This window comes from Canis lupus, chromosome 2 (assembly GCF_003254725.2).
Source record: "Canis lupus dingo isolate Sandy chromosome 2, ASM325472v2, whole genome shotgun sequence".
NCBI lineage: Eukaryota > Metazoa > Chordata > Mammalia > Carnivora > Canidae > Canis > Canis lupus.
The window spans coordinates 58,755,734-58,897,968 of record NC_064244.1 but is presented as its reverse complement, the minus strand read 5'-3'; the positions used below and the strand labels follow the sequence as shown (position 1 = coordinate 58,897,968).

Genomic DNA, 142,235 nt, shown 5'->3' with positions numbered 1-142,235 from the left:
ATACATTTGGTGTAATCACAGTTGAAATTCCAATGGGATTTTTCAAGGAACCCAGTAAGCTGATTCTGAAATTTGTAAGGAAGAGCAACGCCAAGATGCTCCTTTTTTTTTTTTTTAAAGATTTTATTTATTTCTTTATTTGAGAGAGAGAGAGAGAGAGAGCACAGGTAGGGGAGAAGGAGAAGCAGACTCTCTCACTGAGCAGGGAGCCTGATGCAGGGCTCAATCCCAGGACCCTGGCACCATGACCTGAGCCGAAGGCAGGCACTTCACCCACTAAGCCACCCAAGCATCCCGTCAAGACATTCCTGAAGAAAAAGAGCTGGAGAAACTTGCCCTATCAGATAGAAAAACACATTATAAAGGAACGCTGTTTGTTTTCCCAGCTTTATTGAGGTATAATAGACAAATAAAATTGTATACATTTAAAGTATACAATGTGTTTATTTGATATACATATACATCATGATGTGGTTACCATAATTAGATTAATTAACATTTCCATCACCTCACATAGTCACCTTTTTGTGTATGTATAGGGAGAGCAAGTTAGATCTACTCTCTTAGCAAATTTCAAATACATAATATGCTGTTGCTACTATAGTCAACATGCTGCACTTGAGATCCCCAGAACTTATTCATCCTATAACTGAAAGTCAGTACCTAGAAAGTAATGTTAGTTAAGCCATTGAAAGGCAGTATGAAGGGAAAAATTGTCAAATTTTAAATTGTAATTAAGGAAAATATCAGGTAGGGAAGGATTTCTTCAACGAAACACAAATACATAAACCAAAAGAAAAGTTAAAGTAAGGGGATATTAAATCACATTAAAATTAATAACCTTTATTCATCAACATCACCATATAGAGAAAAAAGACATAATACAACCAAGAAAAGATGTTTGCAATGTACCTAACAAATATTCATGCTCAGAATATTAAGAACTTCTGTGCATCAAGAAGAAAAGACAGACAAATCAATAGAAAATTATACAAACAAAAAATTGCACAAGCGACGTGCTACCATTTTAATAGGAGAAAAAGAAACACAACTGGCCAATACGCATGTAAAAAGATGTTCCACATCATTAGACATGCACGTTAAAGTCACATTTAAAAGAGTAGTAAAAATTTAAATAACACCAAGGGTTGGGGAAGATGTGAAGAAAATGGAAGTGAAGAAATAACTCTGCTAGGGAGTTTTCATTGGTACAACCATCTTAGAAAGTAGTTTGACATTCCTTGAAAAAGCTGAACAAACTAGCAATTTGCAAAGGATAGAAACTCTAGAAACTCTTCTATACGTGCATAGGAGTTGTCTGTACAAAAGTTTATAGGCAGAGTTGTTCAAATGTAAAATAACTGGAAATAATCCAAATGTCATTACACATACATTATTACACATACAATAGAAGGAACATAGGCAGCCATGAAAATGAGCAAACTCAGAGCGCCTGGGTGGTTTGAGCATCTGCCTTTGGCTCAGGTCATGATTCCCGGGGCCCCGGGACGGAGTCCTGCATCTGCCTATGTCTCTGCTTCTTTCTGTGTCTCTCATGAATAAATAAATTAATTAAATCTTAAAAAAAAAAGAAAGAAAATGAGTGAACTCCACCATCATGGGTGTGTCTCAAAAATATTACAGTCAAAGAAGTTATAAAAATATCTGTAGTGTGATTCCTTTTATATAAAGTTCAAAGAAGGACAAAATTTAATCATGTATTGTTAGGGAAATATTTGCAGGTGGTAAAGGAAGACAAAGAAATGACTAGCTGCTGAACACAGTGCGGTGGTGAGCAGTGGTGGGGAGCAGTGAAGGGGTACGCTGGGGGAGGGGTACACAGGGCTGGGAGGGTCCTGGGACTGGAAATGCTCGGTTTCTTTTTTTTAAGTATGTATGTATGTATGTATTTATGGAGAGGCAGAGACATAGGCAGAGAGAGAAGCAGGCTCCCTGCAGAGAGCCTGATGCGGGACTGGATCCTGGGATCCTGGGATCACACCTTGAGCCAAAGGCTGACCCTGAACCACTGAGCCACCCAGGCGTCCCGAAATGCTCTATTTCTTATCTCATGGATAGGGGTTCTTATATGTTCATGTCATTAATATTATTTACACTGTAAAACTGTTCATACTTGCTTTATATACTTCTCCTGAAGTGTGATACAGTTCAACTAAATTAGAAGTGCTGTCGTGTATGTGCATATTTCTGGGAGATTCCACGTTTCATCAGATTATCTAAGGAGAGACTAGTCTTCTAACAGAGGGCAGCTGGGCATGAAGGTTTCTGGGGCTCCCTCCTGCTCTGATATTCCCCGGAAGGGCAGAGTGCATGTGCCAACCTGACAATGGCTCATCCTGGTCAGCCAATCGCAAGTCCCCTCTGGCCTGGAGATAAACGCAGACTAAGTGTGACCATAACTCACCTGTCACCGTAACTCATGTGACCACTGTAAGGCCAAAGGATGTGTTAGGGGGCTCCTGCAGAGGAGAAAGGGCCATTCTTTCCTCCCCAGAGGCTGAATCCCTTTGCCTTGGACCTCTCCTTCCCTGTCTCCCTCCCCAGCTCCTCTCCTGACCTGCCCTCTGTCTTCTCCCTGCAGTCCCCATGTTGTCATTGGACTTGCCCATGATCCCAACACCTGAAACCAGCAGAGCAAGAGTCAGGACCTGGGTGCTGCCAGTCCAGCCCAGTGAGCAGTCTTTCTGCTACACCACCTGATGATCCTGTTCTCTTTTGGCCCAGCCCCTCTGTCCTTGTCTGATTCCCATGCGTCCCCACCCCCGGGGGCCATGGGGTTTGGCTTGGGTTTGCACTGGCAAGTCCACAAAAGGATGCGTTTACTCATTTGTCCATATCACCCATGGAAGTACTTTGGTTTTATTCTGAATGAGACAGGAACATGAGAGAGATAGAGAGGGACAGGATCTGAAGTGGTTTCCAGAAGGTCTGGCAGCTGCGTAGAGCTTAACCTTCAGAGGCAACGGGAGTATAGGGGAGGCCACTCAGAGGCTGTGGAGTAATCCGGGCTCCGATGGGGGCAGACCATTCCCCGTGGAGGCTGAGCAGAGGTAAGGCAGCTTGGACCCACAGAGCTTGTAGTCTCATTGGATGTGGAAGTATGAAAAAGAGGAGTCAAGGCCAACTCCAAGGTTTTTTGGGTTGAGAAGCTAGAAGAAAGAAGATGCCATCACCTGGAATGAGGGAGAAGCTTGTTTGTGGGGATCAGGAAGGGGAGCATAAGAATTCTCTCATGGACACAGTAGTTCCAGATGCCTTTTATCACCCGTGTAGAGACATGCAACCTGTAGTTAGAACCAGGCAGAGGATGTAAACACATACGTCAATGACAGATGGATGTGCTTTAATGTCAGTGCCTGGATGTGGCCCATTGGTGTAGGAGCTCAGCAGAGAAGAATCTAAGGCCTGAGCCCCTCTGGGTAATTTGGAAGCTCAAGGACCAAGGTGGCTCCTGTGGGACAGGTTCTGGAGGAGACAGATTTCAGCCTATGGGAGTCTTTTATTGATATTATTTGTAAATGCAGTCAGTATAAGTTGTATCAGGGACCGAAGGCCCGAAGGCAGTTCAGCTGCAAGGATGTAGGTCTAACGCTGTGGTTCAAAAAAGAAGAAAAAAAAAAGAGAGAGAGAGAGAGGAAAGAAGGAAGGAAGGGAAGGAGGGAGGGAGGGAAGAAGGGAGAAAAGGAAGGAGGGAAGGAAGGCAATCTATAGGCAAACCTCTCCTCTTCTCTGGCCTTAGTCCCTCCATCACTGCAGTGAAGGTACGTATCCTCAAGACACCTCCAGGACCCAGCCCCTTGGATTCCAAATGTCCTCCAGCCTATCCTTTGTGTGTCAGGGTCTTGGCGTCTGCCGGGAGATGTCCCCAGAGCTGGACTGACAGCACTAGCCATCACCTTGTGCCCATGGCCTGTGTCACCAAGTGCCATGGTAAGTGGAAGTGACGCCTCCCCAGAGATCAGGTTAGCTTTGATAATGCTCCAGCCGTCTGCCCACCCGCTTGCCCTCAGGCCACCTGGAAGGGCAGTATGCAGGGTACAGAGAGAAGCCACATGGCCCCATGGCTCTTGGAGTGATGGGCAGGGAGTCTGGGCCAGAAATGGAGAGAAATGCCTTCCCCTTCAGCCCAGCCTCAGCCTGGCGTTCCCACTGCTGTTCCCCAGAAGTCTCAGAAACACCAGGCGAACTCTCAGGGCCTGCTGATTGGCCCTCTGAGGGCATGCATGAATGGGGGGATGCCTCCCTCTGTCCCTGTAGCAGACACTCCTGTGCCCCTCCCACCCTGTTCCTGCCAATGCACCCCACCACCAGCTCCCTACTGCCAGTACCTAGGACTCTGCTAGAAGAAGCCTTTTCCTGGCGACTAGAGCATGCTCAGCCCACACACCAGGCAGGCTGGAAATGCTGGCAAGTTAACACCCTGGGCACAGACTAAATGGATAAATATTCCAACTTCCTTGCCCAGGAGTGGGACAACAGAGGCATGCTCTGCGCGGTCTCCCAGAGGTCCCCGGCAGGACTGAACACCAGCTGCCCACAGCTGCAACTGCTCCTTCATGTCGGCTCTGTGGGTTCCCTTTCTTGTCTGCCCTCCCGGCTCTCTACAAGCGCTTCCAGGAACTGTCTCCTAAATAAAGTGCTCAAATTCAAATCTTTGTTTCAGATTCTGCTTCTGGAGGAATCCAACGTAAACAACCGGAACCAAAGATACCAAGCCCAACCAGTGGTGGAGATCTCTTCTAGTTCTGTTTTGTACACACTTCTACAGCATGAGCTATGTGGCAGGATATATTGGGCACCGTCCTTGTCCCTAGTAGGGAAATCACACAGATAACTGTACTAGACAAATATATAAAGCAGGATAAAGAAAGTGGTGGGGAGGTGGTTATCAGGGAGGGCCTTACAGTGGAGATGACATCTGAGGTTTTGAAGGATGAATAGGAGTTCTCCAGGTAGACAAGAGGAAGATGGGAATAGCATAGTTTACAATCCAGAGGTGTAAAAAGGCACAAGGTATAAGAGATTTGATCAAACAGAGAATCTTGTCTGTACTGCTAAAGGTATTTAGATATTATCTTGAAAAGATAGGAGGATTTTAAGAAATTGTGGGTTATCTTTTTCTGATTGCATAAGCATCAAATGCTCATTGTAGACAAGTTGGAAGATAAATAGAAGTATAAAGAAGAAAATAAAATTACCTTAAATCCAGGGTTAATTAAATCACACTGGTGTGTTGTCTCTCGGGGGAGGAGAGGAGGAGGCAGAAGAGTGAGGTGATCAGACTCAAGTTTTAGAAAGAGCTCTGGTGGCTGGTGAACATCATGCGGCTGGAAAGATACTGGACGTGAGGTGGCCGGCTGGGAGGATCCTCCACGGGGATGCTGGGTGGGGGGAGGGGGGAGGCTGGGCTTCCCAGGGTGCTCAGAGGTGGGAGTCTCTGGACCAGCTGGGTGGGGCATGGGGTAAAACAGAGGAGGGAAACATGATCACTAGAGAGACTCCGAGGGTCTCTACCCGTCAATGGGTGGGGGTGACAGGGGCTGGGAGCCAGGAGACCTGGGTTCTCATTGCAACTTTGTCATTTCCACTCTGTGGGACTTCAGGCAGGTCCCTTGAATCCTCAGAGCCACACTTCCCTGACCTGAAAATGGAAAGACTATTTCATTCCTACTTTCCTCACGGGCTTGTCAAGATAGTCCATGGGTCAAAGGGGACTGCCAACCTTGATGGATGAGAACCTGTGGCTCCAGGCTCTCCTGAAACTTTGGCTCAATCCTTTCCCTGACCTTCTCTGCCTCTACTCACCAGCCCCTAGGAGGCCAGGGCAGACTCACCATCCACTAATTTTCCCTCCCTCTCTACATCCTTCACAGAGGATATGTCTACTCTTCCCTCTGGCAAAAAGGCTCTTGACACCCCCATGCACCACCATGAATGCATTCAGTTTCCATACTAATTGGTGCCCTAGTATGTTCCAGGTGTTAGGAATACAGTGGTGTACAGGACAGTCAAGATCCCTGCCCTCCTGGCGCTCATATGCTACCCAAGGGGAAACATATCATAAACAGATAAATTTGTATACTGATGTAGTGAAGGGGGTAAAATAGGATGGTGTGATACAGAGAGTGGGGTGTATTTTAGACTTGAGTGGTCCAGAAGGGACCACTGAACTAAGATCTAAACAATTCAGGCAGAGGAAGTGCAAGTGTAAAGGTCCTGGGGTGGATTTGGGCTTGGACTGTTTAAAGAACAGGAAGGTCAGCACTCCTGGGTTTGTCAAAACTCCTGCCCACCTCCCTTAAGTGTTGTCACCTCCGTGATGCCTTCTTGGATTATCCCCTCACCCCCAGTCTCACACACACACACACACACACACACACACACACATCCTTTACTTGCTGATTCAGCTCCAGCCAGTGTCCATACCCCTGCAGTTACAACCAATCCTCACCACACTGGGTTGTGAAGGACTCTCTGCACACTAGACTGGCAGCTCTTTGAGGCAGGCACTATCTCCAGGGCTCCGCTAGCCAGCACTGTTCGGGCACGTAGCGGGTGATCATTTGACAAATGAAGAAACTGGCCAGTAGAGAAGTGAATACCAGGTAAAAGAGCTCACTCCTTTACTTGTTTAAATGCTGCCTTCTCCAGCTCCCTGAAGAGCTGCCTCGTCCCTCCCGCTACCCCACTCCTCATGCCCTTACCATGCTCCACTTTCCCCTTTGCACACATCACCGTCCCACATACCACAGGCCGTGTTTATTTATCATGCTACCTGTCCCACCCACCTCCTCACACGCACAGAATGTAAACCCCACCCATCAGAGTTTGGGGTTAAGTTGTGCAGGAATGTACCCCAAGAGTCTAGACCAGTGCCTGGCACATAGCAGGCATATGTAGGCACAGATGCGCACGAGGTAAGCGAAGGCGTGGATCACGGATGGGTTTCTCGGCCTCGGCCTCGCGGAACAGGAGGCACCCCTGCAGATGCGCGCTAGCCTGCCTCTAACAGAGGAGGTCAGGGCTGGGGGGCGACCCCTCCGCCCCGCGCCCGCCGCCCGCCCGCGCGCGGTCTGCGCACCCGTAGGCTCTGGACAGAACATTCCCACTTTGTGGCTGGAGAAACTCCAGCGGGGCAGTCTAAGTGGCCCGAGGCGGATGGCAGAGCGGGTGCTGGCTCGGGTCATCTGCTCTCCCTGCTCTCTCCCGGGTCCCTCGCCGACGCCGCTCTGACCCCGGTTCCGCGGTGGGAAGTCGGAGCCGGGTGCCCTCCGGGAGCTGCGCCTGGCGCGCCGCTGCGGGCTGGAAAGGGAGCGGGCGCCGGGTCCCCGCGTCGCCCCGAGCCCGCGCGCGCCCCCGCCCCTGCCCAGCCGCGGCCGCGCTGTCAGTCCCCATTAGCGCTAACAGGCTCCAGACGGAGCGGGCCCGGCGCGGGCTTAATGCAATCGGCGCGTTACCTGGGGCGCAGGCTACATTACCAGCCCGGCCCCCGCCCGGCGCGGCCAGAAGCAGCCAGCCCGCGCCCCGCCGGCCGCCCCGCGCCTCCCGCGTCCTCGGGCCGCGCCCGAGCCCCACGCGGCGGAGCCCAGCCCCGGCCCGCGCCCCGCGCCCCGCGCCCCGCCGCCCGCCGCCCGCCGCGGCCAGGCGGGCACCGGGATCGCGGCGAGGCCCGACACGTGAGTGCGCCCTGCGCGCCGCGGCCCAGGTGCGCCGGGGAGGCCCCGGCCGAGGGCGCCGAGCCAGAGCCGCCGCGAGTTTGAAGTGCAGAGGGGTGAGTGTCCGGGAGGCTCCCGGGGCCGCTGCACGCGGCGCAGATCGGAGCTGGGGGCGGGGGACAGGGAGCGGCGACCGGCACCGTCTTGGTCACCGCCCTGGGCAGCGTCTCAGCCTCCGCGCGTCCCGGCCCCGCCATCTGGGGGCGAGAGGGAGCGGGCGCAGGAGCGACGCGCGGCGGGTCCCGGGCCAGACCCACGGGGCGCGGCGCGGCCGTCTCCGCCTCTCGGTTCAGTCTCCGCTCCGCGCGCCGCTACGACTGTTCCCAAATTCTTCCGACAGACGCGCTCGGGTTTGGCGATCCCCGCGCCCGCCCGTGCGCCCGGCCGCTGTGTCTCCGCGCTCCGGGGGTGTCGGGAGGCGCAGGCAGGGCGGGATGGCCCAGTGACCGCGGCTCTTCCCTCCACCCGAGCAGGACCTCGGCGTGCTCCCAGGACCGCATGCCTTCCCCTCGCCGACCGCACCCATGCTTCTGGCGCGGATGAAGCCGCAGGTGCAGCCCGAGAACAGCGGGGCGGCCCCGGGGCCGGAGCCGCCCGGGCAAGGGCGCAAAGCCGTGGAGCTGTTGGTGGTGAAAGAGCGCAACGGCGTCCAGTGTCTCCTGGCGTCCGGAGCCGGCGACGAGCAGCCCCGGGAGACCTGGGGCAAGAAGATCGACTTCCTGCTGTCGGTGATCGGCTTCGCGGTGGACCTGGCCAACGTGTGGCGCTTCCCCTACCTCTGCTACAAGAACGGCGGCGGTGAGCCCCCCCCCCCCCCCCCCCCCCCGATGCGCCGGGGTTGGACTGGGGAGGCCACCTGCCCGCAGCGGCGGCCCGGCCGGCCGGGGACAGGGGCTGGGATGGAGGAGCCGGGACGCGCCGCGGGAGAAGGGAAGCACGTGAGCGAGTCTGGAGCGCAGCAAGGGTCTGGACAGGGCTCAGGGCAGAAAGGGATTGGAGTTCCCGATGGAAAGGGGGAAATGGAGGCTGGTCCCCGGGCAGTGATAGGCGCACGGGTAGAAGGACAGAATCTGAGACCCTGAAATGGGCGAGAAACCCTCATCTTTTGATGGTTTGCAGGAAGAGGTGGAGATCTGGAGAGCTCTGGAAGGGGCGCCAGAAGTGCTCAGGATGTGACAGCCAGACACAAAAGTGACCCTAACTCCAGCACCCTGAGCCTTGGGGCAGGGACCTCTGGGCCAAAAGGGGAGAGAGGATGTGGGTTCCCTGACGGACTTGGGAGGCCCTGCACTCTTGGGGACAAAGACTCTGGAACAGACACACACCAAGAGTGGCTAGTGCCAGAGGGAACTCCACTCTCGGCTTGGTGGAGGCACCAGAGTGCCCAGCCTAGGTAGGATGTTGTCATTAGGTACCAGAAGCTGGCCCGATCCTTGAAGCAGGAGGCCTGGGGGTTTGGGATGAAGGCTTTGCCTCCTGGGGTCGTGGCCACGTGGGAGAGGGGCCTGGAGGAAACTCCAGGGGAAGTAGCCAGGCTCTCTCCCCTTTCCTGAGCAGGGTGACAGATGACCTACCTGCCTGGGGTGTGAGTCTAGAGACCAACCACAGCACAGTGAAAGGGTCAGAGCCCTGGAAAAAGTGGCTTGAGGGCGGAATACAAGGTGCTAAGCCCCTAGCTCCTTCTTGAGGTCCCATAGGCTCTGGGACCCAGCTGTTTGCTTCAGAATTTTCCCTGGACACTTGCTTTGGTTGAGAAATGGGAAGCATGATCCCAAGGTGACACTCTTCCGTGTGTGGTTGGCCCCGGGAGGGAGGAAAGGTAGATTCCATGTATTTTTAGCAGATGGGGAAATGATGAATGAAAGACACACTGAGGCCCTAAGTTGCGCCACCCAGCATGTCCCCAGTTACTATCCGAGACAGTGTGTCCCTAGATAGCAGGAGGCCGTATCATTAATCAGCAGTAGTTATCAGGTTCCTCCCAGGGTGAGGCACAGTGCTAGGCTCTGCAGAGGCCACCTAGATATATTCATCACCAGGTCTGCCTGCAAGGAGCTTTAGTCACCCAAAGTGTCCCACCACCACACGCCATTTTCACGGTTTTAAGTATTCGTTGAAACTAAAAGCATCCCAGGTAGCCAATTGGACACATCGGCTAGCTGGATGTTTTGCAGCTAACCCTGGGTGCTCCCTCGGCCATTGCCACCAACTGTGAGCGCCTGCTGCATGCGTGCAAGGTGATACTCCAGGTGCTGGGGACACAGACACAGCCGATTTGTCACAGGCTCCAGTTTGTAGGCAGACTTGGCGGGAAGCTTCTCTCCTCGGAACCTGGCACATCACCCCACCCAAGTTGTTCGGTCACTTATCTCTTTGTGTATTGGTCACCCAAATAGACCGGGGCACATAGATGTGGCTTGCTCCTCCCTCTATTTCGAACACCCCAAATAAGGTCTAGGTCCTAGGAATGTGGTAGCAGGTACCCAACAGACTTCCACTGAATGAGTAAATGAATGAAATGATCCAAGCCCTCAAAGCCTTATGCCCACCCAGAGACATCGGGCACCCCAGCAGTAACTGACCAAGAGAGGGTGCTGCTGCTGGGCGGGGGGTAGTCTAGGGGTTCGAGGCCTTGGCTGTGCAGTCCCTGGTTCCAGCTCCTGCCAGTGGGACTTGGGGCGGCCTCATATGCCCCAGTGTCCTCATCCATCAAGTGGAAAGAATGGTTTTCATCTCTGAGGGTGAGGATGGGATGTCACACGAGGCTCGTGGAGAGCTGGGCATGGAGCAGGGCTCCTAGTAAAGGTAGCGGCTACTCTTTCTGAGCAACATTTTGATGATGTGGGAAATAGATGTGAGAGGTGACCGGTGCTCTAAAGGCCTGAGGAGGGGCTGTGTGAGCAAGATGGGGAGGGGGACTGTGCTTGGAGCTCAGCCCCTTGGGGTGGGAGGGGCATGGACAAGCCTCGAGAAGGTGGGAGGCATTCTTGTCGTTGGAGAATGCACACGGGATCATCTCAGAGACGAGGGGTGTGGGCTGGCCGGAGGGCAAGCCAAGTGGAGATAAGGGTGGAGAGGCAAGTCGGGGCCCAGCCCAGGAGACCTTGAATGCCAGGCTAAGGGGTGGGGAAGTTGTACCAGTGAATTTCCATTTCTGGCTCCGCTGTCCATGGTTGACACAACCTCCCCCTCCATCTCCTACTCGAAGAAGGTGGCTCCTTCTGTAAACTACTCCTCGGCCCCCTGGGGGAGCTCAGCTGGCCGCTTCAGAGCTTTATCTCTGCTAAGCCCTCTGGGCTGCTCCTTCGGAGATCAATTCTTAACCTTGATTCTAAAGTCAGTCCCTGACATGGGCCAGCAGGTTGCACAGGTGGGTATCCTATAATCGTGGAAGCAGCCAGAAGACCCCAGTTTGAATCCCAGCTCCATTTCTCTGGGCATGGCCCAGCCTCTCTGTAAGCCCAAGCTTCCCGCTACAGCTAAAGATGAGCTTAGACGACCCCCAAGAGCTGTCCTTCTCTGATGGCCTAGCTCGGCACCGCACCCAGGCCGGGCCTCACCCGCCCTGTTACTTACTAGCCTGTGTACTCCTCTGGTTCCAGTTTGAACATAGTAACCTCCCAGCCTGGCTGTGCACACTGGCTCAGACTGGAGGATGTTTGGAGATGTTAGAGGTGCCAATAGTCTAGGCCCCCGGCTAATACTTTCTGAATAAATTCCTGGGAACCATCAGCCTGTCTGAACATCTTCCCATAGGCCAGCTGCTGGGACGACGCACAAGTGCAGGAGGCTGCCGACAGGGAAGGCCAGTCTTGGAAATTCCAGGGCTTTGTTCAGAACCTTCTCCAACAGAGAGACACTGCCAGGCCGTGGGGCTATTTTCAGAGTGCTAGAATCTCCCTTGCACCTGTGATCTTGGGCCTGGCCTGTGCTGGTCCCCAGGGAGGCGTGGGCAGCTCTGCTGGGTCCCCATGTCTGCCTCCCTGACAGGGAAGGGGTCTTGGCAACGGCTACTTCTGAGATGAGTCCTGTGCTGTCAGGCACGTGGTCCCTGGGTTCAGACAGACCCAGGTTGAATCTAAACCTGACACTTCCTGGAAATGTAGCCTTGGACTCATCCTCTCTGGGCCTCAGTTTTCTTGTGCAGAGAAGGAGAAAGAGTATACCTTCTGGCAGGGTGATGACATAGATGACATAAACGAAGGCCTCAAAATAGTGTCTGGTGTGTAGAAAGGGCTCAGTAAACGGACATGTTCCTATTGTTGTTATCGTTTGATGATTTTTAACTACAGGCTAGAACCAGGAGGTCCTGAGTCTGGAGGGAACAGAACTGATTCTAGGAGGAAATTGAGGAAGGAGGGTAAGACTGGACAGCAGGCACACCGGGGAGGCCCAGAGAATCAAGAATCAAGAGCTGAGCTTTGCTCCGTGTTCTGACGGTCTAAGCTCGTCCCACTGTGCTTTGCTCACCTGGAAAATGGGAACTAACATTCCCTGCACAGGGTCCTATGAGATGGGGCTCTGGTCCCGAATAGGGCTCTTCTCCTTTCCCTAGTAAGCTGAGGGGTTTGGTACCCACAGCCCACGGGGGTGGGAGCCCTCTTGGCCAAAATATCTGGGCCTCTGGAGGCTGGATGTGAAATGGTGGCTGGTACAGAGGTCAGAGGCTTGTGAACTCAGTGCCCTCACACCCAGCTGGGCCATGGGAGGCCGTCTACAACCCTGAGTGTGCCAAGCCTGGCTCCTATTGTTCAGCTCAGTTGCAGGGGAGCCAGCCAGCTGGCGTGGCCCTCCACTGATGAGTTTGCAGGAATGAGGTGCTCGTCAGGGGCTAGAGCTGAGACTTTAATCTGGGGTCATCAGCGTGATGTGGCTCATTGCTCTAAGCTGGCCAGGAAGATCTAAAGAAGCTGGTTTCCAGCAAGATGGGTTGCCATGGGGATAAATGTTCCACCCTTTCCTGTGGTCCCAGACCCAACTGCCTAAGTCAGGATTAGGTCACAGTGCAAGTGAAGGAAGGCCCTGGGGCTTTCCTTAGCTGCATCCTCCATGTGAGTCACTGCTGGGAGCCACTGATTTCATGAGAAAGCATTTGCAACATGCCCACCATATGCCAGGAACACAGAGATGAGCAAAAGGCAATCCCCCTCCCTCAGGGAGCTCATGGTCCATGGTAGATATCCTAAAAATCAATGTCATCTTCAATTCTGTTATTGGAAGTGTTGTATCCCGAATGAGGGAGACAAGGTTCTTTTGGTTTTTGGTGGGTAGTACTTCCCTCCACAGTGTAGTTCTGAGCATCCGGAACACCCTCTTAGTTCATTTTAATGAGGCCGGGACCGAGATGGGAAACCAGAACCTTCGAGGAGCTATAGGGAGAGCCCCAGCTTCATTCATAAAAATCAGGTCAGATGCTATGAGGTTGACAGCAGAGGGAGAGTGGTTAGATGAGGAGGAGTAGCCTCAACGCTAGTTTCCCTGAATTTCACCCCCATTGCCCTCCTTAAAGGAGCCAGGGGGGTTGATCAGGAAGGGGGCATGTTTCCTCACTGGGCATGTTCTCCGGTCTCAGAGACAAAGTCAGCTCCCAGGTCAGCTGGAAGTTCCTAACCTGAATGTGTAGATCACTTGGTGTGAAACTTCCTCCTGGAGCAGCAGGAGCTTCTGCAAAGGCGTGTGTCCATGCTCCTGGCTAATCTCAGGGAGAGGCAGGAGTCAAGGGCTGCAAGACTCCACCTGGGCTGAGGTTAGGGGGATCCTGAGGCCAGGGAACAGGAGCCCATGGGGGTCCTTGAGGCCCCCAAGGAGAAGACAAGTCTTGGGGAGGGGAAAACACAAGTTGTCACTACATGGTTCCAATACCCTACCCTAGAGAGAGTCTGGGTTGACAAACTTGAATGATCTGGGCTTGGTTTATTACAAGAACTGGAGTGTTTGCCTGAAGAAATGGCCGCGTGAAGCCAGCTGTTTAGCTGGCAAAGGCTCAGAAGGGGATGCTATGCCTGACCCCCGGGGTGCAAAGCATTGCTTTGGACAAGACTGATCAGTTTTGTTCTACAGGGCTCTAAGGCCAGAAGGAAGGCAGAAAGTGGAGGCTGCGGGCAAGGGATTGAGGGAAGGGGAGAAGGGGGAAAAGCAGTGTTGGCTAGATGGAGAGGTTGGCTGCCAAGTTCAGCAGGGCCTCAGCTGACCATGGGGACCTCTGAAACTGGGATGGCCCCACACACTTGTCCCAGGTTGAGGTGAGGAGGCTGAGACTATGTCCCGTAGTCAACAGATCAGTGGATACCAGCTGCCTGGGGAAGGGGCTGTGGCCTTGGGTGAGGTGGCTCTCTTCACCTGAGGCACTTGCCAAGGGCCTGTGACAGCTGAGGACAGAGCAGTGCCAGCTGCGGGGAAGCAGGTCCATCATTCCTGAGGGGCTCTGGACAGCACTGTGGGACCCCTTTCTAGTCATGGGCTGCCCAGAAGCCCCTCAGTTATCACAGCACACCAGGATGCAGAGGCTGTCACCCGTACTTCCCCACACTGACCAACTCTCCAGGCCCCAGCCAGGTGTCCTACAATTCAGTCCTGACACCTGTGACCTGGATTTGGCAGGCCCCACAGGTTAAGGGCTCAGTTTCCGAAGATTGCCCCCCACCTCAGATGCTCGTCACAGGTCTCCAGCTGTCACCTGTGTTTCTGACCAACTGGCTATAAACCAGGGGTTTCCATGATCCCCTCGTCAGGTTCAGAAATTGGCTATAGCAGCTCCAAGAACTCAGGGAAGCGCTTACTTACATTTTCCAGTCTGTCATGAAGGGTACGATGAAGGATACTGATGGGCAGCCAGATGAGGAGGTCATGGGGCGAGGTCTGGAGGAGTCCCATGTGGGGGGTCTCTGCCCTTGTGGGCTCTGCCATCCTCCTGGAACATGGGTGTGTTCACCAACCTAGAAGTGTTCCAAATTCTGTAGTTCAGAGATCTTTCTGGAAGCTTCGTCACGTGGGTGTACTCGATATTAGCTTCATCTCTAGCCCCTCTTTCTTTCCCAGAGGTGGGAGGCTGGGCCTGAAACTTCCAAGCTTCTAATCAAGGCCTGACCTTTCTGGTGACCAGCCCCCACCCAGGAGCTCGCTAAGAATTGCCTCATTAGAACAAAAGACACTCCTAGCACCTAGAAAATCCCAGGAGCTCTGTGTAGGACACTCCTATCACTCTCACTTGGAAAATTATAAGGATTTTTAAGGGCTCTGGGGCAGGAACCCAGAGCAGAGACCAGATATCTATATATCATATTAATGTCACTGGGTGGGTCTGCTCTGGGTCGTGCTTTATTTTTATTTTTTTTTATTTTTTAGTTCTTTTTTTTTTTAAGATTGATTTGATTGATTGATTGATTGATTGATTGATTCAGAGAGAGTGAAAGAGAGGCAGAGACACAGGCAGAGAGAGAAGCAGGCTCCATGCAGGGAGCCTGACATGGGACTCGATCCCGGGTCTCCAGGATCACACCCTGGGCTGCAGGTGGCGCTAAACCGCTGTGCCACCGGGTCTGCCCTGGGTTGTGCTTTAGGGGGCCCGTTTCTGCCCTCCTGCCCTTCTCACCAAGGCCAGGGCCAAGAGGGCCTGGCCACCCAGAACACTGCCTCCCCACACCACCCCAGGCACCGGGGCCCTGGAATTCCCTGTGCGAACACCACAGCCCCCTTCTGGGTCTTCGGGCCGCTCACCTAATTTCTTCTGCCATATGGATTGTGCTGCAGGTATGCAGGCCCTGGATCCAGGGGAGGCCAGGGGCCCGTTGTCTGCAGGGGTGTGGAGACATGCGGGTGCGAGACTCCACACGTGTGTGCAAAAGGCCTTGCATGCCGCTGGACAGCCCTGTGGTGGGGAGGAAGTACACAGGGCAAGTGGGGCTCCCCCTATGCTACCACATTGTGGTGCAAAGCTATAGGAGAGGAGGGTTCCAGAATTGAAGCTTGTAACAGAACCGTCATGAAGGTTTAGTTGTGGAGGTAAGAAGATAAGGCACATGTGATTTAAAAGGTATGGCTGATTTATTGAAAAAGGTGGCCACATACGGCGTACTCTTGCCCCGTACTCTTGTCCCGGCCCCAGCCTTGCACCTGCTGGGAGCAGCGCTGTCTCCAAAGGAAGCTCACCCTCTCTGGCACCCTTACATCTGCTCTGCCTTTGGAGTGTTCGGAGAAGGGGCACAAATCTGGCTACCCTTGGCACTGGCCAAGATTTTCATGGAAATCTGGTGCAAGCTGTAGGCAGTGACCATCCATAGCTGAGCTACAGGCACCAAGGAAATAGCTCTGTGGGTTTTCCCTTGTTGGTATATCAGGGTGTGGCCACAAGGCACAGTTTGAGGAATCTGAGCATTAGCAGACTGGGAAGTGGGTTCCACTAAGCCTCAGGGGACTCTCTTTGCCTTCTTGCAGCCTGTTCCTGATCATACTCTCTCCACCTCACCCCAAATCCCCAGCAGGCCCAGGGCCCCACCGCCACTAGCCAAGTCCCCTCTAGGCATTCACTCCCCTTTCCTGAGCTCCACATCTGCCCTGGTGCATCCCACTCAGAACTTAGTGAGCACTGGGCTTCCTTTCCTGAGGACTTGGCTTTTGCACAGAAGACTCCAGAACCCCTCGGTGACCAGTAGGGTCACTCCGTATAGTAACGGGATTGTCAGAGTGCACCAGGCTAGAGGAGATGGGACAGATGCTTTCCTTACAAAATTCATCCAAAGGCCATTTATCAGAGCCCCTTTCACAGCTGGTAGTTCTTTTCCTCGTGTGTTTGTGTGTGTCAGGGTGCAGAAGGACCATGAGTGTGCACAAGTGTGCATCTGTGTACATGCATATGTGCTGAAGGCTCAGCAGGTATGCCCTGGAGGCATTTCTCCAGGTCTGCACACCAGCACCTGCACAACCAGAGCATTCTAGAATCAAGACGGGATCCCAGGCTGTGGCCTCTGAGGTTCTCAGCTCTCAGACCCGTGCAAGGCTGTCATGCATGAAGATACAGCTGGGCCATGGGAATGTGGTGGCTATAGGCCTTGCAGGGCATTAGCTTCCAGAAAGTTTGCAATCAGGCCTCAGTTTCTAGGACCCGCTGCCGGCCTGTTTCTAAGAGAGGCCTCCTCAGCTGACCTCAGTTGGCTGCCCCCGACATCCCTTACCGGCCCTTCAGCTCTACCCCAGCTTCCTCCAGATCATTCTGCAAGGGCACTTGGGCCAACTGTCTGCCTCAATCCCTCTTTGGCTCCATCTCCTGGGGGCCATAGCAAGTGCCACAGAGAGGGACTCAAAGAGATCCAGGTGTGACCCCCAGCTGCATACTTCCCAGTCTGGACAAGCTACTTGACCAAATCGGTGGTAATCATCTCTCAGGGACGGTTTTAGATGCATAGTTAGCATGTGGCTTGGCACATAACAGGTGCTTACTGATATTACCATCACCGGTGACCTCCATCATCATCACCAGCCTCAGCGCCGTCCCCCCCGGGATGCTGTCCTACCGTGGACAGACGTGGGTTCAGGTGCCAGATCAGCCCTCTCTGTGTGTGAGAGGGACAGGGCTGGAGTTTGAAAGCAGATGAGGAGGGAAAGAGCGAGGTGGGTGCGTGGGCATTGCCAAGTAGTCCAGTGTGGAGCAGCGGATGGAGTATCGGACCACTGTAGGACCAACAGACTAGATGGCTAAGCTGGCTCCAGATCCCCAGTTTCCGAATATCCTCCCCTCTAAGACCCCGTTCAACTCATGTCCTTCATTTAGCCAGAATGTTCTGGAATCTGCAAAATATGTTGGGAATGGCTCTGGAGCTCTGGAGGCAGGCAGACCTAGGCCCGAACCCCAGTCCATTACTGGCTAGCAAGTGCTACCTCAGATGTTTCTGGATAAGGTAGCTGAGATCATAGATGTCCAGTGCCCAGTGCCTACTTGATACATAGTAGGGACTCACTTTCTGGGACTTTCCTGTGCCCACCATCTGTTGCTACAGAAGGGGAAGGGTTTCTGAGCACTGGGGCCAACCCTTCATGCTTTGTCCTTAAGAGCCCTCGGCTTCCTGAGGAGAAGCCCTGGGAGGGAAGACTGGAACTGACAGTCTGAGTAGCCGGGTGCCATGTGACTCTGCCGTAATTCTCTATAAAATCGAGATGGTCATCATCTCTGCATCTTAGAGCTGGTGTGAAGATGGAATGCGACCTTGCCTGGAAAGTGCCTGGAACAAAGCACAGGATGCTGCACTCCTCATGCTACCATTATGAAATATTTCCCAGTTTTCTGCACTTTGCTGGTGTGGGCGGGCCAGAGAGTGTTTGGTTTCCAAGGTTACGGCATCTCAGCCAAAGGCCAGAGGCGGGACGAGTGTGGATCTGGCCTGGCCACCTCCAGCTGCGTCAGGAAAAGGAGCTGGCATTTTGCTTGGGTCACGCTTGTAGCCGGGGCTGACATGGCACGTATCCCGGTGAGTCACCTTGCGGCTTCAGAGCCCGGTAAGCTCACCCGGGCTGCCGGGCAGAAGGAGACTCATCTCTGAGACTCACCCATGTCTCATCCCACCAGGAACTCTCTCGGGGATGAGTCGCTGCCCGTTGCCAGGGGCCTCCTCTAGGGCCCCCTGACTTCCCTGGTCAGAGACTTGTTCCCGGGTTTACCTACCTTCGGCTGCCTGTAGCAGGGCAGGGAGCCTGACATGTTGGAAGACCTGAATGCGAATCTTGCTTCTGTCACTTAACAGCAGCACAAGAGTTCAACTCTATTCTCTGCCCTCATTTTCCTCCAGGTGGCGTGGGGCGGGGGGGGGGGGGGGGCACATAGTGACCCAGTCTGGTTATGTCTCTTAGTGAAACTAAGAATCCAGTGAGATCGTGTTTAGGAAAGCCCCGCGTGACATTAAAATGAGACAAATACAAGCAAAGTTAGAAATTCAATCATACATAACTTTGGGCTCTGTCTCTCCTGCTCTCATCTCAATTTTCTGACCTATACTTGGGGTGACTGGCATTCCCCAGAGTGACAGTTCATGAAAGAAAAGGTTCTGCAGTTACATGAATTTGGTGACGACTGTACCTGTAAGCGTCCTCGTGGTGCTTCACAGTGTGTGCTCAGGTATCGAAGGCCAGAAGAATCCTGCAAGGAATAAGCCCATTCAGCTTTGATGAGCCAGATTTTACTGAACCTCATTTTATAGAACCTCATTAGCATGGGTGGTGGTTATTCTTGGTGCCACAGCAAAGATTACTACTGTGACAATTATTTGTAATCATTGTGCTGCATAATTCTATTTATTTACCACAGAGCACCCCATGGGAAGTGGCTGGGGAACAGGTGAAGAGAACCCAGAGACACTCTACGGGGGGTGTGGGGCTGGGCACAAGGCTGGGCAGGGCCCCAGGGAGTCACACTCTACCTCTGTGCCTTCCAGGTGCCTTTCTGATTCCATACACCCTGTTCCTTATCATTGCTGGGATGCCCCTGTTCTACATGGAGCTGGCTCTGGGCCAATACAACCGAGAAGGGGCAGCCACGGTGTGGAAGATCTGTCCATTCTTCAAAGGTAAAGAATGGGTCCTGGGCTGGGGGTGGGGTGGGAGGGTTGGGTGTCAAAGGTTGTCCAAAAGATTTCCTTGGAGAAACTGTTCCAAAGGTGGGATCTCAGGTAGACCAGCTCTCTTGTGGGATTCACAGCTATTGGCACAGTGAAGAGCATCCACCGTTCAGAGTGACATGGAGAGCATTTGGTGTGTCAGGAGCGGCTTAGCCTAGAAAGTCTAGAAATCTGGGTACCAGTCCAGCCTCTACCACTGAATGACTGGAGGGTGTCTGTTTTCCGTATAGGAAATACTTACAGAAATGTCAGAAGTACCCAGCACACATACAACTACTCTCCCCTCACACTCCCATGGCAGACGTGGTAAACTGATCATGGGCCTTTCTGGGCTCAGCTAGAAACCTGTCCCACAATCCTTAATATAACAGCCATGACTGATTGACCACATCTGGGATAGGTGATGAGGCCTGCTTGCATTTGACTAGGAGCACAACTGTAGAAACTAGCCATAGCAGCTGCCATTTCTTGGCCCCTGTACATCTGTAAGGGCATGGAGGCTGATTTAGTGCCCCCCAAGCATTGGTTAGCAAACCGGGCCCAGATGGTACAGAGGGCCGTGATTCCTCTGCACCTCTTCTCAGCTGGCACATGTCTCCCGACTCTACCTTCTATGTACTCAGTCCCGTAGTAGACATGGGCTGGCACAAGAGGCTTATTAGAAGTGCATTGGTTAGGAGTTTTTAGTTTAATTTCCAGAAAGCCCACTCAAAGTGGCTTCAATGTAAAAGAGAATCGATTGGCTTATGATACAGTAAAGTCCAAGAGTTTCTGGTCAGCTTCTGGTGCAGCTTGATCCAGGTCCTTGAATAGTATCTGGACTCTCCACCTCTCTCCATCTGAAGTCAGCGTTAGCATCATCTCCAGCATATTCTACTCAGGCGCTAGCAGAACTGGCCATTAGCAAAGACAAGATGAACTCCTACCAACTTTAACAGTGACAAAATAAATCAATGATACCTTCTGTCCTCATTAAAGTTTCCAGAGAAGAGTCATTGGTTTTTACTTGAGTCATATGCCCATCTATCAACTGATCCTTGTGGCTGTGGGGAAGCAGAACTCTGACTGGCCAGGCCTGAGGCATGTGCTTACAGCTAAATCAAGGAGATAAGGGATTAACCTCACAAGCTAAGAATGCTTAAGGCTACTCCCTTAAAGCAATGCTACACAGGGGAAAAAAAAAAAAAAAGTCTACTACGGGTAAAAGCCTAGAACGAGCTAGCCCAAGAGGAGCTTCCAGTATATTTAGGAAGATGAGATTGGCACATGCACGAAACAGATGGTTGAAAGTAGGGCCCAGAGAGCACACAGGGCTGAAGTACTAATCAGGGAGTTTGTTTGGGGTTCCCTGGAGGCAGGTTCTGAGACAAGGGTTTGTGTAGGGAATTATTTTGGGAGGTGATTCTAGGAAGCACTGTTAGAGGACAGAGAAGGGGAGTCAGCCAGTAAAAGGTATGTCACCGAGCCAGTTCCACCAGGGCCCAGGGGCTCATCCCACTGGGAGAGAGTATTAATGTGCCTCACTGTTATTCTGCCCAAGGGGTCAGGGACCTGGGATACTTACACCCTAGTGTCTCCATATACTCTAGTGCTTACACTCTGGTTGCTCCCTGGGAGCATTAAGGTCCTGGCACTTCTGGCCTGCCTGATAGGTGGGCCAAGGGGCTCCAGTGGCAAGAGAGAGCACTCAGGCAAAGGGATGGTGGGTTCTCAGGACACAGAGGTGGGCTCTGACAATCTGACACAGGGTGCCTAGGGGTCTGGTCGTGCAGTGCCAGTTGGAACTGGCTCCCCGGGAGACATGGCTCTGGGACTAGGCCTGGGGAAGCCCCTGCCTGACCCCTCTCTGCCCCCACACAGGAGTTGGCTATGCTGTGATACTCATTGCCATCTATGTTGGCTTCTACTACAACGTCATCATCGCCTGGTCGCTCTACTACCTCTTCTCCTCCTTCACCCTCAAACTGCCCTGGACTGACTGTGGCCATTCCTGGAACAGCCCCAACTGCACGGATCCCAAACTCCTCAATAGCTCCGTGCTGGGCAACCACACCAAGTACTCCAAGTACAAGTTCACGCCAGCAGCAGAGTTCTATGAGTAAGTCATCAGCTCCTCGTCCTATTCACACGGGCACACCAAAACCTGTCCTGGGTAGGACGTGGGCCAAAGACTAATGAAAACCACAAGAGAGGAGGGGACACCCCAGCCAGCATTTGTAGGGTGCACTGAGCAGCCACTGCAGGCCTGACCCTGGGCTAGGAGCTGAAGATACGGCCATGGACAGGGCAGTGGAGGACCTCGTGTCTGGCACAGAAGTACCACGGTGGAGAGAAATATAGGTAGGGGAGGTAAGCAGGTAGGGGAGGAAGATCACTTTAGAGAGCCAGTGGACCCTTCAGGAAATGAAACACATTTTAGGAAGCGCAAGTGCTCCTAAGGAACTGAGACCAGATAGGTATGTGGTAGAAAGGGATGATGGGGGAGAAAGGAACATTGGCTTGGGTGGTCAGGGAGGGCTTCTCTGAGGAGGTGCATGAGAACTGATGAAGCCAGCCAGGGGAGCATGTAGGGAGCTATAGCTTGAACCCAAGTGGGAACTGATCCTGATGCTGTCGCCTGACCCACCCCATGCTGCCTTCTTTCTCTGGGGCTTCCGACGGGGCAAGCAGCTGGAGCTTGTGAATGAAATTCAGGAAGCGGGAGGCAGGCCAGCTCTGTGCAGCTCGGGGGAAGTATTTGGACCACGTGTGCATGAGAGTCACTGACTGGTGGTAGAAGACAGGACATCTTTTTTGAAAAGACACTTTTTCATGATTTCAATATTGAAATCATTTCAGACACAGAAAATTCATAAAAATAACACCTAGAGCTCTTCTTGTATACCCTCCATCCACCTGGCACCTTATGTAACCATAGCACAATGATTGAAATCAGAGAATTGATGTTCATATACCGTTAAAGACCTTTTGTTGAATTCATCAATTTCCCACTCATGTTCTTTTCTGGCCCAGGATCCAGTCCAGAGTGTCGCTTGCCCTTCATCTCCAACCTGTGAGAATCCTTTGCGCTTTCCTTGGGTTTCATGACCTTGACACTTCTGAAGAGCACTGGTCAATTATTCTGTAGAATAGCCCTCAGTGTGGATGGGTTGGCTGTTTTCACCTAGATAAAATGAAGTTAGGCATTTTTGACAAGAATACTGTCCTCGGGCACCAGATCGGGGGTATGTGACGTCAGTCTCTTATTACCAAGGGTGTGAACTGTGATCACTTGGCAAAGACGGTAGCTGCCAGCTTCCTTCCGTGTGGAGAGAGCATTATTCCTTTTGTCCAAGTGTCTTCCAGGGAACCACCTGATGTTATGTAAATATCTTGTTTCTCATCATACTTTTACCCACAATTCCTGAGCATCCATCAATGACACATGCGAGGAAAGATTATTGTTATAGCATATATCTAATTGTGATTTCCTATTTCCATCATTCCTTCCAGATTAATTGATTGGAATTCTCCTGTAAGGAAGAGTTGTCCCTTTCTCCCAATTTATTTATTCATCTGATCACTCATTAACTTATTTTTTTGAGATATAATTGGCATATAACATTGTTAGTTTCAGGTGTACAGAGACTTGATACAATGATATATTGCAAAATGGTGACTACAAGAAGTTTAGTTAACATCCATCACCACACATAATGACACATTTTTTCCCCTTGTGATAACTTTTAAGATCTAGTCTCTTGGCAACCTTCAAATCTACGGTATAGTATTGGTAACTGGAGTCACTGTGCTGTACCTGGCATCCCCGGGACTTATTTATTTTATAGTTGGATCTATAGTTTGTATCTTTTGACCCCTTTACCCTGTTTGCCAACCCCCAACCCCTGACTCTGGCAACCAGCAATTTATTTTCTGTCTATGAATTTGGTTTTTTTTTTTTAAATTAACATTCCCATTAAATGGGATTATATAGTATTTATCTTTCTCTGTCTGACTTATTTCACTTAGCATAATACCCTCAGGATCTGTGCATGTTGTCACACATGGCAGGATTTTCTTCTTTTTTTTTTTTTTAATTTTTATTTATTTATGATAGTCACACAGAGAGAGAGAGGGAGGCAGAGACACAGGCAGAGGGAGAAGCAGGCTCCATGCACCGGGAGCCTGATGTGGGATTCGATCCCGGGTCTCCAGGATCGCGCCCTGGGCCAAAGGCAGGCGCCAAACCGCTGCGCCACCCAGGGATCCCGATTTTCTTCTTTTTTATGGCTGAATAGTGTGTGTATTTATGCCATGGTACGTGTGTGTGTATGTGTGTGCATGTCACACTTTCTCCCCCCAGAAACACACACACACCATCATTTTTTATACATTCATGCATCCACAGATGTCTTGTTTCCGTGTCTTGGCTCTTATAAATAAGGCTGCAGTGAACATAGGGGTGCAGATATCTTTTCAAGTTAATGTTTTCACTTCCTTCAGATAAACACCCAGCAGTGGAATTGCTGGATCATAGGGTAGTTCTATTTTTAACTTTTTAAAAAAGATTTTATTTATTTATTTGACAGAGAGAGAGCGCGTGAGCGAGCATGAGTGGGGGGAGAGAGAGGGAGAAGCAGACCCATCACTGAGCAGGGAGCCCGACATGAGCTCTATCCTAGGACCCCAGGATCATGACTTGAGCATCCCCACCCACAGTGCAGGAGGGGTCCCTTTTTCCATCCTCACCAGCTCTTGTCTTATTTTTTGATGGTGGTCATCCTAACAGGTATGAGGTTATGATACCTCATACTGGTTGCGATCTACATTTCCTCATTCATTCATTTATGGCTGAACAGTCTTGTGCATGGTTATTTAATTCTGTGGTTTTAATCCAGAACCATCTACATTGATCTTGTGGTTCCCCTGGATCCTGTCATCCTCTAGTCCATCCTTTTATGTCTTCAGGTGGGTGATGGTCAGCTTGTCTTCAGCCACCTAACGAAGAATGTTTGCTCGTTGGGCTCTTGAGAATGTAGCACATACTGTCTCTATACCTCGGGTGGGAGGTGAGCCCCCCCCACCTTTAGCAATCTCGGCACAAGTGTTAGCAGATAGGCAGGAAGTCCTGTTACAAGCTGTGGGATGGGACAGGGAAATCCCATGGGGACCTCACTTTCACAGTGTCCATGGTCTGCAGGAGGGTCTGGCAAAACTGTTCTTTGAAAGACCAGATGACAAATATTTTAGGGCTTTGAGGGCCTTATGTCTCTTTCATATTCTGCTTTATTTCATTTTATCCTTTCAAAAGATAGAAGCCATTCTTAGCTCACAGGCCACAGCCTGGACTTGGCATGAGGGCCATAGTTTGCTGCCTCCTGTTCTAGAGCAAGGCTGCGCTGCAGTGATAGAAAACTTCTCCATCTGTGCGGTTTAGTGAAGGAGCCACATGTGGCCAGTGGAGCTGTTGAAACATGGCCAGTGTGAGTGAAGAGTTAAATTTTTAAATTTTATTTCTTTTTAATCAGTTTACCTTTAAAGAGCTGCATGTGGCCTGTGGTTACCACATTGGACAGTTGAGGTCCAGAGGATGAGAAAAGACAGATTCATAAAAGACGAAATGCTAGGACCATCAATCCTATGGATTCTCTGCTCCAAGGACCTGGAGTGAGTCCTGATTATCTGGAGATTGGGGTCACTTAAGGACAGTTTCCACCCTTGCCATCTCAGGGCAGTGGGGTCAAGGAGATATGGTTTGGCTAAAAGTGGCCTCTGGAAAATTTGCTGCTTCCTGAGGCTTGGGGGACTAAGGGGCTTAGGGCCCAGGATCACCCTCAATGAGCCCTCGCAGCAAATTTGCTAAGGGTCCCGGCCGTTCCTGTCTACCTCCCTCTATATGTGCTCCTTGAGACCTCCAGCAGCCATGTGCAAAACCATATAGGTTTCAGGATTTGAGGGGAGAGGGGCCATAGTTGTCATAAAATTCGAAGCACATCTGCAGCCCCCTGAGGGTGATGCACTGCTGTTCCTTGCAGTGGACATCTCTTTGCCCAGCAGCGTCATTCCTGTCCCCCTCACTATCCCATGAACAGCTTATCACTTAACCATGCGTGTCCAGCTTTCTGCTGACTTCCTGGTATGTATTACTTCAATTGAAGTCTCACCACCAGCCCCACAAGGGTTCCGTCACTCTTCGCCCAGTACCCACACAAAGGGGCTGTGAATTTTAGCTTCATTTGCAGATGAGACCATGGATTTCTGGCCCACGGCACCATGGCCAGTGCTGTGCAGAGCCCAGATTCGGGCCCAGGCAGCCCAAGGTTGCAGGACTCTCTTGCACCTGCTTCCTCTTTGCCCCTCTAAGCACCCTCTCTCCCCACCCCAGCCCCTGCCTCACCAGGCAGTGAAATCCAGAGCCTGCCGTCCTGACCTCTGGCTTGTATTGCCTTTCCGCCTTTCTAAATGGCTATTATTTACAAACATTGTCATCATCACAATTCACATTTGTCCAGCTTTGATTATATCCCAGGCATTGTGCACAGTGCCTTTGCATTCTGACCACTGTGGTCTAGAATTATTCTTATTCTATGAATGAGGAAACAGGCACAAGCAGGAAATGACTTGTCCAGGGTCACACAGTTTAGAAGTGGCATCTGAAGTGGGTTTGAACCCAGGTGGTCTGGGTGGAAGGGCCAAGCTCCCAGCTCAGTGGAGCGATTCAGAACCACCCAGAGAGCTTTAAAACACACGGATGCCTGGACCCTACCATCCAGAGGCCCTGATTACACAGGTCTGTGTGCAGCCAGGGCACGGGGACTCCACAGCTCCCGTGGAGACCCTGGTCTCTTAGCCACTGTGCTTTCCTGTCTCGGAGCAAGATTCTCCCTGGTTCAGGCTGACATCCCAACGGTGTCCTGTAGTGGGAAATCCAGGCCCTCCTTCCCCCTTCTGACGAGCGCGGCCTCAGAAAATCCCCATGCCTTGGGAAGCTCGCAGGGCAGGAGTGAGCTTTTAGGCCTCCCTGGTTTATGAGTGTGGTTGGGACCAGGAGACAGCAAAGGAGCAAGGGCAGAGGCTGCTTCTGATACATGTTGTAGGCTCCACACTCGCCCCTTCACCATCTCGTGCTAAAGGAGAAGACATGACTCTTCTTTTTGCTCTTGGCAACCCTTGTCCTTGTAAATTAAAATGGAAAATGATAGTGCCTGTTGTCTCTGGTCTAGTCATTATTTGGTTCCTCCGCTGGCGCCTAACTGGCCAGCAGGTCTGCCCCAGCGGGGACGCCCAGCAGGAGAGAGTGGCCAGTTGGGTGTGGAGACCCAGCCCCACAGTCCCCCAGGCCCAGCCGTGAGCAGAATGTGGTGGAGGAAGATGACTTTCTCCTTGCGGGCCAGGGCTTGGGGCATGCGGTGGGGAGCAGCCCCCCTCCCCCGGGGGGGGGGATTACTCCTATCTCACAGATAAGAAGGTGGCAGGTCAGGTTTTAGGGAAGTGGCGGAGCAGGGATCCCAGCCCCGGTGGTCTGGGCCAAGGCTCCCACCTCCACACCCCAGGCTTTCCTGTCTTCCTCCCCCACCCACTCGGGATGGGACGAGTGTGCGGGAGTCTCTGCAGGTGGATAGAAGCCCTTCTTATGCCCCTCTTTCTCACCTTAAGCTGGCTTTTGTGTGCTTCTGTGTCACTAAGTCAGGAGCTGCCACTGGATTTTTTTTTAATGGCACTTTTTTTTTTAATGGCACCCTTTTATCTAAACGTTTCTGCTTTAAAAGAGTCACCCCAGCTCAGTCTGGGGAGCCAGCAAGTAGGACTCTCAGTGCCAACCCGGAGGAGTCTAGGTCCTTTTTTCTCCTTCCCCAGAGCCTGCTGGCCAATTTTGTTGCCATCTTGTACTCATTTAGGCTGATAGATTGGAAACCTCATCCAAGGGAACAAAACCAGTCTCCCCAGGCCCCAGGCCTGAAGCCAAGGAGCCGGCAGCTGAAAAGAAAGCATGATGCTCTGTAACTTTATCTGTAAAAGGGCCCCATTGGTGAACATGTTCGGGAGACGGAAAACCTCTCCCCCCTGCCTGTCCCTGATGGGGCAGAGAGGTCCCCCTCCAGCCCAGCACTAACCCTCTGGGTTCAAATGTGAAGCAACAAATAGCCCGCTTGGCCCACAGACTTCAGAAAGCCTGGACCGTATACTTACAATGATTCATTTTCGCTAAACGGCTGGAAAAGTATAACAAATCCAAGTTACTGGTACTAGCCCTGAAGCTTGGCCTGCTGGGGAGAGGCTGGGTTCACATTTCTTTTCCCAGGAATCAGCTCAGGAGTCTGACCTTTTCACTGGCAAGAAGTATCTAGACCAGCCCTGAAAGCCTGAATGTGGACATCACATGAACCGTGGGGGCCTTTCAACTGTCCGGCTGGACACTGGTGTCATTTTAGCATGTTTCAGGCCAAGTACAGTTGGTCCAGTGCCTTTCTTCATCATTTTAATAGTCAAGTTGGCCAAATGGTTAGCAACACCACTCAACACTCAGCCCATGATACAATGAAGAAGCCAGAATTAAGAGGCAGATGGGTTCAGCACCTGATTCTGGTTCTCTATCTTTTTGAATTTGCCTACCCTCTCTTCTTCTTTGTTTTCTCTTCCCTTCAGCTGTTTCTCCCCTTCCCCCTCCATCTCCCCCACTTCCCCCAACCATCTTCCGGCCTCCCTCCATCTCTTTGTCTCTCTCAAGGCATAAGAGAGGAGCCTAAGTGAGGGCATCATTTTGAGTTGAGACTAAACCAGGCAGACAAATTGGGCCAGGAAGTGCATTCTAGATGGAAAGGAACAGAAAGTTCCAAGGCCTAGCGCAATAGGTGCTTCATATGACGGAGAAACGACAGTGGTTGGCCATGGCCAGGAGCCCAAGGCAGGATGTGGTGAGACGGGGGATGCCTCGGGCAGGGGACAGCTAGGAAGGGCCTCAGGTTCTGGAAGGCTTATGTTTTTGTCCTTTAGATTGGGATTTCGTAACCTCCACCCCTTTAGTGCCGCAGGTTGGGAAATTCTCTGCTGGGGGCAGGGCAGTCCTGTGCACTGGGGATGTTTAGTAACATCTCTGGCCTCTGCCCACGAGATACAAGCAGTATCTCCCTCACTCCAGATGTCACAGCCCAGACATTGCCAAACATCCCTGGGGAGGCAGGGGGCAAAACTTCCCCCATCAAGAAACACTGAGGTGATGAGGAGCCTTTGAGGACCCAGGGGTGGGAGAGCGACATATTAGAAGGGCACGACAGACAGATGGATGGCTCTACAGCAGCGCAGCCTGGAGTGCAGCGGGGGAGTGGGGAGAGGGGGAGACTTCTCTACCAGCCCTGGGGGGGAGGGGGGCGGGGGGGGAGGAGAGTGTGGGTCTGGCCTGGGACAGGCTGAAAGGGCGGGGGCCTCGGTAGGTAGAGATCAGGAAGCAGGGTTAGGAGGGGCCAGGCACGGAAACTGATTGCATGGGGAAGCTGATGCAGGGTGAGTAGTTAAAGCCACATCTGGCCTGGGGGCCGCAGGGCTGGGAGCCGTCCGGGGAGGGGTACGTGGGCCTTTGTGGGCCGCACAGCTCTGCCCATTCACTCACACTTGCTCACCTGCTGACACACGTGTCCGTCCACACCCCCTCCTGTCCGTCTCCCTCCCCCCTCCTCCTGCCACACCTGTGCACTTCCTCTTAGCTCACCTGCTCTCGGGCACCCAGCAGAGATGGCACCCACCACCCCTCAGGGGAGCCTGCCAGCTGACTCCCTGGGGCTAACTCCCTCGGACATTTTGGGGGCACTCCTTAGTTCCTTTGCTGCTCCTTGAAGGCTAGGACGAGATTGTGATAGTTACGATGACCATTTGTGGAGCATTTCTTGAGTTCTAGGCATGGTCTTGCGTTCTGTGATTTCATCCTCATGAAAGCATCATATTGAGAAGGGAGAGGGCCCAAGATGGAGAATATTTGCACCAGCTTCTGTGCACCCCCCCCCAAACCCTGCAGGAGATCCTTGTGGCCGGAGCCAGCACCTGCTTGTCCACAGCCTGGCCCCCAACACTGCCTGGCTCACCGCAGATGCACAGAACGAGTTTGCACAATCAGTGAAAGGATGCAGGCCGCCCGTCGCTGGTGGCAGGGCCAGGGCGGGAGCCCAGGTCTGTCCGACCCCAGTTAGGGCCCGTGGTCTTCTATTTGCCTTCATGTTCTTGCAAATAATAGACATGACAATCTGAAAGGGTGAATACCTGAATGCGTGAGTTCGTGCGCAAGGTCAGTGGTGGCCTCCACAAGTGCAATCACCTGCCCAAGGATAAGATAACCAGGTTTCCAGACTCAGGGTACAGTTTTCCCCACAAGTGCAGCATCTCCCACTGTCATATGCCATCTGCCTCTGATTCTGTGGGCTCCTCTGACACCCAGGCATACAAAATTTTCCAAGCCCACATTTTATGAGCCTCTCTGAGCCTTTTTTCTTTCCCCTTAGGCACAGAAAGCCAATATTATTTTGCCGGGAAAGCAAAGACAATTTCTGGAAGACTCAAGCTTGCTCTAAAGAAAACCTGTAATTTAGGCAGAACCTCTTGTTCGAAGGGTCTCAGCCTTGGCTGCCCAGTAGAATCGCCTGGGGAATTGAAAAGACGCTGGCGCTCTGCATGGGTTCTGAGTTCATTGGTTGAGAGTAGGGCCCAGACATCCGTAATTGTTAAAAAGATCTCCGCGTAATTCAAATGTGCAGGTTCAGAAGCTGATAGGGCTCCAAGTTACATTCTCCATACCTCGTATTTCTCTTTTGGGGGGAGTGGGTAAGTGAGGAAGAGGAGGGAAGGGAGGAGGGTTGGTAGGGGGAGAGACTGATACAGATAGGCAGGGAGACGACTGACTACCCCCCAGTTTATCCACTGTAGGTGTGCAAACTTTTGCCATTAGTGATGTCCATCTTTTGAGTTAAAGCCCTCCTCTAGGAAAGGACAATATATATTAAACTACTTTAGCCTTTAACAGTAGTGTACATTTATCAATCAGCTGCTCTCTGAACAGACCTCTGGCTGAGAGCAAAGTGCTATAGGATGAGACACAGGGAAGTTAAGTTTCTTCGTTGGGGGGAGTGGATGGTCGCCCTGGACAGTGTGAGGAACGTGAACGGAAGGCTGAGGACCTCTCCAGGTTGGGGAAGAAGCTGCTGAGAGAAGTGAGGGCATGAGAAGCTGAACCTCTGTGTTCCCTGGTTCCTCATGAGCGGGCCCTGGGGTCTCATTTTTTAGAAAATGGATTATTGAATTTAGCAAGAAAGGGTGTGAACAGGTGTTTCTGATCCAACACTCTGCTCTGAGCTAACAGGCCTGGATGTCAGGCCTGGGCTTATAACTGCGACCCAGAAATGGCTCATTCACCTCCTCACCCTGAGAGAGCCTCACATGCAGTCAGCCCTCACGTGGTAGGAGCAGGGATGGGTTGGGAAATGAGACAAGAGCCACAGGAACTGGAAGGATTGAAAGATCCATGCCAAGAGTAATCATGGAGGCCTCCCAGAGGAGGTGACATTGGAGCAGGGCCTTGAATGGTGTTGGTAGTTTTCTGGCATCTGAGTGTAGGGTGCAGTGGAGGATGGGCAGGGACCAGTTCTGGGTGCCCTTGAAGTTCTCTCAGTTCCCAACACTATCCTTTTAATGCTGTGTCTGGTGCTAGAGTATAAGCCCGCCATGCAAGGCACTGTGTACAAGAGTCCCCAGTGTATAGCTGAGGCCCTGGATGAGCCTGCTCCCAGTGGGCCCTCCCTGACAGATGAATGACCTGGGTGCGGGGGGGGGGGGCACCTTACCAAGCTGTCCTCTCTTCTGCGGAAACAGTTCGGCTTTCTTTGTCTTGCAAGGATGCTGAATTGTGAGAGGGTCCTCCCGCCCCTGGGATCTGGTCTACTATCTTAGCAGTTGGTCTTAATCGACCTTTGGTTAAATTCTAAGGTCTTTGATTAGATTAGTAGCAGCTGGTCATTTTGTGTGCAATTCTATTTACTCCTTCTTCACTGTAGATTGTAGGAGAGACCCCAGTAGTCTTAAACCTCATTTTATTCTTTTTGTCTTCCTTACTTTAAAATACCCCACTTTTTTTTTTAAGATTTTATTTATTTATTCATGAGAGACACAGAGAGAGAGGCAGAGACACAGGCAGAGGAAGAAACAGGCTCCCTGCAGGGAGCCTGATGTGGGACTCCATCTCAGGACCCCAGGATCATGACCTGAGCCAAAGGCAGATGCTCAGCAGCTGAGCCGCCCAGGTGCCCCTAAAATACCCCACTTTTTATTGAAGGATACCATATTAGAAAGAAGTGCATATCCCTAAGGGAAATGTCAGGAATGTCACAAACTGAATGCAGCCATGTTACCAGCACCCAGATCAAGAAACATAACCAGTATCCCAGAAGTCCCTATGGTATCCCCTCCTATTCAGCAACCCCGTCCCCACCTAGGATGTACCTGCACTTCCTGACTTCCAACTCCTTAGATTAGTTTTGCCTTTTGTAGTTTAAATGAGTGTAATTAGACAGAATTAGACTTTGGCTTTGGTTTTGACTTCTTTCTCAAAGTATTTTGTGTGAGATGTCTATTCATAGAGAACTAGTTGCTTTATGATATTCCATTTTATGAATATATCATAATTTATCCATTCTACTGTTAATGGATATTGGAGTAACTTTCAGTTTGAGGCTATTGTTATTAATGCTACTTTGAACATTCTAGAACATGTGTCTTGATGAACATATGTACACATTTCTATTGAGTAAATACCCAGGAATGGAATTGCTAGGACACAGGGTATGCATACCTTTAGCTTTAGTGGATATTACCAAATAGAAGAAACATTTATTCTCATCTTAGTCCCTAGACAGGGATCTATAAACTCAGCAACATGAAAGTTTGGGATTAGATAATTCCTTTTTGTTGTTAAAGATTTTATTTATTTGGAGCATGTGGGTGGCTCAGTCAGTTAAGCATCTGCCTTCGGCCCAGGTCATGATGCCAGGTTCCTGGGATGGAGCCCTGCATTGGGCTCCCTGCTCAGCAGGGAGTCTGCTTCTCCCTCTCCCTCGATGCTCCTCCCTGCTCTCACTCTCACTCTCACTCTCAACTTGAGATTGAGAGAGAGAGAGCATGGGAGAGAGCACAAGCAGGGGGAGGACCAGGAGCTGGGGGAGGGGAAGAAGCAGACTCATCACTGAGCAGAGAGTCAGAAGGGGGGGCTGACCCTGGGACCATGACCTGAACCAAAGGCAGACACAAAGGCAGAGACAGAGAGGCAGGCTCCTCATACAGAGCCTGATGTGGCCTCTGATCCCAGGACCCCAGGATCATGACCTGAGCTGGAGGCAGATGCTCAACCACTGAGCCACCCAGGTTCCCCAGGACTGGATAATTCTTTATTGCTAGAGGCAGTCCTGTGCACTGCAGGATGTTAAGGCCATCCTGTACATTGTAGGATGTCCCCAGTCACGATCTTCTAGCACGGCCTCCTCCCTAACTCATGACCATCAAAGGTGTCTCCACACCTTGCTAAATGTCCCAGTGTCCCCCTGGGGGCGGGGACGTCAAAACTGCCCCATCACTCCTATTGAGAACCGCTGCGCTGCCGTGAGTGCTCTCAGGGCCAGGACTTTTCCTGTTATTTTACCACCATCTCCCCAGGACCAGGCATGCAGGTAGCACTCAAGAGATTTTTGTTACATTGAAAATTTTTGTTAAAAAACAGATGTGAGCGGGAAGACTTGCCAGACAGATGATTTGCAGGCCCAGGCCAGGCCAGTCCCCGGCACAGGCTATGACTATGCGGAACAGGCCCAAACAATGCAGGGCACTGGCCGGGGCAGCCCAAAGCTGGTTTCCAGCAGTTTGCGCCTTCGGGGACTGGCCTGTGGGCCAAGGCCTTGGTCATCCTGTCTGACGACATTGTCTCCCTGGTCCCCTCTCCTCTCCTCCGGGCAGGCGTGGCGTCCTGCACCTTCACGAGAGCAGCGGGATCCATGACATCGGCCTGCCCCAGTGGCAGCTCCTGCTCTGTCTGATGGTCGTCGTGGTCATCCTGTTTTTTAGCCTCTGGAAAGGAGTGAAGACATCAGGAAAGGTAATCTTTGTTTCTATTTAAGTTGGGAAGTTGGCCTAAAAAAAAGATTTTTTTTTTTCTAGCTGTAACTAGGTAGTTGGCAAAAAGCAAATGTGGAAGTGGAAGTAGAGAGCTGGGGTTTGCACACTCCCCAGCTCTGCCACTGGCTAAGTGGGAGACCTTCCCTAAGCCCAAGTCTCCCAGCAGTAGGGTGGAGGTGTGCATCAGGGCTCCATGCTTTTCCACCAAAGCTCCCAGGGATTGGGACACCCCAAGTGTCTCAGGCAAAAACCTAAAGCAACCTATTCTTGTGTATTGGATAAATCATGAATTCTGGCCTAGAACTTGATGCAAATTTGCATCCTTCTCTGGAATATAACCATCTCCTTCACTATGAAACCAGTGTACTTCATCCAGCAGAGTGGTGAGTGCCTGCAAAGAAAGGTCTAGGTTTCCTGGGAAGAGGGCTATGGGGAGGGGGCCGGGGACATAAGAGGGCCACCAGAGTCTGCATTCTAACCTGTGTGACGCTTCCCCACCCCTGTATGGAGCCCCTCATCTCATGGCCCATGTTGATTCTGAGCCTGGGGAACATCATGAGAACAACCGCATTTGGACCCTATGGGGTCCATGTGGAGCTTGACTGGTCCTAAAGAAGCTATCATTGAGAAATGCTCCTTGTATTGTGATCAGCTACTGCTGCATAACAAAACACCCCAATGACTACCCCAAAGATGTAGTCATTTAAAATAACCATTTTGTTCTCGTGATGGTGTGGGTTGACTGGGACCAGATAGGTGGGTCCTCTGCTCCTTGTGCTGTTGCCAGGCTCCATATCTGGGGGCATGGCTGAGCTGGAATGTCCAAGATGGCACACACTCATGGATGGTGGTGAGTACTGGCTGGGAGCCCAGCTGGAGCTGTCAAGCGGAGCGTCTTGGGTAGTTTCCACAAAACCTCTCCAAGTGGTTTGGGCTTCTCACAGCATGGTGGCTGAGTTCCAAGAGCAAGTTCCAAGCAGACAAGCCCCAGTGTGCAAGTAGCTCTTCCAGTCTCTGCTTGCATCATGCTTGCTGTTGGCCCAGTGGCCAAGATAAATCTTATGGCGAAGCCCAGAATCAGTGTGGGAGGAGACTCACACAGCTGTGGGTTCACTGGGGGTCATGAGGCCAACAGTCTACCATAATCAAGTAAGTGTGAATTTGTAAGGAGCTTCATTAGACAAGTGATTTGGCAAGTGGCATGCGTCAGGGGAATGTCTGGTATTCCTAGAGTCCGTGGGTATGCCAGTGAGAGCAAAGACAGTGACAGGGAACCAGCAGCCAGTGGGGATGAAATCAGTCAAGAAAGGCTTGAAGTGGAACTTCCTAACAGCATGGTGGAGACACAGAGTGTACCCCAAGGAGGAGCCAAATAAAATGCAGACCAGGGCTGCAAGAAATTCTGTGATAGGGCAAAACCAGGCTAGGACCCCTACCATTCTAGCACCTGGTATAGAGTAGGTCTTAGTAAGTATTTATTGAAGCATTCATGAGGAAAGGAAGGAAGGTAGGAAGAAAGGGAAAAGGGTGGGTGGATAAATAAGTTGGGGAGCCTCACTGAGTGTTCCTTCAAATTCAGTACAACTTATTAAGCATTTATGGACATTTATGGACGCACCTGCGACATGCCAGGCTTGATACTAGTATTAGTGACTAAAGAATAAAGACCAATTCCTTCTCCAATTGCGTATCTTCTTATATGTATTACAGACAGGCATAGGTCAACCCGTGTTGCTAGTTTCTTGAGTCTTCATCCAGAGACATGTGTGTCCTTCTCTAAATAAACAGTAATGGTCACAAACTGTACAACATACTATTCTAGGTCTTGATTTTTTTTTTTTTAATTTTTGACTTTAAGATCCTTTCATATCAGGGAGTCAGGTTACATTTTAACTGAAATACAAACTGTATTTTGCACCAGCCCTTGAATCAATTTAGCGGATCGCGACAATTTTCTAAGAAGGAAATGGACTGGAATGCATTGTGCATGGTAAAGGAGCAGCTGGCTTTCGGAGTTTGGATTTTAGCTATAGCCATCCGCACGTGTGTGTGTGTGTGTGTGTGTGTGTGTGTATTTTGTGTCGATCTACAAGTTGTTTGTTAACATGAGTTGTCATGGTGAAAAAAAGTGAGAGATCCTGCATTAGAATTAGCTCTTTAAACCAAAGACCATGGAGAAGGTGGCATTTGGCCTAGGTCTCTAAGGACAGGAACAGATAGGGATGCGGAGAGGGAGGGGGTTTTCAGCGGAAGGTTTTCAGCGTCAGTGAAGCCACTGAGGTGCCGGAGCCCCAGGCCAGCCTCGTCCAGCCCCTCAGCTCCTCTCCTGGGTCTCAGGAGCACGGCTCTCTTGGCCTCTGCAGGCAGCAGAATTGCAGACATCTGAGCTTTACTACTCTCCTGGCGTGGGCGCGAGGCCACCGCAGCTCCTGATGTTGCATTCCAAGATTAAGTGCCCTAGAGCCATTGCCAGGGCGGGTACAACCGGCCCCAGCTAGTGTAGCACTTGGTCCGATGGAGCAGGAGTGGCTGATGGGAGATTGATGGGAAGAAGGAGCAGAGCTGAGCATGCTCAGTTCCTCTGTGCAAAGGCACCTTCAAGGAGTCATGCCCCCCCTTCGGCCCCTAGGGGAACCCCACCCCCCACCAGGTGGAAACTTGTCAAACTGAAGCCACAGCCCACATTTTCCATAAATCCCCCCAAACCAAAGCCACAGCCCACATTTTACGTAAATCCTCCCCCAGCATTCTGCTGGCGGCTGAGCAGGAAAGGGCCCCTGGCTGTCCATGGGGGAGGGAGCTTTCCAGAATAGGGAGCTTCACTCAGGACATTCCTGTGCCCGGTCTTTAATTGTTTTTATAAACTGGCTCAGGAGAAAATCAAGAACACTGCTGATTTCTGGCCAGACTACATCTGGAACAGGACGGAGCTTTTCTTAGCAGGCTTCCACAGCCGCAGAGCAGCCTGAAATGAATTGCGAATGTTCACACTTCCCGGCTTGGCAAATGAGGGCTCTGTGCCCGGGAGGAGATGTGACTCCATTCCACGGTGGCAGCAGGGATGGTGGGGGGCGGGGCACAGTCTGAATCAAGGTAAGGGGTGACCCCACATCACGCACTCTGACCTTGCCCATTGACCATCTCAGGGTAAAGGGCAGAGGTTGGAGTGGGGAGTTAGCCTCCAGGGAGTCAGTTAGGGAGCATGCGTGCTGCTGCTTGCAATTCTAGAGTCCTGCCTGCCTCTCCCATCTCCCGAGTCTTTGGCTGAACTGGCTTTTAGATCATCAGCCTAGTCACCGAGCCCCTAAATGTCAGACAGAAGGCACACAGAGGCCATCTACGCCAACCAGCTCATACACATGGGGAGGCCGAGGCCTGGAGGGGGACAGGGTGTCACCAAAGTCTCTGGCATGGCTAGGACTTGACCTTGACTCCCAAATACACAGGGAAGTGAGTGATTAAGAACATGGCTTTGTGACCAGAGCACCTGGGTTGGAGTCCAGGCACCACTGTTTCCTGCTGGGTGACCTTGGAATTAATGCTGCTCCCTACGGAGGGCAGTTAGTCATCGTGCCAACCTCCAGGGTCATTGGGAAGATGAACAGGAGGTCCTTGGTCCAGGGCTGGCAGATGGAAATTGCTCAATACATGATCCTTGTCCTGCCTTTGTGTCCTTCCTCAGCACCCCTTCCAATGCTCTGTCCCCACCCCAGAGGTTTGCAGACTCTGCTGAGGAGGCTCAGCGCAGCTCTGGGGGGAGTGGCGGGCCCAGGCTCCTACCTGCTCTGCCTGAATTTTCAGAAGCCTTGGGCTCTCCTATGCCTGGAGATAAACCAAGACAACAGAACTGGCTAGAGATGGCCACCACGTTCCGCCACTGCACTGCCAGGCTGCCGGCTGTTTGGGGGACGGTAAAAGACAGAGCACCTCTCAGATTCTGGCAAGAGTGGTAGGGTTGGGGAAAAAGCCGGACCAATTAAAAAAAATGAGTTTTAGAATTTTTAAATAGAAAGGTCATTTTGTTGTTTGTGAGTTTCAACACCTAGTTCTTCTACCCAAGTCTTCCCACTAATGGTTCAATACAAGCTGGTCCTGCCTTGCCTTAGCTACTTAATTGAGCCCATTATTGGAACCATCGGTGGGTCCAGTTAGTGACTTAATTGGACCCATTGCTCAAATGCAAATGATATTTTTATAGTGAAGAACATCATTTGCATGGGAGTGATGAATATGCTAAAATATTTACAGATCAGCATTTTCTTAATGTAACATCAGTACAAGCCCTCACCCCATAAATCTTGTATATTTTCATTATTTGTGCAAATGTCCTTAAAACCCAGTTCAGAAGATGACACATTCTGAATCATTAGAGGCTAAATCAGTGCAGTTTTGTACTGATAAAGCACAGACATTTATCATCCCTGTGTTAGAGTAGACCTTCGTGGTGACCCCGCGCAGTGCTTCTCAACCTTTAATGCAAGTAAGAATCACATGGAGGGAGGGCTTGTCAAAACTCAAGAATGCTGGGTCTCTCCTTGACAGTCTGATTCCACAGCGTGGGAATTTGCAATTTTGACAAGCTCCTTAGGGGTGCTCATGTCTCTGGTCCATGGGCCTCACCTTGCTCTAGGCAATCTTGTGCCTAATGCCTGGATCTCTGGCAATATTTGCACTTTCAATGATGGGGGCCTCACCATCTCCGCATCTCTCCTGGAAGCTCATTCTCTCTTTAGAGAGCTCTGTTCACTGGAAAGTTCTTCCTTTTATAGAGCGAAGATTTTCTTCATTGTGATTATCAGCTGTTGGTTTGAGCGTGGTACCCTAGAGCCAAACAAATCCTAGCCCTGATCCGTAGAAACACAAGGTGGATGAGAAGTTGGATTGAGGTGATAGAAAGCAGTGGCCTCCCTTGGGGACTGAGGACATTTGGCTAAACAACGGGCTGCTCTTCACTCTTTTCACGTCCTGCTCAAAGATGGACTAAGTCTGGCTTTTTGTGGCCAGAGATGCACTGCAAGTTAAAATTTTGAGAGCAGAGAAGCCTAGGGTGGAGATGACAAGAGCCCAAGTGTCCCTTCCCTTTGCCCAGTTTGCATACTGGGCACACGTCAGTAGGAGCTAGTGGTTGTCCAAGGATCCAGGGAGCCTTCCTTTTTGCACAAGATTTTAGGCAGCTGAACTCACTTCCACTAGCAATTCTGAGAACTTTCCATAAGACTCAGATGATTTTCCTTTCAATACATGTGCAAGGACAGGACAAGCTCCTCTTTCTTTTTTTTTTTTTTTTAAGATTTTATTTATTTATTCATGCGAGATACACAGAGAGAGGCAGAGACATAGGCAGAAGGAGAAGCAGGCTCCTCTCAGGGACCCCGATGTGGGACTTGGTCCTAGGACTAGGATCATGCCCTGAGCTAAAGGCAGATGCTCAACCTCTGAGCCACCCAGGAGTCTCCAGGTTCCCCTTTCCCTGGTGCAGTCAGGGTCAGCTCCATCATGCCCTGATGTTCATTGTGTCCTCATATGTTCCAAATTAAATCCACGTTAGAATCTCAGACAGGACCAGTGAGTGCTGCTTGCAGTCCCCCTGGGAGATTCCTTGGAGTCAGAGCTGAGGATGTTTTTTGATGGTGGAGTATGGTCTCACCTGGCCTGCTGGGCCAACCATTGGGCCTGCAGCTGTTGACATGAGTTTTAGGGGAACACAGGTTAGGGCTCAATACAAAGATATGTGAAGGCTCCTCCTGTGCCTGTCACTAAGCACTCGTTTGTCCCAGTTTGGGAGAATAAATCCAGGATTGATGTGAGGTCAACCAGTTGCAATGGCTCCACTTTCCAAGTCATGTTTTCCTTCTTATTTGTTTTTGGCAATTTGTCCTCCTGTTCCTGCACTTCTGAAAGAAAACAGAGAGCTAAAGCCTGTATCCACAAAGACTACCCCTCAAAATAGAATGAAGGAATGATGGAGGAACAACTGGATACCATGAAGCAGAGGAGTCTGATGCCTCTTCTGATTCCCTGAGAAGACATGACCAACTATTGAGACGTTTAATTACTCCCTGACTCATTTGCTCATTCATTCACTTGCTCATTCTTTCATTTGTTCCTGGACTAACTGACCCTCAGAATTAACACTGACTCACTCATCTGTCTACCCATCCATGTGCTCAACAGTGTACTTACCTACCATCCATCTACCATTTAACTATGTATCCAACCATCCAATCATCCATCCATCCAATCATTTATCTATACAACTGTCCAATCACCCATCCAATCATTCCTCCATTTAACTGTCCACTGATCTGTCCATCCATCCATCCATTCATCCATCCATCCATCCGCCCATCCATCCATCCAGTCATTCATCTATACAACTGTCCAAGCATCTATCCATCCAGTCACTTATTTATACAGCTGTTCAATCATCCATCCATCCATCCACGCATCCAATCATTCATCTATGCAACTGTCCAGTCATCCATCCCTCTATCCAACAAATGCTTCTTAAGCACTCATGTATGCCATGTGCTAGAAATACAAGTTTGAAAAATGTAGGGATTTTGTGTCCAAAGAGCCCCTGGTCTAATGGGAAAGACAAAGAGGATAAATCCCAGTCTTCAATGTAAGCATGGAAAACAGAACTTGGTTTTTCATATTTCATTTTTTGTGTTGAGCCCACATCTTTCTATACCAGTAAAGAACTCTACCCCTAGTCATGTTTCAGGCTTCCATATTCCCCCCAGAGATATGTAAAGATTCTAAGGGCTGCATAGTGCCAGGACTTTGGGAAGAAGGACCCTCTGGCCCTTAAATCATGTGCTTTCTTTTGTTTTAGCGGAGTCTTCTTGGGTCTGGCTAACACAGCCCTGAGCAAATTCTTTTGCTGGGGGCACTGTCTTCTTTCTGCAAGGCTCTCCATGGCTGCATCTGCCTATTGCAGTGATTTTTAACCTTGACTGCACATTTACATCACCCGGGCGATGTCGTGGACTGGAGCTTTCAAAACATACTGAAGTGCAGGCCCCACTCCAGACCAATTAAATCAGAAATCCCAAGAATAAGATCTGAACTTTGACATTTTAAACTACAACTTTCTTCAGAGTATTCTAATGTGTAGTCGGGGGTGAGAAGGGACAGCGAGGAAGCCCATACAACCTTCCCCTCTCCCTACTTTTCGTCTCTATTTTTCCAGCTTGGGCAAAGGGGTGAGAGAAATGTCACTTTTTAGTCTAGGGATAATCTCTTTCTATATGGGGTTCTGGATGAGACAGTTTGTCTTTGTCCAAAATCTGACCCAAGATAAAGAACAGCCAGAGATTCTGCTTTCTGCCCAGCCACACCCCTTCTTGGACAATGAACCCCTTCTTGGCTAATGAGTTGGGAGGATGTGTTTGAATGAAGGTAGATGGAGAGAGGCGGGAAGGACAGACTGGAGGGAATGCGGCAGTGGGGAGCATAACGGTGGGTGCTTGCCTGGGGCCACTTGAAGGGGTCAGTAGAGGCAACTCCTAGAGGAGGAGGTGCTGGGTGCTGTGAGAACCTAGTCTTTGTCCTGGCTGCAGGGCCACCTCCACGTGCGGCTCTCCCGCCTGGTTCCGAGCTGCTGGAGGGCATGGCCTCGCCTGGAGATGGAGCTTGTGGCCCATGCACCGTGTGGCCCGTGCACCTTCCCAGGCGGGGGCCGGACCCACAGCAAGCCTGTCCACCGCCAGGTTGTGTGGATCACAGCCACGCTGCCCTACCTTGTGCTGTTTGTGCTCCTGGTCCACGGCATCACGCTGCCCGGCGCCTCCAACGGCATCAACGCCTACCTGCACATCGACTTCTACCGCCTAAAAGAGGCCACGGTCAGTGCCCAGGGATCACCCACGCTCGGGCCGGGGTTGGGGCGGGTTCTCGGGGCAGTGGTAGGAAATCTGGTCCCAGCTCTGATGCAAATTTGCGGCGCCGCCTGGGACGGTGGACGGGGCTACAGCTTCTCCATCTGACCTGATGCCCGTTTGATTTGCACCTGACGGTCTCCCAGCTCTGATGGCCCGGGACGCTGTGGCTCCGTGGTGTCCTTGACAGACCCCTCTTTCCAAGGGGAGCAATACCCTGTCCTAGTCCTGACACCTGCCATGGCCTCCTAGTCCCCACTGAGTCACCCCAGCCTAATTCTACGCTCTAGTCCTCGCCCTGCCCTCTGCTGCCATCTCACGGTGTTGGCAGAAGCAGCCGCCTCCACAGAGGGCTCTGGGCCCTGCTGATTCCCTCCAGGCTGCCACAGCCTCCTCCACTCACTGTCCTGCCCAGAGACATGAACTAAATGAAGATGGGATGATGTGGAGTGCAGGGGGATGAGGTTGGGATCAGAGACAGTGTCAGAGGTACCCAGGGCCTTGAGCATCTTCCAGCCATGGCCGAGATCATCTCTGCCTCCTCCCTGAAGCCTGTGTCAGTGACAGCACCTCAGCACTTCCCTTCACTATTCCGAAAGGCTTCTTTTTCTTTTTTCAAAGATTTTGTTTATGTGAGAGAGAGAGAGCGAGCGCACACAAGCAGGGAGGGGGCAGAGGGAGAGAGAAGCAGACTCACCACTGAGCAGGGAGCCAGATGTGGGGCTCGATTCCAGGACCCCAGGATCATGACCTGAGCCAAGGGCAGATGCTTAACTGAGTCCCCCAAGTGCCCCCCAAAGGCTTCTTCACACTCTCTGAAACCACAGTAATCCTGGCAGGCGGGAGCAACATAGGAGGGGCACGTCTCAGTACACACCTCCCATAGCTACAATGTCCCAACACACCAGTGTTACAGTCCAATGACCAAGAGGGAAACCCATTTCCTTAGTAACCGTCAGAAAGATAACGGAGCCTAAGACTCGAACCAGTCTTGTAAATCCTGAAACAAGTCAGAGTTCTGTTTGTTTGGCACCTGTTCAAATATCCTGTCTTTCTGATGAGTAGAAACGGAGCCTGCATGCCATCTCCGGGAGCAGACCTATCCTCCTCCATCGGATTGCTTCTCTGGGTCCAGCCTCTGCTTTAGAGTAGGGGAAGCCTAGGATAACATGGTGACAGAAAACTTGCAAGTCCAAGTTGCGTGGGCCTCTCTGTCCCAGTGGGCTGGGTGTAATTACCCCCACTGTGCAGACAGGTGAGATTGGCCAGGGCTAGAAACTGGCGGGAGTAGGGGTGGGAAGGGTACCCAGATCTCCGGGCTTCCAGCCATGTGCTTTCATCACCCAGTAGTTGGAATAAGTAACCCCAGCATCCCACCTTCCCCGAGGAGTCAGCGCTGGCTGTGGGCTGGTTGAAGCTGCTGGGAATCCTTGTCCCTTTCCTGAGGATGCTGTCTGTGCAAACCCTGAGATGGTCAGACCCTTTGCCCTCACTCCATCCACGTTCTAGCCTAGAACTGTGAGTTTAGTCATTTTCTTTGAAAATCTGGGCATCAAATGACCCAGTGAGTTCCTCCAGGTTGAGCTCGTTCATGGCCACCAGAGCCAGGAGCTGCTGGAGAGGCCGTGGTCTTCTCTCCACAGTAGCTTCACGCAGGCTTCTGGGGAGGAGTTGCGTGGCTGCCCATCGCTGGTTCAGACCTCACTTCCTTGGGTCTCAGACACCCCCGGGGCTCCCCAGCCTTCCTGGAGCAGCCTTCCCCACTCTCTAGGAAGCAGGGGGTGATGGCTCTTGGCCCATTTCAGGTATGGATCGATGCAGCAACCCAGATATTTTTTTCCTTGGGGGCTGGATTTGGAGTCCTGATTGCATTTGCCAGTTACAACAAATTTGACAACAACTGCTACAGGTAAGATCCTGGCCAGGGCTCCGGAAAGCCTTAGATCCTGGGCACTGACCCCTGCAGGGATGGGAGGGAAGATTCTGGTCTGTGGACAAATGAACTCTTCTAGGGACCTTCCATGAACTCCAGAGGGGGTGTTCTGTGCACTCTGGCGTGGCCTGTGGAGGTCCTAAGGAGGGCCTCCCAGTCCAGGACACCTCTTAGACACTCAAGGTGAGAGGCTGGGAAGGTTGAGGCTACTAATGCTGGGAGGTCATGGGGACAGGGAGTTGACACAGAGGAGCACTGTGTGGCTCTCAAGAGCAGACAGCATTGTCTGTCTGTCCATCTGATGCCCAGACAGGCAAGGGCTGGTCACGCGAGAGGTGAGGGCCTGGCAGGAGCAGAAGTAAAACCGCAGGGCAGACTGGGAAGTCCACCCGGGCGGCAGAGTCAGAAGACCACATCCCGGCCCGGGTCTAGCTCAGCCTCTGACTCTGCCTCCCGAGGGCTCCGCGCTGCGAGGGCTCCGCACAGGAGCATGTGTTGGATCCGCTCCCGTCACTCTGTCGAGGGCTTGAGACGGAATCACACCACCCTCTGGCATGGGACAGAGTGAGTGGGATGAGCGCATGCCCGGGGGTCAGGCTGGAGGCCGGCCCGGGAAGTGGGGGATCAGCCTCTGCAGGAGATCGGCAAGAGCAGGGAGGGGAGGTGGAGGGGAACCTTGGAGGACAGTTGGGATTGTGATGGGTGGCCACAGAGCAGACGGCGTGCACGGTGGGGACAAGCCCGAGAGGAGCCAGCGAGGTGGGATGTCTGTGGGCCAGTGAGTTACTGGTCTGGGTTGTTCCAAGACTGCGTGCTGGGGAGTCACTGCACAGGAAGGAAGCCCGGAAGGAAGGTTGGGTCGTCTCGACAAAGCTCTTGAAGGCCTGGGTGAGAAGCTGAGAAGCAGCAGGGAGCTGCGGACAGTTTTGCTGAAGGAGGAGGCTGGTCATGTGGTTCCCCAACAAGAGTTTGATACCGGCCTCTGGTCTCAGAGTGACCCCTGGGAGCTGTCAGTCTGTTCCCTGCACCTGCAGGTCCTGAGCCAGTGGGGCGCTGGGGTCCCCGTGGCGGCAGGGAAACTGATGAAATGGTGGCATTGGAAGCAGCGGTCCCATAGACAGTGCGGGGCTGGGGGAGCCGGGTGGGGGTGTCGGGGGACTTAAGCAAATGGTGCCTTCTCTCCCCCAGGGACGCCCTGCTCACCAGCACCATCAACTGTGTCACCAGCTTCATCTCCGGGTTCGCGATCTTCTCCATCCTCGGCTACATGGCCCATGAGCACAAGGTCAACATCGAGGATGTGGCCACTGAAGGTGGGTGGGCAGAGCCACCCGCCGACGGGAGAGGGGCCAAGAGAGCCGGGAAGGGGCTTTCCCGAGGCCGTGGGAGCACGAGGGCTGGACCTGGAGGCTTCCACGCTGTCTGCTTTCTCTGAGGCCGTCGGTGGCCGTTCCAGGCCGGCCTGGCTCCTGCATGTGCCACAGAACCTTCCCCCCGTCAGGCTAGCGGGCCGGACTATGGAGCCCCTGTGCTGAGCCCCTGGCATGCCTGCTTGCGTTCTCACGGTGCTGTGAGGCACGTGTGAGTCAACTCACTTTAAAGGTGAGAAAGCTGAGACTCAGGCCCCGTGAGTTGTCCCAGGTCACCCAGCCAGTGAGCCATGGTGCTAGCATTCAGGCCCTGAGCCATCCGACTCTGGACTCTGCCCTTCCCTCCTGTTGCTCCTATTCTTATGGCCACGGAGAAGCTGAGGCCTGGGAGGAACTCATATGGACTCTGAGGACCACAGGCTTTTGAGAGTTAGAGGCTCCCCGAGGGTGTACGGGGTGCAGGGCTTGCAGCCCATAGCCTACAGCTGTCTGAGTGAAGCCCAGCTCTCAGGCCTGGCTGCTGGAGGTGAGCCTCCTTGGGACCTAAGAAACTAGGAGCTGGAGCAGCCGGTGGCACCTGTCATCCACAAACCCTTGGTCTGCCCCAGGTGACTGACCAAATATTGTGGAGTCGGCTGGGCTGATTGGGCCTCGGCTACTCTTCTGCCACCCGCATCTCAGACCCGAGGAGCCCGTCACTGACAGGTCCTCGGTGCTTCTTACAGGAGCTGGTCTGGTTTTCATCTTGTACCCAGAAGCCATTTCCACCCTGTCAGGATCCACGTTCTGGGCGGTCGTGTTCTTCATCATGCTCCTGGCTCTGGGGATTGACAGCTCAGTGAGTGACCCTGCTCAGGAGACCACGCCACACACACTGAGGGAGGGAGGCAGGGTGGGGGTGAGGTGGGCACACACTGGGCCTGACCCTCTTCACCCCACCCCACTGACTACTCGGCCTGAAGTTCCCACCTGATTCCTAGTTTCCAAGAAGCCCTAATTAAATACAAGATAGTGAGTCCTCATTCACAAAAGCAAGACTTAGATCAAGGCCGAGAACCCATAAAATCTCCAATGGCATCAAGAAATCCATACCAGAAGCTTCCATCAGATGAGCCAGCCCAGTGCCCTCCTCTCACACCTAGGGAAACTGAGTGCAGAGAGGGCGTGGGTGGAACTTTTCTCGCACCAAGCACTGTTTCCATTAGAGTTCATCACCAGCCACCAACGAAAACACTTGGTGTCTCATTGGTTTCTTAGAACCTTTTATTGTACCCACACGCAAGAGTAGATTTCCTGGCCTCTCTGTGTCTGTGCCCATCTTTGGTAAGTTTGCAAGAAGTCTTGGGGTAGCGCTGGCGAATGAGGGTCCTCTTACGCCTCTTCCTTTCGTCGGCCCATCTGCCAGGAGCAGTGTGTTGAGTAGGATTGTGAGGCCTCTTCCAGGCTCATAGGAAGGAACACTGAATGTGGGTAACATGGTGTGCGGAGGGTAGAGGAGACGCGTAGAGGTGGCATGCGTGCTTCCTGTCTGCCATCCCAGGCGTGCGGTGTCACTTAAGTAAGCACATGACTGTTACTCACCGGTGACCCTTTCAGACTGGCCTTTGAGATGCCCTTGCTTGACAGTTGGAAAGGCAGCCAGAAATCCTTGTCAGACACTGCTGCCTAAAGTTCCAGGAAGCCTTTTACTTATATGCAAATAGATTACAGGGGTGAGTGGTTTGGCATTTTACCCTCCCCCCGCCCCACACACCCTCCTGGGCTCATCAGTCCCCCTCTCAGGTCAGGCAGGGCCTGGGGCAGGAGACAGGGACCTGCTGATCAGAGGGAGACAAGGGTTGCCTCTCCAGCCTCCTTCACATAGTTTCTGAGTTCCAAGTTGGGTTGAGAGCAAGGCAGAGTGGGGTGAAGAGGGGGAGGAGGGCGAGGCTGCCACCAGGGTGCCTGAGTCCCCCTGCCCCCCAAGGCTTCGGGAGGTCGGAAGGAGCCTGGGACCTGAGACTCAGGTGTGGACAGCCCCTCATACCTGCTCCTCACTCTGCCTGGCTCCGTCCAGATGGGAGGCATGGAGGCCGTCATCACCGGCCTGGCGGACGATTTCCAGGTCCTGAAGAGACACCGGAAGCTCTTCACATTTGGTGTCACCTTTGGGACCTTCCTCCTGGCCCTGTTCTGCATAACCAAGGTGAGGGGGCCTGGGCTCTGGGTCACCTGGAGCTCCTGGGGCTGCAGTTCAATCCAATGCAGCCAGGAATTCCCAGTCTTGGGGCTAGGGAGGGGGTCAGGGTGAGTTCAGGGGAGACCACGACGTGATGGTGGGACCTGGCAACCTCAGCCCTGCAGCCTGACCACCCCCCTAACCCCCGGCTACACCCAGGCGTCCTCAGTCTCCCAGCTCTGAGCCTGAAGAATTCCAGGCAACTCTTCCCAACTGCTGATCTGTTTGAGGGGCAGCAGAAGCCCCTGTGAAAGCCAGCTCACTTGTTACTGGCGGAAATACCCAGCCTCAGACCTTTGCTACAATGCAAATATGTAACATCAAGACAATACCCCCACAACCCTGTCACCCGCCTTCTCGGACAGGGTTCTGAGCCAGTGGGACAGTGGACAGGTGAGTCGGGATGGATGTGACAGTCGGTGGCCATTTCTGGCCCGCACAGCCTCAGGCTCTGTGTCCCCATGCCCAGGGTGGGATGTACGTGCTGACCCTGCTGGACACCTTTGCGGCGGGGACCTCCATTCTGTTTGCTGTGCTCATGGAAGCCATCGGAGTCTCCTGGTTCTATGGTACGTGGGGGGCCCGGAGCGCGTGGAAGAGCCTCAGTCACCACCTGGAGATGCGAAGGGGCTGTCCATTTCCAGGGGTGCCACTGCTGATTCCAGAGCAGAGCAAGTGGCTTCTTGGATTCAGCTCTCCCACCCCCCAGCTCATCTTTGCATTTTAACAGGAAGCTGCAGAAACCTCCAGGGGCACCCAGTGCCAGCTTTTAGGGAGCAACGCCCAGGAAGCTGCTGCTCCCCAAGCCGTGCAATCCCTTCTAGAATAGGGTTGCCACACTTAGCAAATAGAAGACAAGACACCCAGTTAACCTTGAATTTCAGATAAACAAAGAGTAATTGTTTTAGGGTGAGCGCGTCCCAACTATGGGATGCACAACTAAAATTGTTTTCGTTGTCTCTCTGAAATTCAGCCGTAACCGGGTGTCTCGAATTTTCTCTGGCAGCCTTATTCTGGAGGTGAATGGGGAGCACGTGTCACAAATTGTCACATGCGTCCCAACTGTTCCTTTCTTTCCCCCACGGGTCACACCAAAGAGTTAATCAGTGTGAGGCTGGACTCTTCTGTCAGAGAAAGGGCAGGCCAAGAGCCGTGCACGCTGCGGTCACTGTTCTAAGCGACCCGGAGCCAGGCTGCCCGGCTCTGTTACCTGGGCATGTCCTCCCGCTCCCGGGGCACTGCTCTCCCTCTGGAAAAATAAATCGGAGTGGCACATAAAAGGGCAATACGGTGTATTTTTTAAAATCTTTAATTGAAGTATAGCTGACCCAGAGGGTCGCGTTAGTTTCAGGTGTGCGACGCAGTGATTGGACACCCTGTACGTCCCTCGGCGCTCGCCACGCCGGTGGTGTTACCATCTGTCACTCAACGGCTTTCCCGCAGTGTCAGTCTTCTCTTCCCAGGCCCCACGACTGACTTATTTAGAAGCTGGAAGCGTGTGCCCCCTCATCTCCTTTATCTGTCACTGGTGCCCCCCCACCCAGCTCCCCTCTGGCCACCACCAGTTCATTCCATGCAGTGAAGCCTCTGGTTTTTTGTTTGTCTCTTTTTTGCTTTGTTCCCTCGTTTTGTGGTTTAGATTCCACCTGTGAGTGAGGTCACGCGGCGTCCCCTGTCTGTGACTGACCCACTCCACGTAGGGGCGTCCTCCACCTAGGCCCGGCTGTGTCCTCCGCGCCTGCCGGGTGGCCGGGCCCGGGTCTCCTAAGTGCCGGGGAGCCGGGGTCTTGCCCCACACCCCACCCCCTCCAGGGGCCTGGCCCTCACGGAGGGCAGCACAGGCGGCCCCTGGGGCTCTTCGGGGCAGGGGGTGGGCCGTGTGACCGGCCTGCCCCGTGTCCCCTGTGTGCCCAGGTGTGGACAGGTTCAGCAACGACATCCAGCAGATGATGGGCTTCAAGCCGGGCCTCTACTGGAGACTGTGCTGGAAGTTTGTCAGCCCCGCCTTCCTCCTGGTGTGTACCGGTGGCCGTGGGGGCTGGGTCTGGGCTGGGGACACGGGCATCTCTGCTTCTTAGGGAGGAGGTTCCGGGACTCAGAGCCCCCAACCCCGGTCACGCCCGCGGGTGCTCCCAGCCGGGAGGCTTCCACGTGGCCGGGTCTCAGGGGGCCGGGTCCCCAGGGGGCTGTGCGCGCCACCCCTCGGCCGGCTCCACGGTCGCCTTCTCATTGCTCTTGTGTCCTTGTTGTCATCATTTGCTTCTTGCTCTCTTCCTCCTTCTCCACCTCCTTTTCTCTGTTCCCGCCTCCCTTCTTTGCTGCCTTTTCTGTGCTCCCTGCGCCCACGGCCTCGCCTCCCGGGCTCCCGCCGCTTCCCGTCGCCTCTCCCCATCCCGGTCTCTCCTCCCTCCGTCCTTCCTCTGTCCCCGCAGTTTGTGGTGGTGGTGAGTGTCATCAACTTCAAGCCGCTCAACTACGACGACTACGTCTTCCCGCTCTGGGCCAACTGGGTCGGGTGGGGCATCGCGCTCTCCTCCATGGTGCTGGTCCCCGCCTACGGCATCTACAAGTTCTTCAGCATTCGGGGCTCCCTTCGGGAGGTGAGCTCAGGGCAGGGACTGGGAGAGCGGCCATCGCCAGTCCCCCGGTGACATGAGAGAGGGTGGACACCCCGACGCGGACCCCAGAGCCCCCCCCCCCCCGTGTTCTCACGCGTAGCAGTACGGACCTGGGGAAGAAGAAGGGAGCGCTTGGCAAGGTGCCCGCCGAAGACGGGGTTCACCGCCTGCCCCCTGCTGTCAGGTTCTGTGTCACAGGAGCATATGGCCTCCTGCGTCCCTGCCATTGTATTTACATGAGGAGGGGCCACTCACCCCTCGAGCCCCCTTCTGAGGTTTGTCGGGTCCCGCATGTCCCCATCTCCCAGTCTGAGCTGAGCTGGCGGTGGCCTGGCCATCTCGGCTTCTTGCCCGCCTCCTTCCTGAACCTGACGCCTTCCAGCCTGGACCAGAGATTTCCAAAATACATCTTCTTCTTTTACTTGTGTGCACGTACACGGAGAAGGGTTTAGGAAAGAGTGCCTTTGCTCTGAAACCATGTCTGTCCTATTTGGTTTTCTAAAAATGCCCTTTCTTTTATAAATATTCGTGCCAGTCTTCGCCTCGCGTCCTTACTTTGCAAGGTGAAGCGTCCACTCCCCCACCGCCATGCCCTCACCTCCCAGCTCCTTGCTGCCAGGCTGCTGGGCACTAGATGGAGCCCCCAGAGCTCACATTCTAACCAGGGGACGGGCAGACAAATGAGGACGTCAGGAAGCCAGCCGGCCAGGGCCAGGGACTGAGGGAAGAGGGTCCGGGCGGGCTGTGTCTGCCCCTCCCCCAGTGCCTTGTGACCTGTTCCTGCCCTTGAGCCTCTGGGCCACCAGGGGGACCTGTGTTCTGCGAGCTCATCCTGGAGGTGGGAACCAGCATCTGCCTTGAGCTTTTCCTTTTTCACACTCCGGGAGGGCTTCCCACCGGGCCAGGATGTGTCATTGATCCAAAAGCATTCCCTGAGTCCCCGCCGTGGGAGGCCTGCCCGACCCCCTGTACCCCCACTGCGCTCCCAGCTTGTCCTCTGCAGCATCAGTCCCGACCGTGGTTTCGGAATTGCCCGTGTGTTTCCGTGGCCCAGGGCCAGCCCTTCCGAGGCACCGTGGGCTCCCCCAGAGCAGAGGCCGCGTGCGGCTCCCTGGCTTCTGGGGCCCCAGGGCCTCACCTAGCGTCTGACCGCAGTAGTTGGCCCGATAAACCTTGACTGGGTAGTTGACTCAAAGGGGACGCACCTGCGCCACAGACAGGGCCAGGACGTGTCTCGTACGGACCTCACACGCTGTTCATGCGGGACTTCAGGGCCAAAGAGCAGGTGGCCTTTATCCGGGGGTGGCTGCTGGGCTGCCCCTGGGCCTGGCTGAGACCTCCTCCCTGTCCATCTTCTCACAGAGGCTGGCCTATGGCATCACCCCGGAGAACGAGCATCACCTGGTGGCGCAGAGGGACGTCAGGCAGTTCCAGGTAGGTGGCGGCCGGGGCGTTCTGCGGAGGGGGCTGCGGCACGGGCCCTCCCTGCTGCCCGCCGTGTGCTGGCCGCACACCCACCCGCCACAAACCCCGGCAGCTGTGGGCCGAGCCTCGGGGGTGTGGTGCCAGGAAGGGGGGGCTGTCTTCTGCTTCCACCAGCTTCTGCCTGCCCCCCTGCTCCTTGGTCCTGGGAACCAAATGCCGGATCTTTCCTAAGCTGTATTCTCCCTCCGAGTGGCCGTCGCACCAGGCTGGGGATCTCTTATCTTGAAGGAGGAGCGGCAGGTGCATCAGTAACACGTTGACCTAAGCCCTTCTCCCTTAAAGTCCTTGGGGCTGGGAAGTGGGGGAGGGTCCTGGTGAGCCCCCTGTTTCAGACTTGCCGTGTGACATTAGGAGGCTGCTTCGCCCTTTCTGGGCCTAAGTGACAGTCAGGTAACCAGCCTGCGTGTTCCCGGGGGACTTTGGAGCGAGTGGGTGTGTCCCCCGCCAGTCCCGTGCTCCTGGCTGCCCTTCCCGGCGGGCCCCTGGTCCTCTGGGTCCCCGGCCGCCCCGGCCCTGCCGTAAAGGCCTGTCGTCTTGGTCCGCAGCTGCAGCACTGGCTGGCCATCTGACCCGGCCCGAGGAGGAGGCTGCTGTGCCCACGCCCAGGTCCAAGGCTTCGCTACCACCCCGGACACAGCCTTGGCAATCCTCTCCTGAAAGATGTTCTTTCCGTCCTTCTTCCTCTTTCCCAGTTGCAAATGGTTCAGTGACCTGGTTTTTATTCACCTTCTGTTCATCTGGCCTGGGGGCTTTGGGTTTCGATTGGAAAAGCCTCGAGGGAGAAGAGGAGGGGAGGGAACAGGATGAAGGACTTCTGCAAAACCTCTTTTGTTTTGAGAAGGTCTCGCGCAGCCTGGGATCTGGCCCAAGCTGAGCCCCAGGCTCGGGAGCGTTGCCCACCACGTTTGCTTGCACTTTGGGTCACAGGAGAAATCCTGTCCGCCAGGTCAGAGAAGGGATGTTCCCTTTGGTCAGATGCCATAGAACCAAACACAGACAAAAAGCCCAGCTGGGTCTAAGGCAGGGGATCCTCTTTCCCTTGCCACCCAGTCAACGCTGTGGATCTGAACGTTGGTCAGGGAGCTTGGGTTGGTTTGTCCCCATCAGGGGCCTGTGGACAGGTGCTTTGGGGGATCGTGAGCAGAAACCTTCATAGTTAGTTTTCACTCTGGCTAAGCTGAGTCTGACGTGTGTGTGTTCTGGAACATTCTTCCAGCTTCTGGTGGTCAGATGGTCCAGAGCCATGGATGTCACGAGGCAAAAATGTAGATGAGCCCCAGTGAGCAGGTTCTGCAGATACTTCTGAGCTCAGAGAGGCCACATGGGGGTCTTGCTCTGTCGGGCACACAGGGCCCAGAAACCCATATGTGGCTTCTGAGACCATCTGGGGGACTTGGGACAGGAAGTCAGCAGAGCCAGAAGTGTGTCTCTACCATGGAATTTTCTGCCATCCTCACAGGGCCAGGCGGATGCCCAAGGGCACCCTGACAGGCTCTTTGTTTATTTGTTGTCCACAGACACCTGCAAAGCCTCCCCTGGGGGATCCCACCCAGCAGGGTCCCCGGCTCTCACGTGATGGGGGGTTGGCCCTGAAAACTCTCTTTGTGTCTCTTCGTGATCTGGACTTGGCATCTGAGGGCAGAGTGGAGCCAAGTACATAGCAACCGGGTCATTCAAGTCAAGGGGAGAATATTCTGAGTTGATGGAGCAGGTGGGTGGTTTTAGAGAATTTCCGGCTTGACTTCTGCTACACTTCGCGCCTGGCGCCCTCTGGTGGTGGTAGTGGTTCGTTTCAGCTCATTCAGAGTACGGATTCGGAGTTTGGAGGCATCTGTTTGGGGTTTCTGTTTGGGGTTTGAATCTCTTATGCCCTCGCTAGACATCGAGATTCAGAGGTTCTTGTTGTGACTGTGGAAGCCCCTGTTGAAGACTCTTGGACCATAAATAAATAAAGAGGCCATTCATCCTGGGAGTGTAGGCAGACACACATCTGGAAGGTGCTTTGCGTAAGGCTGGGGTGTCCCTGAGCCCATCAATCAATCGTCCAGTTTGCAGAAGAGGGTTATGTGGGGGCCATCTGGGGCAGGGAGACGGTTTTCTCTCTGAAGGTCTTGAGATTTCCCTGCTAAGTCTGTGTCCTTGGGTTTTCTTCTTTTCTTTTCTTTTCTTTCTTTCTTTCTTTCTTTCTTTCTTTCTTCTTTCTTTCTTTCTTTCTTTCTTTCTTCTTTCTTTCTTTCTTTCTTTCTTTTTCTTTCTTTCTTTTTCTTTCTTTCTTTTTTTTTTTGAGAAAAGAGGAAAAATCAGAAGACTTTTGATCTTTTCATGTAAAAAGGCCAGCTCAAAGTCTAAGGCAGTCCAGGTGGCAGGGGTCTTGGACCACTATGGAAGGCGGGACGTGGGAGTGAGTGGAGCATCCCACAGAGTGGAGCATCCCACAGAGTGGAACATCCCACAGAGTGGAACAGTAAGGTGGGAGTTTGGGAGGCAAGGGTAGGGTGACCCATCATGCGTGCGGCCTGGTCCCCTAAGTGACTTTGAATCCTCCTGTGCAGGGCAACTGCTCTCTTGGTGTTACAGCTGGTTTTCCACAAAGTGTTTTCATCCCTGTCTCCTCCCATCTTCTCAGTGAGGACAGCAGGGCCGGTCTCTGCCCCCATTTCCCAGATGGGAACACCAAGGCCCAGCATTTCGGGCACTCTTGGTCAAGCTTTCTCAGCTACCAAGGGGTCAGTCAGACCCACAAGTCAGATCCCCTGCCTCTCAGCCCAGAGCCCTCTGAAATCCCCTGCACACTATGGTTTACACCACCCAGGGCTGTCGTTAAAATTAAAACCCCCAGTCAAGCGGCCAGGGAGGGTTTCTTAGCAAAAGAACAATGTGTGGGAGGAAGGGAAGAGGGGAGAGGATGTCATTTGTTCTCAGCTAGCTGGTTGCCAGAGGAAACCATGTAGCTGCCCCCTTTTTGATGAACGCGATCGCTCTGGGGAACAGCAGGGTGTGCAAGCTGAGTCTAGCTGGCTGAAATGAGGGTGAACAGAAAAACCTGTAAATATATCAGAGTTGGGACACACTACAGAGAGAACCTGCAGTTTTCTCTTTGCCACCTGCCCGCGGCCTTTCTGCTGCCAGACATTTGTCCCAAGGGTGAATCGGAGATGTGGTGCTAGCTGACCCAACACCAAACCAACGCAATGGTGCTGCTTGTGGCGGGAGTTGGCTCCTGAGCCTGGAGTGAGGGAGGGTCTGGTCCCAAGCCCAGGACTCCCCCTGCGGGGGTAGGACCCAGGAAGCCCTTGGAAGTTCTCATGGAGGTGCTGGCAGACACTCTGGGCTCACCTTCCACCCACACTTAATGGAGGGGAGTATGTCCTTTATCCTAAGTAATGTTTGGCTTCTTTTTTGTGGCCTTTTTTTTGATAGCAGAGGTGACCCGACACGAGGGTGCTCCTGTGTACTGTATATGACCACTTTTGCATTATATCAGATTTTTAAAGGATTATTATTTTCCATGAAATGTACAATATCTGTTTAAGACCACCGCCGTTAGCATCTACTCAATGTCTAGTGCCTCCGTGTCCACCTGTTAGTGGGTCTTCCTTCTAGATGCAAATGAGACAAAGGAGAAAGGGGGAGCTGCTAACTCTTGCCAAACATCCTGCTGAATACAAGTCCCCGAAGCTGCCTTAATTCTCAGGCGGCGGCCCCGCCCATGGGGTCAGCGGCCTCTGGGGCCTCTGGGCGTAGGACCAGTGATGCGGCCCTGTGATGGAGACCGGGGCATTCTTACCAAAGAAGTCATTTCTTAGCAGAGAAGCCCGCTGAGCTCGTTTCATGTGTTTATTTCCTTTGAAAGCCGTGGGATGGAGAAGAACAGAGAGAGGTGTGGTGCAGTAGACCCAGCACAGCGTTCAGAGCTGCTCGGGTCTGGATCTGCAGCTGCCCAGCCGGGCTCCTGGGGAGGGGAGAGCTTTGTCTCTCGGGGCTTCAGGGCTCTTTGTCTGCACAAGCAAGGGTTGGATCAGATAATCAAAGGTCCCAACCGGCTAAAAAAATTTCTTGTCTCCATGACAATGTTCTTGTGCTAAATTTACAGGGAAGGAAGCACATCGTTTATTGTAGGACTTTCCAGAATGATCTGGTGACCAACAATCTGTTGAGTAGAGAAATGCCAGATTTCTGACCTCCAAAATTTAGATTTTTCTGGACATTTCAGTAGTTCTTCCTTCTCCGATATGTTTTCAACTGATGCCAGAAACACTTGGTATTAAAAAAAAAATCCAACCCTTTTGTTTTGAGGATTTTGAGGGTGACATGTCATGCCCTTGTGAGTCCCAGGATCCATAGCTGTGCGGGTGTCAGCATAGTTACCGCTGCAATGTCAGAAGCCACCAAGACACTGGTGAATGTGAAGTTGCTTTTAGGGTACCTGCCCTCATCCCTCTGTTTCTCCACTTCTGTGTAAATAAGGATTGTTCCAGGGGTGCCCTCTCTGTGTCACAGACTGTTCCAATGTCATGCAGGTTTCTATGTCTGGTGTGGATTTATTTTAAAAGCTGTTCTCTTCGTGGAAAAATAAGTGTACAGAATAATAAAAGATATTTCCTGTGCCATGTATCTGGTAGTGGGTTCTTTCTGTCATGGAGGTAAAATGCTATGAATTATGTAAGGCCAAGAGGTGTGTCTGTGATCGGCCTCCAGCTAGTAAAGAAGAGCTTCTGGTCATAGTGGTCCACCTCTCACCCAAATAACTCTTTGTATAACCCATGGAACAGGAGGCTGGAGGGGTTAAACCTATAATCCCAGCTCCCAGAGTCACATATATTTTTATTTTTATTTAACTATTTTTTGAAATGCAAGCTACTAAAATAGCTACATTGGTTTTATTTCCGAAGATGTGTTTTTATTTAAATAGAAAATGGATACCAAGTAACACCAAGTTAGGTATCCAGCTTTGCTTTTGCATTTCTAGGACTGAATTTCAAGGGGATCAGAACCTTCAATTGAATTACATTCAGTGCACAATCTTTTATATCATGTGTGCATTTTTCTAGGGAGAGAAGGATACATTAATGCATAGGTCCTTGTTGCTAAGTACTATTGTTACTTTTAATAATCATTGTTATTAGTTTCTATTTTTGATTATTATTATTGACAAAAAAGCAACCCAATCTAGGTCTCCAAATATGTAAAGGCTGTCAGGAAATGGGTGGTGAACCCCTGGGCTGAATTGAAACCCTTAATAGGAAGTCCAAGAAGAGAGCTTAGAAGATTAGACCAGAACAGAGAATGGGCTGGAAGTGGTAGGCTTCCCATCACTGGAGATTTGCAAGCAGATGGCAGACAGTGTGTCTTGGGTAGGTTAAGGAGAGGACTCGGTGTCCCACAGGGGTGGGGGAGAAGTTGCACAACCTCTAACGTCCCTTCCATGGAGCTGCTTTTTGGAGCGTCACGAGCCCAGCCTCGTGCAGCAGCACTGGGACAGGCAAACACACGCCCGCCCGCCGAGGAGCTTGGGTGGGGAGTGATTTGGCCTGTCCGGTTGCAGTTGGGGAGACATCCCGGGGAGGGTATTAGGATTCTGATCATTTTGTTTTAACTCCAGAATCAGGGTTAGCGTTTATTATAATGAATCAAACAAAAAGCAGCCACGTTTCTAGCCTTCCCTTTGTGCGTGCTGACATTTAGTGAGTAAGTGGCCCTGCGGGGGTAGTGGAGGGAGGTTGGGCCAGAAGCAGAAAGGGCAGCTCTGCTGGGGACGATGGGGCACCTGGCAACCCTGGCTGCCACCCTGTGCCCTAGGCTGACAAGTGTGGCAGGGGAAGCCTCACAGGTGAGCTTCGCTTTTGGCAACCAGTAGGCTTTTCAGTTTTTCCCCAATTTAATCACACCCCTGTCCTACTTCCAGAGAGACAGTTCCATTTCTGTCCCCTTCCAAAGGCACCGATGTGTGTGAGGCACTCCCTTTGGGCCTCAAGTTGTTCATCTGTACAATGGGTTGGGAGTTATTAAAACTATTTATGAATGGACTTCAAAAAATTTCGGAACCTTTTGGAATTAAATGCAAATTTTGTCTGATGGGTTTGTGTCTACTCCTCCGGGAGAGAGAATGCATACGTTCATCAGATTCTCAGATGGTTCCGACTCACGAAGATATTTATCTATTACCGTTGGGGGCCTCTCTCTCCCCTGGTGAGATGCAGTATCTTTCTCTGTCTCCAGCCCCAGCCAAACCAGGATGACAGCAGAGCTTATTTCTAAAGTCAGTCACCTCATTCATGTTGAGTTTTCATTTATTCATCCCACATCTAACATGTCCTTTGTCTTCCCAATAGTGACCCCGTGAGGTAGGTGGTGACAAGCACAATGTGCCCACTGAGCAGATGGGGAAATTAAGGGCTTGGGGCTGACAGGTGACCCACTCAGGGACACACAGCCACTGAAGGACAAGTGCTTGCTCTCCGCATTGTGGGATGTCCTCTGGAAATGAGGTGGGGAGATAAGTCCTGGCAGGTTCCCTGAGCTGTGGGAAAGGACAGTGGGGCCATGATGACTTGGATTTCAAGGGAGGATGTGTTGCAAGAGGAGACTGGGCAGTTGATTTTGTCACATAGCCTCCAGCGGAGTAGTTAAGGTGGTGTGGATGGGTCACTGTTGTTAGGAGTCAGGCTATGGAAAAGTTTCAGAGCCCCCTTGGGATCAGCTACTCTGATGTTATGACTGAGTCACATTAGCAAAGTCAACATGAAACGCTGGTTTCCCCATCAATAGAATGAAAGAGTTGGATTAGGGATATTCTAATTAGGTGAGAATATCGATTTTGATGCTATAGTCTCCAGGAGCTGTCACAGTGCTGATGGACTAATTCACACTAAGATGTGAATGACTACTTTTCTAGGCAGACACTAATAGACAGAGGTGTTTGTTGCTGCCTTTCATTCATCTTACAGATTCCATGCAGCGGTCAGCATTTTCTGTAAAGGCCTCTGACAACTATTCACCTCTGCTATTATAGCATGAAAGTAGCTTTATTTATGAAACAGGCCAGTGGCTGGATTTGGCCTGTGGTTTGTGGTTTGCTCCAATCTGGTGGGGCTTGGGGTCAGACTAGCCCTGGGTTTGAATCCCCCTCTTACCACCTCCTGCCATGGAATCCTGGACACAAATACCTAAGGCTTCCTAGTCTCTGAAGGCAGAATAAGCCTGCATGAGAGTCATCAAGAGGGTCAGATGAGACATTGTGCCCTTACAAGCAACCTCCCTGAAGCCGCGGTGGCTGCCTCCAAACCCTGGTTGCATCACTCTGTAGTGTGAAAACTTGAGCAAGTTTCTCTAGCTTCCCTCTGCTTCAGTTTATCATTTCTGCATGAGAGTGACAGTAGTGACACCCGATGGGGCCGTGGGGAGGGCTGAATGTTAATATTGTGTCCAGAATGGTGCCTCTCTGCAGTTCGTTGTTTTGTGTCTGGTGCACGTCAGCCCCGTGATGAAAGTCCACCTCCTCCTTGTCCCCATCTCTGCCCATTTCAAAGGCAGAGCAGCCATTGCTGTGTTTTTCTGCAGCCAAAACAGTGTCTCTGTTCCTCTGTCCCCTCCTTCAGATGGTGCCACTGAGGTTTGAATTGGGATCTGGGGCACCAAGTGCCCCTGGACCCCAGTGCCTGTGACCACCCGGGCAGAAAGTTCAAGCTTCAGGAAATACCAGGGCCCACAAGCCTTGCCAGGCAGCAGCCAACCTTCTGTAGGACCTGCCTGCCCTACAAGCCTCTGCTGTCAGCCCCCATTAGGCCGCTGGCATGGGAGGGGCTCCCCCAATTGGGCATCAACTCAGCCAGGCCTCGACCTCAGCTCCAACCCAGGAGAGGAACAGAGAAGCGTGGTGACCAGAGACTCCTGGAAGAGCTGGTGGCTAAGTGGCCTCTGTCCTGCTTATCAGCTCCCGGCTCTGCTGGCCTCAGGCCTGGGAGGGGCTGAGCTGGGCCAGACCAGCGGGGCACAAAGGTAAGGGTTTGGGCTGCAGGAAATCAAGGAAGACCATCTCCGTCCCCAGAGAAGACCCAAGCAAAGTCCATTGCCTGGACGTACCCAGAAGCCACAAAGGGATTGTTTCTGCAGCAGAGAATGTCTTCATATGAGGGACCACCCCCATCCCCCCCCCGCCGCCCGTAGCTTCAGGCTCCAGTCCAGAGGACTAACTAAGGAATGGAAGACTCAGAGTCAGAAGAGCAGGGGCCTGAAGCAAGCCCAGCCCCTGACCTCAGTAAGTCTGGTGCAGACTTGAAGGCCATGGTCAGCCCAACATCTACCTGCTGACCACCTGAGCATATTCCCAGGTCCCTGCTAAATTTCCGTTCTTGCATCACAGCCCCCCAGCCTCCCCCTGGTAAAGGCCATTGCACCCTGACCCCCATCTCCAGCCACACATGGTGATAATACCCTACGGATGGAGAAGAGTGAGGAGGTGGGGTTATTCCCGCCCGAGGCACTCCCACTTCACAGGTAAGGAGGGAGAAGGCAACTCTGACATTTCACATGAGCCACAGAGTCAGATCAGGGAGCATCAGAGCCAAGATCAGAATTGTTAGCAAGCCTGTTTCACGTATGGAGCCCCCACCAGAGGCTCGGAATTGGAAGGGAAACGTGGCACGAGGAGTCCCTGCCTTTGCTAAAGAGAGAATGGGGCCCTTCCAGGCTCCCAGCCAAGGATTCCCCAGGGGGACCGAGCTCTTAGGAGCAGACGTTTAATTGGCCGACGCATTGGCTTATCCGGTGCCAGTTACGGTTCCAAGTGCTTTGCAAATTTCATCTCCTCTCGTTCTCCTGATGAGACCATGAGGTGGTAAATATTATCCCCCATTTACAAATGGGAGAAACTGAGACACAAAGCGTTGAAATTACTCACCAGTTGGTGAGGCTGGGGTCGGAACCCAGGGAGTCTGTGTTCTTAGCCACTCTGATATGCCATCGTCCCTGGTCCCTGGCCATACGTAACACGGTCCAGCTGGTAGGGGTATGGGTGCCCAACTAGTTCCAGCAGGCTCTTCATTACAATCTGTAGTCTGTGCGCACATATATAACTTATATACACGTTACATCTGTATATATACACACAAACGTACTCAAATATGTATGCATTTAAATGTATGCAGATTTAAGTGCCTACAGTGTGCAGGGAGCAAATGGCTTGCACTAGGTCACTGCCACAAGAGTTTATCTTGAACAGAGGTTTCCCGTCTCCCAGAAAAGATACCTATGCTGGCTTTCTCCAAACACACCCCAACCCCACGCTGTCTGGTTCTTTATGCCAGATACAGGTTCCACTCGGGCTCCCTATCCACATCCTCTGTAGGTTAGGATGACAAGTGTAACAGGAATCTAATGATGGTCCCTTAACAGATGAGGTTTCCTCATTCTCTTGTCACAAGTAGGCAGTGGTCAGGGAGAGGGGTGTTCCTCCGCGAGAAGAGGAGAAGTGTCTTTGGTCTCAGGGAAGAACTTTAGTGAGGGTCTCTGCCTGGACATGCCCAGAAGCCTGGGATGGCTCTGGGGACACTTGAGAAAGTCATTAAGGATTTGGACTACTTCTCGCTTTCTGTCCTTCCATCCATAGCACGTGGTTCTCATGCTCATGGAGGAAAAAATCAAAAGGCCAATCCACATGCAGACCTCTTGCCCGCCTCTCAGGCAGGAAGGGGGACAGAGAAAGGACGAAAGGCAGAGGCCAGCTGGGCCTGCGGCTCTTGACTCTGGGGAAGAGCAGGTCTCCTGGGCCCCTGCCCAGATGCCTGCCTCCGTGTCACCGGCCTGACCCACGTATCATGGCAACTTGTAGCGGACAGGGTGTCTGGAATTTGTAGCTGGGCACAGTGCTGCCCCGGACAAAATCGGGGTTCTCTCGGGAGGAGGACAAAGAGGATATGGGGAGAACACTGGTCACTGCCTCCTGCCCCGTGGCTTCTTCTGCCTGGATCCCATCGTCTGCTGAGAACGGCGGGGACCCTTGTGGGGGAGGCGCAGCCCGGCCTGAGCAGCCACAGATGAGGCTCCTCGTCCTGTGGGCCGAGATCACTCTTTGCAGGGGGTGGGGGGGCGGTACTCGAGGCTCAGGTCTTGCAGGGCGAGGACAGCCAGACCTGGAGCTGGCGTCCGGAGGCCCCTGGAAGCTGGCTGAGCGGCCGGTAACGTAGACTGTGGGCGCTGTGGGCGCTGTGGCCGCCAGGTGGCACAACGTGCACTCCTGCTGCAGCGCGGGGGAGGGGGAGCCGGGAGGACTGGGGTCTTTGTTTTCTGCACCCTCCTCAGAGCCTGTGTGAACCCTCCACACTTCCCTGAACTAGAGTGAAAAGTAATTCTGATCTGGATGAAAAGATCCATTTGGTTTGTTTTGTTATATCTTGGGTGGATTTATTTACTCTTTCATCCAGCCATCTGTCCATCCAGCCATTGATGAGAACCATACCTGGTCCTAGTATGTACCAGAAAGGATCTGGAGTGGACAAAGAAGGAACAGCCCTGTCACTGAGAAACTGGGTCTGATGGAGGATGCAGATGGTATGCTTATAAGGAAACATATATAGAGCACCTACTGCATGCTTATTTGGTGTTTCCCCCAGTGCCTTCAAGGCACATCCAGACTCTTCCCTCATTTCATCCCCACTCTCTGCTCCAGTCACCCTATACTAGCTGCAGATGTGTCCCCAAAGACACCCCATGCCCCTGGGCCTCATCCCTGGGCCTTTCCCCATCTCTCTGAAACTGGCTGACTCTTGGCTGTCCTTCCTGATGTCACCCCTAAAAAGTAGCCTTTCCTAACCTGTCCTCTCACTGAGCTTAACCACAGTTTGTTGAAATGATCTTTCAGGGGAGTGGCAACCTTAGGGACAGAAGGCAGCAACCATGTCTATCTATCTCTCCAGAGTCTAGATGAGTTTCTGGCACACGGTTGGCCCTCGGTAGATGGCTGGGTTTACAGACATGAGTGAGACGCGGTCATCTCAAAACATGGCAGAGAAATCATGCACAGATCCCCACCCTGGAAGATCAGGGAGGGGTGCCCACCACAGGTGATACTTGAGCTGAGTCAGGAGGAAAATTCTAGGTCACAAGAAGAGCAACAGTGGCAGCACAGATGCATGACGGACCACAGGGAGTACGAGGATCTGAAGGATCTGAAAAAATTCACAGTGGAAATTTCCAAGTGCAAGAGCTGTAAGGAAAAGCAAAATCCAGATGATGAGGGCCCTCCCAAGCTCGGGTAGGGACATGGAACTTTTTTCAGAGGACGATGAGGAGCCATTAAAAAGTTTTAGATCGGCAGAGTGATATGATCATACTTGGATGTCACATAGTGTATCTGGAAGTGATTGCTGTGTAACAAACTACCCCGAAACTCAAAACGACAGCCATGTACTTGGCTGAGGGGCCTGTAGACCACCGGGGAGTTCTGCAGCTGTGGCCGGTCCCAGCTGACCTTGACCGGGCTCACCCAGGTGCCTGCAGCTGCGGGTCAGCGGGAGGCCGGCTGGTCTCGGACAGCCCCTCCTGGGATGGATCCCCACCGTTTGGTGTCTCGTTCCCAGCAGCTGGCCTGGGCTTGTTCACGTGGCCGTCACGGGGGTTCAGGAGGGTACATGCACACGTGCAGGGCCTCCCGAGGCACAGCATCGCTTCTGCCATATTTTATTGCCAAAGCAAGCGAAGAGGCCAGCCCAGACTCTTAATGAGTGGAGCTGCAAGATCAGAGGGCCGCGGCTACGTCCGTAGCAAGGTGCCAACAAGGGTGGCCATCCAGATGGCTCCCTGGCCCCCTAGCATGGGGAGTAAGGGGAGGGAGACTAGTTCACCAGCCCAGGTGACAGGCAAAGGACAGGTCCTGCAGGGAAGTGCTACGTGGGTGAAGTCTCCTGAGTGCTCCTGAGGTGCCCGGAACTGGGGGAGTTCTGTGGAACTCGTGGGCCGAGGGATAGTCAATCTCAGTTTGAGGAAGGATTACGACTTGGGGAGCTGCTCCCCAAGCCGCCCTGCACGGTTAGGACTCCGAGGCTGCAGGAGACCCGGAATGCCGCCCCTGGAAGCGCCGCAGCGTCAGCTCAGGCATGGCCGCCACTCGGGGACATTCTGGGGACATTCTGGGCATCTGCCGGGGGACAGGGTCCTGAAGCAGGGGGATGATGCGGGAGTGATGCGGGCCCTGCAGGCAGAGGGCAGCCGGGGCATCAGTGGGGCAGCGAGCCCGCGCCAGAGGCCGGGACCAGCCCAGGACAGGATTTGCCAACTGTCGCCTTCAGGAGGGAAGGGTTTCTTGGCGGGCTCAGTTCCAGAGCCAGACTGCTAAGGTTTACACCCCAGCTCTGTCGCCAGAGCGGGCTTCACACGTGTGAGACCTGGAGCTCCCGGCTCACGGTCGCTTTAATGCTCTGCAGTCGCCGTCTGGAAATTCTTTAAAAAAAAAAAAAACTTTATTTATTTATTCATGAGAGGGAGGCAAAGACACAGGCAGAGGGAGAAGCAGGCTCCATGCAGGAAGCCCGGCGTGGGACTTGATCCCAGGTCTCCAGGATCACGCCCTGGGTTGAAGGCAGCGCTAAACCGCTGAGCCACCGGGGCTGCCCGCCATCTGGAAATTCTTAATAATGTTTTCAAATAAAGGTAATTTTTATTTTGCGCAGCGAATTATGTACATAGTCCTGTTGGCCACTTATGCATTGAGTTTTCTTGAGCCTCGTGTTCACTTTTCATGGGATTGATAGCAAGGATTCACCTCCCAGGGTTGCTGTGCAGATTATTTGGGTATGAAAAGTACTTTATGATGAAGACACATAATAAATATTCAATAACTTTTAGCTGCTGTTATTATAGGAATCAAAGGTATAATCTACGGATGACGGAAGGCCGATGCCCACTCTGACCTTGGGAAGTTCTATCTGACCACCATCTATCACTCTGCCCACCTAGTCTCCTCCCGTGGGAAGGCCTACATTTTTTGCAATCTCCAGGAGCCTAGCAACACTCCTTTACTCTCTTGCTTATGCATTCAAGCCTCCGTCCATGCACATATTCAGCACACACACTGTGTAGTGCCCAGGAGTCCCAGAGACCTCTAGAAAGGGTCCCCACCTTCAGGGACTCATGGAGCAGCTCAGTGGTTCTCAATGCTGGCTGCACATCAGCTAAACATAGGGAGCTTTAAAAAAAAAAAATCCTGATGCCCAGGCCCTTCCCTTGACCAAAGGAATGATAATCAGGACAGGGCCTGGGCAATAGCATTATCAAAAAGCTGCTCAGGGGATGCCTGGATGGCTCAGTGGTTGAGCGTCTGCCTTTGGCTCGGGTCGTGATCCCAGGGTCCTGGGATCGAGTCCCACATTGAGCTTCTCATGGGGAGCCTGCTTCTTCCTCTGCCTGTGTCTCTGCCTCTCTCTCTCTCTCTCTCTCTGTGTCTCTCATGAATAAATAAAATATTTAAAAAAATAAAAATAAAAAATACTGCTTAGGTAATTCTAATGGGCAGCCAGCCCAGATGGGCTAATGAGAAATCCTGAAGTGGTCTAGGCTACAGACGGGGCCCAGCCAAGTTGCTAGAAGAGACAGCCTTAGGGAGGGGTCCGGGAGGATGCTGCGTATGTTGAAGAAAAATTAAGGGCCCATGGGAGTGTCAGTAAGGGCCACTTAACAGTGCCAGAGGGTCACCATGGCACCTCCCCTCTTTGACACTGCAAGGGTGTACATAGACTGTGCCACCTCCATCTCTTCAGGTAGCTCCACATGGAGGAGAGGGACACTGCACTCTGGCCACCCCACGTTCTGTTGTTGGAAGATATTGAGGGCCCAGAGACATGGAGCAGCTGCAGAGCAACCCCTGGCAGGTCTCAGGGTGGAGCCAGACCCCATCAGAGGCACCCTCCAGACAATGGCACCCACCCTATTCATCCTTCTTTCTCTGAGCCCAAGACACACACTGACTTGATCCAAAAGAACATTTATTCCCCAAATTGAAGCCACAATTCCCTCTCCCAGACCTCTTCCCTCCTCCACCAGACCATCCCAACCTCCACAGTAAGATCCCTCTTTGGCTCATAGACACCCTCTGTAGAATAGCCCTGTCTGGCTCCCCAGGCCCCGAGGCCAGGCAGCCGCCCATTCACAGCTCGACGTGCTCTGTGGGACTCAGCTTTTCTGCTGCCCGCTTGGCCAGGAGCTCAGTCCAGAAAGCCATTTCCTTGCTTTTCAGCTTCTGGGCTGGCTGAGTGGGGATTCCAATCTGCAGGTACCCTTCCTTCTGGTCGTAGGCGGGCCAAGAGGGCAGCCCTTCCCCATTGGGGTTCCTGGGAACAGAATCAAGTGAGGATTACCCAAAGCTACTGTGGCGTCCCAACAACACACCGAGATTTGCAGGACCCCTTGGTTTCATTTCCACCAGGAGGCTCGTCCACCTCCAGAGGCCAGGAGCTCACCAAATCCTAGGCAGCCTGTCTGCTGTCAGAGAACTCTCATTGTCAGGTCACAGGGCCAACACGCCCAGCCCTCCCCACCCCTGTTCCATCTTTGCCACCAGGCTCACCCGCTCCGAGCGAAGTTGGCCCATAGTTTCATCATCATCTTGCTGAGTCTTATCTCCTCTTCTGAGGCACCCCCTGTCAGGAGGGAGAAAAAAGCCTTTGCAACTCAAAGCATAGTTTATGGTCAGCTGCACTGGACAGCTTGTTGGAAATTCAGACTCTGAGCCCTTACTACAGATGGACTGCATCAAAAACCCACATTTCAGGAAGATCTAGGTAAGCTGTGTGCACTTCAAGCCTGGGAGTTACTGAGGGAAGACTCAGGAGAGGGCCACAGTCAGTCCCTAAGCTGGCCACCTTTGTCATCTGTGCCTGCACATCCCACACTCCCTTCACCTACTGAGGTCCCAGCACCACCCCCAGTGTCCACCACAGCAACCCCACCTCAGGATTACCCCCTTCTGGGCCTTTCCTCAATCTCCTTAACCTACCCACATTTTCACAGAATCTGAAAACTGGCCAACGTGCAACGGCCCTACGGAGTCAGTCACCCGAGCGGTTAATGCCAAGGCACTGGTATGTCGCAAACAGCCCTGAGGCGGGTCACACACTAGTCATCTGTAACTGCTGCTAGTTAAGACACTGGAGACAGTTGTTAAAGGTCTTCTTTAAAAGTATTCTATTATTAAATATATTGAGTTTAGAAACATGAGTTTTAGGTTAGGTGGATGGCTGGATAGACAGACACACACATGCAATTCAGCCCTGATTCAAAGTCAACACCAATTCTAACCTTCCTCTTGCTCACATTCAGATACGCTCTTGTGAGTGGGGGCGGTGGCATTCCAGCCCTTGAACAGGGCACTGTGGGTGACCTGCCATGTGTCTTATCCATATCCGGGCCTGAATTCTTAGAGACAGGACGAATGGGGGCACATGGCTCTACCTTCTCTATCATGCATGTCTGAGCCAGAGAAAGATTGGAAATCTTTGTAGTTCAGCTCTACTCTGGTGTAGCTGGGTAAGATCTAGAGAGAAAGGGGAACTTGCCCGAGCCCACCAAACAGAGACCTGGACCTGGACCTTCTAACTCCAAGTGTGTAGTCACCAAATGGCCATCACCTTTTAAAAATGGGGCCCCGAAGACTGAGAAGAGCTCATCCCCGTGGTCCCCAACCACGGTCTGGGGTTTCATGTCCGATGAGAAGCTTGGATGATACTGGAACTCATACATGTAGGTGGGGGCTCCGGCATCTGGGAAGACAGTTCACACATAGTTCATTTCACAAGACGCACACCTGGATGGCACCAGGTCTGTCCTCTCAGCACCCGGGGACAGGAAGCCACACCCGGGTCCTGGGTATGCAACAACAGCAACATTAATAGTGGCTGCCCCCTGTCAGAGCCGACTGTGCACTGGTGTGACCCTGCAGGAAACCCCTGGCTACCAGCATAGCAGAGAAATAGAGCTCTGGGAAAGGTCCGTGATTGGCTCCAAGATGCACAATTGGTGAAGGTGAAAATGGCTTTGAGCCAGGTATTGAGTGAATTAATGAATGAAGGTAGAATGAATGAAATATTGAAATCAGTGGGGGTGAGGAGTGTAAATCCATTCAAAATGATTATCACTGGGGCACCTGGGTGGCCAGTGGCTTCGGATCAGGGTGTGATCCTGGGGTTCTGGGATCGAATCCCGCATCGGCCTCCCTGCGGGGAGCCTGCTTCTCCCTCTGCTGTGTCTCTGCCTCTCTCTTTGCGTCTCTCATGAATAAATAAATAAAATCTTTTTAAAAAATGGCTATCATTGTAGGGGCATTGGGTCAATACACACAGACACTGTTGCCTACCGATGTGTTCACACACAACAGCTATATACACACTGTTTACTCTGCTGCATTTCACTGGAAACAGGCTGGGTTTGATTCTGCAGCCCCAATGGGAACCTTCTGTTCTGCTCAGTTTGGACAGTTTCCGTGTTTTTCTCATCCAATTTCTAGGCAAGAGTGAAGTAAACCTGAGTTGCTGGTCTGACAGCTCTGATATTTAAATACAGACATAGGGAAAGGGGCACAATCGGGCTCTTGTATCTGGGGAAACCTCAGAAACCTTGTATCTGGTAAAACTCAGCATTTTCTATTTCTCCATTGCCTCGTGTCTTGCTTCCTGTTGGGCCCTGGGTGGTGGCAGCAGAAAGAAGGGTTCTCTGAGGGAGGATAAAGGTGGCTTTCTCTTGCTCCCCAGCCCCCGCTCTCAGAACCCCCTCTCCAAGCCCCCAAAAGGTGGCAGTTTTCCTACAGATGGCTTCATCCAGAGCTGTCCACCCGCTCCTTCGAGGCTAAGTTGGGGGCCACCAGCCCCGGGAGCTCAGCGCTTTACATGGACCCTAAAATCCACAGGGGAGTGAGTCTGATGGGGGAAAAGTCAGGCCCCCAGTCAGGCTGAAGGAGAAATTGTACTGCTTTCTACCCCCCTTGAGTACAGTAACAAACTTAGAGTGCAGAAAAAAAAGGGTGAACAAAAAGATCACTTAGGGACGTCAGGGTGGCTCAGCGGTTGAACGTCTGCCTTTGGCCCAGGGCGTGATCCTGGGGTCCTGGGATCGAGTCCCACATTGGGCCCCCTGAAGGGAGCCTGCTTCTCTGTCTGCCTATGTCTCTCTGCCTCTCTCTGTGTCTCTCATGAATAAATAAATAAAATCTTTAAAAAATCACTTATGATCCCACCACTCTAGGGCACCTCTGTTAATATATTAGCATATATCCCTTCTATGCATAGAACAATGGGATTATGTTATATATATATATGTCATTTTGAAATATACTACAGTCATTTCTCCATATCATTAAATATCTGTCCAAAAATGACTGAACAATATATGGCATCCCCTCATGAGGATGCAGAATAATTTATTGAATCACCTCCCTCACCCCTGTCAATGCGCCCTTGATTTAGTAAGAGATGTCTGGAAGAAGCAACATTTCTGTGGGTCTGCAAGCCACCTGTTAACAGCTGCCTCAAGGCCAAGCAGAACCCTCTGAGAGAAGGGGCTGTAACTTAGCCTCCATGACTCAGAAGTTTTAGGTAGGAGCTCCTCAATCGCAGAGGGAAAACTTTTCATGAAGGAGAGAACTTTGGGCAGCATGCCACACAAAAGATTTTCCTTTTTTTTACTGTTTACCTAAAACCATAGAGGTATATCAAATTCCTACAAGCACAACACAAGTTTCCAAAGGAACGTAGGGCACAGATTAGGATAACAGGAATATGGTAGAAGCAGAGAGGACAGAGTTAATAAACGAAGCATGCCATTGAAAACATGGGGATGGTCTTTTTTCTTTTTTTCAAGAAAAAGCTTATGAAATAAGTAGCATTATCTTCATTTTAAAATCTGAGCTTCCAAGTGAGAGAATTAAGAAATCCCACTCATACACTAGAAAGCAATTTCACAACATGTGTCAAGGATTTTGAAATGCTCTTACGGCTCCCCCTGGGAATTTCACCTCTAATAACGAATCCTAAGAAAATTTTTAGAGACCTGGTTAAAAATTTATGCACATAAGGCTGAGCATCATGTTTTTTCTCGCATTAAAATACGAGCAACGAGACTAAATATCCAATAGGACAGGAATACTAAATTTTGATGCATCATTCTGTGAAATAGTGGATGTTTTTTGAAGACTTTTCATTGATACAGGACAAAGGCTTACAAAATAGTGTTTTATGAACAAACACATGATTTAAAATTAATTTCTAAGTTATATATAAGACATGGAAAGATTATTCAAAGAAGTATGTCAAAAACTTATAGCAGATGTTTATAGGTGAAGAATTCAGAGTAGTATCTGATTTTTTCTTCACATGTTTCCATATAATATTCCAGGGTAGGATATTAATTTTATATTCAGAAAAATCCTTTCTTATCAAAAAGAGAGTGAGACAAATATAAAACGAAAGAATAACATTGATGAAATCTGTGTAGTCCTGGCAAAAGATTCGGATACCAGATGAAACAACACAAGTCCAGCATGGCTGGGACCAGCAAGTGACATAGAATAAGATACCATAAATCAGACAGGTATCCAGAGGCAAGAGACCAAGTTTATGAAAGAGCAGATTTGACCCCAGGTGGCTGGCCCCTGGCTGAAGTGTTTCATCAGGACCTTGGGAGGAGGAAGCAGCACCAGTACCTCACTCTACTGATGCTTGGGGACAGAGTAGGTCAGCTCTAGCTGCTTTTTGTCATGCATAGAAAGTCCTGAAAACCCTTCCAAGGGTTTTAGAGAGAGAGGGGTCTGTACCAAGAACCATTTCCTGGCTTGCAGACTAGGTGAAGGAAGGGTCCCATTAGGACCTCAAAAAGATACCCAGAAAAGGATGCATCCTTATCCTCTAGATGAGCTAATCCATCCCTGACCTCACTCCACATACACAGCCTTGGATCAATGTGGGACGGTCCTGTGGTAGACCCACCACATACCAGGATGCCAGAAGCCAGCTGTAGACATGGATACTCTTGAGAACACCTGCCACCACACCTCCCACTGCTCAAGTTTTTTGTCTTTTTGGTTTTGGACAAGCCTAATTCTATGCTTGGTTTCAGTCTACCCCAGCTCCACTAGTTAACAAACAAGCTTGCCCCTGGCTCTGATCTTGGAAACCTTCCAAGACATGTCTTCTAAGACTTGCCCACTGGCCCCACAGACCACAGGAACCTCGGGGAGGAGCCCCAGTGGTGGATGCTCTGGGTCCTTCCCTCATCACATATCCAGCATCTGGGCACGCCAGCCTGACTTCTACCTCTGCTGTTCGTAGCTCCCTGCCTGAGGTCTTTGGCCACTAACTGGCCATTCTGCCCATGTGTGCAGCAAGTCAGAGCTTAACAGCCCTTGGGAACAGGCTTCAACCCATGACTCCTGGGAGTGGGAGGCTAAATACCCCAGTTCCCTTGCCCCTCACATGGAATAATCCCGAGACATGACTGGAGATGTGACAGCTGCAGGTGTCCACAGAGGATACCAGCTTCCTAGGCAGCTCTGGTTGGCTCCCTTCTCCTCTCTGTGCCACTTCTCCATTTCTCTACTGGTGTGTTCCGGGGTCATCTCCCAAACGAGCTGCTTGCATTCAAATGCTCTTCTCAGAGTTGGCTTCTGGTAGACCCAAAGTAAGACAGAGTGCCCACCCCAGACCATATGGATCTGGCCCTGGAGGCCTGACCTTTTGTGGTTTCCACATATGTGTCTATGCTGAGAAGTGGGCAGGACAGACAGGAGAAGCTGGTGAGGTCGGTGTCCCTCTCCTGTCCAACCTCTGAGACTCACCTCTGTGGTGACGGGCTACAGTCACGGATGGGACACCAAACACCACATCTCCTAACATGTCCAAGAACAGGGCTTTCTTTTTGACAGGGTCATCTGTTCCTCCTAAATACTTCTCACTAGCCAGTGGAGTCAGTTCCTCAGGGATGTTCTGAAATGGAGCAGAAGTAAAAGTGACCCTCGCCCCCTGCCCCCGTGAATGATGCTGCTTCTAAAGCCAAAGAATGGCTTGCACGAATGAGGGAATCTCTTCAGCCCTATGCCACCACCCACACCCTGGGTGGTGAGGTGGAAAAGACAGAAAAATTGGACCAGAGCCCTCCATCCTTGGGCTTCGCTCTGCCAATTAATTGCTCAGTTGTTTGGGGCAAGTCTCTGGCCTTCTTTGGGTCTCAGGTAGTTGCTGTGGTTCCCTAGACTCTTACAGCAATGGGGTAGGACTTCCACAAGAGTGACGAGGCCGTCTTCTGGTCCAGCTTGTCTTCAGAGAGTGGGTAACCCATCATCTGTTAGGACAACAGTGACACAATTGTCAATCATCAAGAAGTAGCAGAAAGAAGCAAACTTACCAACCAATCAGACCAATGCAGGCTAACAGTCACTTTGTTATGACTTTGACGGCATGAGTCCTCGACAAATTGGGTAAAATCAATGAAATAAATGGGATTATTACATCCAGAAACTCAAGCAGTGCAAAAAGAATAAAGTCAATGTGAAGAGAAGCTGTCCCAGGCCTTTGCACTGTGTGTGTGTGTGTGTGTGTGTGTGTGTGTGTGTGTGTGTCTATCTCTAGGCAAGAATCCCCACCCTGGACATGGAGACATACAGGAAAGGTTTAAGCCTGGCTAGTGTTGAAGCAGAGAGCTCTGGGGCAAAGAACACAGACCTTACAAATACCCCCACCTGACTGTCTTATATGACCAAGGAAGTCCCAGATCCCATATGGCTTTGGTCCATCAATGACCTCTGAAATACTGTGAAGTGAGAATGGCAAGACTCTGCACATAATGCTCCATCCAAACCTCCACATTACAGGACTTGACCAAACTCTAGCTTGGTTGCCAGCAGCTTAAGGTTTTGTCCCTAGGATGGATGGAGAAGATGTCCCAGAGTCCCTTAAAATGCTTGCCTGAGAAAGCTCCTGGCCACCAGGGGAATTTACTGCTGATTCTGGCCAAAACCTGGTAATAGGTTGATAGGTCCCCAGCCCCATCTTAGAGCAGTTACTTTAGAAAGCTTGCAATTACAAATCCTTCGCTGCCCTTTGAGATGTAAATCTACCAGCCAAAACTGTTTCCTCCAGGACTTGAGAGCCCCCTTTTGAAATGCAGTCATTCAGCCGGTAAGTCCCCTCTCTCTCCTAGTCTCTGTGGGCGTGGAGAGCCCTGACTGGTGGGCACCTTGCTGCAACCTGCACCACTGTCTCCTGTCTTAGAGACAAAAATTTGTTTCTAGATAAATGCCATTTAACAAACCGAAGTGGCCTAGCCACGTGGACAAGCTCCCCACCCCGTCACACCCCGTACTGCCTTCCCCTCAGCACTGTCCAGGCCTTTGACTAGGGCTCCAGTCTTTGTTGTAGGGATTTGAGTTCAGTTCACACTGGTGTCTTCTCCCTGATGCAGAAGTAGAAGTGAATAAGACCCTGAAAGCAGAGATGGGGGTGACGTGATAGGTGAGGGAGGAGAGCCTAAGGGGCCCCCACATTCTCACCATTGGAAGAAGCCAGCCAAACTCCTGCTTGTTGATTCCGATGATGTAGGGAACAGAGTTGAATTTCTTTTCAGCCAGAATCTCTTGGGGCATCTTTGGCAGCAGCACTCCATCAACCACCGTAGGCAGGAAAGGATAGCTCTGGGGAGGAGGGCGTCAGGTGTCTGTCTGCGCTTCCCCTCCCGAGGCCAAACCCACATCTCCCTCCCAACCTGTCTGAGCAGGAAGCCAGCAGCCCAGACTTACATGGCCATGGCTGGTGGCAATAGAACCCAGGCTCCTTAACAAAGGGCCCAAGTGCATGTGACCCAGAGGGCAGAACGTGGACTCCAGAACTGGCAGTGGTAAGATGATGGGGACAAAACTCATTCAAATTGAAATATACATACATAGGGGCTCCTGGGGGGCTCAGCGGGTTAAGCATCTGACTCTTAATTTCGGTTTAGGTCATGATCTCAGGGTCATGACATCAAGCCCCGAGTTGGGCTCCACACTAGGCACGGAATCTGCTTAAGATGCTCTCTCTCTCTCTCCCTCTGCCCCTCCCCACCAACCCCCTCTCGCTCATGCTCTTTCTCTCTCTCCAAAAAGAAAAACGAAATATATGTATACATATGTACATATTTTCACATATTTATATGCATATATACATTAAATTTATTAAATATAAATAGATTAAATTTACAGATATATAAAACATATATGTGTATATATTTTAGTATTGAAATTTATAAACATATACATTTTATGTAAGTTTAATAGAAATACATAAAATATATAAAATATGTGTATACCTATTTTTTTAAGATTTTATTTATTTATTCATAAGAGACACAGAGAGAGAGAGAGAGGCAGAGACACAGGCAGAGGGAGAAGCAGGTTCCCTGTGGAAAACCCAATGCAAGACTCAATCCTTGGGCTCCACACTCAGTATGGAGTCTGCTTGTCCTTCTTCCTCTGCTCCTCCCCCCACATCCCCGTGCTCTCTCCCTCTCTTTCTATCTCTAAAATAAATAAACAAATAAAATCTTTGAACCTAAGCTGCTACAGATAAACAGTGCTTCAAGGAGGTAGTGAGCTCCCCATCACTCAAGGTGCTTACGCAGAGACCTGACTTCCTATTAGAGACGAAAGGCAGGACTAAAAGCATCAAGGATGGGCTCACATTGCACTGAAAAACACCTTCATTTTAGGTGCTACCTTTGCTGAAAATTACTCACATGGGCCTGGATTCGATGGCACCAGACTCTCATGACAGCACTCAGGAAGCTGGTTATAGTTAGATTGCGTACTTGGCTACGATAGCTATTAAGAGCATCAGTTTGGGAGCTAGACTGTCTGGACTTGAATCCTGGCTCTGCCACCTACTAGCTGGTCATTCAGGACAATTTCACCTGTTTGAGCTTTAGCTTTGTCATCTGTAAGATGAGTTGTTATGGGGATTAAGTGCCAGGACTCACAGGACGCTCAGCACACCACCCGGCACCCAGAGGTAGCTCAGTACCCCTTAGATGTTACTCATTGGCAGTGCTATGCAGCCCTCCCATAGGCACCAGCTCCATGAGCCATGTTTCCAGTTCCACACACCATGTGCCTTATTCCCCGCCACCAGATAAGGACAGGTGGAATGGGACGAATCCCAGGCTTTGAGACCTGTGGCTCCGGACACTTGCTCTGCAAGGGCCACTGAATGACAGGCCATTCCTGGCAGCCACAGGAGAAGCTCTGCCAAGCGATTGTGACTCAGCAGAACAGGGGTGCAAAGCCACAGCCAGTGTGGGCCTGGCCTAGGAGGGTTAGGCGGTGCAGCACATGCTCTGCACAATGCCTGGCACATAGCACCACACCGATATGTTCTGGAGGAATAATCCTGTAGGAGGGAGGGCATTTGTTATGTAAGGAAGGTCAGTCTTTTAAGGAGGTGATATGCCCTGACCTGTGTTTCCAAGGGTCAGCCCGGCAGGGCAGCATCGTGGGGCAAGGGTGCAGAGGAAAAGTAGAGGTGGAAGACGGTTGGAGTCCAGGAGAGAGGCAGCGGGGGCCCCGATCCGATCAGGCTGACCGGCACCATCGCTGCCTTCCACGGTGCTTGCGAGGGGCTGCCCCGTGTGGACCTTGGGCGCCGCCAGGCTGAAGTCCAAACCCCAGGGGCATGCTCACCCCCCTTTGTCTCTTCTGCCCCACATTCTGTCCATTAGCAAATCCTGTCAGCCACAACTTTAAAATTATCTGGATTCTGGCCCCGTTTTTCCACCCCCTCTGCGATGGGCCTCCCAGCCCGGCTCCTGGTTCCGGCCCAGCCCGGGCTTCAGCTCCCGCGGCAACCACAAAGCCCTTTGGTAAACTCACAGTCAACGCACTCCCCTGCTCAAAACCCTCTCAAGACCCCATCTCCACCACCCCTAGTTCGTTTCCCAGAGTTAGGAGTCTCTCATGTTCTGGTAGAAAGGGAGGAGGGCGGGGGGTGGGGGTGCCTGGGTGACGGGCACCGAGGGGGGCACTTGACGGGATGAGCACTGGGGGTTATGCTCTATGTTGGCAAATTGAACACCAATAAAAAATAAATTTATATAAAAAAAAAGACTTCCCATCTCACTTGAAATCAAAATCCGAGTCCTTGAAAGGAAGCACCCTCAGCTCTCTTTCCTCTTTGGCTGTTCTCCCCCGGCTTCCTCCCCGCCCGCCACCCCGGCCTCCTGGCCCAGGACCCTGGGAGCTGCTGGGCCCTCTGCCGGGAACACTCTTCCTCCGGGGTTCCTGACAGTTGCCTCCCGCCCCACTGCCAGAACTCGGCCCCAGGGTCCCCTAGCTGGGGCCATCCCCTGCCCCCCGCGTGCCCACCCGAACCACCGCAGTTCCTCACCTTCCCATCCTCCGTAGGGGGACCGTCGCCCAACACGGCAAACCTTGTTACTGAGCCCTCCTTTCACTCCGAGGGGCAGGGGATTAGATTGGTTTTGCCTGTTTTACTGCTATTTCCCCAGCTCCTGGATCTGGGCCCCCCCACAGGGAATTCTAATAAAATCTCGCTGAATGAATCTCAGGGAATCCTGACAACACGTCCTAAGGGAGGTGCCCGTGGGCCCAGGAGAGCCGGGAGCTCAGGACTGGCAGCCGCGGCGAGATAACGGCTCAGAACCTGTGGAGGTGCTGGAAGGCAGGAGGGGAGGAAGAAGGTGGTGGGGAGGCTCCCGGAGTTCCGGGGGTGGCGGGGAAGGCGGTGTTCTCAGGTCTGAGGTTCTCGGTCCCTTCTGGAGGGCCCTGCCAACAGCGTGGCTGGCACAGCTAATCGGCTCTGCAGGCTCCTGGGAAAGACCTAGCTCCTCAAGGAAGACCCCTGAAGAAACTCGTCGCCCAGCTACCTCTACCACCCCAGAGTGGAAGTTTCTAGCCCAGTCCTTTCCCGAGGGGCATTTTTGGGAGTGGGAAATGTAAACAAGGAGTAGGGGGCAGGCTGGGCCCAGGGGACACAGAGTTGATAACTGGGAGCACTGGACCGGGAGTCAGGGGAATCTGCTCCAGTCCAGCATCTGGTCCACCTGCTGTGTTATCCAGGCAAGTCGCTGGCCCTCTCTGGGCCTTGGCAATGTAGACACAAGGAGTCACCATGAGCCACGGGGGAGGATTCTTTTCATTCATATTTAACTGGAGCATAAATCATACATCAAGACTTAAAACCTGTAATCAAGAAACCAAAAAGCCTTACCTCTCTGGGGTCTCCAAATAAATCAAGAGTGAAAAATTTCTGTGAAGACAAAGACAGAGGGTGTGCATGAGAAGGCTTCCAGGGACAAAAGCCGATCTTTGTGAACAGTGCGCCAAAGGTGTCATGTTCTCCCTCCCGGTGCCAGCCTGGCTGGGCAGAGAGGAAGTGGGCAGGATACTGGCTCCCCCGGGTAGAGGTACAGGTGTAGGTGTGGGTTGGGGGAGGGGACTGCTGGAGAGGCCATCTGTCTGCTGTTCCTGCCTGCCCTGCCCTCCACCCATTTCCCCCTCATGTTCCCCTGGCAACACTACCCCAGTCATCCTTTGGGGCGCCTCCCTCTTCGCCACTCTTGCCCCACAAATCCAGGCATCTATAAATGACCGGGGGTGCCCCATCTCCCTGATCACAGAAATTAGTTCAGGTATGGGCACTTACCCATGTCAGTCCAACAGACTTTACCCCAAAACTTTTGCTGGAATTATTGTGAATGGTGTCTAAACAGATACAGTATAAGTCTAGATGCTATCGCTGTCTTTAGCCTCCCCAGGGAACAAACTTGCCTGACAGTGAAGCCAATACTGAGAGAGAATAAAAAAAAAAGCTGAAGGATAGAGCAGATATATTCTTAATAATGTCATATGTGCATCTGGATCCAGCCATGCCTGAAGCCATGTACTCCTGAACTATAGTTTTCAGTTAGTTACCTGAAGATTTTGTTATAACACTATTCTTTTTCCACTCAAGGTACTTTGAGATGAATTTCCTCATCCTGCATCAGAAAGTCCTGACTTACACAAGCTTACTTATTGGTCACTCAGTGCTGTATGCTGGCAGACCTATTAGCTACAGGGTAACATTACAATCAGTGTAATCTCAGCAAATATGCAATGAAGAGAAGCACAGAGTGAGGTGAATTTCAGTGAGCTTGTCAGCTCACTATTCCCTCTTGGGGGAAGGGTGTGAATGTGACCTCGGGAATACCCCTCTCTCCTGGGGAGACTCCTGGACCCCTGGGCCAGGCCTCTGGCACTAGACTCTACTGTCTGATCTGATTCCAATGTAGCCTTGCAGCTTGCATCTTGGTTTCTCAGGCTCAAATAAGGTGATCAGTGCATCCAAAGAATGCCTTACCAGTCAGAGGTGTGTGTGTGTGTGTGTGTGTGTGTGTGTGTGTGTCTGTGTGCCTATGTGTTTGTGTGTGTTTTGGGAGAGTGGATAATCATGGAAACACTCTACAGGATCTCAGAAAAATCTCACAAGGATATCATGGGCTCTTATGTTCTCTGGGGTTTTTTTTCTAACTTGCCAACTCTCCCTTATAAGCTGGGTCCTCTGAAGCCAATGGAGAATTGCTAAAATAAGCCTGCTTCTTCCCAGGAATCAGAGACGGTTGTGTTTTTATTCTTTGAATAAAGAATATTCCCCCACAGTGGGAATAGTTCCTATTGTGCCTTCCTTTAAAAAAAGATTTATTTATTTATTCATGAGAGACACAGAGAGAGAGAGGCAGAGACACAGGCAGAGGGAGAAACAGGTTCCTCACAGGGAGCCCAATGTAAGACTCAATCCCGGGACCCCAGGATCATGACCTGAGCCAAAGGCAGATGCTCAATTGCTGAGCCACCCAGGTGTCCCATCTTATTGTGCCTTCCTGCTGTATTCTCTGCATGTCCTCATGATGACACACTGTCATAGCCATCCATCCAGTCCTCAAATGTCACCTCCTCTGTGAAGCATCCTTGCTGACTATTATGAGCATTTCCTCCCTCTATACTTCCATCACCCTTAACCCATGAAGTATATGAATGTCTTTCTCCTTGGATAGCTCCTTGTCAGCAGAGACTATATCTGATTAATGTCTGCATCACCCACCCAGTTATCACCATTCACCTAAAATGGATGGATGGAGGGATGGACAGATGGATAGATAGGCAGATGGATGGAGGAATGGCTAGATGATGGATGGAGCTAGTCAATAAACAGAATGTAAATGAACTGGATGGATTGGTAGATAAATGAATAATAACTAGCAGACTAGGTGATGGATGGGTCATTGATTCTGGATGGTTGAATGATGGAGTGAAGCTGTATGGTGGTTGGATGAGACATAGATGATTGAAATGAATGAAAGTTATGGATGGATTGATATTAAATGGATGAAAGAATATTGATGAATTGGATAGACTGGTAGATGAATAGATGGATATTAAGATGATGAATAGATTGATGGATGAATGGTGGTTGGATGGAAGGATAGATGGATGGGTGGGTGGATGTATGGTTATCCATACACAAAAGCACAATTGAGGCAGAGTCTCAAAAAAGTTAGAAAACTGAGCCTCCCCTGGGTTATAATTGAGGTAGTTTCTAAATTAAGCAAGATACATTGTGACAACCTTTCTTAAACTCTTTGTTCTTAATATCCCATCCTCAAAATTCAGAACAGTAGTTACCTCTGGGAATATGTGATACTTAATTTCTTAAAAATACATTTAGAAACAAGAATGGAAAAATAGTAAGTTTTGATTGAGGTGAGAGATTATTTTACCATTTGTTCATTATATTGTTTTTCGACTTTGCAAGTGTTTGAGATACTTCGTAATAACAAAGAAAAAAAGAAATTCCCATTCAGATCCAGAAGCTGATACTGTTCCCTGGTGGCCAGACACTGTCCCAGGTAGTTTTTGCAGGGCAGAGGCAAGGGGAAAGTTGAAATACTGAAGACAATCTGGGTGGGGGGCTTGTGTGTCATTCGAATGAATACACCTACCAACTTCAGTGAAACCTCCAAGAGCTCATCTTCCGTCTTCTGGCGCAGGCAATGAACAAGGACAGCCGACGTGGTGCTTTTACACCCAGCAAAGACAGCAATTTGCTGCAGAGATCACAAGCAACGGCAGATCTCAAGAGCCATGTCCCTTCCCTCAATCAATAAAAAGGTGTTCTTCCCCAACCTTCATTTCCAAAGGCTGCGGGGGAGGGGGGGAGCGGAAAATACTCTAGACCAGCAGGTGACAGTTCTGAGTCCCACTCATGCCAATTAAACAAGCTCTGTCTCTGTTACCTTATGTCTGTTAAAATGGGCAGAAGGATCTCAGAACGGAGCGTCTAAAGGGAGGAACACAGAGTGGGGCTTAAGGGCGTGGAATCCAGAATCACACTGCCCGGATTCAAATTTCTTTTCAGGAAGCCGTTCATGATAACCTCACCCTGCACGGTAGATGAGGGGCTCCTTTTGGATTGCATTATGACATCAGATACCTCTGCTTACTGCTCTTGTCAGTTGAGATTTTATCATCTGTGTGATTACACAATCACTAATCTGTCTTCTCTGATAGAATGCGAACTTCATGAGGCTGCCTGATGTCTGACTGTATCAAAATTATGTGATGAATAAATGAATGAGTTCCCCAGGAACCCACCCCAACCCCGAGGCACTTAAGGAAGAGCCACTCCAGGCTCACGTGCTGCAAATGGGTTCATCAGAACTCAGATCCTGAGAGAGACAAGACCCAGTGGCGGTCCACTGCCTACTGTGCGGCCTGGCACCCGCCCTGGCACACTTTGGGAAGAGTGCTCAGCGGACAGCGTGCTGCGCTGGCAGCCCAGAGTCCTGTGTTTGAGTTCCCAGCTCTGCCCTGATCACTCAGTGACCTTGGCAAGCTGCTTCCACTGTCTGCCCAGGTTGCTCAGTGGTAAAACTGGGAGGCTGGCTGAGGTGTCTCTTTGCCCTTCCACACAACTGTTCTGACGTCTGTGATTCCTAGAGGATGCCAGGCAGATCCCTTGGCCAGAAAGGCATCTGAAGATTCCAGGAGAGCAGGGCAAAGGGTGTGGAGGTGGTCCAGCATGAGACCTACCTGAGCTGTGTCCTTCATGTCTTTCTTAACCAAGGCAGCAGTGAGGGCCACACCACTCTCAGAGATGGCCCGATGGAAGAGGTTCTTGGCCAGAGGAGATAGCACCTGGCAGGAGAGTGGATCGGAAGAGAGTTTATGCTCATGAGGAGGGGATCTTCAAGAGCTACTTCATCCTTAGCTCTGCCCCACCCGTTCCCCTGAAGACTCTGGCATTCAGCGAACACGACAGGTCTTCGCCTGGCCTGGCCTGTTCCCAGGCTGACACTGGGGCTCAGCTTCTCCCAGAGAATCTGAGCTGGGAGCCAGCAGGACAGTGAGGGAAGGACAGGAATTGTGCAGCATGCGCTGATTCTAACATCAGAAGCATTGAAAGACAGCGTGGTAACTCCTAGCAACACTCTGAAGACACAGCTCTGATTCCCCATTTCCATTATTTGGGATTTATTCTAAGAAGAGAGATCATGGAGGCACACAATGATTTCCAAGAATGCTCATAACGTTTATAAGATAATTGGAAATAACTCAAGGTTCCAATATTATGAGATTGAGAGAATAAACGATTTTTCATTTTTACTGTGGAAGGCTATTCAAATCTATACCATGGAATCCCATGGAACATCTAACAAAATGATATTAATGGAACAGTACTTAATGTTTAGGGAAATGTTTCTGTTATAGGATATGCATGTGAAGGAAGGTTTTTGTTTAAAAATCTTAAGAGGGGGACACCTGGGTGGCGCAGTGGTTGAGCAACTGCCTTTAGCTCAGGGTGTGATCCCAGGTCCGGGGATCAAGTCCTGCATCGGCCTCCCCACAAGGAGCCTGCTTCTCCCTCTGCCTGTGTCTCTGCCTCTCTTTCTGTGTCTCTCATGAATAAATAAATTCTTTTTTAAAAAAAATCTTAACATAGGTAGGCAGATGATAGATCAGTAGATGGCTAGATATGTGAAAAAGAACTAGAAAGATAAGTCCCAAGATGTCTGTGGTGAGCTTCCCTGGGTAATGCTTTTTTTTTTTTCTTCTTCTTTGGACTCATCTATACTTTTCCTTTTCCTCCACTTAATAAAATATAAAAACATTTCCCTCTGAATATTCAATAAGGAAACTGATACATATGTCAAAAAATACAGTCATAGCTGACCCTCTGCTCAACAGTGAGGGAGCTGGAGGGTATTTAGGGCTCCTAACACTTTCTCATCTGGTTCCCATCCCTACTTCCCTCAGTAGCCCCCCCACATCCCCACTCCCCCAACACCAGGACCCCAGGAGCTCCAGGTGCCTACACCGCTGTGCCTTCCTCCCTGATCCCCCCAGCTTGGCTCCACCTCTCAGTCCCAGAGGTGGCTGTCCTCGTGGGAGGCCCCGACCTGTTGTTGGTGCTCCCACCCCCTGACATGCAGACCTGGCTTCTGGCTGAACAGTGGCACTTTGTCTAACTCTTGCTCAGAATCTATACCCACCTCTACTTGCCAGGAGAAGTGAAGTGAGTCCCAATGTTAACATGAGTAGGAAGGTGAGAGAGAGAGAGAGGGAGAGACTGCTCTACCACGTAAGAGGAGGAGTATCATTGCTGTAGCTGTGGCCAGAGATTCTTAAGGCCCAGGATGCTAGCCTGGGCTCTGAGCCTCCTGGGGGCCAAGGAGAGTTTCACCATGAGCCCTCCACCAACTGATCCTGTGCAGAGTAAGGGTAGCCCTGAATCCAGGCCTTGTATGTAAAGGTGCTAATTGATCAAAAGGCTCCCAGGGGTCCCAGGAGCAGCTATATCAGGGCTGGGAACACTTACAAGAACGGACACGCTTTCACCTCCCGCCGACTCTCCGAAGATGGTCACAGAACCTGGATTCCCTCCAAAGTTGGCAATGTTCTCCTGAACCCAGCGAAGTGCAGCCAACTGGTCCAAGTGACCCCAGTTTCCGCGGCCATGTTCATCCCCTGTGCTGTAAGAATGGGGCAGTGGTGCGAACACAGATTTCATGGCATAGGTGAAGCTGAGGGCTCTCAGTGAGCCTTCTAGAAAAAGGCCAGCCTTCCACAAGAGTCTTCTTCTGTCTTCCATTCCTGTAACACTGTTCTGTTGTAGGGTTCTAGATTTACTCGCCTATTTACTGAACATATGTTTTGTGCAAAACACTGTTCTAAGGACTAGGGGTACATCTGAGAACAAAATAGGCAAAATCTCTGACTATACAAAGCCCACACTACAGATCACAAACAAACAGATAAATAACATCAGGTAGTGAAAGTACTTCCAGGAAAAATAAAATGGGGTAAGGGAAAAGACAGAGGTGGAGCAGTGGGGTCCTATTTCAGATCACATGACCAAGAAAGGTCTCTTTGAGGGAAGCGTGGCACTTGAAAAGAATGAATGAATGAATGAATGAATGAATGAATTCATTGAATGAATGGGCACATGAGCCTTACAAAATATCCAAAGAAGGAAATTCCAGGCTGAAGGAACAGGCAGTACAATGCCCTGGGGTCTGGTGGATAGAAGTGTAGGACATGCAGCTAAAAGACTCTGTGGGCCTTGGTAAGAGCTTTGATGGCATCGTCAATAATGTGGGAAGCCATTTCAGGGCAATGACAAAATTCCATTTATGTCTTAAATGATCACTCTGGCTATTGTGTGGATCAGACATAGCATCAAAGTAGCAGGTTATAAAAGTAGGTGGTTATTACAACCCTCTAGGAGAGAGACACGGAGGGCTTTGATTAGGGGGCATAAGGGAGGAGGTGAGAGTGGTTGGATTCTGAATATATTTTAAAGGTCGAACCAAGAGGATCCGCTGATCCTGACTGGATGTGAGGAGTGAGAAAAAAAGAAGTCAAGGCTGACCACAAGCTTTCTATCTCACGCAGGTAGAAGTGGGGTGTGGTGTTGCCAGCAGCCAAGAGGAGGTGCTGTGGGCAAAGTAGGAAAGTGTCAGGGAAGGAACAGTGGGAGTCAAGGGTCAAGTTGTCCCCGTGGAGTGAGGTACCCTTCTGAGGTGGCAACAGATGCAAGGTGGTAGTTAGCGAGGTACATCTGGGTTTCAAAGGAGACACAGGGGCTGATAAGGGAGCTCCTAGTGTGGCTCTTGATGTCACCCAGGGAACCAGTGGAGACGGGCAGAGAGATGTACACAGAGGCTGGAGGACCATGTGTGAGGAATCACATGTGGATGTCCCCAAGGTTGGCCCAAACGCTGTTGGGTCACCAGTGACCTCGGCCAGAATACAGCAGGATGTTTGGAGCTGAACCCTGACCAGGGTGGGCAGGGGGTAGATGGGGAGGAGGAGTGGCAGGAAGAGCTAACGTAGCAGTGTTATTGTAATGGGGAGCAGAGACAGCCCACAAGTGGGAGAGAAGAGGGGTCTCAATGAAGGTGATATACCCTGGGGATATGACTCACCTGAGATAATCCTCCCCTGGGTAAGAAGCCCACCCCTCCCCCAGCCCACCCAGCACCCAATCTCAGGGTCGGAGGTGCAGTGGCCAGTGAATTCAGGAGAGGCTCACGGTACCTGTGTCCGGCGGGAACACTGGTTCCTGCCCCAAGGACACTCGCTGGGGAAGCCTCTTTGCCTTCACCCATGGGTGTGCCAAATTCCCAAAAGGAAATGGGATGAGTGGGCCTGACATGCCTCCCAGGAGGGTTGTCTGCTGGGGTCAGGTGCTCTGCCAATCTTCAGCTCCAGGCACCTGTTCCTTTACCCACAAGGATGCACTGAGCTTGTGCCTCAAGGATGCTCCTTCCTTCCTTTCCTGCCAGGTAAGACACGTAAGCCTCTAAGGGCTGTACTGCATGCTAACTGCTTCTACAGAGGTGTGTGATGTGCTGGGACAGCCCAAGGGGGAAAAAAGAGGAGTATCTCAGAGGGGTGACATCTGGGTGGGGCCTTGCAGAATGAATAGAAGCTTGTCATCTAAAACAGGCATTCCAGTTGGAGGGAACAGCACCTATGAAAAACTCAGAAGTAAGTGGCCCAGTGTGGCTAGGGGACGAGAAGGTAAGTAGAGCCCAATTACAAAGGGACTTGGGACCAATATATCCCAATTTACTAGGGACCCTGGCAAAGATCTCTCTGAGGGCTGACATGGCTAGAGCTGAACACCTAGTACCCTTGCTTTGGGGGCCAGTGTGCAGTGAGGGCTGTCCAGAATCTTACCTGAAGAATCCCCAGATGCCCAGGCGATACTGAATTGTCACCACCACCACGTTTTCGTGGGCAGAGAGGGCCAGCCCATCATAGGTTGATGCCCCGCCCACCACCAGACCCCCTCCGTGGATCCACACCATCACCTGGACAAGAAGGAAGCAACCGAGCCCGTTAGAGGAAGCAGCACCAGGCAGGACCTCAGGAGGTTGTCTGGTTTCGTTGCCCACCTCTTGACAGTGAATCAAGGAGGTCATTACCGGAAGTGCACCAGTCCCCAGCAAAGTTGGAGCAGGCAACTGTTCTCCCCAGTACCCCCAAGTGGGGCGCAGGCCACTACCCCACCCAGTACATCCTGGCTACCCCTGTGTCCCCAGCCCTGGTGCCACCAGGCTCTTCACACCGCAGAGCATCGTCATGGGAACAGTCATGGTGTGTCATCTTGTTCCCAACACTGTCATAGCTCTCATGCCCTGACCCCTCCCTTGGGCTTACTCTGCCCGCCAGAGCCCTGTACTTCAGCTTCATCTTAGTTATGTCTTGTGTGGTGAATTAAACTGCTCTCAGGCCCCCAATGGGATCTGTTTTGAGTATGCCTTCCATCTGCCTCCTCTGCATCCCCAAATCCCACCCATCCAAAGCCCAGCCTAAAATCCACCTCCTCCAGTAAGTCTTCAATCATTTGACTAATGTGATCTGAGGACCTACTCTATGTCGGGGACAGTGGTAAGAATTGAGGGTGAGGGTAGATAGAGCTATTCATCATGCTTGGCTCTGGCATTGTAAGAGCTCAAAGAGCCAGGAAAGAATTTGTAACACAAACTATGTGCCAAGTACATTCCATGAGGGAGGGACTAATACTGTACCCTTAACAGATAAGAAAACTGAGGCACTTAACCTGCCTGAGGTCACATAGCTAATAAACAGCAGAAGCAGACTTGGACCCACATGGTCTGGCCCTGGAGCCCACCTGTTGAGCCACCCAGCACGCTGCAGCCGTTGGCCATGGTGCAGTGGGCCTGCTGCTAGGATAGGAGTAAGATCCTCCCTTTGACTCTAACTAGTGCTTCAGGAGTGCTTGCCCTGCGCACTTGCCAGCAGAGACAAAGCCTGATATGCATCACTGAATACTCCTAGGTGATTAGCCTGTTCTAAGGAAGCAGGGCCAGGTCCCATCTCATTGAGCCAAGCATGTGCAGTGCTAACTTCTGCTCACAAGTTCACAGGTGCCCTTCCCCACAGGTGTGCTTCTGGAAGCTGGCTGGGTGCTAACAACCCCACACCTCTCCACCCCAAGGATCACCTCCTTTTCTCCTCCAAGCCCCAGCCTGGGTCTGGAGTTGCCCCCATCTCTGGGCCTCCTTTATTCTAGAAATGCTGACTCACTGTGTCATCAGCCGTGCCAAAGGCCATTAAGGAAGGAATACAATAAAATCCCAGATATTTGGCCAGAGGCAAAAGGATGCATTGCCTGGATCGCCCGGGTTCTTCGCCCAACACCTCTCAGGGACCCTGGAACTTTCTTAGAGAAGTGTCTTAATGTGCTGAGGAAAGGGCTCCCACAGGCTCACTTCCTAGTCTGTGTCCAAGAGCACTGGTGTGAATTCAGAAGGCCTATGCTCTGGTCCTGCCCATCCCACCGTTTGATCTCAACACCCCCGTCCCTGCCTTTCTGGGCCTCAGGCCTTCTACCTGTACAGGAAAGATTGGCTTATCTCTGAGAGTAATCATTCTGGTCCTTCTATCAGCAAAAAAAAAAAAAAAACAATTTGGAAAAGCTACAGTACGCATGGCAGAAGTATAGCTACTTCCCTCCAGAGCCCCTACGTCTGCCACTAGGGGAAACTGAGGTACGGAAAGCTTGCATTTCTTGTGGTCACGAGGTCTGGCTGTGGTGGGTTAGGAAGCCCTGGGGTCCCCAGAACAGCTCCCACCCAAGCTGCCTTCCCCCTCTTACAGTCGACACCAGAAGACTGGAACCTTCTGCTTACCGGCAGCCTGCTGTTCTTTGTCAAGTCAGCGGGAGTGTAAATATTGAGGTAAAGGCAGTCTTCAGAAAACTTGAGAGGAATGTTGTCCTTTCTGTTGGTAAAGAGTTCTGAGAGCACCTGACCTCCCACTGCGTCCTGGGAGCACCTGGGGAGGGGAGGGCAAGGAAGTTCTGAGCTGCACTCAGAGCTGAGCAAGATGTCTCCTGGCAGGTTGAGGCTACTAAATAGAGTTTTTCCTACCAGGCTGGAGACCCTGGGATGGTGAGGAGGCTTCCCGGGTGGGGGGTGGGGGTGGAGGCCCCTGAGGCTCACTCAAGTATCCTGGGACTGTGTGTAGTAAGAAGGCTTAGTACCTGGCCCCTTCCTAGAGTCTTTGAGATAACCTGGGTCAAGGACAGGAGGCTGTCCCCACACTGACCACCTGGGAGTGGACCATTTCCTATACACCCAGATGCATCCCAGCTGGGTTCCAGGTAAACAGGTCTTCCACCAGGTAAGCATGTTCTAGTCCATGGCAGCCTTTCTTAATCCCTGAGAAGTCACTCAAATGGCAGACCTTTAGGACCCACAGCAGGTCAGGGATGAAATACATATGGGGCAATCTCAGGAGAACTGTGTTCTAGTCCTGCCTCACTTGCAAATCGTCTGGCTGACCTTGGGCGAATTTGTTGCCTGCTTTGGCTTCAGCCTGCCAGGTCTATGTGAGGGAAGTGATTTCCAGAAGGATCTTGAAGTCCTGAGTACTGACATGCTAAAAATCTATCCATCCCAGGCAAGCACTATTCGTTTCCTTGATAAGGGATCTTAAAGATCCAGCACAGATTAAAACTGGTAAGATTTATGACCCTCCCAGCATGCCAGGTGCTGTAAGTGCTGTAAGTGCTCTTTATGTACTAACTCACTTAATCCTCCCATGGCAAGCCCCCTAACACAGAGTCTATTATTTTCCCCATTTTACAGTTGAGGACACTGAGGCACAGAGAGTTTAGAGGACATACCCAAGGTCACACAGTCAGAAAGATCTGTACTATGTAGTACATGATATTTCTAAGGACATTCTAAAGAACATTTCCAGATCTCAAGGTACCAGAATGTGGATATCACTGGCCCCATTGTGTTCAATGAGGCCACTGAATCACTCTGCTGCCAAGTGGCAAAATCAGAGCCCCCAAAAATGACTTCTTAATTTTCATCCTAAGGGACCTTTCCCCTGATCACCAGAGCAAGGAGCCAAACATTCATAAAAAAAGAAAATCAAATGTCAAAAAAGGGAAAAAGAGTTCAAGGTCACTAGTGTTCAAATAAATGCAGAACAAATAGGAAAGTTATATATAATTATAATGAAAATAATAATTACTATTGTTTTGCCTATCCAATAGCCAAAAGGCATTTTTTTCAAATAACCCCAAGCATTGCCAAAGGTCTGGCAAGTGGAGGTTTTCATATATCAATGGAAGGAGTGTTGCTGGAACGTTTCTGGAAGGAAATGTAAACAGAAGGTGCATACTCTTTTACTCAGAAATGTCATTTCTTCAAACTTATCCGAAAATATTCATGAGTGTGCATGAAGATTTAGCTGCGGGATATTCATTAGAGTGCTACTTATACTATCAAAAACATCAAGAACAATTTAATGATCCCAAACAAGAGACCAAGATTATGATCCAAGACCCACTGTAATTCAGCTATTACAAGTTCAGCTACAGTATTTAATGACAAAGAAGGATGTTCCTAATATATTTGTAAATGAGCAAAATAGGCATCCAAACTATCTGTATCATGTGATGCAATATTGTGATTTACAATAAATGTATATCTTGCTTCCAACCCATTTTGGGCACAGGCTCCCTAAAACCCTTAGTGTTTCCTTTGTGAAGGAAACAATAAAGATATCTTTATTATGTTAATAAGGGGACTTCTGATCACTGTTAAGACTAGGGGCTGGTTGCCAGATGAACTACCCAGTGATTAGAGGGTTGGACTTGGCAGTTCTTTCTCCCTGACCTCTGGGGAGCAGGGGTGGGGCTGGAGGTTGAATGGTGGCCAATGGCCACTGGTTTCATCAGTCATGGCTACATAACAAAGCCTCCTTAAAAAAACACACAGGACAGAGTTCAAAGAGCTTCCAAGTTGGTGAACCAAATAAAGCTTCCACAGCCACTACACTGGACCCCCAACTCTAGAAGGACAGTAGCTTCTTTATTCAGGACCTCCCCGCCATGGATCTCTTCATCTGGCTATTGATTCATATCCCCTGATAACCTTTGTAATGAACTGGTAATGTAGTGAATTAACCAGTTTCCTGAATTCTGTGACCACTCTTGCCAACTGATGGAACCCAAGGAGGGAGTCATAGGAACTTATGATTTATAGCCAAGGTCACAAGATGGCAACTTGGACTCGTGATTGATATCAAAAGCAGAGAACAGTCTTGTGGGTGAGTCCTTGACCTGTGGGATCTGACACTATCTCCAGGCAGAACAGTGTAAGAATTAGTTGAATTATAGGAGAAGCAGCTGGTGTTGAATAATTATTTCTTGGTGTGTGGGGAAAAACCCACACATTGGAATTGAGTGCAGAATCTTACGGATTCTATTTTTAAGGGAGAAAATATGCCACAGATAAAAGACTGGAAGAACAGAACCTAAAATATGATTAGCGGTTCTCTCTCTGGGTGGAGGAATTGTATGTGATTTTCATTTTCTTACTTTTACTGACCTGTACTTCCTTTTCTGTAATAGGTAGGTATTACAATGGCAATCAGGAAATAAAAAGAGCAAATATTATTTTTTAAAACAAAAGAAAGGAAGGGAGGGAGGGAGGAAGAAGAGAAGAAAGGAAGGCAGCAAAGAGCAGGACCTGGGAAATTTCCAGAATGCCCTTGCTGAGGTGAATAAGGTCGGAATGGATACATGGAGGCATCTGAGGTGCCAGGGGAGGCATCTGTGGGCATCTTTGCCTAGTCTGGTCATGGTAATTGGGACACACCAACCTTTGCTCTGCTCCATGATTAGGTACTTAGACACACTTGGGAGTTGAGAACTTTACGGATCAACTCCCCAAAGCATTCTCCACCCACACACGCCTACTCCACCCCTGTTCCCCAGCTTTGGCAAAGTTCTAGGCAGGAGAATAAACAGAATCATTAATCTGATCTTCCTCACTTGCTCGATTTCTTTTTTGTCCCCAAGGCACATATTGCATAATTTATTCATTGATTTGTGGGTTTTTTTGTTGGTCATCTATCCTCCCCCACCCCCGCTGGAATGCAAGCTCCATGAAGGTAGGGATACTTTTCTGCTCAATCATGGATCCTAGGAAACCTAGAATGTGCTCAATAAGGAGGACATTTTGTTGAATAACAAGCTCTAGACTGCTGTGAGTTCTGGAAGGTTTTTCAAGATTTACAACAGCTTGGGGATTTCAGAACAAAGCCACTCAGCACTTTGCCTTGGCTCCTTCCTGTCTCACGTTGAGGCCCACTGAAAGATGCCAACTTACATAGGAGGGTATGAGGTGGTATTCTTCACGAAGTTCCATGGCTCTGCAGCCTGTGGTGGAGCAAACCTCAGTGGTCCAAGAGGAGGCTTGGCAAAAGGGACTCCCAGGAAGACGGCCACAGGCTGTGCAAATCCTTCTAAGCTGACATACTTGCCCAGGACTTTGCCTTGCACAGTGTCCACCACAGGTGGCAAGGACGGGTACCCTGTGGGACATCCAGAGTTAAGAGGACACATCAGCCGCAAGAGGTCTGACCTGGGCTCCAAGTGGTTCTTCTTGCTTTAAGCTTGTGACCTTGAATTAGTCACCTAAACCCTTGAGGCCTCAGTTTATTCCATGTAAAGAGATGAGGTTAACTGTCATTCCTTACTTGGCATGATCTAGGGGAGCAAATTGGAATTGGAGGTAGAACTGCATCAGGTAAAAAAGAAATGCAAGAAGAAGAGCTGCTGAGAGGAATAAGCCATTTGGTTGCCACTCCTAGGAGCCTCTGGAAACAATTATCCATTGGGACCTGGGCACTGAGGTGCATGTTGGCTGAAAGCATGAACAGAAGGCAGTCTCTTCTCTCAGGATCTCTGACCCTTGTATGGAGTATGATTCACAAACATACACGACCCTACATGGGGGAAGGAAAGGGCCAGCAACCTGAGAGAGGTACCAGGAAAGTCCCACAGGGATCAGAAGAGGCAGGGATGCCTTCAAATTGGTGGCATCAGTGGAAGCAGTGCCCTTAGAGCTGGGACTGGCAGTGGGAGAGGTTGTACCAAACAGCAGGAGATAGAAGAGGGGATGATAAACAAATAATCCAATCAAGAAATGGGCAGAAGACATGAATAGGCATTTCTCCAAAGAAGACTTACAAATGACCAACAGACACAAGAAAAAATGCTCCACATGACTTGCCATCAGGGAAATACAAATCAAAACCACAGTGAGATACCACTTTACACCGGTGAGAATGGCTAAAATTAACAAGACAGGAAACATCAAATGTTGGCAAGAATGTGGAGAAAGGGGAACCCTCATACACTGTTGGTGGGAATGGGAAAACAGTGTGGAAGTTCCTCAAGAAGTTAAAAATAGAGCTACCCTATAACCCAGCAATTGCACTACAGGGTATTTACCCCAAAGATATATATGTATGAAACAACAGGACACCTGCACCCCAATGTTCATAGCAGCAATGTCCACAAAAGCCAAACTGTGGAAGGAGCCTCGATGTCCATCAACAGATGATGGATGAAGAAGATGTGGTCTATGTATACAATGGAACATTCCTCAGCCATCAGAAAGGACAAATACCTACCATTTACATCGATGTGGATGGAACTGGAGGGCATTATACTGAGTGAAATAAGTCAGTCAGAGAAGGACAATCATCATATGGTTTCACTCATATGTGGAATATGAGAAATAGTACAGAGAACCATAACGGAAGGAGGGAATCTGAATAGGAAGAAATTAGAGAGGAAGACAAACCACGAGAGATTCTTAACTCTGGGAAACATGCTGAGGTCTGCTGGAGGGGAGGTGGGGGGATGGGGTAACTGGGTGATGGGCATCAAGGAGGGCATGTGATGTGATGAGCACTGGGGGTTATAGGCAACTGATGAATTATTGAACAGTACATCTGAAACTAATGAAGCACTATATGTTGGCTAATTGAATTTAAATTAACAAAAGAAAAAGTAAAAAAAAAAAAAAAAAGAGAGAGAGAGAGAGAGGGATAAAGGTGCAAAGCAGAGCAGAGGCTAGGCTCTGAGGGCAAAATGCAAGGCTGGCCCAAGGAAGAACACAGGGCCCATTCGAGCCAGAGGGAGTCCATGGGGATGTGAGAAAGGATCAGGCCTGGGAGGCCTCAGTACCAGGCTAAGGTTTGGGGCTTTAGTGGGTAAATGAGCAGCAATGAACAGTTCTGGAATATGAGAGAGTGACACCCATCATCTGGCAGGGGATTCTCCTGGTGGCTATGAGCAGGGTTGTCCAAAGGGGAGAGAGACCTGGGGTCAGATTCCTACCTCTTCCATCCTTGTGGGGCAGGCAACTCTTCCCCACTGAGCTGCCCCTGTCTCCCTGCCACTCCCACCCCAGTCCTGGTTCCACCTGTTGTGATCTGCCTCAACTTGCATGTGCAAGTGGCCACTCAGACTCTTGATCTTGGCCCCTCAACAGCCTCCATGTGTAAGTTCCCTCATCTGGAATGATTTATAGCATGGTATCCTTCTAGTCACTCCCTTTTAGACACAGACTAAAGGTCACCCTCTCCCTCAAAGAGTGTGGGCAGAGCATGAAAGGGTAATCCAGATTAGGTTTTACAGAAGAATATCCATTGGTAACCTGCAAGAGAGACAAAGTGGACAGAAGCCCAACGGGCAACGCTGAGGAAGTGGGTGGATGGAAGTAAGAGGTATAACAGTTATGGCAAGAGGAGCAGTTAGCAAACATGTTGTGTTACATAAGTACACATTAAGATTTACAGTATATTGCATAAGTATACTTGTAAGATTTATAGGCTGAGCACCTTCTAAGTGCCAGATGTACATTCTGGTTCAATTAAATTCACCTTCACAACATGCCCATTTGATAAGAAGGCAGGAAATGGAGATATAACCCATATGGGCTTTCTAAAGCTGGAAATGGGATGGCCTTGCCGGGAGGTAAGCAGCAGTAAGGAAACAAGCCACTCCTAATTCGGTTCTTGCTCTGTCCTTGAGTTCAGTACCAGGTTTCTGATAGTGTTACTATTAGAATGTAGGTCAAGTGCAGATGGGGCTTGGGTCCCCACGGTTCTGATGCTCATAGCCCTGGCTCTCCATTCATGTGCCACAGACAGATTCCAGAGCATGATTTTCCAGCAGACCTTAGGCAAAGACATTTCCCTCTCTGAGTCTGTTCCCCTGCCTATAAACTGGCATAGAAGCATTCTGAGGTCCTTACACTCTTGTAGTAATTATGTGTCTTAGTTTGTGGATGCTGATGCTTGACATCTAGAGCCTTGCTGACAGCCCCTCTCAGAGTTAGCCAACCCTAGTGAAAGAAATCAACCTCCTTTCCAGCAAGCAGAGCCGGTACCCCAATCACCTTCTTTAAAAATCTTCCTCGGATACCCCAAGCCACTACCATCCTGCCCTCATCGCTCCAAGGCCAGGTACCTGGCAACGATGGGCAGCCTCTGTGCCTGAGAACTCACTGAAATTGGTTAGTTTGCCAATTCTAAACCTGCTTATCCTGTCTCACCTCTTCCTTCCCCTGGCAACCATGATAAGGGCTCTTCAACAAATTCCTCCTCCCTTCTCCTCTTCCCTCTGACCCACCCTGATCTTGCACGTCAGGGTGCAAGATGGTGGTGGGCATGCCTCCTCCTCCTGGCAAGTTATGGCAGCTGGCTCCTGATCTGTTGGGCTTGTCATACTTCAAGTTTTCTACTACTGCACTACACTTTAAAACAACTCCTTGGGCAGCCTGGGTGGTTCAATGGTTTAGCGCCGCCTTCAGCCCAGGGCATGATCCTGGAGACCTGGGATTCAGTCCTACGTCGGGTTCCCAGCATGGAGCCTCCTTCTTCCTCTGCCTGTGTCTCTGCCTCTCTCCTCCCTCTCTTTCTCTCTCTCTCTCTCTCATGAATAAACAAATAAAACCTTAAAAAACACAACTCCTTTATTTATGAATCTTTTGTTTGTACTCTCCATACCAGGCACTCTTTAGAAACAACCTTTTTATCCTCACAGCAGCCCAATGACATAGCTACTGCCATCATTCCCGTGTTGGGGGTTGGGGGGCCAAGACACAGAAAAGTAACACTTGGTGCCTGAGGACAGCCAGCTAGTAAGTGCTGAGCTGCGATTCAAACCTACACACTCTAGATCCACTCAGTCCACACAGGTCCTCTGCCTGCCGTCTGCAGGTTGAGCATTCCTATGAAACATTTCCTAAGCTGAAATGGCACAAAGCAAAGACTATCTATCCTAGTCTTTCTGCATGTTGCATGAAGCCACTTCACTTTTAGGAAAGACTTACATTAGTACTTGTTATCGTAGCCCAAAGAAATCCAAGGAAGATTTTCGTTTTTCCATTAGTATGCTAATGTAGGTCTTCCCTAAAGGTAGAGTGACCTGATGCAACTTGCAGAAAGCCTGGGATACTACTATTAATATTCTCCTAGGCCACTGTCCATGATCTAGCCATACACAGATGAATAATTAAGAAGAAAATACACCGAGCCCTCTGGAACCCCTCATCCGGGAGGCATGAGATTAGCTCTTTGCCCTCCTGCATGGGATGGGTGAAGTCCAAAGGGCACGGGCTGCTGCAGAACCAGACCTGCCATTACCCTTCCCCTCCCAGCCTTTCCCCCACCTTGTGCCCCAACAAGTATTTACAAATGTGCCCTGCTATTTATTTATTTCAGGAAGACTTACCCCAAGCCATGGAAGTGGCGAGGGAGGTCAGGACCAGATCGAAGAGCCACATCGTGGTGAGATTGCAGCTCCAAGGCGTCAAGCAGCCCACATCACTTAAAGAGTCAGTGCAGGTCCCACCCCTCTGCCCTGCTGCTCTGGACCGCTGCAGGGCCTCTAGGACACGCCCACGCAGAGTTTACCCTCTTTCATCCAAACAGGCCTGAGTCTCTGATTACAGATAGCCACAGACCTGTCCAGCAGCCTGTTACATAAGGGTTTCTCCCTTGCAGGACTCTAACCTTAGGGCACTGTGAATTTCCCAAGGCAGGCAGGAGCAGACAGGTGCTTTTAGAGAGGGAGAGGCTTTGGTCCAAGGTTCTCAGAACAAGCTTGAAAACTTCTAGAGCAATTGCCAGTCCCGTAGCTGCTCAGCAGGGGAACTCAGGACAAACGTATCTTTGCTGCTTGGGCTACTTTTCCATAATATCTCAAGTTTGGAAGCACCTTGAATTCATCAGTTCTCCCCCCTCCTTTTTAAAAAAACAGATTTATTTATTTATTTGGAAGGGGAGAGTGTGGGGGATGGGAGGCAGAGGGAGAGAATCTTCAAGCAGACTCTCTGCCCAGGGCAGAGCCTCACGTGGGGCTTGATCCCATGACCCATGAGATCACGAACTGAGCCAAAATCAAGAGTTGGACGCTTAGCCGAGACGCCCAGGTGCCCCATCTGGTTTCCCTTTTGATGTCTAAATTAACTTTACAATATTTATGCCAAGTGACTCAACCTCCTGTCACATACCTCCAGGTTCAGGGAATGCATTATTCCTCCAGGCAGGGATCTTTGGATAGAATGTTTTTACAGTGAATGAACCCTATGTCTCCACAGTCCCTGATTCTAATCATCCATCCATCCTTCCATTTATTTATTATTCCATTCATTCTCCATTTACCAAATGTGGGACACTAGGCTAGGTGGTATGGGTACAGAGATGAATGCAAGTGATATTCCTTCTCCTCAAGGGGAGCTCACCATGAAGTGGGTAAGACATATGGTGTGTGTTTGGTAGGCTGCTGCACAGGGTGAAAGAACCAAAACAGGGATGCAAAGTGCCCTAGGTATATCTGGGAGAGTGTCGTGTATCTGCTGAGGGCACAAGGCAGATGTTCAAAGCCTGTTTCATAGAATCATTAAATGTCCAACAAAAGGGAATTCTTCAAATGCAGTTTGGTACAGCTGGCTAAGGAAATACTGTGCACTCAGACTAGTGATTCACGCCCCATTTACTGACAAGGATGGACAGTCATGATTTCTTATGAAGGGGGGAAAACAGGTTATAAAATACTTGAGGTTGCTTTAGGATACAATTTTGTGGTTCCTCAAAATTGAAACATAGAATTACTATATTCCCAGTAATTCCACTCTAGGTATATCTACCCAAGATAACTGAGAACACATCCATTCAAAAACAAGACCCAAAGAGCAGCATTATTCCTAATACCCCCAAAGGGGGAACAATCCAAATGACCATCCACTGGTGAATGGATAAATAAAACGTGATCTCTCCACACAATGAAATATTATTCAACCATAGAAAGAAACGAAGTATGGATCTTTGCTACAACATGAGTGAACTTGAAAAACCATATACTAATGAGAGAAGCCACAAACAAGAAGGGCCACGGATTATATGATTCTATTTATATGAAAAGTTCAGCATAAGCAAATGCATGGAGACAAAAAGATTAAAGGTTGCTCAGGGCAGAGGACAGGGCATGCGAAATGACTAATAACAAGTAGGAGGCTGCTTTGTGGATTGATGAGATGTTCTGGGTTTAGACTGCAGTGATGATTACACAACTATGTGAATATACTTTTAAAAAAACACTGAATCGTAGACCTTAAAAAAGGTAAATTTTATGGCATGTGCATTATCTTTTTTTTTTTAAGATTTTATTCTTTTTTTATTTTAGAGGGAGGGAGAAGAAACAAGGGGAAGGGAGAGGGAAAGCAGACTCTGCCCTGAGCTCAGAGCCTGACACCAGGCTCCTTCCCAGGACTATGAGATCATGACCTGAGCTAAAAACAAGAGTTGGATGCTAAACCCACTGAGCCACCCCAACGTCCCATGAATTATCTTTCAATAAAATAAAGAAATACTTAACAACCCAGTCATGTATAATATCCCATTTTAGTAAAAGCATACCTTTGTGTAGAAAACGTCCTGTAAGGTTATACATCTAATTTGTATTACAGCAGCCATTTCCTGGCTCTTGTGTTGTGTTTTTACTTATTTATATTGGCCACTTCTAGTCATCCAGGCATTTGTGTGACAAATAGTCATTGAGGGCTCACCGTGTGGCAAACAAGATGCTGAGCGCTTTGCATGCAGTACCTCACTTGGTTCTCAAAGGGACCCTGTGAATTGATACTATTAATTTCTTGGCACTCAGCCAGGCAAGAGACATCAAGTATTGGGAGAACTGGAGATTGAGCAAAAAACTGTGTAATGTTCTTAGACACTCTGCTGTGCTGTCAAAACCTTGTTGACAGAATGACTTTGTTGGTTTCTTAAGCACATGTTTGATTCACCTGTGGGTGAGTTCCTGTGGTTTCTCTCTCCTGGTAACTTCTCTACCTCCACCCTTCAAAGCTCCCACGCTTCCCTGCTGACCCCTGCTGGACCCTCAGGTTGCCTGGAAGGATGGGTGGAAACAGGAGTGCTAGGGTTCTTGAGCCAGGTAGGGATTGGGCAGCAGAGGTGCTTGCTGCTAGCTCAGTCTTCATGGTACCCCTCTCCCAGGGAAGATGGACTTTCTGCTGAGAAGTCATTGTCCAGCCTGGAATCACACACCCCAATCCTCCTGCATTTAGCTGAAGACATGAGATGTGTTCTTGTCAATGGAGAGGAAGCAGATGTGGAACAGGGTTACAGGCTGGTGCAGTCAAGAGGTGGCTGTGCCTTCTCTATGTTTGCACTACTTTCCCGGTGTCACTTGGCAAGCCTGCTCTTGTCCAGGCCAGATCAATATTGACATCTGAAAGAACTGGACAACCAGCAGCCAAAAAGTACATGACACCATTCAAAAAACTTCATGGGTTCTTGGCCAAGGCCATAGGTTATAGCTAAAATGAAACATCTGGCCACCCAAATTCAAAAAATTATGTTAATTTGCACTCATTCTAGCCATTGCGGCAGGCCAGTGAGGGGAGCACTGTGACAGAGGTGAGGACTTTGTGACAGCATTAGAGTCAGTCCCCAGGGGTGACTATTTCCATGATGATTGACCTAGGCTGGGGTTCCTCCTTTTCATCCAGAAAAGAAACATGAATCATAAAGACCACCCTAAGAAAGAGGACCCCTATCTCTATCCACATGAGACAACTGGCTTGTCTTCCTAAGCAGACAACAAGACTGTTTCAAATCCCTTAGCACAACACACACATACACACACGCACACACACACACACACACATTTAGGCATAACCATTATACCTTTTTCCCTGACCAGCTCATCTTTGCAGCCTGGGAATATAGCCTTGGTTCTCAGCCTTAAAAAATAAAACAAAACAAAACTGTAGGGTGTCTTGGTAAAATATAAAAGGTAGGGATTGATTATTCTCTCAATCCCACTGTTTAATTACATGTCTGCTTGTGACATTAGCCAGTTCGGCAAACAGAGGCAGCCACTCCCAGACCTTGCCATGTCTGGCTGCAGCCTGGAAGCCCATTCCTGACTCATGATGATTCTGCAGAGTAATGGGTGGAGCTTACAAAGCCTCACACCAGACCTCAGTTTTGCTTAATGTGTATGATCTCCTTGCATCTTATTAGCTCTGTAAATAATATAGCTCTTCTTCTTCAGTGGGAATTATTGCTTTTTCCCCTGGGAAACTCTCTAAGGTTTCTCATGTGGAGATAGATGTTCTGAGGAGTAAAATCCTAGAAACTGGCCTTAACTCTCAAGCCAGATCTTAGGGGAGAAGACACCTCTGAAGCCTCCAAATTATCCCCCAAACCTCTCCAACAAATTATGCAACAGACGCATGGAGAGTACCTACTAAAATAAGCACACAAAGAAATATGAGCCCATGTCCTAGGATTGACAGAGGCAGAGGACCTGTGGGAAATTTTGACCTGTGGGTGGCTTCTGGAAGGGAGTGCTTCACTAGCCATGGGTCATTCCAAAAGGCACAAACAACTGGAGATGTTTCGTCTCCAACTGTTAACACTCATGCCATCTCCATCAAGCAATCACACGGGATTGCCTAATTAGCTTCTGCAGAGTAAGAGTATATGGTGAGAGTAGGGTAAACTATGGTTGCAAATAGTCCCAGAATTTCAGTGGCTTATTTTGGCTTTTGTAGAGGAATATGGTTCTGTTCAGTGAACAAGGTAGCTGTCCTTCAGTGATCTGACCAAGGTGTCAGGAAAAGTTTTCTGTAAAGGACCAAATAGTAAATACTTTAGGCTTTGTGAGTCATATGGTCTGTGTGGAAACCGCTCAATCTGATGTTGTAGCAAAAGCAGCCATAGATAACACCTAGGCAAATGGACATGGCTGTGTTTCAATAAAATTTTATTTGAAAGACAAGTGGCAGGCAAAATTTGGCCCAAGGGCCAGTTTGCCAACTCCTGATCATGGCAGCTTTACCACTTTTAACTCATAATTTCTAATGTTGTCATGGGTGCCAATTCTTATCAGTTGGAATTAAGAGAAGCACAGAGGAATGAACGGGGGGTTGGGCCAGGCCTGGATGTGGCACTCCTCATCTCTACTCACATTCCATTGGAAAGAATGTAGCCGCATGGCTAATCTAATTGCAAGGAAGACCAGGAAATCTGGTCTGGTTGTGTGCATAGGAAGCTTGGACAGATTTTAATGGCAATTCCTGCCACAGATAATAATATCCACTAAATCACAAACTTGATACTAGAGATATTTTTCCAACATATAGCAAAATAAATACATAACCATTATGTAATGCTTTAAAGTTTATTTGTGCACCATCTAAAGTCATCTTACGTAAACTGCAGGAATAAGTTACTATACTTTGGTAAACAATGAGTGTCTGTAGTTCTTTTATTTAAATTGTAATAGCCTGATTGTAAACCTAGTCCCTGCTTGCTCAAGCTACTCTATAAAAGTCTCCTTCAGCCTCTTAAGAATAAAGAAGGAAAAAGGGTGAATCAGAAAGACACATAAAAATGGAGGCCCTGGAAAGTTAAGATTGAATTATATTCTGGGAAGGGTCCAGCAAACTCAAATTGTTTTTATAGATTGTGTTATAGACATCTGGGTGCTACAGTGACCTTGAATGAGAAAAGTGTTTTGTGTGTTTTCTTACTCAGAGCACTGTTAAGAGTTTATGTCTATGAATCCCCAAACCACCCATGACTTCTGATTATGCAGGGCATTAAGAGATGAACAGGATTTGCAGCAACAAAGAGGAGAGAATGTTAGCACTGGTACAAGATAGTTCTGGAGACTTCTTGAGGAGGTCATTTGGTCCAGAAAGGCAAATGGAGGACAGAAGGCTTAAGTGGCAAGCTAAGGAGAGCTGGCTTTCATGCTGGACAATTCAAAGTCTTTAATCCTGGGAGTGACAAGAGGAAAAGGGTGTTTCTGAAAGTAGAATCTGGCAGAAGCAGGCAAGCCACTGGAGAGGTCAAGAGGGTGCCTCTTAAATATTCACTGGGAGGTGGGAGGTGAGTTCTCCTCTCCAGAGAAGGCTAAATTCTCTGCATGAGAAAGCTTGCCCACTGGGTTCCCATAGGCCTCAGCCAAGAATAACGATAGCAGCATCTCCAAAATGCTGGACTGCACAATGGTTTGCCCAAATCCCAGGATCTACCAAGGCTGGCCCTCGGTTCTCACTTTAGAAGGTCCTGGGGGTCATGAAATCTTCAGAATGCCTAGTGAGTTCGTTGGCAGCTGGGGGTAGGGAGATGTAACCCCAACCCCAAGTCACTGTCTGCCCTGTGCCTCCTTGTATTTCTATGGAAGCAAGTCAGACATCGGGGGTGGAGGTGTGTGGTGGAGGAAAGGGCCCAGGGACCCAGGTCCCAAGGGCCTTTCAGGCTACACACATGTAAAGTGTCATTTCAACATGTTCCGGTAAATGCAAACATCGAGACATGTAAATTAAAATCACACACTCAGATGGCCACCATCAAAGTGGCAGGGACTTCTGCCACTGTTAAGCTTAATGGTTGTGCCAAATATTGACAAGAGTATGGAAAAACAAGAATGATTGCCATGAGTGAGAAACTTGGTTCAAGCTTTCTTGGGGACAATTTGGCAGAAACCATCCAAACACTCCAAAGGGGCGACTCCACTGTCCAAACTAGTCTCTAACCAGGAATAATTCTGAATGAGCCCAAAGATGTATACCTCAGATGGTCCACCTCCGTGATGCTGACAGTAGTAAAAACTATGAAACAATCTGAGGTCACCAGCTATAGTGACCGGCTGGATAAGTTATCAAGTATCCCTACTATGGAATGCTACGTAGCTGTGGACAAACATATATTGATGACATCATCATTTTAGAAGCAAGAATGTGGACAGAGGAGTGACAACTGCTTTTAGAACAGAGAAAGGGAAAATCTATGCATGAGGGGGGAACCCTCCCACCCCAAGCCAGACTAATACATTCAAAGTTGAGGCAGTAGAAAACCCTCTGGATCTAGAGCTACTGGATATCTATGAAAGCAGGGGTACAGATAGCCCCTAATTATGCAAATTATGGGAGTCCAGCTCTCCCCTCTTCCTATCCCCAGACCAAAGTTCTCATATGTGCTCTGCCTCTGCTAGTTCCAGAATTGATGGCATCTGGGGAATCCAATCACTTGATTACAACAGAAGATCATAAGAGCCTTGGCAACATCAACATAGTGTGGCTTCTGTCCAGAGACTTCAGTGTCAAAAGGAAGATGTTCCCTGAGGATCAAAAAACCTTTGATGAAGCCAATGCCTGGTCACCTAACTAGTGGCCTGGATGGTGGTCAGAGTTGTCCCTGCACTTCTATTACTAACTGACCATCAATGGTCCATAGGAATGCAATTTTGTAAATCAATTGTTGCATTATAGCAAAGCTAAGAAAGGGAATATACAGTAATGAATAAGGATAAATGTGGAAGAACCTTTTAGAAAAATACCAAGTATGACAACAATATGGAACAGCTGGAAATTTCTTACTCTGTTGGTAGGAGGGCAAGTCTGCACGACCACTTTGGAAAACTTTTTGGAGTGCCTACTAAAGCTGACATACAAAACCCTGGTGACCCAGCAAAGTCACTCCTAGGTAAATATCCAAGAGAAGTGCACGTATGTAGTCATTAAAAGACATGTTCTAAAATATTCACGGCAACTTTTTCCATAATAACTGGACACTGAAAACTCTCCAAATGCCCAATACCAGTAGAATGGATAGACTCTGGCATATAGTCACACAAATAATGACTATACAGCAGCAATAAAAACCTACAACCACAGGGACGCCTGGGTGGCTCAGTGGTTGAGCATCTGCCTTTAGCTCAGGGTGTCATCTCGGGTCCAGGGATTGAATCCCTCTTTGGGCTTTCCATGGGGAGCCTGCTTCCATGTCTCTGCCTCTCTCTGTATCTCTCATGAATAAATATTTTTTAAAAAACAAAACAAAACCTGTAACCACATACTATGTGAATAAATGTCATACACGATGTGAGAATACATCCCCTCCCATCTCTGCCCATCTGTTACCTGCAGCCAGGACCACGGAGCAGGGAGTTGGGCTTTGGGGTTGGCCAGAAAGGTCTGGAGTCTAAAGGGCCCTTGAAGGAAGAGGAACAGGGAGGCACCAGGGAGGGACCCCACCACTTTTCCGCCCATTTCGGGTGGGCTCCTCAGATCTTGATGAGAAAGTACAAAAGTTAGGAAAGAAAAAACCTGCTAGTTCCAACCTCTGCTCTGTCTGTTGAGTGTATTCATTGAAGTCAGACTTTTCAGGTTATAATTTAGAATTTTCCCTTTTCCAAGTGCCACAGAAAAAAAGGAATAATGATAAATAGAATTGTTTATAATGTAACTATTTTGTTTGGTCTTCTTTACCTTCCAAGTTGTGCAGTATCACATCACCAGCACCTCAGGAGCCTCGGAGGGGAGGAAAGCAATTTTTCCCCTTTTATAATGCTGCCCTCTGCTGCACGTTAGGGAGTTCACAGGCAAAGATTTGGTTTGTCTCCAGAGTTGTGTTCGATTTGATTTGACTTAGTGATTCAGGTCCAAGATTGTACGTGGGGGTGGGGGGTGGGAGATTTTCTATAAAAAAATAAGTTGTTTAATTTACAATAAGAAAGTAATTAACTATTTTCTGTTTCTATAGTGGTGGGCTGTGTAGCTGATGAGAAGGAAGTGAAGAGACTCTTTGGGGAAGTGAATTTGTAGAACATAAGAGCAATTTAGGGGCACCTGGGTGGCTCAGTCAATGAAGCACCTGCCTTCGGCTCAGGTCATGATCTCAGGGTCCTGGGATTGATCCCCACGTCGGGCTCTCTGCTCAGTAGGGAGTCTGCTTCTCCCTCTCCTTCTCTGCTCTTTCTCTCATCTGCTTACTCTCTTTCTCTCTCAAATAAATAAACAAAATCTTTTAAAAAACAAAAAGAAGAGAAATTTTAAAAGGGCATGGCCTGTGATGGGTCCATCTTCTGCAGATCCCAATGCCAGGAATAATTTTTAAAAGTAAAAGTACTCCATTCTCAAAGCTGCTTATCAAATTATATCCATAAATGTTCCAGGAGCAGGCCACTGGCTAGAAATGGTGATATCCACATCAGACAGATATGAAAGCTGATTCTTTGATGATCCTCTAGCGACTTGAAACACATACTACCCACCACACTGTGACTACTCAGCAGTTCTTAATCAAGGGTGTGCATCTAATGCCAAAAAAGTGAAAATATATGTTTCCAGGTTCCATCTAAGAAGTTTCAGGTTTGGCTGGACTGGGGAGTGGCTTGGGCATTGGAATTTTGGAAAAACCTTCCGGGTGATTCTTCTAACTTACACTTCTGATAGGAAACCCTGAATTAAATGGGAAAAAAAACCCAGGATGCCAAGTGGCATTTACATTTCAACTTTAACTCAGTACAACATCTGGTGGCATGTGGACAGGAATAAAGAGGAAAGAGGGCCCTGTATCTGGATGAGTTAGAAATATGCTCCCTCTTGCAAGACACCTACCAAAATTAGAACCATATTTGAAGATGCCGAGACTGTGTACAGTATATAAATAAGTGTAATGTCATTTAATATGATAGTATTTTAAAAAATGAGTTGAGTGGTGTTTTCTAGCTGTGAGTAGAGCCAAATATCAATGTAGAAATTAGCCTTCTGCAGCTGCAGAGGCAACTGAATTTCCAGCTTGCTTGTGTCTGGCTTGGTTCCTCTTCCTAGAACTAGAAAATGCCCCAAGTATTATTGATTCAACCCCTTCCACAACCACCTAAGCCAGAGACAATCCAACAGATTTGGACCATATGCTGAGGGAGGCAGGCAGCATGGCAGAAAGAGTCCTGCTCTGGAAAGACAAGAGACCCGAGGCCTGGCTTTGACTTACTGCTAATCACTGAGTGATCTTGGGTGAATTCCTTCACCTCTCCGTAGATTTCTATAAAATGAGAGGCTGGGGTCCAAACCTGAACATCTTCAGGGGTTGGGTAATATCAATAAGTGAAATGGACCAAGCACAAGACAAAGGGGAATAGTGAGGACTGTGAAAAGTTGAGAGCTTATGTCTTTGCAAAGGGTGGCCACAACTCAGTTCCTGCAGGTGGTTCCATCGGGGTCACTGAGAACAGTTGTGTAGGTTGTGCACTGCACAAGGGCACTAGTTTAGAGATGTACTGTTCATATCATAGATGTAGATACTTATCAATGATGATGATGATTTCCTGGAAGATGGCTGGGTTTTGAAGAAAGGATACCTTCTAATTTGCACAAAGGTGTGTATGGACTGTCAGAAGCCCTGGATACCATATGGAAATGAAGCACCAATGTTGCCAGGTTTCTTCTCCCCCTCACCCTTTCTCCTCTTTTCCTTTTCCTTCTTCTCTGGAGGGGCTGGAAATATGGCTTTTAAAGTGAAATTCCCCTAATTTCATATTAACTGAAAATTAATTTCAAAATGTTGACATCGTAGGCTAAACAAAACATTTCTGGGGGCCAAACTGAGCCCAGGAATCCGAGATCTCTGACCCAGAGAAACTCTACACTACTGACATTTCAGAAACTCTCCTATTCTATGCACCTCACATGTAATCCTGAGGCAATCACAAAGAAAAATTAATTACCCTAGTAAATTACATGGATAGAATAGGGATTATGTAGTTATACTATGAATTAAATTAAATATTAAATTATATTAACTATATTAACATATTAAATATAAATTATAAATTAATATGTAAATATATTGAATATTAAATTAAACATTAAATTATAATATGATACAAAAAGTAAAAGTGCATCTTTTGAATATTGGTATGTCCAGCATTCTCCCTATCATCTGGTTGACTTTAATTTGTCCTTTCTTCAGAGAGAACTTTCTAAGACTCACACCTAAATTAGGTCCCCCTTTTACACTTTCATGAAACACTTCGCTCTCCCTTAGTGAGCTTATCAAATTTGTGTGAATATTCCCTTGTGTGAATGTTTGCTTGCTGTCTCTGCCTACCACTGGTGGACAGCGTGTCTTGTTCACCTCTGTAGCCCCAGTGGGGATATGCCTGATAAACACCAGGCACCCAGTGTGGTTTACTGAAGGATGGATTGGTCTCCACCCCATCAGGCAAACCTTTTCTCCTTGATGTTCTCCTGACCTGACTTTGCCACCAGGGGTCTTGACCTTGGGGGATCTCTGGTTTCCACTGCTGAGGAGGAGGCTCTCTGGCCTCCTCACCCCTCCTCCCATACATACGTCTTGAGCTGGAGAAAAGACCCAGTTCAAACCATTGATGTTCAGGACATCCATGCTTCACTGTGGCTGAAAACTGCCTGGATTGGGAGTTGGAGCACTCATATTTCCGGTAACACACACCGGCAGTGATAGGAAGTCCACCTCGTCTTGGATGCTGGGGGCTAGGGGAGAGTTTTGAGCACAGAATTAAACTCTGCTCCCCTGTACATATTTTACATTCTGATTTTGTTTCCTCTTAGTAACAAGATCATTATGATGCCAACCTATAGGCCAGCTCTCCTGCAGGTTTATTGAAGCAATCTGGTGGCATTCCAAGGCAAGCAGCATTATTTGATATTGAAAAGAAGTCCCCTAAGGATCATCCCCACGTCCATAAAACATCAGTAAAAGCCACAAAGTAGCTAAACATAAAAATGGAGCTAATGATTGCAGGGGAAACTGCAGAAGGAAAACCAAATCACCGAGAATTTCTCAAGGAGCAGAGGAGAATAAGAAAGGCAGGAGCACAGAAAGGGAGAGTAAGGGGACAGGAGGACCAGGGGGTGCTGTGGACATGGACATTATCAGGGGGAGAGTATCTGACCAAAACTCCACCTCCTGCTCCTTCAGTTTCTGTCCCACGCTTATGTTCAAATCCAGCTTCAGGTACTGCTCGCTCTGACTGTAGGCCGGCCACAGTGGCAGGCCTTCCCCATTAGGGTCCCTGGAAGTGAGGGCAGAGGGTGGGGTGAGATTTCCATCCTCAGACACCTGACTGTGGGGGAGGAGGCCGGCTGGGGGCGGGTCGGGGTGGGGGTGGGGGCTCACTTACCCAGTCCGAGCAAAGTTGGCCCAGTACCTCATCATCTTCCTGCTCAGCAATTTCTCCTCCTCTGTGGCTCCTTCTGAAGGAGACAATGGCAAACTCTGGCTCTCACACGGATTCACCAGAAGGCCAAGGTGACTGAGATCTGCTGAATCACCTTCACATCTCCCCACTGGATCCTCTCACCAGCCCACCAATCAATGCATTCGTTTTGCATCTGCACATACTGAGGCCCAGAGCAGCCACGGCTCACCCAAGGAATGGTGGCTTCCAATGGCGCAGGAGGCTGTGCTCTTCCAGCTTGAAGCTGTGAAGCTGCAAGTTCCCTGGGGACAGAGACCACCTCCCCTTCCCTTTCCACTACTTCTCCATCAAATAATCAATTATTATATTTCTCTCTTTGAGAAAGTAATATTTGCTCAAAGTACAAAATCCAAAATACAGGAAGGATAATCTAATGACAATGAGTTTCTCTCCCATCTCTTTCCCCCGACACCCAGTTACCAGCCTCAGAGGCAACCATGGCTACCAGCTTCTTGAGTGTCCTCCAAAGGCCAGCTAGACATGTACAAGGGTTTAAGTGGACACCTTTTTTATACATTCAGTATCATATGAACACATGTTCTGCATCTTTTTCTTTCTACTGAAATCATATCCAGGGGATAGTTCCACCCTGTCGCCTATTAACCTTCCATTATTGCCATTTATTGTTATATATGAATATATAATTCTTGCATCCAGTACGCTGTTGCTGGATCTTTACATCATTTTCAACCTTTTCCTGGTAAAAGCAATGCTTCGGTGTGTGCCTATACTTTTGCCTGGGTGTAAGTATAATTGCAGAAAAAGATTCTAGAAGTTGGTTGGATTGCTCGAGAAAACACTATCTGCACTTTAAATATGGTAGAGTCCAAAGATACAGAAGCAATGAAATGCCGGGACACCTGCACCCCGATGTTTCTAGCAGCAATGTCCACAATAGCCAAACTGTGGAAGGAGCCTCGGTGTCCATCGAAAGATGAATGGATAAAGAAGATGTGGTTTATGTATACAATGGAATATTACTCAGCCATTAGAAATGACAAATACCCACCATTTGCTTCAACGTGGATGGCACTGGAGGGTATTATGCTCAGTGAAGTAAGCCAGTCAGAAAAGGACAAACATTATATGGTCTCATTCATTTGGGGAATATAAAAAATAGTGAAAGGGAATAAAGGGGAAAGGAGAAAAAATGAGTGGGAAATATCAGAAAGGGAAACAGAACAGGAGAGACTCCTAACTCTGGGAAATGAACTAGGGGTGGTGGAAGGGGAGGTGGGGGGGGTGGGGATGACTGGGTGACGGGCACTGAGGGGGGCACTTGACGGGATGAGCACTGGGTGTTATTCTATATGTTGGCAAATTGAACACCAATAAAAAATAAATTTATAAAAAAATAAAATAAAATAAATATGGTAGAGTTTTACATTAATATATCAGGTTGTCTGTCTCCCCACACCTACACAAATGCATTATGTAAAATGTATTGCTCTTCCCAACATTGATAGATGAAAAAGGCTCACTCAAAGTTACTGTGCAATCTTCTTGTTATGGGTGAGGTTAAGTGGACTTTCATGCTTAAAAATCACTCATGTCTCCTTTTCCAGAAACTGCCTATTTGTATCTGTTAGTCAGTTTTCGACGGGATTGTTCTTTTCCCACTGATTTCAGGAGCTCTTTGGATGTTAAGGAATTTAACATTTGACACACACGTAGTTCACTTTCTCCCGTTTGGAGAGTCCTGTGCCCGTCCCACAGTATGAGCTCAGTGATGGCTGCTGCGTAACAGTAACAGTGACATTATTAAGCACTTATTGTGTGCCTTAGGAGAATTGTTTCACTTACTCATTGTGATAACCTAAGAGGTAGTCGTTGTGTTATTATCTGCATTATAAGGATGGGAATTATAATTAATTATAATAATTATAAGTGACATAACAAATAAACCTCAGCACACAAACGTACTTATGCAAAGGCTCTGTCCTTGCCGAGGCGCCAGCATGAAGTGGTCAAGAGCCGGTATTGTGCAATTCTTTAATAATTTTAGTGCTATCTATAGCGTGTAGTTCCTATAATTTTTTTTCCCTATGGATAACCTCATCTGATTGGCTTCTTATTTTAGGCTCTGAATAGGTTGTAAATTCAAGAATCAATGAGCTAACCTCGCCAGTAGCAGTTCACAAGCATCTACATTAGATCACCTGGGTCTAGAGCCCTTTGGGCTGGAATTATGAAAAACGTGTTTTGTTTTGTTTTGTTTTTCTTTTCAAAGTCCTGGGTGGTAGCCTCATCGACAGTTCTGGAAAGGGCAGGGAGGGTGAGACCAGTGATGAGAGAGAAGCAAGAAAGTGGTTCTAATTTAATTTAAAAAATTAGATTGCCTGAGTGTCCCCCAAATGTCCACCCCTTTAGGCTTTAGTACAAAGAGAAACACTCATCAAGCAGATGCTGGCAACTCCTTTTCACCTTGGTTTCTAAAAATAAGAGTGGGGGCATTTTCCAAGGAAAGGTTGTGTCTGTAAACCATAGATTAAATTCTAACCACCTCTGGGCTCTTGCATATTGTGGGATGGGAGAGGGACTTCGTGCTGACAACAGGCGAGTCCCGTCTTCTCCCCAGCTCATCCCAAGCTCGAGTCCCTGCACCAGCAGAAGTCCCCGTAGCCCATTCCTTACCGAACATGACAATGTTGCCTTTCAGGAAGGCACCTCCAAAGACAAAGCGGATTTCATCAGAGTGATCGGCTTTGACAAAAGCTGGCCTCGTGTCCTTTAAGCACTCAGGTGGGTGTTGAAACTCGTAGAAGTAGACAGGTGCACCAGCATCTGCACAGAGGTAGGAGAGGGCCTGTGGCCAGTGCGAAATTCAAGGGAGTGGGGTGGGGTGGGGGGGCTGGCCCCACATCCCTACCCAGCTGGCCCTCCATACCCTGGGTGGGACGGCGCAGAGATAATAGTGACTTGGAATGTGCCAACTTCCCTTTTCCTTATCAGAGGCTAGAACTTCCTGGCACAGCAGCCCTTGCACCCCGGGTGACAAGAGTTTACTACCCCTCAGGGTAGTCTAAGGTGGCACTAGTTCTTTCCTTCTCTAAAAGCCTTTCTTGCTGAACAAAGATCTACCTCCCTGTGCCTTCCTCTTACTGATTCTGGTTCAATTGTCCAGAGGCAAACCACATGAAGTTATTCCCTGCTTCCAACATCCCTTCACCTGTCTTCTGCTAAAGGTCTTTGCTTTGTAATCCCCCCTCCCCCACTGCCCACCTTCCCTACATCATCAATTTTTCTCTACTGGACCACCGCTGTCAGTAGCCAACATGCTTACAAAGTCTCCCGTTAATGCACGCGAGCGCGCGCGCGCGCGCACACACACACACACACACACACACACACACAGGCACACACAGGCACACATACTGTTGGTCTCAGCTTCCCCTCTGCTTACTGGCTTATCTCTCTAAATCCCTTCTAACAAGACCCTACAATACTCATTATCTCTGCTCCCTCTCCTCATTCTCTCCCTCTTTCCCTCTTTTTTAAAGATTTTCTTTATTTATTTGAGAGAGAGAGAGAGGGAGATAACAAGCAGGGAGAGCAGGGAGGCAGAGGTAGAGGGAGAACCAAGTTCCCTATTGAGCAGGGAACCCGACACGGGGCTCCATCCCAGGACTCTGGGATCATGACCTGAGCAGAAGGCAGATGCTTAACTGACTAAGCCACCCAGGCATCTCCCTCTCGCTTTCTCTCTTAATTGAAGTATCATTTATGAACAATAAAAAAGTATAGATTTTAATTATACGGTTTGGTGAGTTTTTACAAAGGTATACACATTCCTGTAACCACCATGCCAAGGTGTACAGAGCATTTCTATCACCCTGGGTGTGTCTTTGTAGTCACTCTACCAGGAGACATGAGTGTTTTTATTGATTGTCATCACAGATTAATTTTGCCTGTCCTTGACCTCCCCATAAATGAAACACAATATATATTTTTTTTGTGTGTCTGGCTTCTTTTTCCTCTGTGTAATGTTTTTGAGATTCATCCATGTTATTTCGTGTATTAGTTGCTGATTTCTTTTTATCACCAAGTAGTATGCTATTGTATGAATACACCACAATTTATTTACCCACTAACCTGGTGATAGACTTTTGGGTTCTTTTTAGTTTGGTGCTATTATGATTAAAGCCACTGTGGATATCCATAAATAAGTCATTTGTAAGGACATATGCTTTCACTTCTCTTCAGTAAATACCTAAAAGTAGAATGGTCGAGTAACAGGGGAGGTGTGCATTTAATTTTATAAGAAACCAGGAGTTTCCCAGAATGGTTGCACCAGTTTACATACCCTCCAGTAGTACATGATTCTGAATATTCCACATCCTTGGCAGTACTTCTGGTTTGTGTTTTCAATATTAGCCATCCCAGTAGGTGTAAATGGTTTCCTCATTTGGGGTTTATTTTGCATTTCCCTGATGACTAACAATGTTGAGTACCTTTTCATGTGCCAAAAGGCTTTCATATATCCTGTTTTGTGAAGTGTCCTTTCAAGCCTTTTATCCGTTTGCAATTGGATTGTATTTTCATTATTGAATTGTAAGAGTTCTCACATGCTGGATATGTATTTTTTGTCAGATACTTATGTTGTGAATATTTGCTTCCAGTCCGTGGCCTGCCTTCTCATTTTCATAGCAGCGTTGGTTTTATTTGTTTGTTTTAGGTAAAATACACATAACACAAAATTCACCACTTTAACCATTTGTAAGTACGTAAATCAGTCGCTTTTAGTACATTCAGAATGTTGTACAACCATCTATCTAGACCCAGAACATTTTCAGCACCCCAAACAGAAACTGTGTGGGGAATGACTTATGCAGTCATTCTCCATTTACCCTTCCTTCCTGCCCTTTGGAGACTGCTTTCTGACTGTAGATTTGCCTCTTCTGGACAATTCATATAAATGGAATTACACATGTAGCCTTTTGTATCTGGCTTCTCTCACTCAGCATAACGTTTTCATGGTCCAATCGTGTTGTAGCACACATCAGTATTTTATTTCTTCCTATGGTCAGATGATAACTCATTGTATGGATTCACCACATTTTGTTTATCCATTCATCAGCTGATGGGCTTTTGAATTGTTCCCACTTTTTGGCCTCCCTAAATAAGGCTGCTATAACCATTCATGTATAATTTTTGCTTGAGCATCTGGTTTTCAATTATCTTGGGTATATTCTTAGGAGTGGAATTGCTGGGTTACATGGCAATTTTTAATTTTTTGAGGAATAGCCAAACCATTTCCCACATTAAATGTACCACTTAGCATTCCCATCTGTAGTATATGAGATTTCCAGTTTCTCCACATTTTCAATAACATTGTTATTTTCTGTTGTTTGTTCTTTTATTATAGCCATTTTAGTGGGTATGAAGTGGTATGTAACCGTAGTTTTGATTTGCATTTTCCTGATGGCTAGTAATGTTAATCACCTTTTCCTGTGCTTAATAGTCATTTGTATATCCACTCAATCCTTTGCCCATTTTTGAATTGAGTTGTTTGGCTTTTTGTTGAGTTAGAAGGTCCTTTACATATTCCAAATAATAGACTCTTATCATATATATGATTTGCAAATATTTTCTCCTATTCTGTGGGTTGTCTTTCACTTTCTTGATATTGCCCTTTGATGCACAATAATTTTTCATTGTAATGAAGTCCAATTTATCTGTTTTTTTTTTCGTGTATCTAAGAATTTGTTGTCACTTCCAACCTATTTGTATCTTTAGTTCTAAAGTGAGTCTCTTATAGACAGCATACAGTTGGACTGTTTTTACAATCCATTCATTCTGTAATTGCTGCCTTTTGAGAGAATCCATTTATGTTTAGTGTAATTATTGATTATGCAGCACTTATTTCTGTCATTTTAGTATTTGTTCCCCATATGTCTTATATCTTTTTTATTCTTCAATTCTTCCATTATTGTCTTCTTTTGTGTTAGATAATATTTTCTAGTGTACCATTTTGATTCCCTTCTTGTTTCTTTTACTATATATATTTTTAGTTACTTTCCAAGTGGTTGCCCTGGGGATTACAATTAACATCCTAATTTAAAATAATCTATTTCAAATTAATACCAACTTTGTTTCAATAGTACGCAAAAACTTTCCTCCTTTATAGTTTGTGCCTTTATGTTGTTATTGTCACAAATTGCATCTTGATGCACTGTATGTGAAAACATGGATTTATAATTATTATTTTGTTGTCTTTTAAGTCATATAGAAAAACAAAGAGACATTAGAGAACCAAAAATAAATTAATATTAACTTCTATAAGTAAACATAAGTAATATGAGTACCTGTAGTGGAGTTTTTTCTTCTTGTGGATTTGAGATACTGTCTAGTGTCCTTTTGCTTCAGCCTTAAGGACTGAAGCATCTCTGGTCAGATAGGTTTACTAGTGACAAACTCTCTCAACTTTTGTTTATTTGGGAATGTTGTGATTAATCCTTCATTTTTAAATATATGGAAATCTGGTTGGCAGGCTTTCCTCCTTATTCCCCCCCGCCCCCCGCCACGCTTTGAATATGTCATTCTATTGTCTCTGGCCTCTGTGGTTTCTGTTGAGAAGTTGGCTGTTAATCTTATTGAAGCTACTTTGTACATGATTAGTTGATTCACTTTTACTGCTTTTAGGAATTTCTCTGTTTTTGGTGTTTGACTGATTATATGTCTCTGTGTGAATCTCTTTGAATGTCTCCTACTTGGGATTCACTGAAATTCATGGACATGAATATTTACATCTTTCATCAAATTTGAGACATTTTGATCATTATTTATTTAAATATTATTTTTACCTCTTTTTTTCTCTTCTCTCTTTCTAGAAGTCCTAGCATGCATATCTTGGGATGTTGATGGTGTTCCACAGGTCTCTTGGGTTCTGTTTATTTTTCTACATTCCTTTTTCTTTCTGATCCTCACACTGAGTAATCTCCATGAATTTAAGTTCAAGTTCTCTGTTTCTTTCTTCTCTATGCTCAAATCTGCCATTGAGTCCCTCTAGTGAATTTTCCATTCCAGATGTTGTATTTTGCAATGTCAGAATGTTTATTTGGTCCTTTTTATAATTTTATAAATTCTCTATTGCTTCTCTATGTGGTGAAACATCATTCTTATGGTTTCCTTTAATTTTTTATATGTGGTTTCCTTTAGCTATTTGAGTATATTTAATAGTCGGTTTAAAGTCATTAGTAAATCCAATGTCTGAGGTTCTTCAGAGACAGTTTCTATTAATTTCTTCTTTTCCTGTCTGTGGGCCATGCTTTCCCATCTCTTGGCATGCCTTGTTGAAAACTGGAGATTGTGAATATTATAATGTGGCAACTCTGAACAACAGATTCTATCCCTTTTCTGTGGTTTATTGTTACTGCTTGCTCTGGTAGCTGTCATCTATTTGTTTAGAAATGTTTTTGTACTAATTTTGACTATTTTTGGTCATGTGTGGCCACTGAAGTCTTTCTCCTATTATCTTAGTGGTCAACCAATAATTTTATGGGTCAGCTGAGATTTTCATAAATGTCTAAAACAAACAAACAAACAAAATCCCCCAATCTTTGAAGATGGGCATTATGGTTGGAGCATGCCCTCAACACTCAGTCAGACAGTTTACAACTCTTACTTAGTTTCCACCTTCTGTTTGAACAGAGCCTTCAGGTCAGCCAGATTTAAGAGCTTAGGGCATCTCAGGCCTTTTCTGAGCATGCTCCCCACTCTGGACATACACAATGCCTTCTAAATTCCCAGTAATATGAGGGAGATATTCAAATCTTTATTCCCAGAGCATTATATAGCCCAGCTTTTCCTCCCAAGTATTGTCTTTTGTTTATTTCAACTGTTATTCCTTTCCTCTGGTGGCAGCAGCAAATGCATTTACTTTTTCTTAAATTTCTTTAGAGAGAGAGCATACATGTGTGCACATGTGAGCAGGGGTAGGGAGGGATAGAGGAGACAGACATAAAGAATCTTAAACAGGCTCCATGCTCAGTGAAGAACCCGATACAGGGGTTAATCTCATCACCCTGCAATCATGACCTGACCTGAAATCAAGAATTGGACTCTTAACCAACTGAGCCACCCAGGTGCCCCAGCAGATGCACTTCCCTTTAAATGTTTATGAAAAATGCCCTCCAGGCAGTGCCTAATCCTTGAGATACTTCTGGGTTAGGTGAAATAAAAGCAAATCCTTTGAGCCTAGTTGTTTAGGGAACCTCTAGATAGATCAAAGCAAATAACCATAATTCTTTGAGTATAAAGTCCTTTTTTCTCCCTCCAGTACTAGGAGTCTATACTATAAATGTGGGTTGCTGTCTTTAAGGCCATTGCCTAGCTGGTAGCAGGAAATGGTGCAGAGCAACTTAAAATGCCACACTTTCTCACTGAGACTCGAGGATCTATATCTTGATTAAATGTTTACTTGTTTGCTGTAAACCCTTGATTTATTTCCAGAATTCTGGAAACTGATTCTAACAGTACTTACCAGCTTCTTCACTGCTTTTGTGGTGGAACAGATTTTTGGAGTTCCTTCCTCCACCATTTTTGCTAACATTGTTAACAATGTTTTTTTGATGAGCTATATATATATATATATAATATATATATGATATATATATATATTAATTTTGCCTAAGTACAATTTTAGCTTTTACATTTGGATCTACAACTCATTTCACATTGATTTTTTTAGTATAGTGTGAGTTAGGGGTTGAGGTTCACTTTTTCTACATAAATATCAAGTTATCCCCGCTCTGTTTGTTGAACAGAATTTCCTTTCTCCACTGAATTATTTCAGCATCTCTGTCAAAAACTGGCTATTCTCTGGACTCTCCACTCTGTTCTATTTGTCTGTCTTTCAGCCAATACCAGACTTTCTTAATTACTGTATCTCAAAAATAAGACTCGAAATCAGATGACCTGTAAGTCCCCTAGCTTTGTTATTCTTCTTCAAAATTGTTTTGGCTATCCTCGCATTTCCATGTAAATTTTTAAAACCAATTCGCTCATTTCTCCAAAACCACTGCTGAGATTTTAAGATTGGGATTGTATTCTCAGATCGGTTTGTGCATTTTCTCTTGAATCCATTTTAGCCAGGCTTTTACTTACATCACTCTTACCACAATTGTTCCTGTCAAGGTCACCAGTGACATTTGTGTTCCCAAATTCAAGAGTCACTTCTTGGTCCTCATTCCCTTGTCACCTTTGTAGACCTTATGATATAGAGTCCCACAGCACCCTACAACTGCTATCCGTTGCTCTGTTTTATTTCACGTATATTACCATCTAATACATATAGATTCTATCTTTACTTAATTTGGGATTGATCTCCCCAACTAGATTGTGAGTTTCATGATGGCAGGGTCTTTGTTTTGTTCACTGCTGTATCTCTAGAGCTCTAGAGCCCAGAAGACTGTCAGACACATAGTGGGCTCTCTTGATAAAAAATTGTGGAAATAGGAGGAAAGGGGAATGGAAGAGACAGAAAGAGATAGAGAGGAGAGGGAGGAGGAAGGAAGACAAGGTTTGTGTCCCCACAAGTAATACTCTCTTCTGATTGCCCCACTATTCCTTATAGCTAAAATGCTTGGGAAGACACTTCTAAAGAGAAAGGAATCTGGGAAACTAGGCCCCCCCTTCCCCAAATTATGGGGAGGCGGGAATTTTCTGCCTGGCCCTGGAGAAGAAACAGAAACATCAGAACGAATCAAAATCCCTGAACTCTGAAAGGCACAGGAATTGCAAAGGTCAGCATGCAGGGTTGTATCCCATGCATCCTCGGGAACTCCCTCTCACTGAAGGAAAGTAGGGTGGAGCAGGTGGCCAGTGGTCAGGCAATAAGACTTGCTGCAGCCACTGGCCTTGCTGGACTGTGACCCTGCTGTGGGGTGGGGGATTGGGGTGCTAAGAGACTCACCTCTGTGATATCGAGCTGTGACCACCCCAGGGACCACAAAGAACACATCTCCAAGCAAGTCCAGAAAACTATCTCGAATCTCAACTGGGGAGTGCTTGTTGTAGAAGTATTGATCAGCCACAAGATATAAGTACTGGTTGGGGATGTGCTGTAAAAAAAATCATGGTCATAGGAGATTGAGGTCAACAATAGCCAACACATTGAACATTTGCTTGGGTGGGCATGATTCTGGGGTCTTTACATGCATTGTCTCATGTAACCCACACAGTGACCCTACGGCACAGGTACCAAAATTAACCCCATTTCACAGATGAGGGAACTGAGACTTTGAGAGGGTAAGTGGTTGTCCAAACTGGTGCAACCATGATTCTTGTGCAAGTCTACCTGCACCTGAATCACAGTGTGCATGTCTCTCTGAGATGTTTCAAAACAGTCATCCCTGGGCAGCACTGGCTACATGGTTTGTGGGGTGCAGAGCAAAGTCAACACGTGAGGCCTCGTGTCCAAAAATTATACCAATTTCAAGATGGTGACAACATAACATTCAACCAGGTGTGGGACTTTTCTCAGCATGGACCTTTGTGACTATACAGGTCGCATACCCATAAGGCCAGCCCTGCTTCTGGAAGCAGGACTGCCTTGAGTTCTCTGCTGTTTGATTTGAGCTCGTTGGTCTCTTGCTGGAGTTCCCTCATCTATAATAAGCGGGCGGTTCAGAGGATTACATGAGATATGAAGAAAGAAACATGCTGTCTGGCATAGAGTCCAGTCCTGTCAGTCCCCCTGAGGCCTGAGGCCCACTGCCAGATCCCTAAACAGGGCATTCCCTGCTTTCCTAATCCGGCTCTGGGCTGCCTCCCGGGCTTCAATCCCTCTACTTGCCCAAGCACAAATGCTGGATGGTGCAAAGTAAACTTCATGAAGATTCAGAATCTGCCACATTGGGGATGTTCTTGGGGATCTGGGAAATGCTGGGATCAGTTATGGCACCTCTACCATCACCCCCTCAACCCCAGCAACATGAAAACAGGCTCAGCCCTGCAGAAGTTTCTTTGGAATTTGGAGACAGTATAGAGCACACCAGGGAATGCTGCTCAGACTCATTCATCGGGTCCCTCTGAAGGCTAAGTGTTTTTAATCAGACCTAGAGAAACTCCAGGCTCTGGGGCAAGTGCTCCTGACTTGGATCGTATGACCAGCAGACCCCTAGGTACTCGAGGTGTCCAAGGCTCTGTGGAGCCTCTGAAGAGCCCCATGGGACACTCACAAGGCAGACTCCTGGGATTCGAGAGCAAGGCTATGCCTTCTGCATCAGAGAACAACTCTGCCACCTAGGAGAAACTATATGCCTTTCCAGTCCTCCTGCATCTTCCTGCAAATCCTACTTTCCATTCCTGGGACCTGCCTTAAGACAACTTCTCCTCTTGAAATGCCCTCTGTTCAGATGTTTCCCTTTCTTAAGGCCCAGATCAATCACCTCCTTCTCCATGAGGCCATCTCCAATCCAGCCTGAGAGGTTCCACTGTCTGACTTATACTGCAAATATCTCCCAAACCTTAGTCTCAATTCTCATCACTAGACAGCAGAGACCCATCAAACATCCCCTATAGGCCTGAGGGATCCCCTGCCTGCAGTCTGGCTCACTTTGTGTCCAGAAGGCTCTTTCCAAAATGGGAATCGAATCATGTCACTCTTCTGTTCCCAGCCCCTGAGATGAACTTCATATTCCTTTCAGGGCATGTAATAGCTGTGAGCATCCTCCTATGCTGCAGCCAACCCCTGCAGTTGACCTCACCACACTCCTAACTGGTCATCCTCAGTCCTCAGGCTCCCCTGGTCCCTGTTCCTCCATGAGTCAGACAAACCTAACTCATTCTTCAAGACCCTCCTCCCTGAAGGAGCCATCTGCTCCCTCCCATGGGTACCACAGGGCCGTGGACATTCTTCTGCTCTGGTTTGTTTGACAGTATACTGAACTGCTCTCTCCTTCCACCCCACGATCTTCAGGTTCTGTAAGCATATAGGGAGTGCCTGCTTCTCATTGTAGCTCAATGCCTAGGGAAGTACTGGGACGTGTGGGCTCTCAACAAACATCCATTCAATGAATAAGTGAATGAAAGGAACATGGCACAGAGTTCACACTGGATAAATGTTTATGGCAAGAAGGAGGGAAGAAGCAAAAGGAATCCATCCCTACATCTAGTGTATGGCTTAAGACCTAATACTGATATATCTGTATAGTGAGTGAATGAATAAATGATTGAGTAATGGTCCTTGGTCTTGCTAGAACCTAATACAGTGCCTGGCTGGCATATAGTGAATATGGGTCTCTAGTCCCTAGTGTGTTTCAGAATTTAGAACTTCTTAGACTGTAGATAGATAATTCAGTACTGAGGCTGCATAGGTCACATGCTCTGGGGGTGGCCACACCAGACCCTACTTTACCATGTTCGCAGAGAAGTACATGAGTAGTGGGATGAATGAAGTGATTGGGAACAGTAAGGACCAATGACCACATATGGGCTAGGGCAGATGTGGCTGCCCTGTGGGCTGATTTTCAGAACTTCTTGGATTTTGATATTGTGAATAAGGGATTGCAGAACTCTACTTAGCAAAGATTCACTGAATGAGTGAACGGGGAATATCTACAGCCCCAGTCCCTACTCCAGAGTGTGACCCAAGGAGGTTTGTTAGACAGATGACTCTCTGAAAAAAATCACAGTTGCCCATGCTCACTTACCAGGACTCGGTGGATCAAGTGCAGGGCGAGAGACTTGTTGGAGCCTCCAAGGATCTCCGGAAACTCTTTCTGTGGAGAGATATAGGGCATCCCCTGTGAGCACCTTAGTTCACCAGAAGGGAAAGCAGTCTCTATGAGGGCCCAAGCGCCTGCCTTTGAGAAGAGAGTTGGGGGCAATAGGAGTAGCTTCAGTGGGTTGGTGAAGCAATGATGTTTCTTCTTCCCACACTTGCTAAAATGCAACCACTCCCTGCCATACCTGTGGTTTTGTGGGGTCCGAGGGGCTGCTCTGTGGAAAGGCCATGTTATGAGCTCACATGCCTCCATCACATTCCCGAATTGAAGGTAGGTTTTTGTCAAGAAGTGATTAAATGAAAAAGAGGACATTAGCTGGGCCCTCATCCAATCTGACTGGTGGCCTTCTATGAAGAGGAAATTCTGACACACAGAGGAACACCGGGGATGCACGCACAGAGAAAAGACAACGTGGGGACACAGAGAGAAGGTGGCCACGTGCAAGCCTTCAAAGAGAGGCCAGAACACCTTGAAACTAGTGATTTACTCTCTCTTTCTAGAGATCTTTGCAACCAGGGCCTCTGAGATGCCAGCAGTTTGCCAACAGCCAGCGAGGTGGCAAGGCTGGGGTTAAGAAACACTGCTCTGCTTGGTACAGGGTGTCTCTTAGTAAGAGCTACGGGTAACTATTTGCTAACTGACCCCTCCCTGGCCAGTACTACAGCTTAAAAATATGAGAGGGTAGAAATTCTCTTCACTTGTCAAATGAATTTCCCCTTGACATTTTCTGCTGAGAATCTTGGGATAATAAATTGCTAGGGTAAATATTTAAACATCTCTGTCTCTTGGAATCTGAGGGAAACTCCAGAGTCATTCAATTTGCTCACAAGTATATTTCAACTACCAAGAACCTCCCTATATGTTCAGGAGCTGAGATTTGTTTTTGGAGGATTACCCTTGGTCTCCAACGACCAGCAGTGGATGTCATTGCAAGGTCACATGAAATAACAGCACTGATCCAAGCACTTGAGCTAAGCATACCCGGGCAAAAAATCCCATTGTGCCACTTGAATGATTCCAACATCTAACATTTACTGAGCACTAACTATATGCCAAGCTATTTGTTGTTTTTTTTTTTATGCCAACCTATTTGATGTGTATTTGTGAAGCAGGTAGTAAGATCAGCCCTATTTCACAGATTAAGGAATAAAAGGTTCAGAGAGGTTGGGCAGTTCACTTAAGGTCACGCAGCAGGCTAACAGAGAATGCAACATTTGATGAGAGAGTCTAAATGCATGAAAAAAAATTCTACACCACGGTTTCCTCCCCCAGCTGGGAGGCTTTGGAAAGGAACTTTAGCTTTTCTGAGGCTAAATTCCTTTAACTGAAAGGATTAATAATGCCCGTTTGCAAGCTGTTGCATCAATGGCATACACTTGACACCCAGAAGCACCGAAGGGCCTTACTCTTAAGTAAGTCACAATCTGTGACTCAGTTGCCTCATTTACAACATGAGGAGAAAGATCCCTGCTCCCACTTCCCCCAAAAACATTGCTCTGTAGGTCAAATTCAGCATGCCAGAATGTGCCTTTGACAGCCCGGGGACCTCAGCATTATGGTTCCAAACAGCACAAACTAGTCTTGATCCCTGACAAACCTCTGTATTTCATTACCTCATCTCCCTCAGCTTAAAAAGAGGAGGTTGGTCTCTATAATTGAGCCATGGTGATATTATGAATTTGAGCAACCCACCCTTCTGAGAACAGATGAAAAGTTTATTTCAAATCAGGAGGGTCTTCTGAAATGGTAGAGTCAAGGAATCCTGGCTCCTTCTCAGCATTTGGCCTGAGCACAAACAATCCCTCCTCAGAGGACCTTTCCAGAGGAGCCTTCTCCTCCCTGAAGGCTGTCTCTTACCAGTTTATGTCCTTCTTAGTACTTGCCCCTTCCTGAAACCATCTATTCAACCTCGCACTTAGTCTGCTCTCCCCAGTAGTATGTGAGCGGGCACAAAGCTGGAGCCCTGTGTCTTGTTTACTCATGAACGGTGTTTGCAAGAGTGTAGAGTATGTGGTAAACATTCCGTTCATGCTTGTTGAGTGAATAAAGCGATTCAGTAAGTTTGCAACTTGGACAAGCCTAGGGAGCCCTCTTGGAAGTCAAAATGCCAGAAGTGAGGCTGGACATGAAAATGTAAAGGCCTGAAATTTTCCAAACCTGCATGAATTTCATCTTCAAAGTCGTAACTGTACTAATTTGAGACAATCATTCATAATGTTTTGAACAAAGCTCAAAAGGACCCCATCCTCTCTTACCTTTTTATAGGGTTGTTTCTTTCCCCATAAACCTTATATGAGGAGCAGGGTGGACACTGGCTATGGCTGCCCCAATCCTCAGTTACCCCCCTTCAGTAAGAAGAAAGGGCATCCCTGTGTCCTTGGATGCTGGGCTCCCTCACAGCGCTTGGCGGCCTGGATGGGAGAACTCAGCTTGGAAGCACGCAGCTGCCTTGGTGCTGACAGAGGGGCAGGAAGGACAGCTGGGATTCTTACCATGGGCAGCAGGAAGCCACACTCGTGGTTATTGACTCCGATGACAGAAGGAATTGAATTAAATGTTTTCTCAGTCAATAGGTCTAGAGGCTCATCAGGAAAGAAAAAACCATCAACCACTCGAGTGAAAGACTTGGTTTTCTGAAATAAGGAAGAGAAAAATCAGTATCTGTTTCTGTTCACAAAATCTGCTGGCCCTGAACCCCTAGCCCAGCAGAGCCAACACGCTCCAGCAGTGGTCAAACTGCATTACGAAAGGAAAAATAAGCCACATCTGGCCTCTCCCAAGGCACGAATACTGCCTGGCCAGCCCTGCCACTTACTTGGGGTAAAGGGACTCAGCTTCCTGCCTTAGATTCCTTATCTGCTAAATGAGGATAATAATAATTGGTATCTAACTAAGAAGAGCAGTAGCTTACAACAGTGATTCTTGAGGTATGGGTCCTGGACCAGCAGGATCAGCATATCACCTGGGAATTGTTAGAAATAAATTCTCAGGCCCCAGCCCAGGCCTACTGAATTTGAAACTCTGGGGGTGCAGCCCAGCCAACTTGTTTTGACAAGCCCTCCAGGTGATTCTGAAGCAAGCTCAATTTTGAGAACCACTGGCCAAATGCTATGGGCATTGTGGTGAACTGAGTGGTGGGGGAATAGGGGTGGCCAGAGTAGTGGGGGCTGGTGTGAGCATCTTCCTGAGACGTCCTCCTTAGCATTGTGCCTTCGATCTGGCTGGATATTTCTTGCGTCTCAGGAAGCAACACCTGGCTCTGTCCATGGTTTTTTTCGGGTCTCTTTTTAGGAGCAGGGGTGGAAGGGAACACACAGAAGACCTCTGACACTACATTGGGTCAAAGACTTTGTAACCAGCTCCCAGACTTCAGCACAGCTCACAGCAAACCCTTCATCCATGTCAAATAACTCTTTAACAAATGTTGGAATCTGACCGATAACGACCTCGTGCTTCCAAGGACCATTGGAAGCTCTCAAGATTGGAAGGGATGTAAAAGCTCATTTGGTCCAATGAATCATCTAGTGACTGAAATTTGTCAGCAGTCGTCTTGACTCTGCTTGTATACTTACAGAGGTGGGTGTCTCACTACCTTCTAATGAGCTGGCCCTTTTGCAGACAACTGAATTTTTAGAAAATCCTTGGTTATACCAAACCAAAATGGCTTCCTAACAGAATTCCCACTCTTTTAACATTGAATTTAGCTTCTGGCAGCATGTGGAACAGGCCCTTCTTCCCAGTGACTTAGAGATGATCTTTGTATTTTCCTGGACCTTCACTAGGCTAAGCAGCACCCCTGGCCCATCAAGTCCCTTAAATTACCTATCAGGGTTCTATAGGTTCGACCCTGTGTTTTTACAGCCATGACAATGAATCCCAACCTCCATCTTTCCAAGTCCCAGATCAAAGTAAGTGAAGAGAGTGGTGGGATTTGTCTACCACTCATTCAAAGCACCACCCTGCCCCAAACCCTCCTGCCCCTCTTCACCTTGTTGATGTCCAACAACTCCTCGGAGGATTTTGCCCTCAGGCACTGCAGCAGAGCTACGGAGTCTGATACATTGCAACCACATATACGTGCAATCACCTGCAACTATTTCCAGAGAAGGACTGAGTCAGAGCACAGCACTGAAAGCCGCCAAAAAAAAAAAGAAAAAAAAAAAAAAAAGAAAGAAAGAAAAAGAAAATTTGAAAGAATCCTTGATCCAGCCATAGGCTGGTTCTTTACATATGAAGGCTGCTGCCCCTTCCCGCTCCCACATATGTGTAACAGGAGGTACATATTAAGGATAGGCTGGCACTGGACCTCTTTGCTCTCCTGCCTGACCCTCCTTGCCATCTGTAGCAACTGCCAGAACTGAAGTAGTAGGTCAGCCTGTGGCTCTGGAATAAAGTCAAGCTTCCTGGTCATGGAGACACCAGTCCTAGGTTGTTGGCTCCATTAACACTGGGCCCCACTGAGCCCAGAAGCCCAACTCAGGAGCCCCAAGAGTGAGGAGCACCTTTGTAAGCATGACTTAACTGTCAGGTAAGGCATGGCTCTAGCTCAGTCTTAGCTTGTCAGCTCTGGTAAGCCCCAGCTTCACTGCAGGCTAGAATACTCCAAACATCTTTGCCTGTCTCCCACCAATTCCACTCATCCCCACCTCCTCTGAGATGTCCTTTCATGAACTCCTTCCTCTGATTTCCAGGCACCTCAAGGATTCCCACCTTCTTTTCCTAGCCTTTCCCTAAACACTGTCTTGCCTGGCCATTGAACTTTCCTTGGGAGCTTATCCCTTGAAGCTCTGGTCCTTAAGTGTCCGGGAGTCATGAATGCTCTGGGAATCCAATAAAAGCTACAAAGCATCTCCCTGTAAGAACTCACAAACCCACAGAATCCGCATACAACCGTAGGAACCCGAGGACCACGTCCCAGACTTTTCATGGACTCCAGGTTAAAAAGCCTTGTCATCAAAAGATGATGGTCTTCTCAAGTCAGTGTGGCCTGTCTCCATTTATAAACCCACAGGTCCTAACATAGCTGGGAAGACAAGGGATACTCAATATATGTGTACTAAATGAATTAGTATGTGTGCAAACCAGAAGATGATATATGGTATTCTCCAAATCAATATTCTCGTTGCATTGCAGGTATCTTCACAATATTATAGCTCTATGTCTCTGCTCTTGGTGTACACTGTTATTATCTATAAGGTGTTTAGGCACTTAAATGTCCCACTTAAATGTACAGTCCCCAGGAGATGGCTCCACAGCCCTGTGCTAATATTCATTGACTGAATCAGCTCATTTGTTAACTCATTCATTCAGCAAACATTGGCAGTCACCTACTAGACACTAGGCACTATGCTAGGACATGAAAGATCTAAAGACCTTGGTCTCCAGGTCCTCACTGTCTGGTAGAGCACTAAAACAAGATGACAGATGACAAAAGTCTGGGGTACATGTCTCACCGCCCCCTCACAGTCTCATGCCAGGTAACATGAATCGGTTACAGTGTTCTTTCCTATTGAACTGGAAACAGCCTCAGACTCTTTCTTAACATAGTGTTCTAGGTGGAATGGAGTATGTACAGGAGATGAGCTGCATATGACACAGGGGACTGAGTTATATATCTCAGGTGAAGGATAGTGAATAAGAGGTAAGAACTATCACACACTCATGTACACACACACACATATTCACGCTCACCAGCATATTTCATTTAACACCTACTTCTTATTGAACCAGGCCTTCCACAGAGCACTAAGATCCACCTTGGCCAGCACCGGATTCTTTGGCCTCAGGCAATGCAGCAGGGCCAGAGTCTGACACATTGCAATGGCTAAGCACATGGTCTATCGACACCTGACCACATTCTCCCCTGGCCAAGTAGAGGAAGCTAGCAAGGTGTTAACAATGTACCTACATCTTCATTCCTCTCATCATCGGGGGCCCGCAGGAAAGGGATGATGGCCACCCCACTCTCCATGATGGCTTTGTGGAATAAGCCACTGGCCATGGGGGACAGTACCTGGAAAGAGAACATAGGAGGCCAGGAAAAGTTATGCAGCGGACCCCACCCATCCACCACACACACCACCCATCCTTCCTTAAAGAAACCTTCCCAGGAAGTCTCCTTAAAAGCTCTCTGCTTATTTAAAAAAAAAAAAAAAAAAAAAAAAAAAAAAGCCCTGGTTTGGGGATTCAAGGACTAGCCATGAAGTTTTGGGCAAGTTATTTAATTTCTTGAGCCCTAGGCTCCTCAGGAACTTTGAGGTCAAACATTCTAGTGTGTGAATACTAGCTCCTTTACTTCCTAGCTGGAGAACCTCAGGAAGGTTGCGCTCTATTTCTAAGCATCAATTTACTCCCTGTAAAACTGGAAAGTAAAAAGGAGCCCATGTCACAGAATTGTTGTGTAGAGCAGAAGTAACAAATATAGAAGGCTTTGTACAATGTCTGGTCAAATAGCACACACTCAGGCATTGGTGGCTGTTATCATACATGTAAAACTTGAGTTACTATAATTCATCTTATTGAGTTATTTTGAAGATATTAAAATATCTTATATATTGTCAAGTGCTATACAGCAGAAGCTCTCTTAACCCACTTCTGTGATTAATGGATTAGCTGAGGCCCAGGAGATGCCAACCATTCAGAGCCAGTGGGCTATTCTCTAGCCCACTACGTGTTTCTATTCCCACCAGTTTCTGGCCATGAGTCAGGTGCACTTGCTTTCAAACTTGTTTTGTCAGTTACACTTGCTATTGTGATGAGCTACTCAATGAAATATCATGGGAACCAATGAAGTATGCGTGTAAAAAGAAAAACAAAATTATGCTTGGGGAAAGAAACTTTTGATAAAAGCAAGTAGCTGAAAAATACGGTTGTATTAGGACACCTGGGTGGCTCAGTGGTTGAGCGTCTGCCTTTGGCTCAGGCTCCCAGGGTCCTAGGATCGAGTCTTGCATCAGGCTCTCCACAGAGCCTGCTTCTCCCTCTGCCTGTGTCTCTGCCTCTCTCTATGTCTCTCATGAATAAATAATAAAATCGTTAAAAAGACAGCTGTATTAATTAATTTGGTGTGAACGAGGTAAGAATAAAATATGGGGGGGGGGTGCAGCAGAGCATTCCATGAGTGCACCACATTCACAGACTACAATGCAGGCACCTTCAGTTCATGCTTGCTGTAAAGAAGCTAAAGCTGCTATTAGAGGACAATGAGTCGGGTGGGTGGTGTATGCCAGAGAGCCCACATTGGACCTCCAGGCCAACCCTCAAACCACTGAGGGAGAAATGTACACTTTATGTTGGAAGCTGAAATAAAATGTTAGATGTTTTAGCTGAATTTTTCTATTAAATAAGTAATTATCAGTCCTGATAATTAGATAACAGGGCTTCTACCCTAAAAATATAAGAGAGTTTTTCTGTTTTTCTTCAAATTATTACTTACTATGTGATCTTGGGCAGTTTATTTAAACTCTTCCCGATGATGGCTTTCGTCCCCGAAATGAGACTGAGCCCCTAACTCACAATGTGAGGCTTGCGGGAGATGTGTATACAAGTGTTTGTTCAACATGAAAACGCCAATCAGCTGCAAGTGATTCATGGTCCTCGTTTTTGTGAGCTCCCCCACTGAGGTTGGTTCAAGCCCCCAAAGAGAAGAACTCACAAGGCCGGAAACACTTATGGCTCCTGCTGACTCGCCAAAGATGGTCACAGAGTGTGGGTCCCCCCCGAAGAACTCGATATTCTCCTGGACCCAGGTTAAGGCAGCCAACTGGTCCAGGAAGGCCCAGTTCCCCGGAGCGTGCTGGTCCCCTGTGCTGGGGCAAGAGGCAGGATGAGAATACTCAATGGCCTTCTATCTGTTTCCCGAAGCTCGAGGAACTCGAGGGGGAGGACGTGCGTGGGTGTCAGGGCATCACCACTCCTGCTGGCGGTGAAGGGTGGAAGGTCGGAGGCACAGGGCATTGAGGAGAACTGGGCTTGTTTCTCATCCTCCTGGGATTTGTTTTTGTTTTTGTATGTGACAGTCTGATGAAAGTTACGTATCCCAGAAAAAGGCACAGTCTTGCACGTGCAATTTGAGGGTATTCAGAGGCTGCCCTGAATCCATGGATTCCAGAGAGTCAGTCTGCACCAAGGAGCAAGGCCTCCTGGGTCCAGAGGTTCCAGTGAATGACTCCGTGAGTAACAATGCTAATAACAGTGCAGTGCCAGCATCGTGCGTGACACTGTCCTAAAGACTTTAAGGTCAATGCTCCTGTGATCTTTCCAGCCTGTGAGGTAGGTGGTGCTGATTTTTCTCCTTTACTCCTCTGGGTCCTCTCTGCACCCTTTTCTGCCCTCTCCCAAAAGGCTGACACCTTTGAAGTGCATCACCCAGGCTTCCAGCCGTGGGCAGTCAGTGGGAGCCACTGGCCCAGGGCTTGGAGGGTGGGCTACTGAGAGACCAGGAAGTTTATTCCACTGCCCCAGGCACCCTCCCTGCTGGGAAGTGCCTTGGCAATGGCTTTGTTTCCCCTCCAAGAAATCTATGAGCATGCCCTAAGGATACTGCCCAACACACGGTCCTGTCACAGACAGGAAACTGAGGCACAGAGAAGTTAAACCTCTTGCCCAAGAGCTAAAAAGTTTCAGGGCTGGAAGTCAAACCCAACCAGTCTGGCCCCAGAGTCCAAGCCCCTAACCATGCCTGCAAGTAGTGGCCCCTGCAGAATAGCATCTTTCCCAGGTAGGCAGACATTAATGGGGAAAGTAAGACAAAATAAGTAAGAATCAAAGAAATATCCCATGTGGTGCACAGCATATGTGAGTAGCCCTGGGACCACATTCTACTCTGCTCCATCCACCCGCCCCACATGGCTCCTCAGGCTGCTTCCCTGCACCTGTCCACGATGCCTGCTTCTCTCCCAACTGCCTCATGTCTGCCCAGGAGCCACGGCCTGCCGATTCCACCTCCATCCCATTGTGGCTTTCACCTTGTTTCCTATTCCTCCATTTCTATTTATCCAGATTCACAATCTGATCACTTACGGTCTGGGTGACCTTGGGCAAGTCACTTAACCGGCTTCCCATCAATGTCTCATGTCTAAAACACGGCTGGTGCCTGCTTCGCATGTGGTTGTGAAGACTGACCGTGCAGGCACACCGTAAGGCTGTGTAGGTGTTAGGGATCGCTCTGGTTATTCAACTACCACCCTGCTTTATCCCCGTGGCCGGCATCAAGACTGTGCAGTAGCCTCCTGACCAGACTTCTCCGCTGCAGCCCGGGCAGCCCCAGTCCAGCCTCCAGCTGCTCTGGAGTGACCTTCCTGATACACTGCCCTGAGAAGGGCACCGCTTGGTCCCTCAGCCTCCATTCATGACCTGGCACTCAGGGCCTTTCCACACCCATCTCTTGCCATATCCTCACCTCCCTGCCTACTAGAACCTGTATTTTATGAACAGTTTTTGGAAACCTTTCTAGCAGACAAATCTTATGCAGAGTGCCAATGAACCGAGCAGCTGAAAGTGTAATCTCTCTATCTCCTCTCCACCCTCCCTACCTCCACTGAGGCCCCAGAGCCCCAGTCCAGTGCCACAGGCTCAAAGCACAGCTTGCAAGTGTTGTCCCAGGCCTGCCCACATGTAGATTCATTTCCTTCCAATGTCCTAGCTTTTGCTCTGGTGGCGCCTTTGCTAAGTATACTCTTCTCCAACCTCTCCTCTCAACCCCAACCTCGTTTTGGAGGTGCAATTAGAATGCCGCCATTCTCATGAAGCCTCCCTGATTGCTTACAGCTCCCTTCTCTGTGTGTACAGCCCCACTGCCTTGCACCCTCAGAGCATTAATCACATCCTGCCCAGTAGCATGGACACTTGTGTGCCTGTATTATCTCCCCCATAACACTGCTCCTCTTGGCTCACACTGCCCTGGGCCAGGGCTCAGGGTCTGCTATGTTCTAAGTAGGACAATAGAAGTTGTCAAGCTCTGCTCTGAGAGCTCTGGGAAGTTGCCTCCCCCACCCCACCCTCCCACCCCCGCTGTGTTTCCACTTTTCAACTGCAAGATGGGAATAACAACAATACGTTTCTTATAGGATTACTCTGGGGGCGGGTTGAAAATAACATATGGCAAGTGCACAGCACCATGCCTGGCTCCTAGTGAGTGCCTGTTCCATGTTGGATATTACCACAGAGAGGGAAGCCAGCACAATGGAGTGATTACTCTCAGGTGAGCATCCAAGAAGCCTTGACATGGGGCCCTATAACTGCTCACCCATCCTGCTCCCTCAGATTCCAGAGCACACCTCAGGGCTACATTTCTCCACCTCCCTGATGGTTGGGTGTGGCCATGTGACTGAGCTCTGCCAATGACATATGAATAAGAATGTTGAACACCACCTTCAGGCTGACCCAGAAAGACCTCCTTTTCATGATCTCTGTAGTTTGTCCATCTGCTGGCCAAATGCAGAGGGTTAGGTCCCTTAAGAGGGGCAGAGCCACAAGATGGAAAGAGCCCGGGTCCCTGATTGACCATGGAGAAAGATCTCTGTAAGTCAGGATCACTCAACTGGACCTTATTTGAGTGAGAAAGGGATTTTTGTTTTAAGCCACCAAGACTTAGGTATTTATCTGTTACAGCTGCAAAAATTACCTAACTCATTTGGGTCATATTTGTTCAATGTCACTGAAGGCTCATTCCTGCTTAGGCAGCTAGGCACTGAATCCCCTATGGCTGTTGCACAGCTGTGCCTTGAGGACTCAGAGTGTCAATCACTTGGGGACACTCACTTGAAGAAACCAAATATTCCTAGCCGGTACTGGGTTGTCACAATCAGCACATCCTCATAGGCAGCCAGGGCGGACCCATCGAAGATGGAGGCTGAGCCAGTCTCAAAGGCACCTCCAGGGAACCACACCATGACCTGCAGAGGGGAAAGGAACTTTCCAGTCAATGTGCCAGCCACTCACATCCCCTCCCCATGCATTCTGAGACCTTCTTTCTTGAGGGAAATATAAGTGTCTCACTTTCTTTACTAAGTAGTATCAGAGGTTTTGTCTTTTGAAGAAAGCCCAGGAATAGGCATATGGGGTCTGGCATCTGAGTGTCTGGGTTTGATTCCCAGCTCTGCCACTGGTGAGCTGTGTTGGGTAGATTACTTAACCTCTCTGAGGCTCGTTTTTCTCATCTGTAAGATGTGAAGAATGAAGGTATCATACTTATGGGTTAGCATGAGATTTAAAGAAGATCCCACATCTAAAGTTCTTAGAACAATTTCGAGTGCTCAGAAAGTATTAACTAAATATCACTGAACTTGTGACCCACAGGAAGTTGGAAATCATTGTAAGCCATGCAGGAGAGCGCTTTGGCTGTTTTAACTTAACTCTATCCCCTACCTACAGAGAGAAGAGAAGTGAGGAGAGATAAAAGGGAAGAGAAGTATGAAAACTTTACTATATTGATTAAAGAAATTGGGACTGGGGAACATAAAATACTCACATGGTACTATCAGGATTGATATACTTATTTAAAAATTCTTTCCATTCTCTCTTTTTTGAAAGATTTGTTTATTTTAGTGAGACAGAGTGTGTGTGGGTGGGGAGGGGCAGAGTGAGAGAGAGTCCTAAGTCTGAGCATGGAGCCCAATTTCACAGCCCTGAGATCATGACCTGAGCAGAAACCAGGAGTCTGATGCTTAACCCACTGTGCCACCCAAGGGTCCCTCTCTTCTCTTTTTTTAAGGCCATATTAGGGACTACAACACTTGGGGCAGGAAAAGAGGATAAAGCCACTGAGAAAAAAGAAGGACCAGACAAAGCACTGGACCTGCCACTTACTGTTGTGTACAATGTGAATGAGTCATGTAATCCCTGTGCCTCATCTTCTTAATCTGTACTTTGGGTCCAATAATCCTTACCCACCTGTGCCTGGCACATAGTCAGTGCTCAATATATATTGCTACGATCCAACAGTTTCCCATTGCAGTGGCACATGGGAAAGAGGATAACGGGAGGGTGTAGTTAAAAATTAGCACCTTTCCCATTTTCTTATACAGAGATATTTTACATTCTTTTTTTTTTTAATTTTTATTTATTTATGATAGTCACACAGAGAGAGAGAGAGGCAGAGACATAGGCAGAGGGAGAAGCTTGCTCCATGCACTGGGAGCCTGACGTGGGATTTGATCCCGGGTCTCCAGGATCGCGCCCTGGGCCAAAGGCAGGCGCCAAACCGCTGCGCCACCCAGGGATCCCCGATATTTTACATTCTTAAATGAAATACTGAATATTATTACCTGTCCTCATTGCCAACAGAAAAAAATGGAGGATGAAATTATCCTCTCTAGAAAAGGATTTCCCCAACAAACAAGCAAACAGAAAATCAGGGTCCTTTTAAGCAGTGTCTTTCTACAGGTTTACAGACCATTAAATAGTCAACAGAAGGGAAAAACAAAACAAAATAAAAATCAAAGGTCAAGTCACTGCCAACAAAAAAGCAATCAGGAAGGAAGATAAAGTGAATCTGTCATTAGCTAACTTTTTTGAAGAGTTATTGATGCGTCCCTTTTACCCAACAGGGTGTAGGTTTGATTCTAGACACGCAGCTACTCTGCCTGGGTCCCAGGGCAACAACCTGCAAGCTGGAGTCCCTGGCCTGGCAGGCAGCCTTACGGGGAGCTTGGAGCCGGTGTTCGCGTGGGCTGGTGCGTAGATGTTAAGGTACAGGCAGTCTTCGGACACTTCTAAATTGGGGTAATGCACCTTGAGAAAGTGTTGATCTGAGAGCAGCCACACTGAGTTCTGGAGGCACCTTGGAGGAAGGAAAATGAGATCTTCAGAGTTGCTGTCAGCAAAGTTGCCTGGGAGGGGCTGGGTCTTGTGATTGCAGGGAGGTCTGGTGGTCTCCTGTGTCTGAGCAGAGGAGGCATACGGGAGCTATTGGTACAAAGTCTAATCATCTCCCCAGCCCCTGCCATATGGCACGAAGAAACAAACTATAATCCTTTTGGATCTGGTTTTTGGGTAGGAAAGTACGTTGTGCAGAATAATTACACCATTAACTTCCAGCACCCGCTCATGCCTACAGCCACTACCCCAATCCAGACATACACATAAAGATTCAAAATGGCTCAGCAATTCCCCAAACTAGGGCACTCAAGACTCTGGGCTGCATATCAAGAGCTTTGTTCTAGCAGCTCTCTTTTCTGCCCCCCACAAGGACATTCCTGGGCCTTTCCACGAGGAGCCAGTGGAGGTAGATGTGCAGGGAGATTCCTGTATCCAAGGCTTTGCTCAAGCTCGTCCCTATGCCCAGACTGCTGTCTCCTCATATCTGTTTGCTCATGTTCTTCCCTTTCTTTCAGATCTACTCCAGGTCCCACCTCCTCCAAGAAGCCTCCTGAGATTTCTCCAGTTAGACTGCAGCTCTTTAGAAACACCTACATATTTTGTGTTCTTTCCTAGAAGTTCTCCTAGGCTTGTACATGAGTTACCATCTTCCCCAACTCAAATGTGAGCAACTAAAAGCTGTTTTAGTCACCTCGGTACCTCAGAGCCCTAGCACTGAGCCTGTGACACAATAAGATTGAGACTAACATATGTGATTCCTAACATACTAAGTGCTCAATTACTGTTATTTTTTTTAATAGAAGAGTTTACAGCTTACACAGTGGGAAACCATCAGTGCAAATCTACCCCCTGACAAGTGCTTATACCTTTTTGCCCCTATGTATGTAGTTTGTATGTAGTTATGCAAGCCTTCACTGCTTTCAGCAAAGCCCCCAAGGTTAGACTAGGTGGTTCCTTCTCAATAAGGTTGCCCTTGTCACTCTGTATCTTAATTTTTGTTATTATGTATGCCCCTGCAACCCCCACCAGCCTATAGGTTCCTTCAGGGCAGCTGTGACCAGCCCATTATGTGTCCCCCAGGGCCTCACAGAGAGGCAGTGACTGAGTTGGTTCTCCATGGAAACTAGTTGAATGAATGCATGAAGGAAGGAACAGAGGAGTTTCAGCCTAGTGTTCTTGCTCCCTGGGCCACAGGGGGTCTGCTTCTCTGGCTTAGGGAGCTTCCTGGCACCAGGGTACTCCTTCTGCCTGGGACCCCAAAGCTAAGAACCAAGAACCAGTGTGGCCCAACCTGAGGACTTCACAGAATCTGAGCATCAGAAGATTCTTGGGGATTTTCAAGTCTCACCTCCCAACCTACGTTCAAGTCCTCAACATGATTCATCCACCTCAGCTTGGAAATTTGCAGTGACTGGGAGCCCCTGACCCAGGACACATGGGAGGGTGGGGGTGACAAGGAAACACCTAGACAAAGATGCAGTCAGTCCATCTAACAGTTGTTCCCAAATCTGATGGGCCCTCAAATCCCTAGTCACCTTTCAGTGAACCCAGTTTCCTGGGCCCAGTTCTGGAGATTCTGACTCAGGAAGTCCAAGAAGGGAGCCCAAGGAATGTGCATGCTCTGAACACCACCACGGGGATCCCGCCTGTCAGCCAGCTGGGGAGCCATGCTATTACAGAAGCCTCGTCTACTTCCGCAGTCCTCTTCTTCCTCCTCCTTGGGGCCCCCACCTTGCCCAGGGAGCTGCATGACTTTGATTCCCCCTCAGTGCTCTGCCCCCACGCCCAGATCACATTGCACCATGGGACCGAACCTGCTCTTACAATTTAGGATAGGACGTGGCATCTCGTGAGTCATTCCAGAGCAATGCAGGCTTGGGTCTCTTAAATCGCAGGGGTCCTAGAGGGGGCGCAGCAAAGGGGATCCCGAGGAACACGTTCACAGGCATGGTGCTTCCCAGCACAGTGGCTTGCTTGCCCCGGACCCATCCCAGCCTGGTGCTCCTCACCGGTGCATCAGCAGCTGGCCCTGAGGGAACACACAGGGAGGAATCAGGGGCTGGCTAGGTAGAGAATTAGAATGAGCCCAACTAGGGGCTCCCCTCAGTGAGGGCACTCTTTCTTGGCCCAGAGGCTGGGCAATAGGAAGTATCTAGACTACCTGTCAAGGAATCCTTGCCCACTGCTTCCTTTAAGGTTGCCTTAGAAGCCACCCGCATCAGAGCACCGACTTAGTTTCTCCTAGGAGCATAGCATCAAGGCATAAAATCTTCCGTGGTCATCCTGGGGAACAATTAACTCCCCCCCACACACACACTCTGCAGCATGGATTTCCTTTACTCTAGAACTGATCGATGCCAGGCTCTGCAGATCCTAGGATCCCAGAGTCATCTGGCCTGGAGTCATTTTCACACCTACCAGCACATTTGCTGGCATGTCTGTGCATACCCTATACGACTATTAGCTTTTTAATTTTTCTTACAATAAAATTTAAATAAACTTTAAAAATCTTATCTAGAGGAATCCTTAGCAATAACATCTATGGAATTGTGCTTTTGAAGAGTTAGGTATATCTTTTTGAATACACATGAAAATATACATCAATGAAAATAAAAAGTTCTCATGTAGATCCCACCCGACATCAGCTCATCCACCTCTAGGGCTATGAGAATGACATTTTGGGAAACCGAGAGTGCAAGCTTCTCATTTTCAACATAGAATATGGAGTGTCGAGAAGGTCACTGCCCAGCTATTTACTTAGTAGGACTCAGCTGTCTTGGTGCTACCTGCTGTAATATCATTTTACTAGTGTAAGTCCTGTGCAGGAAGGCAGTAGTACAAAGCATGGGCTCCGTCCTATGCCCCTCCCCAGGGCTTGGGACAGAGGGCTCTCCAGGCTCTGACAAGGTGTGAGCAACCCACAGACAGAAGCGGGGTCTTGTGCTCTACCCACACCCACAAAGGAGACTCTGGAGGGTTGGCTTTCCGTAACACCAGGATATTGGTCAGGTGCCCTGAGGTTACTACGTGGCCTTTCACGAGCCTTCAGACCCCTGAGAAATATGTTTGCACTAATGGAAAATCCTTCAAGGTAAGGAAATCCCCCTACCCCATCTTCTGAGGGCCCTCCTCTCCCACTGGGTGTCTCACCCTCGGTGGCAGCTGCAAGGACCCAAACAGCCCAGATCAGAGTCTGGCCCAGATGCCCCCACTCCCCGCTCATCCGACTGGCCTGCCTGAACTCCCTGAACATCCACGGCCGCAGCTGGCCTCAGAGAGCTTCGGTCAGGAGCAAGAAAGGGCTTCCTGTTAGCAGACAAATGGTGAGCAGGCAGGCACAGGACACAGGGCTGGTGAAGAAAGGCATCGGACCAAGATTTTTGGAGGAATTGGCCAAGCAAGACTTTCCTGTTCTGATTTACATAAGGAGAAGCTGATGATTAACTTGTGGGCTGGGGAAGGATAATGTGGTAGGCTCTGGGCGTGCGGGCTGGAACAAATAGAAGGGACATTTGGGATCAGGTAAGTCAAAGACCTAAACTCCAATGCCTGGAGGGGCCAGGAAGGCAGCAAAGAAGCAGTGGATGAAGCTGGTTGGGAGAGCTCAACAGGCTGTGGTGGGGACTGTGGAACACAGGACAGCACACGCCCTGTTTTAAAGGGGCAATGACTTCTCAACTCCAGTACACATTTGCCTTATGACAATGTAGATACACCAAACAAGAAGTCAGTGATCTCTCTCCATTTTTATATGTGGCTTCAATTTTTAAAAATCATGATATGAGCCCAATGCACTATTTCCACTGGCTTGAGTTGTTTGCAGTTCTGATCTAGACCTAGCCCCCTCGTGTAAATATTAAGAGACAAGTCCAAAGAGGTGAAGTAACTATACACAGTTCTGTTGGAGCCTGTCCTTAGCACTCTGGTGGATCATAGAAGATCCACCACAGGACCCAGGAGCATCACCATCCTGCTTCCAGCAGGGTCCGCATCGCCCTGGGGGTAAGGGGTGAGGCTTTCCAAGTGCTTGGGGCCAGGTGGGTAGAATCAGAATTATCTGGGATACCTGAAATTGTCTCCTTCAGGTCTGTCTCCCTGGAGACATGGGGGCAGGACTTGAGCAACATCAATGGTGGGCTTGCAAAGCATCAATCTAATGCACAGGTTTCCCAAAGTAGTCACCACCTGAGAGAGGCAGGGTTGTCACGAGTAGGTATTATGTGCCTGCTGGATACAGAAGTCTGCACAACAGGTAGGGAAAGGCTTCCTAAAGGTCAGAGCAAGGGGATGCTGGATGTATTTTGCTAAAAGCAGGTGCTCTGTAAATCTCTGGATTAGAAGTCTTCCAGTAAATATCCTTCTCCCCAACTCCAGGGCCCTTTCTGATGTGTACCAACAATGCCAGGAATAATGGAAATAGGACTTGGGTGGAGTCCTTCCTGCAGGTTTGATTCTTAATTCAGCAAAAATCACTTCTGGTTCAAATGGAGCCTTGAAAACACCTTGAACTGCCCCCTGAAACCTAGTGAGCAGCTGTGGACAGCAGTCCCTAGGTATGACGATGAGGAGTAAGGGAGAAAGTGATTGCCTGTATCAGAAGTCTAGATGTTCAGACTGCCCACCTTTGAGGTGACCACGAATCCCAGGAGATGAATGGGGGATGGGGTGGGAATTTCTAAAATGTTTGCAGCATGCCCTGCAGACTTTCCTGGTATAGGTTAAATAATGAGCATACCAAAATCCCAATGCATGTGAATAGACATGTTGGGTTGCTGCTAGGTTCAAGTAGTTACTGCTTTTTCAACATCAAAGCCCTTAGCTTGGGTCTGGGTCATAGAGTAGGTGGTCAGTGGTGTTTGCTAGATTGGAATCTGACCCTTGCTTATTAAGACTCACCCATGGTTCTTTAAAAGGCCATCAAAACAAAGGCAACTTGTTTTCCTGCCTTTCCCAGCAGGCCATTCCTGGCATGGCTGCCCTAAGCAGCTGCATGCTCTTGCCCATGGCCTTGAGACCATGGATCTATCGAGATAGATCCAGGTTCTATCTCGATTCTTCCTCAGAATCAAGGGTGTCCCTGAACAAATCCTTTCTTTCCTCTGGGCCTCTGTTCCCATCTTCTGATGATACCTGTGCAGACATTTTAAGATTATAAATTCCAGAGACCCAAGCATGAATGAAGTTTCCAGAACTGCCGATGGGGCCAGAAGAACTCAGAGCAGGGTGGAGAATCAGACAAGTTTCCGAGAAGAGAGAGAAGGTTGCTGGCAGGGCAAGTAAGTGGCCCTGAAGGCACAAGCTTTGCCAGCTCAAAATGGCATCATCATGGGCCCTGCCAACCAATGTCTGCAATCTCTATTTTGTCTACAACCTTGAGACCTAGACTGTCTCTCCACTCTGGCCCTCCTTAGTTGCCACCAGAAAGTTTCTCCCTGCCCTATAACTCTATCAGAAACAATACGAATTCTGTACACCATTAACTCATTCAACGTTGTTTAACATGCCTTCACATGTACTCTTCTTGTTTATTCCCCTCCCCCATACGTGCCAATGTTTTCTTCAGCTTCTTTTAAGGCCCAATTCAACAGCCACCTCTTCCAACAACCTTACCGAGATTCTCCTGAACTCCTTAGAACTTGGCTTTTCTGGTCCCCCCTTGCTTCCTAATTAGCTGTGAATATGATTGCCTTCCTCCTCGACACTAAAGGTCTTTTCCATGTATGTATCTACCACAGTTTCTTCTGTGGGTCCTGCTGTTTCCCTAAACCCAGCCATTGACCTTGTAGCTTCACTGTTTGGTGGTGAAGCTACATTCCCACTACTACTCTGATTGTCAACTTACTCGAAATTTTTCTTTAAATTGACCTTTAAAAAACACTGTCTATGATCAAGAAATTTTTATATATCAAATGCAATGGAGGTAGTGTTTTGAAAAGAGTAAACCTCTTGTCTATACTGCAAAAATCCTCCCCCCACCTCTAGCAACCATTAGAGTAAAGCTGTAGGGTATGGTATAGAGGACCCCAAAATAGGACAGAGTGGAGAATCTGCCCTCTCCTGCACCATGGATCTTGGAAAGGAAAAGGGAACAGCAGTAGAGAATCGGGGAGTGATACAAAGTGAACTGAATCCCCCTCTTAGACTGAAGTCCCAAAGTAGGAGGTATGCTAGACAGAGGAGCTGAAGGCAGCCGTGGTTCTCCAGGAGGAGACTGCCACAGGGGTCCCCCAAATCCCTAAACCAGCCTGTGGCAGTCACAACCATGTGGAAGGGGGTTGGGCAAGAGAGATCTCAGGTGATGCTCCTGTTTAACCTGAATCAGCTATTCCTTAGGAAGGCCACAAACATGGCCTTGAAGGGAATTCAGAAGTAATTGGGACTATGGTTGGGAGCTGAATAGGAAGGAGGTCAGGGGACCCACAGAGGTGCTTCCTGGGCTTGAGGACAAAGTGGAACCACAACTTGACTTGGGTGAAGCATGGTGCTGACTGCTGGACAGAGCCAAAGTGGGGGCACTGAGTCCCCAAGGAAAGATCCATGGGCTTTGACCAAGGCAACAGGATAGACCATGAGCTCATCATGTTAGAATTGATCATCCTCCCAGGAACCCAGTGCACAGGGAAGTTGCTGCAGACAGCCCAACAATGCTAGGAACTTTGCAAGTGAGTCTAGGTTCCCGCTACCCTTCTACTGATAAGGTCATATACGCTTCCTCCAATTCATGCACCCAGACATCATCTTGGAGAGGACGGGAAGTAAATCTGAGAGGCTGTGCATTTATTTGAAAAAGCTTATGTTACTTAAAGAGACTTTAAATTATTGAATAGGGCTGAGTTTACCAGAGGAGCTCCATGTAAATATCATCCATTAACCATGGCAGTGGAGTAGGGTGGGGGAAGTGTTCTCTCCTGGTTAAAAAGAAAAATTAGTGTTATAGATACATATAAGAAACACACTATGGCCAGACTGGGTCTACCTTTTCTACAAACTGAGCCCTGAAAGAGAACTGTGGAGGGTGTGACTTCTAAGTGCTTATCTGGTATTTGCTCTTCAAGGTGCCACTTCTGCTTATCTCAGGTGTCCCCTAATGGACAGACTCCCAACTCTGGGAAACTGACATGGCAGGAAATAATGATACTAGCTTTCATTCACTGACTGCTTTGTAGGTATCACAGCCTGGACTAAACGTTTTGCAGCCATTACCTTATTTAATGCCATTATTTTTATTTTGCAGAGGAGGACACTCTGCAAGGTAGGATGAATCGTCAGATACCACAGAGCTGAGGAGCCAGCACATCTGGGACTTGAGCCCAGACTTCTGCCTCCAAGCTGCAGTCTTTGCCATTTTGGGAGAAGGAGCGGGAATGAGGAGCAACAGGAAGGTCAGGGAGCATGGGCTGACTTCTGCAGTTTTTGGGCCATTAAAGATCATCTAATCTTCTAGGAAGCTGAGGAACCACCTGACATCACCTCCTTGGACCTTGCTGTTCCCATCAGTAGTGCAGACCAGTGGCCTGGAGGGCCCCCAAGATACAGATGAGGTCTCTGTGATGAGCTCTCTCTGTTCTCTGAGACTGCTCTGCTGAAACCCTGAGGGAGAAATCAGAATGAGAGAGGACCTCAATCTGAGGCTTGGCTTTGGCTTAGAACATAGGCTTATCTACCCTGCTGCCATTGGCCTCAGGGTGGAGACTGGCCTGCAGGTGGACAGAACAAAGGGAGGATGCTCTGGGGAAGGGTTCAGGTAACCAGGAAATGCCCCTCTACCCCAACAGGGGTCCAGAGCTGGGCACCCTAGAGCTTCCTTCCAATGACCTTTCTTCAAACCCACCTCACTCTGCTGTTCAACTCAAACACTTCAACAGGATGTTTAGATCTTTTCCCATCCTGCTCCATCCTGCCTTGCCAGATGGATGCCTCACTGAACTCCGTTGGTGCACCCACATCACTGCACCCCCATCACTGTGCTCCCATCACTGAAACCCCATCCTTCTAGCCCCATTGCCGCACACCTATAACTGAGCTCCCATCACTGCACCCCATCCCTAAAGCCCCTTACTGAACTCCCGTCATTATATCCCATCCCTCTAGCCACATCACTACACCCTCATCACTGTGTTCCCATCACTGCACTCCATCACTGCACCCCAACTACATCCAGTCTTTGTTAATTACATTTTCCTTTCCTGGAATGTTTTGCCTTGACTTCTTCACCTGGTAAAACTCTACTGGTCTTTCAAGATTGCACAGAAATACCATCTCCTTCATGCAGACCTACTTATTCTCAGGTGCTAGAATCATTTTCTCCTTTTCTCCTATGCACTTTGTTGATGTTTCTTTTTTTTTAAGATTTTATTTATTTATTCTTGAGAGAGAGAAGGAGAGACAGAGCCAGAGACACAGGCAGAGGGAGAAGCAGGCTCCATGCACTGGGAGCCCGACGTGGGATTCGATCCCAGGCCTCCAGGACCGCGCCCTGGGCCAAAGGCAGGCGCCAAACCGCTGCGCCACCCAGGGATCCCGTTGATGTTTCTATTATACTATTTACAATGTTCCATCCCAGTTCGATGGCTGGTTTAGTCACAAATGATGGTGATGGTAATGACCATGTTGACGTTGCTTGTCTCCTGGTCACAGAATCTCAGCCCATTTCTGCTTTACATCACAGTGGCAGTGGACAGTTCTGTGCAGGCTCAGCCTCACCTTGCACTGACTGCACACCACCTGAAGCATGGGTAGGCCACATGACTTTCTGTTGTCTGACCCAGGGCCTTCTCCCCAACACAAATATCCCCTGAGACTTTGTTTAAGCAAGATTGAATTAGAGTAACACAGGAGTAATCCTCAAGAAAGGGAGCATGAGACCTGGGAGATACACGCTCCAGCTTCTGGAGGCATTCTATGTGCTGCTCAGGAGGCAGAAGATTCTAAAAAAATTGTTGCTTACAGTAGCAGTCTCAGTAATACCACCTATCTTGTCTTTTCTCCCTCCTCTCCCTGCCCCAAGCCCTGCTCTCAGGGAAACAATCTAAATGAGTGAGCACCAGAAGGAGACCTAGAAAGTAGACTGCCAGCAGAATTCCATAACTGGATCACTCACTATTCAGACAGGATCACATGGCAAAGATTCTCAGGGGTGGGCTGGGATGTGGTCCAGCTGGAGGGGCACCAGTGAAATATGCCTTAACCCCAGCCTCTCTAAGGTATAGATGGTAACTATAAGGGCTATGGTGTTGGCTGGAGTTCATTAACTGCCTTGGAAACCTTGAAAAAAAAAATGACAATCAGCTATCAACACAGAGTGAAAATTAGAAGGCTTCCTGGCAGCTTTTAAAGATAACTTTATCTCCTTGAACCACAGTGAGATGAGACCCAAGATTTAACAATGAGTCAGAGAGCTCCAGAGGAGGTTGAATGTGTAGCCGTGGAAGAGTTCTTTATGCTAAAGTCAGCCCCTAGGTAAGATGATTAGGACCCAGAGACATGGGATGGAGACATTTGGATGGATGCATTTGAGAACCATGGAAACTCAGATTCTCCTAAACTCTCCAAACTAGTAGGGGCTGCCCTCTTCTACTTACTAGAGGAGAGCAGACTTGATTTGGGATGTGTATCTCTCACGAAAATGGTTTTCCTCATCGAGGTCACCCTATTTCATACAATACCCCTGGTCAGTCATGAGAGCCAGGTTTCAGCATAGCTGGAGCAAGGAAATATAGTTCCTTCTCCAGGAGGAAATGGCTTTCTCACTGAATTAATTGAATAACATGGCCAATATGTCCTGGCAGCAACTGAGAAAAACGTGTGGGAGTGAATCCTGAGGGCAGTGGACCTGAGGGGTGGGGCAGAAGATAAGATTGGGTAGGAGAGAATTTATTAACACAAGAGTACATTCCCATGATTCAGGATTTATTGTCCTGAAAGAATGCCTTGAGCTGTCCTAATATGCTGCAGGGATGGTTCCTTGAAGCTTGAACACAATGACAACTTACAGTAAATGAGATGGAGATATTAGAATTGCCATGGCCGAGTACTGATAAAGGGATCAGAAGTTTCAGGAAGTGGGTCTATTAGAGTGACTTTGTTTCCTAGAATGAGGGAACTCAAAACCTAGTGATGTTTACTAGGAGCACCCATGGGCTCTCTTTACTAGAGCAGTGAGGAATGCACCAGTGTAGAGGATACCTGCATCTTTGAGAAGCCCAATGGTGACAATTCTTGGTAAGTTGGGGTTGACAGTAGGCAATGCTACCATGAAAATGGGCTTTGTTCAGATTCAGCCAATGTGAATGAATCTGGACTAGCAGAAGCCAGGTAGTGTTCCTTAAGAACCAGAGATAAGGTGGGAATAACTCCCTCCTTGGGCAGCAAAGACAGAGTGGCAATCAGGGCACCTTGTCCCACTGAAATCTAGGACAGTGACTAACAGACCATGCTATTCCTAGAAGTAAGATAGGTAGGCAGCCAACTTGAGTATTGCTTCACTTGTAAAACCAGAAAAAGTCAAGAGCTGGTGAGCAGAAGTTTCATGTCAGCCAAAACAATGAAAAATCACAATGACTTACCAGATGTTTCCAGATCTAAACCACTTCTCAAACTTATTGAGGCCACTGATTAGAGGATACTGGGTCCTCTTAAAGAAGAACTATGCAATGCCACTACAAATATATGTATATTTGCATATATGTGTGTGTGTGTGTATTCCCTCAATCCTTCCCTAAAGGACTTTGTAGCTAGGACCTGTCTAATC

The 142,235-nt window shown here is 49.1% G+C and overlaps 3 protein-coding genes across 4 annotated transcripts; 1 reads left to right on the top strand and 2 right to left on the bottom strand.

The window, feature by feature from the left end:
- The first annotated feature begins 8,020 nt into the window (after positions 1 to 8,020).
- Positions 8,021 to 55,581, top strand: SLC6A2 (solute carrier family 6 member 2). Its single transcript, XM_025447946.3, has 14 exons — positions 8,021 to 8,534; positions 19,157 to 19,288; positions 21,200 to 21,437; positions 33,302 to 33,440; positions 41,176 to 41,310; positions 43,149 to 43,252; positions 44,465 to 44,589; positions 45,372 to 45,484; positions 46,703 to 46,831; positions 47,334 to 47,433; positions 48,779 to 48,879; positions 49,297 to 49,464; positions 50,845 to 50,916; positions 51,513 to 55,581. The coding sequence occupies exons 1-14, from the start codon at positions 8,261 to 8,263 to the stop codon at positions 51,534 to 51,536; spliced, it is 1,854 nt and encodes a 617-aa protein (XP_025303731.2). The 5' UTR covers positions 8,021 to 8,260; the 3' UTR covers positions 51,537 to 55,581.
- Positions 55,582 to 64,926: 9,345 nt separating this feature from the next.
- CES1 (carboxylesterase 1) lies at positions 64,927 to 94,333 on the bottom strand. Its single transcript, XM_025447611.3, has 14 exons — positions 94,110 to 94,333; positions 89,689 to 89,893; positions 86,188 to 86,332; positions 84,209 to 84,342; positions 81,843 to 81,996; positions 80,057 to 80,161; positions 78,967 to 79,071; positions 76,197 to 76,235; positions 72,491 to 72,631; positions 71,203 to 71,283; positions 70,781 to 70,928; positions 66,585 to 66,716; positions 65,525 to 65,597; positions 64,927 to 65,288 (listed from the first exon to the last, which is right to left on the bottom strand). The coding sequence occupies exons 1-14, from the start codon at positions 94,159 to 94,161 to the stop codon at positions 65,105 to 65,107; spliced, it is 1,698 nt and encodes a 565-aa protein (XP_025303396.1). The 5' UTR covers positions 94,162 to 94,333; the 3' UTR covers positions 64,927 to 65,104.
- A 10,980-nt stretch (positions 94,334 to 105,313) lies between these two features.
- CES5A (carboxylesterase 5A) lies at positions 105,314 to 134,901 on the bottom strand. 2 transcript variants are annotated; one of them, XM_025447907.3, is made up of 13 exons: positions 134,636 to 134,897; positions 133,310 to 133,514; positions 131,309 to 131,447; positions 129,428 to 129,561; positions 126,321 to 126,474; positions 124,575 to 124,679; positions 122,655 to 122,759; positions 121,159 to 121,299; positions 118,592 to 118,660; positions 115,852 to 115,999; positions 108,573 to 108,722; positions 105,861 to 105,933; positions 105,314 to 105,752 (listed from the first exon to the last, which is right to left on the bottom strand). In XM_025447907.3, exons 1-13 carry the CDS (start codon positions 134,736 to 134,738, stop codon positions 105,521 to 105,523), a joined length of 1,758 nt encoding a protein of 585 aa, XP_025303692.1. In that variant the 5' UTR covers positions 134,739 to 134,897; the 3' UTR covers positions 105,314 to 105,520. The 2 variants fall into 2 exon arrangements, with proteins under 2 accessions (XP_025303692.1, XP_025303693.1); XM_025447908.3 differs by lacking the exons at positions 126,321 to 126,474; positions 129,428 to 129,561 and having other exon boundaries at positions 134,636 to 134,901.
- Between the last annotated feature and the right edge of the window lie 7,334 nt (positions 134,902 to 142,235).

Excerpts from the sequence above, each read along its gene's own strand:
- SLC6A2 (XM_025447946.3), top strand. The coding sequence starts at position 8,261 with ATGCTTCTGGCGCGGATGAAGCCGCAGGTGCAGCCCGAGAACAGCGGG. Across the intron at positions 21,438-33,301 it reads CCAGCAGCAGAGTTCTATGA|GCGTGGCGTCCTGCACCTTC; the intron begins GTAAGTCATCAG and ends TCCTCCGGGCAG. Across the intron at positions 47,434-48,778 it reads CGGAGTCTCCTGGTTCTATG|GTGTGGACAGGTTCAGCAAC; the intron begins GTACGTGGGGGG and ends CTGTGTGCCCAG.
- CES1 (XM_025447611.3), bottom strand. The coding sequence starts at position 94,161 with ATGTGGCTCTTCGATCTGGTCCTGACCTCCCTCGCCACTTCCATGGCT. Across the intron at positions 84,343-86,187 it reads CAAAGAACAGCAGGCTGCCG|GTGATGGTGTGGATCCACGG; the intron begins GTAAGCAGAAGG and ends CTTCTTGTCCAG. Across the intron at positions 70,929-71,202 it reads GGAAGTCCTACCCCATTGCT|AACATCCCTGAGGAACTGAC; the intron begins GTAAGAGTCTAG and ends GCTCCATTTCAG.
- CES5A (XM_025447907.3), bottom strand. The coding sequence starts at position 134,738 with ATGTTCAGGGAGTTCAGGCAGGCCAGTCGGATGAGCGGGGAGTGGGGG. Across the intron at positions 129,562-131,308 it reads ACACCGGCTCCAAGCTCCCC|GTCATGGTGTGGTTCCCTGG; the intron begins GTAAGGCTGCCT and ends TCCCCTCTGCAG. Across the intron at positions 124,680-126,320 it reads CCATAAGTGTTTCCGGCCTT|GTACTGTCCCCCATGGCCAG; the intron begins GTGAGTTCTTCT and ends TTCTCTTTCCAG.